The 135,873-nt window shown below is 45.8% G+C and overlaps 20 protein-coding genes, 7 non-coding genes and 2 pseudogenes across 29 annotated transcripts; 9 read left to right on the forward strand and 20 right to left on the reverse strand.

Moving 5' to 3' along the window:
- The first annotated feature begins 6,049 nt into the window (after positions 1-6,049).
- Positions 6,050-11,103, forward strand: LOC136491546 (diacylglycerol kinase 1-like). Its single transcript, XM_066487863.1, is given in 14 exon segments — positions 6,050-6,206; positions 7,228-7,450; positions 7,571-7,693; positions 7,780-7,908; positions 8,328-8,413; positions 8,619-8,742; positions 8,881-8,929; positions 9,146-9,228; positions 9,350-9,402; positions 9,604-9,681; positions 9,799-9,886; positions 9,993-10,109; positions 10,194-10,439; positions 10,441-11,103. Coding segments are annotated over 13 exon segments (1,482 nt in total). The 5' UTR covers positions 6,050-6,206; position 7,228; the 3' UTR covers positions 10,525-11,103.
- A 233-nt stretch (positions 11,104-11,336) lies between these two features.
- Positions 11,337-11,911, forward strand: LOC136491547 (uncharacterized). The gene has a single exon (XM_066487864.1). It carries the CDS (start codon positions 11,472-11,474, stop codon positions 11,736-11,738), a length of 267 nt encoding a protein of 88 aa, XP_066343961.1. The 5' UTR covers positions 11,337-11,471; the 3' UTR covers positions 11,739-11,911.
- A 2,452-nt stretch (positions 11,912-14,363) lies between these two features.
- Positions 14,364-14,972, reverse strand: LOC136494880 (uncharacterized). Its single transcript, XM_066491051.1, has one exon. The coding sequence runs from the start codon at positions 14,951-14,953 to the stop codon at positions 14,666-14,668; it is 288 nt and encodes a 95-aa protein (XP_066347148.1). The 5' UTR covers positions 14,954-14,972; the 3' UTR covers positions 14,364-14,665.
- Positions 14,973-20,388: 5,416 nt separating this feature from the next.
- LOC136494652 (uncharacterized) lies at positions 20,389-21,114 on the reverse strand. The gene has a single exon (XM_066490824.1). It carries the CDS (start codon positions 21,007-21,009, stop codon positions 20,722-20,724), a length of 288 nt encoding a protein of 95 aa, XP_066346921.1. The 5' UTR covers positions 21,010-21,114; the 3' UTR covers positions 20,389-20,721.
- Positions 21,115-32,737: 11,623 nt separating this feature from the next.
- LOC136493790 (uncharacterized) lies at positions 32,738-33,223 on the reverse strand. The gene has a single exon (XM_066489940.1). The coding sequence runs from the start codon at positions 33,109-33,111 to the stop codon at positions 32,863-32,865; it is 249 nt and encodes an 82-aa protein (XP_066346037.1). The 5' UTR covers positions 33,112-33,223; the 3' UTR covers positions 32,738-32,862.
- A 5,967-nt stretch (positions 33,224-39,190) lies between these two features.
- On the reverse strand, positions 39,191-39,671 carry LOC136494378 (uncharacterized). The gene has a single exon (XM_066490544.1). It carries the CDS (start codon positions 39,599-39,601, stop codon positions 39,341-39,343), a length of 261 nt encoding a protein of 86 aa, XP_066346641.1. The 5' UTR covers positions 39,602-39,671; the 3' UTR covers positions 39,191-39,340.
- Positions 39,672-40,428: 757 nt separating this feature from the next.
- LOC136495058 (small nucleolar RNA Z247) lies at positions 40,429-40,567 on the forward strand. The gene has a single exon (XR_010768846.1). It is a non-coding gene; the product is annotated as a small nucleolar RNA Z247 (small nucleolar RNA).
- A 5,945-nt stretch (positions 40,568-46,512) lies between these two features.
- On the reverse strand, positions 46,513-47,044 carry LOC136493993 (uncharacterized). Its single transcript, XM_066490125.1, has one exon. The coding sequence runs from the start codon at positions 46,956-46,958 to the stop codon at positions 46,710-46,712; it is 249 nt and encodes an 82-aa protein (XP_066346222.1). The 5' UTR covers positions 46,959-47,044; the 3' UTR covers positions 46,513-46,709.
- A 1,415-nt stretch (positions 47,045-48,459) lies between these two features.
- On the reverse strand, positions 48,460-48,979 carry LOC136491577 (uncharacterized). The gene has a single exon (XM_066487881.1). It carries the CDS (start codon positions 48,871-48,873, stop codon positions 48,619-48,621), a length of 255 nt encoding a protein of 84 aa, XP_066343978.1. The 5' UTR covers positions 48,874-48,979; the 3' UTR covers positions 48,460-48,618.
- A 340-nt stretch (positions 48,980-49,319) lies between these two features.
- LOC136491576 (uncharacterized) lies at positions 49,320-50,487 on the forward strand. Its single transcript, XM_066487880.1, has 3 exons — positions 49,320-49,590; positions 49,700-49,884; positions 50,003-50,487. The coding sequence occupies exons 1-3, from the start codon at positions 49,470-49,472 to the stop codon at positions 50,162-50,164; spliced, it is 468 nt and encodes a 155-aa protein (XP_066343977.1). The 5' UTR covers positions 49,320-49,469; the 3' UTR covers positions 50,165-50,487.
- Positions 50,488-50,632: 145 nt separating this feature from the next.
- LOC136491575 (pentatricopeptide repeat-containing protein At1g03560, mitochondrial-like) lies at positions 50,633-53,254 on the forward strand. Its single transcript, XM_066487879.1, has one exon. It carries the CDS (start codon positions 50,779-50,781, stop codon positions 52,708-52,710), a length of 1,932 nt encoding a protein of 643 aa, XP_066343976.1. The 5' UTR covers positions 50,633-50,778; the 3' UTR covers positions 52,711-53,254.
- A 4,435-nt stretch (positions 53,255-57,689) lies between these two features.
- Positions 57,690-60,667, reverse strand: LOC136491605 (N-terminal acetyltransferase A complex catalytic subunit NAA10-like). 2 transcript variants are annotated; one of them, XR_010768085.1, is made up of 3 exons: positions 59,849-60,667; positions 59,640-59,782; positions 57,690-58,127 (listed from the first exon to the last, which is right to left on the reverse strand). XR_010768085.1 is itself a non-coding variant. In XM_066487895.1 (2 exons), exon 1 carries the CDS (start codon positions 60,449-60,451, stop codon positions 59,855-59,857), a length of 597 nt encoding a protein of 198 aa, XP_066343992.1. In that variant the 5' UTR covers positions 60,452-60,667; the 3' UTR covers positions 57,690-58,127; positions 59,849-59,854. The 2 variants fall into 2 exon arrangements, 1 of the variants encoding a protein (XP_066343992.1); XM_066487895.1 differs by lacking the exon at positions 59,640-59,782.
- On the reverse strand, positions 58,520-58,635 carry LOC136495054 (small nucleolar RNA Z278). Its single transcript, XR_010768842.1, has one exon. It is a non-coding gene; the product is annotated as a small nucleolar RNA Z278 (small nucleolar RNA).
- LOC136495049 (small nucleolar RNA Z278) lies at positions 58,826-58,938 on the reverse strand. The gene has a single exon (XR_010768838.1). It is a non-coding gene; the product is annotated as a small nucleolar RNA Z278 (small nucleolar RNA).
- LOC136495047 (small nucleolar RNA Z278) lies at positions 59,070-59,184 on the reverse strand. The gene has a single exon (XR_010768837.1). It is a non-coding gene; the product is annotated as a small nucleolar RNA Z278 (small nucleolar RNA).
- On the reverse strand, positions 59,324-59,439 carry LOC136495052 (small nucleolar RNA Z278). The gene has a single exon (XR_010768840.1). It is a non-coding gene; the product is annotated as a small nucleolar RNA Z278 (small nucleolar RNA).
- A 481-nt stretch (positions 60,668-61,148) lies between the features above and the next one.
- Positions 61,149-64,506, reverse strand: LOC136491607 (N-terminal acetyltransferase A complex catalytic subunit NAA10-like). The gene is made up of 2 exons (XM_066487897.1): positions 63,323-64,506; positions 61,149-61,433 (listed from the first exon to the last, which is right to left on the reverse strand). Exon 1 carries the CDS (start codon positions 63,920-63,922, stop codon positions 63,329-63,331), a length of 594 nt encoding a protein of 197 aa, XP_066343994.1. The 5' UTR covers positions 63,923-64,506; the 3' UTR covers positions 61,149-61,433; positions 63,323-63,328.
- LOC136495048 (small nucleolar RNA Z278) lies at positions 62,134-62,245 on the reverse strand (annotated as a pseudogene).
- Positions 62,373-62,494, reverse strand: LOC136495050 (small nucleolar RNA Z278). The gene has a single exon (XR_010768839.1). It is a non-coding gene; the product is annotated as a small nucleolar RNA Z278 (small nucleolar RNA).
- On the reverse strand, positions 62,605-62,718 carry LOC136495053 (small nucleolar RNA Z278). Its single transcript, XR_010768841.1, has one exon. It is a non-coding gene; the product is annotated as a small nucleolar RNA Z278 (small nucleolar RNA).
- A 135-nt stretch (positions 64,507-64,641) lies between the features above and the next one.
- Positions 64,642-66,983, reverse strand: LOC136491608 (sm-like protein LSM7). The gene is made up of 5 exons (XM_066487898.1): positions 66,816-66,983; positions 66,627-66,708; positions 65,651-65,722; positions 65,212-65,264; positions 64,642-64,894 (listed from the first exon to the last, which is right to left on the reverse strand). Exons 1-5 carry the CDS (start codon positions 66,816-66,818, stop codon positions 64,808-64,810), a joined length of 297 nt encoding a protein of 98 aa, XP_066343995.1. The 5' UTR covers positions 66,819-66,983; the 3' UTR covers positions 64,642-64,807.
- Positions 66,984-67,158: 175 nt separating this feature from the next.
- On the forward strand, positions 67,159-73,031 carry LOC136491606 (double-strand break repair protein MRE11-like). The gene is given in 26 exon segments (XM_066487896.1): positions 67,159-67,307; positions 67,520-67,599; positions 67,803-67,923; positions 67,925-67,945; positions 68,034-68,191; positions 68,377-68,467; positions 68,570-68,689; positions 68,761-68,829; positions 68,965-69,056; positions 69,157-69,259; positions 69,384-69,491; positions 69,637-69,699; positions 69,765-69,836; positions 70,014-70,091; positions 70,178-70,240; positions 70,324-70,387; positions 70,743-70,825; positions 71,215-71,328; positions 71,435-71,512; positions 71,601-71,669; positions 71,781-71,924; positions 71,926-71,976; positions 71,978-72,018; positions 72,285-72,360; positions 72,472-72,648; positions 72,777-73,031. Coding segments are annotated over 25 exon segments (2,115 nt in total). The 5' UTR covers positions 67,159-67,307; positions 67,520-67,576; the 3' UTR covers positions 72,813-73,031.
- A 257-nt stretch (positions 73,032-73,288) lies between these two features.
- Positions 73,289-76,772, reverse strand: LOC136493792 (uncharacterized). The gene is given in 10 exon segments (XM_066489941.1): positions 73,289-73,630; positions 73,900-74,551; positions 74,673-74,786; positions 74,880-74,938; positions 75,054-75,162; positions 75,262-75,417; positions 75,419-75,451; positions 75,536-75,649; positions 75,651-76,300; positions 76,398-76,772. Coding segments are annotated over 10 exon segments (2,118 nt in total). The 5' UTR covers positions 76,531-76,772; the 3' UTR covers positions 73,289-73,532.
- Positions 76,773-78,774: 2,002 nt separating this feature from the next.
- On the forward strand, positions 78,775-81,394 carry LOC136493793 (probable galacturonosyltransferase 10). Its single transcript, XM_066489942.1, has 2 exons — positions 78,775-79,239; positions 79,447-81,394. Exons 1-2 carry the CDS (start codon positions 79,021-79,023, stop codon positions 80,893-80,895), a joined length of 1,668 nt encoding a protein of 555 aa, XP_066346039.1. The 5' UTR covers positions 78,775-79,020; the 3' UTR covers positions 80,896-81,394.
- A 634-nt stretch (positions 81,395-82,028) lies between these two features.
- LOC136491645 (uncharacterized) lies at positions 82,029-86,131 on the reverse strand. Its single transcript, XM_066487926.1, has 2 exons — positions 84,733-86,131; positions 82,029-83,371 (listed from the first exon to the last, which is right to left on the reverse strand). Exons 1-2 carry the CDS (start codon positions 84,934-84,936, stop codon positions 82,208-82,210), a joined length of 1,368 nt encoding a protein of 455 aa, XP_066344023.1. The 5' UTR covers positions 84,937-86,131; the 3' UTR covers positions 82,029-82,207.
- A 298-nt stretch (positions 86,132-86,429) lies between these two features.
- Positions 86,430-90,532, reverse strand: LOC136491647 (syntaxin-52-like). Its single transcript, XM_066487927.1, has 8 exons — positions 90,336-90,532; positions 90,144-90,230; positions 88,984-89,200; positions 87,687-87,788; positions 87,418-87,518; positions 87,095-87,195; positions 86,973-87,017; positions 86,430-86,705 (listed from the first exon to the last, which is right to left on the reverse strand). Exons 3-8 carry the CDS (start codon positions 89,196-89,198, stop codon positions 86,574-86,576), a joined length of 696 nt encoding a protein of 231 aa, XP_066344024.1. The 5' UTR covers positions 89,199-89,200; positions 90,144-90,230; positions 90,336-90,532; the 3' UTR covers positions 86,430-86,573.
- Positions 90,533-92,357: 1,825 nt separating this feature from the next.
- On the forward strand, positions 92,358-93,348 carry LOC136491646 (cytochrome P450 734A1-like; annotated as a pseudogene).
- Positions 93,349-93,395: 47 nt separating this feature from the next.
- LOC136491644 (uncharacterized) lies at positions 93,396-97,058 on the reverse strand. Of its 2 annotated transcripts, XM_066487925.1 has the most exons (12): positions 96,720-97,058; positions 96,492-96,602; positions 96,345-96,407; positions 96,146-96,259; positions 95,881-96,030; positions 95,704-95,781; positions 95,196-95,417; positions 95,041-95,127; positions 94,596-94,715; positions 94,297-94,389; positions 94,012-94,101; positions 93,400-93,846 (listed from the first exon to the last, which is right to left on the reverse strand). In XM_066487925.1, the coding sequence occupies exons 1-11, from the start codon at positions 96,984-96,986 to the stop codon at positions 94,042-94,044; spliced, it is 1,365 nt and encodes a 454-aa protein (XP_066344022.1). In that variant the 5' UTR covers positions 96,987-97,058; the 3' UTR covers positions 93,400-93,846; positions 94,012-94,041. The 2 variants fall into 2 exon arrangements, with proteins under 2 accessions (XP_066344021.1, XP_066344022.1); XM_066487924.1 differs by having other exon boundaries at positions 93,396-93,846; positions 96,345-96,602.
- Positions 97,059-97,440: 382 nt separating this feature from the next.
- On the forward strand, positions 97,441-100,106 carry LOC136493794 (endonuclease 1). The gene is made up of 9 exons (XM_066489943.1): positions 97,441-97,804; positions 97,894-98,074; positions 98,189-98,296; positions 98,389-98,444; positions 98,564-98,647; positions 98,774-98,869; positions 98,996-99,060; positions 99,497-99,570; positions 99,663-100,106. Exons 1-9 carry the CDS (start codon positions 97,685-97,687, stop codon positions 99,785-99,787), a joined length of 909 nt encoding a protein of 302 aa, XP_066346040.1. The 5' UTR covers positions 97,441-97,684; the 3' UTR covers positions 99,788-100,106.
- Positions 100,107-135,873: the final 35,767 nt, after the last annotated feature.

Here is a 135,873-nt window from a genome sequence, read left to right on the forward strand (position 1 = left end):
AATGAGTGACTGTAATATATTATTCTCTACAAATTGCTATTGAAATTCTACACAAATTGCTGCTGAAATTATGTATAGATCGCTACTGAAATTTAGTGTAGTTGGTTGTTTTCTGTAAATTTGGGTATATCGGGTAATACCCGAACCCGAACCCGAATTATCGGGTACCCGAATTTGCGGGTAGTGTTTTTTCGGGGGTAATATCGGGTAGCAATTTTCATTACCCGAATTTTGAATTACCCGAATTACCCGACCCGAAAAAATCGGGTAACCCGAACGCCCAGGCTTACGCACGGCGTCTGGGTCTGCCTGTCTGGCCGTCTGGGTGTGGGTACATACTGACGTGCAGGTGGAGGGTCCTAAACGAGTGGGCCCATGTTTAGTTCCAACCCAAAATCCCAAAAAGTGTTACAGTATTCATCACATCGAATGTTTGCGGCCCGTGCATGGAGCATTAAATATAGACGAAAAAAAACTAATTGCACAGTTTGGTGAGAAATTACGAGACGAACGTTTTGAGCCTAATTAGTCCATATTTAAACATTAATTGCCAAATAAAAACGAAAGTACTACAGTAGCCCAAAATTCCAACTTCCTGAAACTAAACACGCTCTGAATTAGGAAGCAGGTGCAGCGCGCCAACTAACCGCGCAGCCACTTGCGCTGTCTAGTCTGCCCCTCACTCTGCCCCCGATTCTGCCTGCCGTCATCTGCGAGCGAGGATCACATGTCAGCCACAGAGGATCGGATCCGATCGGCTCTTCTTCTCTTTTGGACGCTCCGAGCCTCCGACGCCGTGGACCTGTGGTTAGGCTATGCTACGGTTATACTACTGCTGCTGCTGTGCAGCGATTTTGCGCACAGCGGAGGAGAGACCCGCACCCCCGGCCCCGACTCCCACCCTGAGGGTCCCGACCACGCCGCCGCCTGCGGCGCCCCCCGCCCCCTCCTCCCCATCCACCTACTTTCCCTCCTCATTCACCTCCCCTCTCCTCCCAACCCCAAGCACCGACCCGTGAGCTCCACTAAGCCCGCCCCAATAGAACCCTAGTCCAACCCCGGCGCCGGCTAGCGGCGCCGACTACCTCCCAGCCGTCGGCGGCGCCGGCCACCTCCTCCCCCACCACCTCCCCCTCCTCATCCACCTCCCCTCCACTCCCCGGCCCCGACGCCGACCCGTGCCTCACCGGAGCCAGGAGCCCGACCTGGCCACGCCGCCACCGACGTTGGGAGCAGTCACCGCGGGCGTTGCCAAGCCTACCACGGCCAGATTCGACGCCAGAGCGCATCCACGGACTCCCTCTCCGTCTTCGCTGCTGCCAACGACGGGCCCCGCCGCCGCAGCGACCAACAGCACCTGCAGCTCCCCGTGCACGCATGTGACGACGCCGGGCCGCACCGCCAGGGCCACCACCTCGAGCAACAGCAGCGTCTAGCCCATTGCCTCAGGCTTCGGCCCTAGAGCGCCTCCGCAGACTACCTCCCAGTCCCTGCCGCTGCCGCTGCCGACGTCGGGCCCCACCCCCGCAGCCGCTGCCTCCGGCAGCTCACTCTCACCAGCCGTGGCTCCATTCTACCCTTCAGGAGGGCGTATGAAGCACCGTCGGTGGGCAGACGACGATGGCGAGGAGTCCGACGACGACCACCCCGCAACCTACCTAGATGCTATTCGTCGACCGATGAAGCCAGCAAGTGCGTTCCCACCACGCGCCTAGATTCATTCAATCGTGGTCTCGAGCCATAGCGGAGCGGACGCTAGATGGCAGGGACACGGGCAAAGCCGGAGGAAGCGTAAGCGGCCGCGCCCATAGCTGGTGTGCGTCATGCCTAATCGGCCAATGGATGGTTGCATCCCCGCTCGCCAACGCCTTGGCCATCGTGGGCAGGTCTCCGCTCCCACCGTCGTTGGGTGGCGTGAGATTCTTCCTCGGCTGGAAGCGCGATCTGTAGCTGCCTCGATTGAGCCTCGCCCAGAGCAGCTCCTGTAGGTCCGAAGGATCCCTGTAGAGCTTCGCGATAGATGTTTCAATTGCCTCTCCTACTCGCGCCGAGTAGCGATTTGCCGGCTGCCACGGCGTTGCCTGCAATGTCACGAATTTCGCCACCTCGCCAGGGATTGCAAGCGGCCTAGGTCTGCTATGTCAAAGAAGGCAAAGGGTGGCGGCCGGTCACGGCACACTGCTCGTGACCACATCCCACTGAACATGCATTTAGCCCTTTAGTAGGTTTTGGTGGATTGAATGACAGTATAATTAAAGGTCTAATAAGTTTGCTAAGTGTTCAACAGAAAATTGAGTCTATTGCATATACTTATGGATTATGGAATGAGAAGTGATTAAAGGTTCAACAAGAAGGCAAACTTGATGATATTCCACATAATATTCAAATCAATGTCAAAGTTGTGTATTGTTGTGTTAGAAAATCATGAAAACAATCTAGTTCAAGAAAAGGACAACAATGCAAATAGAGTTGATAAAATGGCTTCTATGTTGTGGGATATCATAGTATCATGAGAAAGCAAGCATATTTAGCAAATAACAAAAGTGACATGAGTTGATGATTTTGGATTGGTCTCAATAATGGCTTGCTTCACATGAACAAGAAGAGTTTGATAATAGATTAGCTTTGATCAAGGATTAAAGAATGAGTCAAGAATGCATAAGTGAGAAAATACCAAGCAAAGGTTAAATGACAAAGGACACAATTCACATTGGATATAAGTCGGTCTCTATATTGATTTGCTTGTATGGATAAAGATTTACGAAATCACTTTGCATTGATTTGATCAAGCTAGAAGTATAAAGATATATATATTGAAAAGAGTGTTAGGAATATCAAGCCAAAATGCCCTAGCGGGACGCGTATGACGCGACCGAGTGCTTCCATCCAAGGCGCAAACGACGAGCGCGCCCTCCACAACCGGCCATGTGCGCGCGCGAGACGGGCAGGCTTGGCATGGCCCACGCGGCCACGACGCCATTAAGGCGAGGCGACAACGCGAGCGCAACGGGAGCACCCCATGTGCACGCCGGCAACGCGCGGCAGCGTCGCAGCGAGTAGCGATGAGGTGGCCCGCAGCGCGACATGATGGGCGGCAACGAGGCAGAGCGGCCGCAGCGGCAGCAACACGGCAGCGGGGCAGCACGCAGGGCGGGCGGCAGCGCGGCCGTGCGGTAGGAGCGGCGGCCCCACATGGCAGCGCCCATGACTAATCCCACAGCACACTGCCAACCCAGCGTGGCAACACGCGGGCACGCGCGAGACGCACCGACGCGACGACGACGACCACTGACGCGCGGTGACCGCACCCACGCAAGGGAAACAAACCGTAAATGTGTTGTGCACGGATTTTAAAGCTTCTACCGCGACCAATCCGTTACTTCTAAAAATAAACGGTCTTCACTACACTCAAGATGGTATATGATGCTACTTAATCAAGCTATAACACTATATCGCTCTTTAACCCACCTCAAAATAGTTTGCTAAACATAGCAATGTCTAACTGTCAACAGACTCCGAAATTTTTCTAAGTTTTGAGTTGAACTCTATTTCAAATTGCATTTCTCAGCTATTGGAAATATTAGCTAGTAATATCATTTTTCGACCGTAAGTATTTCATTGTCATCTACAAAGTTTATACTTTCAACTTTTTTTAAGTGCCACATACATGTTTCATAGCATTTTTACTTAATAAAAATTGGTTTTCAATCTTAAGTGACATAACATGACTATTGAATTAACTTTCGTCTCGCATTCTAGTTGATCGTTTCGAGTTGCAGAAATTGATATACACACTTTATTACATGCATTTAACACATAAACATGGTGCTCATGACATGTTTTAGTAAATGATTTACAGTATAACACCGAGGGTGTTACACCGCGGCACCGTGCGAGCTCTACAGAGCAGCGGTGGCACGCGCGCAAACTCAACCAGCCGAGAGGCGACGGTGGCGCACGCGCAAACTCTACCAAGGAGTCGACGACCCACTAGGGAGCTCGGCCGGGGCGGCGGAGTCACGCGTGTGAGCTCTACAGAGGCGGCGGCGGCACACGCGCAAACTTGACCAACCTAGAGGCAATGGTGGCGCACGCGCAAACTCTACCTGGGAGGCGGCGGCGCACGAGGGAGTTCGGTCGGGGCGGCGGAGGCACACGTGAGAGCTCTGACGTGGCGGCGGCGACGCACATGTGAGCTAAGCTGAAGAGGAGGAGGCGCTTGCGTGTGAGCTCTGTCCATGTCCGGCTTGGGTAGGTGGGAGTTGGATTTTTTTTGGTGCCTTTAGAAGTTTAGATGGACAGGAATTGATGGTGCTGACGTTGTTACCTTCAAATACGACGGAATGCTACTTTCAGAAAACGGTTTCATCTTTTAGTGGTATTATACGTAACGGAGTTCTTTCGATGGTATTTTCTGGATCTCGTGATCTTTCGATGCTACGAAACCAATTTTCCCCAAAAAAAAATTACTACTGCTTATGCTCTTGCTCTGTGTTCATACAGGTCCTGATGAGCGACTAGTAGCATTAAGGGCGCGTTTGGCCGGGCTCCCGCCGGCTCTGGCTTCCACACTGTAGCGCAACTGTAGTGCACAGGAGCTGGAGCCGGAGGAGAAAAAAAAACGAGGTTCTCTGGTTCCGGCGCTGTCAGTGAGAGAGGAAAGGAAGAGAGAGAAAAACGACTCCGGTAAACAGTGTCGCTATAGGAGGCCGGCCAAACTGGCTCAAAATCTACCGATCGGGTCTCGCGATAACGACTGATTGGTCGCTGCTTGCATAAGCAGGCTAGTTTTCTTTTCCTTTCTTCGCGTTTTGTTCTAGACACCGGGCCGTGCATGGGCATTGGCCGCTGCTTTGGATTTATATGATGACCTGTGCCAACCGGTGACGGCCGTGTCTGCAACTCTGCTATTTGAGATCGACGCGTAGTAGTTGCGTTGTTGTCGTCTACTACCAACAAACACTTTTAGGTAGCGTTTGTTTGGTTAGGAGGACTTGGCCATTCTAGTTTTCTGTTTGTTTTGGTTAATTGAGGGATGAAATGGTATTACTGATTCTGTTGGTCCGTGTCCACTGTTGTAGCTATACCAATTACCAACTCAAATAATCTGTTGGACTAGCTATATATGACTATTTGCCACAATGTAAAAATGCTTCAGGGCCTAATATTATACAAGGTTGGGTTCCCTGATTTGTACTAAGACTCTTTTACCTCTTGTTTTTATTCAATAAATTCCTATAGGGGCCTCACAGCACCTCCAGTTCCGTCAAAAAAAATTATACAAGGTTTGATGACATAAATCCGCACTGTTCGGTTGATGGTTTCTGCAGCTGATAAGCCGGCTGAATATGATTCGTTGTGAGAAAAAAACATTGTACCATGACTGATAAGGTAGGCTGATAAGTTCAAGCGAACATGGCATTGAATGAGATGCTAGTCTTGGTACAAGCTTGTCTCAAATTGCTAGTACCACTACATAATATGTTTCTTCTTGCTGAGGAATAACACTAGAGAACATGTTAGTTAAAACAACAATTGGAAGACCCCATAACCAACTTGTGAAAAAAAAATGAGATTGTGACTGATACCAATAATGCTACATAAATTGCAACTTCAACTAATAGTTACTCCCTCTGTTACCTCTGCCTTAGGCCAACTTCACTAATTTTGACCAGTGTTTTATGGAAAATATTAACATCTAAAATTCGGAAAATACAATATCAATACATATTTTATGGACAACTTAATTATTACCAATTTGATGTTGTTGTATTTTGTAACTTCTGATAGCTATAATTAATGAACCATATAATTTGGGAAAGGAGGAAACAATGTAAACTTGGCAGGTTAACCAGCACAAAGGAAAAGAGGAAGAAAAAGATGGGAAAATGGGAAAGCGAGGACGAGGTGCCATCACGTGACGTGATGCGGTCCAATGCCAGTGGATGCAGCGCCGGAGGCGGACAATTGCCAGCACCATCGAACGACCGCAATTCGAACGGACTCCGTCCAGAGGTCCCTTTCTTCTTTCACCGCTGCTTCCTTGTCGTCCTCTCCTCGGCTCGCCTCCGTCGGGTCTCGGGTCTCCCTATTAATACCTGCCTCTCCTCTCATCCAGGCCCAAACCCACACCCAGTTAATGTCCTCGGGGAGCCGAATCCACACCATAGGACGCGGGGAGGACGCCCCGATTCTTGAGATTCCAGGTAAACTCCAGGGAACCGACCGCCTCTGCTCTGTCTTCTCACGGGGGATCTTGCCTGCGGATTTCTTCTTTCTTTCTTGGCCTTTATTTGGATGCCGTGTTCCAATTACGGTGCCCTTGCCGGTAATCGAGATCTTGCTAGGATCTCGATCCTTGCCTCGGCTCGGTGGTTGGTTCTTGCACTCTACCTTTCCTCCCCGCGTACTCTGATTGCATGCCCGGAGCCCCGGATGCGCACAGGGTCAAGCCTAGCTTCCCGACCCTCTCGTCCATGGGCTTGGGATCCCCATTTTTGTTTCGTTGGCGCACAATTTCACTCGGTTGCTGCTAGTTTTGCAGACATTGTGGGAGCATTGTGGCATTGTTTTGTTTCACCGAGGAAAACTGTTGACATTACGATCTGCGATCTCTCTACTTCCATTATTCTTTTCGAAAAAAGATCTTTCGAACAAAGTATGATTATAGAAATAGTTGCGAAAAGAATCAGTAGGTTCCGATTTCTTTATTCGCTCTAGGCTGCACGCTTTTTGTATACTTTGTCATATTTTACGCTGTTTTTTGTTTCTTGTTACATGGAGTAGCATATAGTATTAAGAGACAGCAATATATAATAATGCGAATTGAGGATATTCAAAATTGGGCGAGAATAGTTTCAGGAGTAAGGAATTTTTAATAATGTTCTCTTCGTTCTAGCATATTTCTTTTTTGTAGGTGATTTTTAATAATGTTTTATTTAGGGGAATATTTCCTGTTCCTATTGGTGATTGCTCAGATTACTTTTTGTCGCTATAGAGATACTACATCAACAATCCTGTAAAATGTGGATAGCATGTTTTTTTTCTTTAATTGTTTGAGATTTTGTAAACAAGATGGCTGTGGTGAAATAATATAACATTACAATTAATTTTGGCCATCCTGCACCTTCTAATTTTCTTTCCACTTCTCCTGCTCCTGCGCCGCATTGTTGATGATGGAGGAGCGGGGGAATCAATTATGATTTACTCATGAAATTGTTTTTGCAGGATGGAACTACACAGAAATGGCACTAATGGTTCCTGCCACAGCTCATGTGGGCCACTGACAGACTACTACATCCCTGATTACATACTGAAGCCGGACTCTGAACGAGTCACTGTTGATAGTGTGCCATGTTGCCCTGTGGTAGTCTTCATCAATTCTAAAAGTGGTGGCCAGCTGGGAAGCAGTCTGATCAAAACATACCGTGAACTTCTCAATGAAGCGCAGGTAAATAGCTAGCGGTTTATCAATGCTGTAACACCAAAAATATGCATTCCCCTACACTATACTATTGTAATACTTCAAATCATTTTCTCATTGTTGGATCCACTCTATTTTTTTTCAAAGGTTTTTGATCTCTCAGAAGAGGCTCCTGATAAGGTTCTACACAGATTATACTGCAACTTTGAAAAGCTCAAGTCTAACAGTGACCTCATTGCTACTCAAATTCATAAGAGCTTAAGGCTAATTGTGAGAAACCTACTTTTGAATTTTTGAGTCCAATGAATTTCCGGTTAGATATGTCCTTTTATTAACCAAGGATCTTTTAAATATAGGTTGCTGGTGGTGACGGCACGGCAAGTTGGTTGCTTGGAGTAGTTAGTGATCTGAAGCTATCACATCCCCCTCCTGTTGCTACTGTGCCTCTAGGAACCGGAAACAACCTCCCTTTTTCATTTGGATGGGTACGTTAACGTCTTTTGCTTATTTTGAGCATACTGAATTCCTAATTATGATTAATATTCTACATCTCTGTGTTTTATGTGCCTGGAAAATTTATGTTTTTTGTGCAAATGAAGAAATATAGTTAAATTTCTTGTTTGACTATTAAACAAACACAATAAAACCATAAAAGCTAGCCACAAGAAACACACTATTTTTATTAATGTTTGCTGACAGAAATGTTATGCCCGAGCATCAGTCTCTGTTAAGGAACACAAGTTTTCATTTTAATGTAGAAAATTGGGAAATTTGTTATTAAATTAGTATGATGTTGTTTCCATGCAATTCTGCCAGTTCAATTGCCATGTTTTTTAGGAGTTATAGGGCTTGTACCAAGTTTTACAATTCTGAAAATCAATATTGTATTTTAATCTGACTGCAGGGAAAGAAGAATCCAGCTACTGACCAAGCAGCAGTGAAATCATTCCTGGGTCAAGTAAAAGGAGCAAGAGAAATGAATATTGATAGGTATCGTCTTGCTTACAAAGAACTAAAGATAATCTTTTGCTCATGACACTGCATGAGCTCGTTCGTCTATCTCATATGGCGAACTGTTTTATGCTCTTTTCCAATTATTGTTCCACTTATCTTAGCAACATTAGAACATGTCCTTATGTGTAGCGTACGAAAGAAAACACTCGGTTTAACTTGTAGTTGTATTTTTCTGTTTCAGTTGGCATATCATCATGAGGATGCGAATTCCACAGGAAGGCCCATGCGATCCTATTGCTCCCTTAGATCTTCCACATTCATTGCATGCTTTCCACCGTGTATCAGCTTGCGATTCTCTCAATTTGGTAAGAAATATCTTTCACAGATGCAACCTTTTTCTGTTACTTTTACTTATAATGTAAAGGCAGACTTTGATAGTCATGCTCTTGTTTTAAGTGCCATATGTAATATAGAGCAGCATCTTATTGACTTTCCTTTTTCAGGTGGGCTACCACACATTCCGTGGAGGATTCTGGAATTATTTTAGCTTGGGTAAGAGTTCTCTGTAGTCTGTTCATTCTACCACTTAGAATCATAAACATTTTCATCAAGAATGTTTGATGGTGTGTGGTACCTACAGTAGATGCAAACTTTCGCCATTTCTAACAGGGAATTGTGATGTCCCAGTAAATCCTTATGTATTCCTGTTTGCAGTAGATACAGGAGAAGGTTAGTAACCATGATAGTCATAATTTGAACATACTGCAGGAATGGACGCACAAGTATCCTATGAATTCCACTCTGAAAGAAAGAGAAATCCAGAGAAGTTCAGACACCAGCTAAGAAATCAGGTATATTTTCTTTTTATGTTTTTTTTTCGAATATACTACTCTTTTTTCACTTAACTTGATGGGTCATTAGGATTTGCAAACCCCACCAGCATGGTTAGTATAATGCATTTCTTTAATGCAGGGTACATATGCTAAGCTTGGATTTAAACATTCCCTAAACCATCTTTCTTCAAGGTACTGAGTCACTAATGCAGCCTATAATGCTTCTCGTTTTGATCATAATATACTTCATTTTTCTATATCAGCATGTTCAGTTTATAGTATCGAAGTATTGTAGCATTAGTTCTGTCTGTATAAGGAACTCCTTCACCACACTTTAAGAGTCTTTGTATTCCTTGACCTCTGATATATGACCTATACAACTTCCACTTTCAGGAACATTTCTCAACTTGCAAAGGTGAAGATCATGAAAAGACCTGGTAGCCAATGGGAAGAGCTCAAGATTCCTCGCAGGTAATATACCACTGTTGCCCAGCCATATCCATGTACGATTGAGGTGGACTGGTTATTGGTAGAAATAAAATTACGAACCATTATAAAATCTGACAAACATTGCCCCTCTTGTTTCAGCATTCAATCAGTTATTTGCCTCAACTTGCCAAGCTTCTCCGGAGGATTGAATCCTTGGGGAACACCTGGCACTAGGAAAGTACAAGATGTGAGTTTTCCTTCTTCAAACCTGCTACAGACTCCACTGCTGTGTTGATGACATACTATCTGCACTTGGCAGAGATTCATAAGTTTCCATTCATGGCAATATGCAGAGAGACCTGACTGCACCTTACGTTGATGATGGCCTCATCGAGATTGTTGGCTTCCGTGATGCATGGCATGGGCTCATCTTGCTGGCTCCTAATGGCCATGGAACTCGTCTAGCGCAGGTGAACTACTCTGCTCTATCAGCAGTTCGGCACACACTGCACCAACTAGGATACTGAAGGTTGGTGACTGCATTTTGCTTTCAGGCCCACCGAATCCGTTTCGAGTTCCACAAGGGAGCAGCCGAGCACACGTTCATGAGGATCGACGGGGAGCCATGGAAGCAGCCTCTCCCCAAGGAGGACGACACCGTGGTCGTGGAGATCTCCAACCTCCGTCAGGTAGCCATGCTGGCCAACGACCCGTGCAGGTCGAAGAGCGTGAACGACCCGTACTCCCCGTCGTGCCACGGCCACGAGGACGACGAGAGCAACAGCCTGGAGGACGAGGACGAAGTGGGAGGACGGGAGGAAGAAGTTCGGCGCGGCGGCCACCTTCAAGATCCCTGACGAGGTCGACATCGCACATCTTAGTTAGAATTTAGAAACCCGTCCGGCGTTCGCTGCTGAGTTGTGCATGCGGTCCGGAGTTTATTTAGAAGTAACCCCGCACTTCGCGCGGGAAACAGTGAACGCCTAAAGAAAGGGGAAAAAAAAAACGATGGACTGTTCCTTAGCGGGTCAGGTACTGTTCATCGTGATCCGTTACTTGTTCATCTACAGGGAATTGAGCCTGTGACTGCGCTCTGGATGAATAGTAACTGCGATGGGACACCCCTCGAATTTATAGTCTTTTATAGATAGATTCATTTCAGAGCGTTCACTGCTGCTGTTAGTGATACTACTTTTTTTTTCACGGGGTGGAGATTTCAGAAGTTAACCACTGCTGTTAGCGAAACTGCTCATTTTGCTATGTACAGTTATACTATTCTGTAAATTTCAAGTTTAGCAGCCATGTGTAGGCCGGCTATATTTCATCACTGACTAAATTCTTCTGTTTCTATGCCTGATTCTCAGTTGGATAATTTGACACGTTTCCATCGTGGAAACGACTTTTGTAACGGAAGCGAAGGCCTAACATCTGATACCGTGTTTGATCAGGATTCAGAAATAGCGTATCCCATAGAGGAGCAACTTTCAGTCACGTACGTAATCTGTCAGAGGCACGACAGGCAGAACGCGTCACATGTGATGTGAGTGATGAGGATAAAGATAAGATGAGCGACGCGACAAACAACACCTTCTGGAATCTGGAGGGCTCTGCGTCCGCAGCCAACACCCGCCGCTGTTTGAGATAATCCTCCCGGTTCCAAGCCAAACCACGTTCCCCGCGCGGCCACCAGAAAGCAGAGACAGGCAGAGGCGCGTCCTGCTTCCGCTGCAGTATAAAAGGCCCGCGCGTGCCTCTCCGCACTCCACGTCAATCCACAACACAAAGTCGCAAAGCGCGTTTGGCGATTCCGTGCGGGGAGCGATTGCAACGCGATGAGCTTGAGGTACATGAGCCGGGTGGGCGCGCGGGCGGTGCGGGAGAGCACGGGGAGGTCGGTCAAGGACAAGGCGCAGTCGTCGGCGCCGTCGATGGCGAGGAGCAGCGGCGGCAGCAGGGCGCCGGCCGCCGTGTCAGTGGAGTCGGGAAGGGCAAGCGCCGCGGCGGTGGCCAAGAGGAAGGCGGAGGAGGAGAAGCGGCGGCGCGCCGAGCAGGCGCTGCGCACCGTCATGTTCCTCTCCTTCTGGGGCCCCAACACCTAGTAGGAGCATTAGCATCTCGTGTAGTGTGTGGCTGTGTGCTGGAGCACGCTGCTACGTCAAAGATGGCCTAGCTAGTGTTTTGTGTGTTTGAGGTTGGGAAACAAGATGTAAATTTGCTATTGTGATCTAATATTTGAAGACACCCATACGTTGATTCTTGGGAACAAGAACAAGACTTCGTGTTGGTCTGTAGATGTTTCTCCACGTGCATGTACACAGCACACGCAGTTTATCTTTCTACTATATCTGGCTATCTGCACTTCTGCAGCGCCCATTTTCGTGGTAATATTTTCAGAACCAAGTTTTTTCTTGATCGACGTGTTGGGAACTTGGGAACGTCACACGAAACATTTCGATGCACTGCGTCTCTGTTCTTGGGGAAATCGCAGTACGACGTGTATATCCCCTTTCAGAGTTTCAGTCAGCTTCGCTGCCGTCGTCAGAGGTAAGCAGCAGGCAGGGAGGTTTCCACGACGGCGTTGAAGGCCAGCCTGAGCTACAATCAGGAGGAAGGCCTCTTGACTTGCAAGAAGAAGCGCACCGGAACCACGCGATTCGCCGGCTCCGCTATCACTCGTCGCCGACTGACGCTGCGGCGACCCAGAACACTGATGACTTGTGCATCATGCTACCAAAAAGTTCCTCGCTACTGGTGGCAATCTTTACATATATCCCCGTGTATACAGATACAGTGAACACACACACATATCATCCTAGACACGTCTCCCTAACTCCTCCCAGAGACCGGTGACGAAACCGTACGTAGAGCAAGAACCGTAGCGTAGCCTAATTGGGTCCCCAGCAGATGAGTTGCATCACGTTGTCGTCCTTCTCCTCCCTCCTCAGCTTCTCTGCCGCCACCGCCTGCCCCCACCAGCCTTTCCTCCCTGCGCCTGCTGAGCCGCCGCCCCCGGCTTCGCCTTCACAGCGCCAGCCGCCAGGCATCGGCCTGCTAGGCGGCTGCCTGGCCCTCACGGCCACGGCCTGCGCCGCTGGCCACGCCATCCTGCTCGCGTACGTACCTCAGGCTCATCGATGCGATGCTGCAAACAAAACAACCAAACCCACCACTGCTATTCTGAACCAGTGATTGTACTGCTGCTGATGTATATATGCGAGGTAGAGCACGGTGCGATTCAGTTCCAAAACCCTCAAACTGGAGAGCGGCTGTGCACACGGCACGCTGCCCGCTGTTTCGGTCCGTAACACGACATTCGCTTCCGGTGTGCGCAAATATGTGGGAGAGCGCATTTCTGCAGGTTCGTGGACGACACATCCGGCCTCGTCAGCAGCCGGGTTTTGAGTGCTGGGTCCGGCAACTTGTGGGTGGTACGGTGCTGGCAGCCAAGCGCGACGGCTTTGATTTGATGCGGCCCTCGGGGAAGGAATCTGGTGAAGGGGAGATGGATCATGGATGGGGCCGGCCTGTCAATTTCAGTGTGATGTGTGCTAGACCTAGCTTTGCTTCTTTCTGCCGCGACAGGTTTCAAGCACACAGGGTAGCATGTTCGGAGGCCGTATCGTATCGTGGATTATTTACTGCTGGTTGATTTGGTATGAAAGAAAAATACTGTTTCCGACTGAAAATTTACGATTGTTTACGAGCAAACGAACAGGCTCTAGGAATGTGGTCGGTGGGGTGGACAGGGACTTTTCAGTTATCCTGTGAAATCCCCGTCCAATGACGAGCGACTGGAGCTGACTAGAGAGAGGTGGATTAGAACAAAGTGGTACACTGTCACTGTATGGGTCCACACTGCCCCTACCCACTACCTTCTTTAAAAAAAATGTGATCATGAAAACTTACAAATAGAACAGAGGACTTGGAACTTTTATAAAACCCTGGATTGGATTCTCGGCTGGAAAGTTTCAGATTTTGTCTAGACAAACTGTAATTAGGATTTCAAATCTCTGAAATCGGCATTAGAACCTTCGGATTCCAGATTGTTGGGTTCAATAAACGGCCAGAGGACTTCATTTTTGAAATCGCAAACCGAGTGCTGTCAAGTGACATTATTGTTTTCAGCATTTGACTAGGGCCTGTAAAATTTTTCAGCGTACCGCCTTGTGGCTTGGGTCGCCATTTCTTACAGAATTCCTCGATCCCATGACTGCTCGGTGGAGGGGCATGAGCACCAGGGGAGAGGGACGTTTCGAGACAAAGGGAAAAGAGCATACTAGGAGGAAAATGGAAGCGAAAGTGAACGAGTGATGCTTGAATGATTGGCGTTTGAGCAAGTCGATTGGTTGGACCGGACAAACTAGAGACGAGCCAACAATGTTTCATCAAAAGGCTATGCCAAGTAGGAGTATGATGCATAGGACAACGACACAAGCTTTAAAGAAAGCATTTTTGGAGAAAAAAAATACGGAGTAGTTCGTAATAAAAGACTATACCTGTGTATGGCACATTATTAGTTAGTTTGAAGGGACTATTATATTAACACCTTGCTATCCTAAATCCACATGTGCATTACTCCATTTTTAATGGAAGTAAATTAAAGAAAATTCTTTGCTTTTTAAGTAACGGAATAAAAAGCATTCCACCAATCTACGTCCAAAAAAACACACACACACACAACCAAAAACAACTGTCACGAAAAAGTACCTTTAAATCATGGACAATTGATGAAACTATGCAAAATTAAGCTCTTGCGCATGGTGAACATCGTGTTCATCAACTTCCTGGCGTACACATGCTCATCCACGCATACACATGCATGTTGGATGATTCATCCGCCCACAAGGGCTGCCCTTGTCGTTCGTACAACAAACTAGAGCAGTAACGAAACGCTAGCGCCTACTTGCCTGACGGGCAGAGCAATCCTAGACGCTCGGGGTCAGATCAGATTGTTGCCCGGGCAGCTTCTCGCCTGGGACGCTTGGGGCTTGCATCCAGACAAGTCCTGACTGCTCGATCGGACCAGCTAGTTGTTGGGACCCCAGTTGCTGAGGTACATGACCGTCCGAAGCTCCTCCTCCTGCTGCTTCGCTTTCCTCTTCGCCGACGCGGCCGCCGCGGCGCAGCCCGAGGCGCTGCTGCCGGGGCCGCCGGAGCCGCTCGCGCCTGCTGGCGTCCTGGCGCGCTGCTGCGCCTGACGGAACGCGTAGTTCCAGCGGCACAGGCCGCCCTGGTCCTTGAGCGCCTCCACGGTGCCCAGGCTCATCGCCGCCGCCCACGACGACGCCTTCGCCTTGCCGCTCCCGCTCGCCATCTCCTGATCCACCCGTATGTTATGAACTTATGATCCGTCGAGGACTTGCTCGATGTGCCCGCTCGGCTGCTGCTTGGTTCGTTGGTTGTGTGCTTGTGTGCGTACGTCTTGCCGTCTTGGCGAGGCAGTGTCGTGCGGCCGGTGGTCTTATATAGCCAGGAGGGGGGCCGGGGCGGGGCGAGGGCGAGTTTGCCGGGGCTGGGAGTGGGATGGGAGTGTGCCGTCGCTGCTGCGTGCGGGGCACGTGGTTTTGGGGGCACGGCCGTCCAGCGCGTGGAAAACAGTGGGGGAGCTCCTGAAAACCGGGTGCAGAGCGCGAGCGGCTGAGGACGCGCGCGGACGCCGAGGTTTAACTGCCTGGGGCGGCTGCTGGAAAGTGGAAAATGCGGCGCGCTGCTAGTGCCGTGCGAGTCAGTTGTCGCATGTCGGTGTGCTAGCCACTTGCTCCGATCGCGGCTTGGCCGCTTCGGCATTTTCAAGCGGCCGTTTCCGCCACACCTCGATCAGGCACCTAGCATAGCTGACACCTCGAGAAAAATGAACGATGAGATCCTGTTTAGTCAGCTCAAATTTAATTTTATTTAGTCACTTTTCAACCTAACATTATCACTGAATCAGGCTAAACGAGCTTTAGCCGAATAGTCACCAAATTATTAGTAGAAGGGATTGAACCTCACCTTTAAATCACTTTAAGTCAAACACACTAACTAAAATAGACTAAAAAGTTTCTTTTAGTCTTTTTTTAGTTACCCAAACCAAACGCACAGTGACTAAAGTTTAGTCCCTGGTTTAGGTAACTAAAGTTTAAAAGAAAAAACCAAACATGACGTAGACATGTTTGGTTTTCCTCCTAAAGTTTAGGCCCTGTCACATCACTAATTTGAAGTATTAAACATAGACTAATTACAAAACCAATTGCATAGATTGAGACTAATTTATGAGATGAATCTATTAAGCCTAATTAGTTCATGATTTGACAATGTGGTGCTTCAGTAAATATGTGCTAATGATAGATTAATTAGGTTTAATAGATTTATCTCGTGAATTAGTCATGGCTTCTGTAATTAGTTTTATGATTAGTATCCGAACACCCGATGTAACACCCAATGTGACACCTGATGTGACATCTCCTAAACTTTACTCCTTGGATCCAAACATCCCTCGAGCCTAGGTACTCTGCAATTCTACTGTCTTACTGAGGGCACTCCCAATACAGATATTATCATAGTTTCTATAAGCATTAATTATATTGCCATCTAAATATTTTACTGATGTGACGAGATAATTATTGAAGAGACAGGAAAGTTTATAGAAATCGGATATAATTAAGAAACCAGGTCTTCACGCATATCAATGACGAAGAAATCACTCAGTTCTTGCGTTTGGGAGAGAAGGGATGGTTTCTCATCTAGTTTGTTTGATCGTATCAGCCATGCTTATCAGTTATGATGTAGTATTTTCTCTCACAACAAAACAACATCAGCCGGCTTATAAGCTACAGAAACGATCAAGCGAACAGAGTGTCTATCTTCTTCCCCAGATCCCGTGCGCTCACCTCCCGGCTACCGACAATGTGCTCCCCGCGCAGCAGCTCCTCATCCGCGGCTGCGGGCTCCTACTGCGCCGACGCCGACGCCGCACCCAGTGCTGAGTTCGAGCTGCCGCTGGAACAGGAATTGGAAGCACGTTGTCGTTGTACAGGAAGGCGACGCGGACCAGGCGGACCAACAACAGACGGGGACGACCCTGCGGCCTCGACCACTAGACGCCATGGAGCTCCGTCTGCGGCCGCTTGACCCCGTGGAGGTCCGGTCGCAGCCTCGACGCCCGCCCTCCCCGCACGGCTGCTCGACGCCATGGAGCTTCGGCTGCGGCCGCTGGACGTCGTGGAGGTCCGGTCGCGGCCTCAACTCCCGCCCTCCCCGCGCAGCTGCTCGACGCCATGGAGCTCCGGCTGCGGCCGCTGGACGCCTGCCTCCCCGTGGAGGTCCGGCCGCGGCTGCTCCACGCCTAGCTCGTGCGTCTCCCCGCGCCGACCCGCCTCGACGCCATGGAGGTTCAACCGTGGCCCTCCTCCCCGTGCCGGCTCGCCCTCCCCACGCTGGCCCGCCGCGACGCCTAGCTCGCTCGTCTCCCTCCTCTGCGCACGACGAGCGACCTCATATAGTCGCATATCTCGTCTCCGTCTCCCTCCCCTGCCACACGGACGCTCGGGGTGCAGGGCAGCTATCTGTACGGGAGGCACATAGGATCCGATATGGGAAGAGATGATGATTGGTTAGATATTTGGTTGGACTCTAGATAAAAAGGTTGTATTGAGAATAATAGTTTTTTTTTACAAAATCCTATGCTCTAGAAACTAGGGATGATTTCATGCATTGAGAATGCCCTAAAGCCGATTAGTTACACCAGGAATGACCACCTGAAAAAAAAATCCTGATTGGAATTGCTAGTTAAAATTGTATAAACTTTATGAGCGGGATTAATTCCTGGGCTGTTTCTACTGTAACTGAACGGGCCCTAATCCTAATCTTAACAAGAAATCGCATCGAGATGTGGCAAAATTTGCAACTCACCCGACGAAGCCAACCGTGGAACTTCTTGTTTTTCTATCTTAGGGCCTGTTTGGAACGCAGGAATAAAAAACACAGGAATAGAAAAAAAAACGCAGGAATAGGATGAGTGTGCAGTGGTAAAACAGAGGAAAGGAAAAACACGGGAAATAATTAGAAGAGGTGTTTGGAACGCAGGAATCCATAACACAGGAAAAACGCAGGAAGTAACACTGCGCAGCTGAAGGAAATCAAAACCAGAGATCTGAGTGGATTCTTTTTTTCCTTTGAAACGAGCGTCTGCGGGAGCCTTTCCTCTGAAAAGGAACTCACAAATCCTTCATTCCAAACGCCGCTACAGTGTTTTAAACTATAGGATTCTGATTTCTTTAGAATTCCTTTGAAAATCCTGTAAACCAAACTGGCCTTAGTGAGACAAACCGGGTGTTTTCCGTGCAGCCCTGATGCGATAGGCTTCTTCTTTCTCCCTGACTGAATTGCGTATCATATTTATTTATTTATCAATTCATCGATTCTCTCACCTGCGCTTTATTGATCCGTCCACTATACTGTATATATTTCGACATGAATCTCATGGAATCGGTTCCGAGGCCACCCGTAGAACTTCTTCCTTTCTCACGCACAGAATCGCACGAGTGAATAGTAAGCTGCAGGTTTTCACCACATGCTCTGCTCTGGGACAGGTCACAGGTGGGTAGAGTCAGCCAAACTATGGGAGGCGGATAGACGGCAGAGGAAACCAGGGTGCTCTAGGACATGGTTTCCACGCTGCGCGGTCCCTTTCGACGTTTGCTGATGCAACAGAGACACCTGCTCTCTCAGCCGCCGCCCCCGGCTTCGCCTTCACAGCGCCAGCCGCCAGGCATCGGCCTGCTAGGCGGCTGCCTGGCCCTCACGGCCACGGCCTGCGCCGCTCGCCACGCCATCCTGCTCGCGTACGTACCTCAGGCTCATCGATGCGATGCTGCAAACAAAACAACCAAACCCACCACTGCTATTCTGAACCAGTGATGTATATATGCGAGGTAGAGCACGGTGCGATTCAGTTCCAAAACCGTCAAACTGGAGAGCGGCTGTGCACACGGCACGCTGCCCGCTGTTTCGGTCCGTAACACGGCATTCGCTTCCGGTGTGCGCAAATATGTGGGAGAGCGCATTTCTGCAGGTTCGTGGACGACACATCCGGCCTCGTCAGCAGCCGGATTTTGAGGATCCCGTGGCCTGCGCAATTGGCCGAGTGAGAACAAAACGAAACGGTGCTGGGTCCGGCAACTTGTGGGTGGTACGGTGCTGGCAGCAAAGCGCGACGGCTTTGATTTGATGCGGCCCTCGGGGAAGGAATCTGGTGCAGGGGAGATGGATCATGACGTACCGAAGCATTTCGTTTCTATTTTATAATAATTGTCTAATCGTTGACTAATTAGATTTAAAACGTTCGTCTTGCAAAATACAACCAAACTATGCAATTAGTTTTTTATTTCGTCAACATTTAGTACTCCATGCATGTACCACAAGTTTGATGTGACGGAGAATCTTCTTTTTGCATAGTGTCAAAGTTTGGATTTTAGGGTGACCTAAGGGCCTGTTTAGATTCCAAAAAATTTTACGCAGTATCCGTCACATCGAATTTTGCGGCACATGTATAGAGTACTAAATGTAGACGAAAAAAAATTAATTGCACAGTTGGGTGAAAAATCGCAAGATGAAACTTTTGAACCTAATTAGTCTATAATTAGACACTAATTACCAAATACAAACGAAAATGATACGGTAGCCAAAATCTAAAAAATTTTGGATCTAAACGGGGCCTAAACATGGCCCTAGCTTTGCTTCTTTCTGCCGCGACAGGTTTCAAGCACACAGGGTCTAGCGAATTAGGAATGTGGTGGGTGGGGTGGACAGGGACTTTTCAGTTATCCTGTGAAATCCCCGTCCAATGACGAGCGACTGGAGCTGACTAGAGAGAGGTGGATTAGAACAAAGTGGTACACTGTCACTGTATGGGTCCACACTGCCCCTACCCACTACCTTCTTTTTTTAAAAAAAAATGTGATCATGAAAACTTACAAATAGAACAGAGGACTTGGAACTTTTATAAAACCCAGGATTGGATTCTCGGCTGGAAAGTTTCAGATTTTGTCTAGACAAACTGTAATTAGGATTTCAAATCTCTGAAATCGGCATTAGAACCTTCGGATTCCAGATTGTTGGGTTCAATAAACGGCCAGAGGACTTCATTTTTTTGAAATCGCAAACCGAGTGCTGTCAAGTGACATTATTGTTTTCAGCATTTGACTAGGGCCTGTAAAAATTTTCAGCGTACCGCCTTGTGGCTTGGGTCGCCATTTCTTACAGAATTCCTCGATCCCATGACTGCTCGGTGGAGGGGCATGAGCACCAGGGGAGAGGGACGTTTCGAGACAAAGGGAAAAGAGCATACTAGGAGGAAAATGGAAGCGAAAGTGAACGAGCGATGCTTGAATGATTGGCGTTTGAGCAAGTCGATTGGTTGGACCGGACAAACTAGAGACGAGCCAACAATGTTTCATCAAAAGGCTATGCCAAGTAGGAGTATGATGCATAGGACAACGACACAAGCTTTAAAGAAAGCATTTTTGGAGAAAAAAAATACGGAGTAGTTCGTAATAAAAGACTATACCTGTGTATGGCACATTATTAGTTAGTTTCAAGGGACTATTATATAAAACCTTGCTATCCTAAATCCACATGTGCATTACTCCATTTTTAATGGAAGTAAATTAAAGAAAATTATTTGCTTTTTAAGTAACGGAATAAAAAGCATTCCACCAACTACGTCCAAAAAACACACACACACAACCAAAAACAACTGTCACGAAAAAGTACCTTTAAATCATGGACAATTGATGAAACTTTGCAAAATTAAGCTCTTGCGCATGGTGAACATCGTGTTCATCAACTTCCTGGCGTACACACGCTCATCCACGCATACACATGCATGTTGGATGATTCATCCGCCCACAAGGGCTGCCCTTGTCGTTCGTACAACAAACTAGAGCAGTAACGAAACGCTAGCGCCTACTTGCCTGACGGGCAGAGCAATCCTAGACGCTCGGGGTCAGATCAGATTGTTGCCCGGGCAGCTTCTCGCCTGGGACGCTTGGGGCTTGCATCCAGACAAGTCCTGACTGCTCGATCGGACCAGCTAGTTCGTAGCTAGTTGTTGGGACCCCAGTTGCTGAGGTACATGACCGTCCGAAGATCCTCCTCCTGCTGCTTCGCTTTCCTCTTCGCCGACGCGGCCGCCGCGGCGCAGCCCGAGGCGCTGCTGCCGGGGCCGCCGGAGCCGCTCGCGCCTGCTGGCCTCCTGGCGCGCTGCTGCGCCTGACGGAACGCGTAGTTCCAGCGGCACAGGCCGCCCTGGTCCTTGAGCGCCTCCACGGTGCCCAGGCTCATCGCCGCCGCCCACGACGACGCCTTCGCCTTGCCGCTCCCGCTCGCCATCTCTGATCCACCCGTATGTTATGAACTTATGATCCGTGGAGGACTTGCTCGATGTGCCCGCTCGGCTGCTGCTTGGTTCGTTGGTTGTGTGCTTGTGTGCGTACGTCTTGCCGTCTTGGCGAGGCAGTGTCGTGCGGCCGGTGGTCTTATATAGCCAGGAGGGGGGCCGGGGCGGGGCGAGGGCGAGTTTGCCGGGGCTGGGAGTGGGATGGGAGTGTGCCGTCGCTGCTGCGTGCGGGGCACGTGGTTTTGGGGGCACGGCCGTCAGCGCGTGGAAAACAGTGGGGGAGCTCCTGAAAACCGGGTGCAGAGCGCGAGCGGCTGAGGACGCGCGCGGACGCCGAGGTTTAACTGCCTGGGGCGGCTGCTGGAAAGTGGAAAATGCGGCGCGCTGCTAGTGCCGTGCGTGTCAGTTGTCGCATGTCGGTGTGCTAGCCACTTGCTCCGAACGCGGCTTGGCCGCTTGGGCATTTTCAAGCGGCCGTTTCCGGCACACCTCGATCAGGCACCTAGCATAGCTGACACCTCGAGAAAAATGAACGATGAGATCCTGTTTAGTCAGGCTCCGATCGCGGGCCCTTAAACCCAGCTTGATCCGCTTCTTTTTTCACCTAGAACAGTATTTTCCTCTCATAAATTCCTCCAGAATTTCTTCAAACCATCCAAATTCCTCCAGAACCATACCATCCGAACGGGGTATGGTTGAAAAAAGAAGCGGATCAAACCGAGTTTAAGGGCACACGAGTAAAGTTCAGCCAGCTAAATTTAATTTTATTTAGTCACTTTTCAACCTAACATTATCACTGAATCAGGCTAAACGAGCTTTAGCCAAATAGTCACCAAATTATTAGTAAAAGGGACTGAACATCACCTTTAAATCACTTTAGAGTCAAACACCTTAACTAAAATAGACTAAAAAGTTTCTTTTAGTCTTTTTTAGTCACCCAAACTAAACGCACAGTGACTAAAGTTTAGTCCCTGGTTTATGTAACTAAAGTTTAGGAGAAAAAACCAAACATGGCGTAGACATGTTTGGTTTCCCTCCTAAAGTTTAGTTACTGTCACATCAGATATTTGACACTAATTTGAAGTATTAAACATAGACTAATTATAAAACCAATTCTATAGATTGAGACTAATTTATGAGATGAATCTATTAAACCTAATTAGTCCATTATTTGACAATGTGGTGCTTCAGTAAATATGTGCTAATGATAGATTGATTAGGTTTAATAGATTTGTCTCGTGAATTAGTCACGGCTTCTGTAATTAGTTTTATGATTAGTATTCGAACACCCGATGTAACACCCAATGTGACACCCGATGTGACATCTCATAAACTTTACTCCCTGGATCAAAACATCCCTCGAGCCTAGTACTCTGCAATTCTATGTCTTACTGAGGGCACTCCCAATACAGATATTATCATAGTTTCTATAAGCATTAATTATATTGCCATCTAAATATTTTACTGATGTGACGAGATAAATATTGAAGAGACAGGAAAGTTTATAGAAATCGGATATAATTAAGAAACCAGGTCTTCACGCATATCAATGATGAAGAAATCGCTCGGTCTTGCGTTTGGGAGAGAAGGGATGGTTTCTCATCCAGTTTGTTTGATCGTATCAGTCATGCTTATTAGTCATGATACAATATTTTTCTCTCATAACAAAACAACATCAGCCGGCTTATAAGCCACAGAAACGATCAAGCGAACAGAGTGTCTATCTTCTTCCCCAGATCCCGTGCGATCACCTCCCGGCTATCGACGACGAGCTCCCCGCGCAGCAGCTCCTCATCCGCGGCTGCGGGCTCCTACTATGCCGACGCCGACGCCGCACGCAGTGCTGAGTTCGAGCTGCCGCTGGAACAGGAATCAGAAGCACGTCGTCGTTGTACAGGAAGGCGACGCGGACCAGGCGGACTAACAACAGACGGGGACGACCCTGTAGCCTCGACCACTGGACGCCATGGAGCTCCGGCTGTGGCTGCTCGACGCCGTGGAGGTCTGGTCGTGGCTCGACGCCCGCCCTCCCCGCACGGCTGCTCGACGCCATGGAGCTCCGGCTGCGGCCGCTGGATGCCATGGAGGTCCGGTCACGGCCTCGACGCCCGCCCTCCCCGCGCAGCTGCTCGACGCTGAAAGCATCTAGGCCCCTAGATGGGTTTCGGTGATTAATAACAATACAAGATTACTATGACTAACGTGTGTTTTGTAGATGCAATTAAGTTAGGTCATGGTAATGGAGATTAATCGGGCAATCAAAGTTGTCATGCCCCTACGATGAAAATCATTTCGGTTTTCAAAGAATGGACAACAAGGTTAAGGATGACTAGTTCTAAGTGTCGATTGGAGTTGGAGAGACACTTAGAGTAGTTTAGGACTTTATTTTTCCTTTGGCCATACTATTAAGGGGGTATGGACGGGTAGCTTGACCTAGTTGAGTCTAGTGAGTTAGGTGTGGTGCACACTTATTAAAAATAGCTCTAGGTAGCTCCTATGAACGCCTAAGATCCTTTGGAGCAAATTTCATTCACATATGATCGAGAGTTGGAAGTGAATGGAGGGTCAAATGCTGACCGGACGCTAGCCCCGGTGCGACCGGATGCTGGCCTCAGGGTCCGGTCAGTTCATTTGATCAGCTGTCTGCGTTCGGTGTGACCGGACTTTGAAGGGGTCATGTGACTGGACGCTGAAAGGCAGTGTCCGGTCGACTCCAGTAAGGTTCCAGAGAAGGGAATCTACGACCGGACGCGTCCGGTCAGTGCTGACCGGACCCTGAGGGTTCAGCGTCCGGTCGAGTCAAGTAAGGTTCCAGTAAGGGTTTTATGCGACCGGACACGTCCTGTCAGTGCTGACCGGACCCTGCCAGCGTCCGGTTAATATATTTTTACTGGTTCACGGGTTGAACTGACTGGAGCGTCCGATCAACATGACCGGAGCGTCCGGTCAACCCGCAGAAGCTCATAACGGTTCGTTTTTTAAGCTGCCTTATAAATAGAAGCTCCACTCGTGTGTGGAGTTACTTTTACTCATTTCAACAGCTGAGAAACACGTTTGTGAGTGTCAAGAAGAGCAAGGTCCTAGTGAGGTGTTTGTGATTTGAGAATCCAAGAGTGAAACCTCATTAGTGAATCAAGAGTAGACAAGTGTGCATCCATCTTCTCATTAGGCTTCGCATGGTCAAGTAAGAGTTCGTGCTTGTTACTCTTGGTGATCGCCATCACCTAGACGGCTTGGTGGTGATTGGGAGCTTGGTGTTCACCCGGTGGAGCTTGTGGGTGACCCAACTCAAGTTGTGAGCGGCTTTGGGTGATTCGCCGCGATGGAGTGTCGAAGAATCAACCCGTAGAGAGCACTTGATCCTTGCGTGGATCAAGAGGGAGCTACACCTTTGCGCGGGTGCTCCAACGAGGATTAGTGGGGAGTGGCGACTCTCCGATACCTCGGCAAAACATCACCGTGTTCCTCTCTCCATTTACTTTGAGCATTTACTTTGAGTATTTACTTTGAGCAATTCAATACTTGTCTTTATATTCATAGAATTGCCATGCTAGAGTAAGTTTGGAACAATAGGTTGTAAGTCTTTTATGCGTTAATTCGATAGAAACACTTTTCTAGGACAAGGGGTTAATTGGGCTATCCGTAGGATTTGATTATTGCAAAAAAAATTTAGAATTAGCCCAATTCACTCCCCCTTTTGGGCATCTTGATCCTTTCAATTGGTATCAGAGCCTCGTGCTCACGTTTTTAAGCTTAACCGCTTAGAGTAAGATGTCTCACGGGGATAAACCTCCTTCTATCTTCGAGGGGGGTGATTTTTTATATTGGAAAATTCGCATGGAGGCATACCTAGAAGCTCTAGACGTTGGAATACTTAGAGCCGCCTCTCAAGGGTTCCCAACACCTAAGAATCCCACACAACTCTAAGGCGATGAAGTAAACTATGAAAAATGGAATGCAAAGGCTCGCAACACCATCTTTAGAGGTCTTTGCAAAGATATGTTCAACCGCGTAAGGAACCACAAAGACGCCCATGCACTATGGTCGGACGTTTGTGTGCTCTATGAGGGAACTAAGAGTGAGCGTGAGAAACGCTATCATCTTGTGATCAAAAAGCTAAATTCATTTAAGATGCTTCCCAAAGAATGTGCTAATGAGATGTATTCACGTTTGAATGTTTTTGTAGAGGAAGTCAATGGGCTTGGACTTACTTAAATGTCACCATCCGACGTTGTGAGAAAAATCTTAAGTGTCCTCCCCATTGACAAATATGGCCATATTATGATCGTGCTACACCAAGGTAATCTTTCTACCGCTACACCAACATAAATGTTGGGAAAGATCAATGCTCATGAGATATACATACACATCACCCCACAAGATGGCTCATCCTCTACAAAGAAGAAAGAGAAGGACTTAGCATTCAAAGCGAGTCAAGATAAGGGCAAAGCAAAACTTGAGTATGAGAGCTCAAGTGATGAAGAAGATGATGAAGAAAGTCTTGCTCTTATGGTGAAGAAGACCACCAAGATGCTAAAGAAGCTAAATAAGAGTGGCATCAAGTTTGATGGCAAGAAGAAGTCATGATGGCAGGACATCGTCTAGTCATTGAGGAGCCTCAGCGTCAAGGGGAGTCCCAGCAGGAGGCACAGCAGTATCCCCCACCAGCAGAGCCTCAGCCAGCCTAGGAGACTCAGGAGAGTCAGCAGACCAAGGTGACCGAGCCGGCACCCCAGCTACACCGCTTAGGTCATACCAGTGCTATAGTTCCACTGAGGCCAGCTACACAGCGTAGGGGGTCATGCCCTCTGCCCAGACCACAAGGTCCGCCTCTAGTGGTACACCTCGACTTGAGGGCCGTTACAGCCAGGCAGGTTCGCCAGCTGCGCTTTGTTGAGTTTGACGTGTGGTTCCCTCTGAGGAGGGATGAGAGAGCAGCTGAGGGGTTCTATACACCGCTCCAGGAGAACTTCTACAATGCCTATATCAACAGTGGGGCAGTGTTCAGATCACAGAGGGTTTGCAGTTTGGAGTCTATTGTGGTAGCAGCTGGAGAGCACATCCGCCCCTACTTGTCATATTTATTGAGGCTTACAGATCTGATTGGCTAGACAGGAGTATATGTACCATCTTGGGTCCAGCAGTTCTATGCTTCACTCTACGTTGATCCGCATCACAACTACATTCATTTTGCATTCAACAGCAAAAATTACCGGGTGAGGAGCTCTAGGGCCCGGGAGATACTACGGCTACAGGATCAGCCTATCAAGCTGCATGAGGTATGCTATGGACAGCAGGAGCCTCCCAGACATCCTCATGGAGGGTTGGTGCCCCCTACAGATTTAGTGCGACATTGCTTCAAGGAGTCTTTTGGTGAGGGGTCGAGCAGGAACCCCAGTGACTTGACTCCTACAGCGAGAGTGCTAGAGGCCATTATCAGGAGAACACTGCTTCCCAGGTTGGGATACAGGGAGGGCCTGACTCGCTTACAGCTCTAGCTTCTTAATGCCCTGATGCAGCAGACCGTATTCGACATTTGGGACCTCCTTCTGTCAGAGATGGAGGATACTATTGTTGAGGGTTTCAAGGGTCGCCGACAGCTTCCTTATGCACATTGGGTCATATTCTTGATGCTCAAGTGTGTGCAGGTCAGGACTCCTGAGTTAGTTGTTGAGTACAGGGCTGCCACCACAGAGTTTCCAGCATACAACATGGCACAGAGGATTAGGCACAGCACTCCACAGGCACCAGCTCGGCCCAGCCGTCATCCAGATGTTCCCGAGTCAGCAGCTCAGCAGGACGAGATCATTAGAGGCATTGCCGCTATAGAGGAGGAGCAGCTTGAGGCACAGCAGGAGATGACCGAGTCCAGTGATAGCTTAGATGATGACTATCTACCGATTCCTCAGATGCCTCCACGCAGACATGATGCAGAGGCCGGTAGTTTCAGCTCAGCTCCACTAGCACCGTAGATGGATCCTGCATTGATAGCTATTCTTGAGCGGATGTAGCAGGACCAGGCACGACAGGCATAGGAGACCGCTGCCAACTTCGCACAGTTCTAGGCTCGTCAGGACGAGTTCCAGAGGCAGCAGCAGCAGATGCATCACCAGCAGATACTTATGTAGCAGCAGCTTATGGGCTTCATGCAACATGTCGTGACAGCACTTGGGGCCCCACTGCCATAGTCTTTGCCTCAGCTTGCTTAGCCTGCCTCCACCATGACGACTCCAGCTATACAGCCCAGCGGGCTTCAGAGTCAGGGATAGCCTCCAGCTCAGTTTGCTTCACCTACAGTTTAGGTGTCCCAGTGGTTGTCCTCACCGGTGGTTGCCCCGCAGTTCACTCCATATCACACAGGCTTCTCACCAGAGTAGTCACCCTCACTATTTGTGCCTGACACGTCAGTCTCTAGGAGTCTTGGAGCATCTTTCAGCGAGCTGTCTAGCATGCCTACACCACCTCATATGCATGCCGCCGGTCCTTCTACAGTAGCTCCAGTCGCAGTGACTACTCAGAGGCTTCCTAGCTCAGTCGCATCATCAGATCCTATAGATGTACCAGCAGCTTCACAGGCAGCACCTGTCCTAGCTCAGACCCAAACCGCTTCAGCGACACTTCCTGCCACAGAGGGTCAGTTAGTTCAGAGCTCAGGGTCAGATGATGATGGTGCCCAGTTCCAGCTTGCCCCACGTACTTCAGCACCCGACTCATCCGCTGCAGCCCCGCTGACCGACCCTTAGTTTTTGGTGTTTGACGCCAAAGGGGGAGAGGGTTCGAGTATGTAAACTCAGGGGGAGCATGATCTAGGGGGAGCTAGTTATATAGTATTAGCGTATTATATACATTTGGAGTTTTATTTGTGAGATACACTTACTTATGCATTCGTGTGATTACTTTCATGCATATTATTATATCTATGTGACAATGCTATCTACGTGATTGTGATATATGACATGTGTGCTCTCTACTTTACATTATTTATGTGTCATATCACTTGTGTTATGCTCATTTGCTTTTGCTTCCGCAGTTTTACTCCAATGCAAATGAGCTTTGTTACTCGTACTCATGCTTAATTCATATTCTTTGAGTACCCTGTGGTGGCTTGGGTCATATAAGCTTGACTAACACTTTTGTTCTTATCGACAAAAGCTTATATGAACTAAGCCCGTCAAAAACCTCACTCTTTCACATACTCGAGGTGGTATTGTCATCAATCACCAAAAAGGGAGAGATTGAAAGCATCTAGGCCCCTAGTTGGGTTTTAGTGATTAATGATAATACAAGATTACTATGACTAACGTGTGTTTTGCAGATGCAGTTAAGTTAGGTCATGGTAATGGAGATCAATCAGGCAATCAAAGTTGTCATGCCCCTACGATGAAAATCATTTCGGTTTTCAAAGGATAGACGACAAGGTTAAGGATAACTAGTTCTAAGTGTCGATTGGAGTTGGAGAGACACTTAGAGTAGTTTAGGACTTTGTTTTTCCTTTGGCCGTACTATTAAGGGGAGTATGGACGGGTAGCTTGACCTAGTTGAGTCTAGTGAGTTAGGTGTGGTGCACACTTGTTAAAACTAGCTCTAGGTAGCTCCTATGAATGCCTAAGATCCTTTGGAGCAAATTTCATTCACATATGATCGAGAGTTGGAAGTGAATGGAGGGTCAAATGCTGACCGGACGCTGGCCCCGGTGCGACCGGACGCTGGCCTCAGGGTCCGGTCAGTTCATTTGATCAGCTGTCTGCGTTCGGTGCGACCAGACGCTGAAGGGGTCATGTGACCGGATGCTAAAAGGTAGCGTCCGGTCGACTCCAGTAAGGTTCCAGAGAAGGGAATCTGCGACCGGATGCGTCCGGTCAGTGCTGACCGGACCATGAGGGTTCAGCGTTCGGTCGAGTCCAGTAAGGTTCCAGTAAAGGTTTTATGCAACCGGACGCGTCCGGTCAATACATTTTTACTGGTTCACGGGTTGAACTAACCGGAGCGTCCGGTCAACACGACCGGAGCGTCCGGTCACCCCGCAGAAGCTCATAACGGTTCGTTTTTCAGGCTGCCTTATAAATAGAAGCTTAACTCGTGTGTGGAGTTACTTTTGCTCATTTCAACAGCTAAGAAACATGTTTGTGAGTGCCAAGAAGAGCAAGGTCCTAGTGAGGTGTTTGTGATTTGAGAATCCAAGGGTGAAGCCTCATTAGTGAATCAAGAGTAGACAAGTGTGCATCCATCTTCTCATTAGGCTTCGCATGGTCAAGTGAGAGTTCGTGCTTGTTACTCTTGGTGATCGCCATCACCTAGACGGCTTGGTGGTGATTGGGAGCTTGGTGTTCACCCGGTGGAGCTTGTGGGTGACCCAACTCAAGTTGTGAGCGGCTTTGGGTGATTCGCCGTGACGGAGTGTCGAAAAATCAACCCGTAGAGAGCACTTGATCCTTGCACGGATCAAGGGGGAGCTACACCCTTGTGTGGGTGCTCCAACGAGGACTAGTGAGGAGTGGCGACTCTCCGATACCTCGGCAAAACATCGCCGCGTTCCTCTCTTCATTTACTTTGAGCATTTACTTTGAGTATTTACTTTGAGCAATTCAATACTTGTCTTTATATTCATAGAATTATCATGCTAGAGTAAGTTTGGAACAATAGGTTGCAAGTCTTTTGTGCGCTAATTTGATAGAAACACTTTTCTAGGCACAAGGGGTTAATTGGGCTATCCGTAGGATTTGATTATTGCAAGAAAATTTAGAATTAGCCCAATTCACCTCCCTCTTGGGCATCTTGATTCTTTCAGACGCCATGGAGCTTCGGCTGCGGGGCGCTGGACGCCTGCCTCCTCGTGTGCGGCCGCTCGACGCCGTGGAGGTCTAGCCGTGGCCGCTCCACGCCCGGCTCACGCGTCTCCCCGCGCCGACCCGCCTCAACGCCATGGAGGTTCAACCGTGGCCCTCCTCCCCGTGCCGGCTCGCCCTCCCCACGCTGGCCCGCCGCGACGCCTATCTCGCTCGTCTCCCTCCTTTGCGCACGGTGAGCGACCTCGTATAGTCGCATATCTCGTCTCCGTCTCCCTCCCCTCCCTCACGGACGCTCGGGGTGCAGGGCAGCTATCTGTACGGGAGGCATGAGCGACCTCGTATAGTCGCATATCTCGTCTCCGTCTCCCTCCCCTCCCTCACGGACGCTCGGGGTGCAGGGCAGCTATCTGTACGGGAGGCACATAGGATCCAATATGGGAAGGGAGGATGATTGGTTAGATATTTGGTTGGACTCTAGATAAAAAAAGTTGTATTGAGAAGAATAGTTATTTTTTGTACAAAATCCTATGCTCTAGAAACTAGGGATGATTTCATGCATTCAGAATGCCCTAAAGCCGATTAGTTACACCAGGAATGACCACCTGAAAAAAAAATCCTGATTGGAATTGCTAGTTAAAATTGTATAAACTTTATGAGCGGGATTAATTCCTGGGCTGTTTCTACTGTAACTGAACGGGCCCTAATCCTAATCTTAACAAGAAATCGCATCGAGATGTGGCAAAATTTGCAACTCACCCGACGAAGCCAGCCGTGGAACTTCTTGTTTTTCTGTCCTAGGCCTCGTTCGGTTAGAGCAAAATGAGGCTAGGATTCTTTCCAGAAAGTTAAGGCTTACATAAATTAGCTAATAGTTCCGGCCAGGAATCCTTCCATGCAGTCATTCCTGGCGAAGCAAACGGCGCCTTAGTGAGACAAACCGGGTGTTTTCCGTGCAGCCCTGATGCGATAGGCTTCTTCTTTCTCCCTGACTGAATTGCGTATCATATTTATTTATTTATCAATTCAACGATTCTCTCACCTGCGCTCCACTATACTGTATATATTTCGACATGAATCTCATGGAATCGGTTCCGAGGCCACCCGTAGAACTTCTTCCTTTCTCACGCACAGAATCGCACGAGTGAATAGTAAGCTGCAGGTTTTCACCACATGCTCTGCTCTGGGACAGGTGGGTAGAGTCGGCCAAACTATGGGAGGCGGATAGACGGCAGAGGAAACCAGCGTGCTCTAGGACATGGTTTCCACGCTGCGCGGTCCCTTTCGACGTTTGCTGATGCAACAGAGACACCTGCTCTCGCCGTCGACGGCCGTTACATGAGTCATGCTGTCATGAGTCATACAGAAAATATCAAATTCGCTAGTGGTGGTGTTACTGTTTTTTTTTTATAACGGAAAAAGTATTGGACTTCGTACCCGTTAAAGAGAAAGTAATACGATCGGACACTTAACACAAATAAATGAACTTATGACAACACAAACTTAAGACCTAATTATAAACATCAAACGACGTCCGAAGGACATAAAGAGGCTCGACGCTGCAATCTTCAAACTATGACAAGTCTCCAACATAAATGCTTGCCAATCTTCGCATTATTGCAAACTAGTCTATCAACTCGTGCTCCCGCACGGGACAACTTTGAGACACTTGACATTATTGCAAATAGGCTTAAAACTGAAGCCAGTGTGTTCTCTTTAAACAAAACCTGTAAAAGAGATTTGGTTTAGCACATGTCAAGCATTGAAATAAAAGATATTGAAAGAGTGGTGTCGTTAATGTAGTTTGGATTAAGTTATTTTTTTTAGTTTTGACTAAGTCTATAGAAAAATATTACTAATATTTATAAGTCTAAATAAATATACTATAAACATACATTTCATAACTAATCTAATGATATTTATTTGATATCATAAATTTCTATTATTTATATGGATTTGATTAAATATAAAGTTGTTTGACTCCTTATAGAAAATAAGACTTGTATTTTCTTCTGCGTAGGGTATGTTGCTGGATGGATCCCAAATTATACAGCACGCCTGCGCCTCAACGATTGATATCAGATTGGGGGTTCTTTTTATCACAGGTTTGGGTTTATTTGTCTTGCTAGTTGGCCTCTACTAATATAAGCCAAATCACATCACCATGGGTAAATTTTAACTCAGAAACGCTCAACTCCCTGCATCGAGTTCAAAGCATTTTATTTCCATGCCAGTACAGTGGCGTAGGAATCCAGACGCTGAAATCGAGAGGCAGAAGTTATTTCCTCATCATCATACTATCAGTTGGCAAGGCAACCAGCAAGGTGCCAAGGTCTCAACTCTCAAGGCGAGCTCGGTTACAAAAACCCGAAACAGAGCCGGCGACCGGATCCTAGTTAATTGGGGGCCAGCAACTGAGGTAGTGAGGTACATGACCGTTCAGTATCAACTGAGGTTTTTTCTATGGCTATATAATCTATCGATGGTTCTGCTGTGTTGTTCATTAGCATGTGTTTTATAAGGTTCAGTACAAAGTTGAAACTGCCAAACTGAACTGAAGACTAAAGACGTCTTATACCATCGATACAAGATATTTGGAGGTTAGGTTCAGTTGTGGCCTGGGCGCCTGGCTACAATACACATGCAGATAGCCAGATAGGCATACCTGTTGGTTTATTTGTCTTGCTATACTTAGCCCCTGCTAATAATCGGACATGGTCTAACAGTAAATTCTGGCGTCATCAAAGAACACATTTCAAAAAGCTTCAGGTTTTTACTGGCTCATATTTGCCACACGCCAAACAACACTGAACTCAGGTTTTTACTGACTCGTATTTGCCACAAGCCGATCCGCAGTAAAACCTTGTTATGAACTGAAAAGCATTCTTTATTTCCATGCCAGCACAGTAGCGTAGGGATTCATAGTTTCAGGCACTGAAATCAAGTGGCAGAACTTTTCATCATCATCATACTATGTTACAATGGGTCGGCAAGGTAACCAGCCTCCAGCCAGGTCTGAAGCAGAGCTCGGTTGCAGAAAGCGGAAACCAAACCGAGGCCTTAGTTGGGGCCCCAGCAGCTGAGGTACATGACGGTCCTCATCCCCTCCTCGGCCTTGTCCGCCCGCCTCGTCTCCGCCGGCGCCAGCTTCTTGGCCTGCACGAGGCTGCTGCGCACGTTCGCCTTGGCGGCCCGGTGGACGGACCGCAGCGCGTAGTTCCAGCGGCAGAGGCCCGCCTGGTCCTTGAGCGCCTCCACCGCCCCGACGCTCATCACCACCATCCACGACGCCTTCGCTGCAGCGGCCATCTGTCTCTTGGTCTTCTTCTCGGGCTCTCGGCGCCTGGCTTGTCGAGCTTGCTTGGTGATTGATTCTCGCTGTGATGAGAGTTGGAGTGTTGTGTTGAGGTGCAGAGAAGAGGGGGTGGGTGTGGGTTAATATACTCGCGGTGGCCGGGAGGGACGGGCGAAACAGGTGGCCGCGGACGTTGGTTTTCCATGATACCGGGGGCTCTCCGCTCCGGTTGGCAGTGGACTACTAGTGGTAGCCCGGGTCGATCTCGTCCCAGCCCAGTGCTGGCGCCCGTCCCCATCCCCTCGCCTGTGGCCTGTGACATTATTGCTACTGGACCACTGTGGCAAGGACGCGTGCCGCCGCGGCTGCAGATAGGAGTGCCACGAAGCACTGTTGCAGAGCTGATTCACCTTGCGGATCCCGAGTTACGCAGCACGTGATCGGCGCGTGTGGGCAGACCACCTCGCTGATTCACCTTGCGGATCCCGAGTTACGCAGAGCTGATTCACCTCGCTGGGCAAGGAGCTAGTAGTCCGTACTAGAGTATAGTAGTAATAGCTTTTACGGTTTTAGGGGGTGTTTGGTTTAGTGGCTCCTAAAATTCATGTCACATCAAATATTTAGATATTAATAAAGAGCATTAAATATAGATTAATTACAAAACTAATTACGTACATGGAGGCTAATTTGCGAGACGATTTTTTAAGCCTAATTAATCTGTCGTTATCATATGTTACTGTAGCACCACATTATCAAATCATTGACTAATTAGGCTTAAAAGATTCGTCTCGTAAATTAATCACAAGTTGTGTAATTAGTTTCGTAATTAGTCTATATTTAATACTTCATGCATGTGTCTAAACATTTTATGTGACAGGGATTTTAGGAGCGCATATAGAAACCAAACAGGGCCTTACCTATCAAGTTAGGGCCCATTGGCTTTGTTCGGCTTTTTTTTTTCAGCCGGAACAATATTTTTCTCTCACAACAATTCAGCCGGAACAATGTTTTTCAGCCAGTTTCAACCAAGTTTCAGACCAGCGAACGGGGCCATTTTGTCTAATTTAGCGCCTGTTAGGTTCCCAGCTAAAGTTTAGGGGGTGTTTGGTTCATCTAGTAGCTCCTAAATTTAGTAGCTTTAGTCCCTTTTAGTAACTTTTTTACCAAATACTTTGACTAAATATGACTAAATAACATTTAGCTAACTAGTAACCCAAAGCTTACTAAAAGGGACTAAAAGCCCACCTGGACAGGTGGTGCCCCTCATAATTGCCATGTTCCGAGCCCGTCCCCGTCCCCAGCCTCCGGCGCCGCCCTCCGCCCGGAGGCCTCCTCCTTCTCCCGCAGCGCCTTGAACTCGTCCGTGGAGGCGTCGAAATGCTCGAGCAGGTCGTCGTTGAGGGCGACGAGCCAATCGTGTGCGTCGTCGAGGTCGCCGCCCCGGGGAACGGCTGCTGCTGCCGCGTCGGGAGAAGCAGGGCCGCGCCGAGCACGCCGAGGGAGGCGTCGGCCTTGGCGGCCGCGGCGCCGAAGGGGGATTTGAAGGCCGGCGCCGAGGCCTTGTCTCGCTCGCCGCACCACCCGCCCAGCCGCTTGGAGGCAGGCACTTCTTCCTTCCCTTCTCCGTCGGCCAGTTCTCCTTCCTCCCCTTCTCCGCCGGTCGATGGTCCTTCCTCCCCTTCCCCGTCGGCCAAATGCCAGGGGCAGGAGCTTAGGGGCGTTTTGGTCATCCTAAACATGCACATGTCAAGTTTAATCACAATTAGTCCACCAAACCAAACGCTGTCTGATTAAAATTTAGGAGGTAGTTTAGCTGACTAAATTTAGGAGCTGGGAACCAAACATGCCCTTAGCTACTAAAATCAGTGACTAAACTTTAGTTACTTCTGTTTGGTTTTAGTGACTAAAAGTGACTAAAGACCATTAAAGCAGGTCAATTAAGACCAAACTAGCTCTAATGAATGCCCAAATCAGGGTGGGGGACCAGCAATAATGAGGTGCAGCCCTTGTCCACTGGACACTTTAGCCCACTTTTAGCTACTCTTGGATGACTAATTTGACTAAACTACTTTAATCATTTTTAAGTCAGTTTGTTTGGTAGTTTAGTAGCTAAAGTGACTAAAGTTTAGTCTAGAAACTAAACTTTAGCAGGGGGAACCAAATAAGATCTTAAGTCTCTGAACTAAACTTTAGTCTAGGAACTAAACTTTAGTTTTAGGGTATTTGGTTTAGATGACTAAAAGAGACTAGAACTGTAAAAAAAAGACAAAAACGTCTCTATTATTTGTCTAGGATCTTTGCTGCTGCCACAGTAATAAGAGGGCATGGGTGTTTTTTTTGGCCCTTTAGTCACCTCTTTGGTGACTAGATGACTAAACTTATTTAGTCACTTTTTAGTCAACTTATTTGATAAAAAAGTGACTAAAAAGGACTAAAGTGGGGTCACTAAACTTTAGTCACCCCAAACCAAATAGGCCCTTAGTAATAGGCTACACTAATCTTTTCAATTAGGGAGCAAACCAGCTAGGCAAGCTTTTTTTACAACAAACGAATTTATTTCAGCAGCAAGAAGCTGCAAGCAGCCGAACAGACTGTATGTTTACATGACTCAGTGGATCCAAGAGAGGGCACCATCTGGAATGGGAACTGTAAAAGCACGCAAGCTCAAAAGATAAATCATGAGGAACAAAGGCAGAGAATGCCTGTCTAGCCAGAGCATCAGCCGTAGCGTTGAGGTTCCTATTAATTTTACAGATCTTTGACTACCTGTTTGGCTGGTATTAAAGCCAACTGATAAGCCGGCTGAAGCTATTTTGTTGTGAGAGAAAAATACTGTAGATTCTAGCTGATAAGTCGGCTGATAAGTTCAAGTGAAGGATTTGATCCTCCAGTCTGAAGGATAACTCTGATCCACTGCATTGAGAAAATGGACTAACTGCTGACAATCTGATAAAAAGGTGGTGGTGTTAAAGTTGAGGAGGTCGCTGATTGTTGCTGCGAGTGCTAGAGCAGCTGCCTCCGCCATGAGCACCGAGTGAACACCTGAGACGCGTGCCCTGATATAGACTGTCTGTGTTGGTTGTACCTGCGGATTGACAAAGAATACTCCAAGCCCTGCCGATCTACGAGGCATAGCCGGTTGATCAGGTAGCAAGGAGGCATCAACATAGCATCTTATACCTGCAATTAGAGCCGGCACCTGAATGGTGTACCTGTCCATCTGGGCAGCAGCACATTGCTGTGTCTGGCGCTCGGGCTTGAGGTGTTGCTGCAGAAATCTGCGTACCTTGGATTGAAGTGGCGCCTTCCCGTGGTAGCTGATCATGCCCCGCCTGCTGTGAAGTAGCAGTTTGGTCACCAGCTGTGTTGGGATCTGTGTTAAATCCACTGTTGGCACCTGCAATGCAAGTTTGAGTTGGCCTATGTGCAGCCATATTCAGCCTGCTCGGCTGGGGCTGAAACGATCGTATATGATCGTGAATTATTATTGCTGACTGATTTGATGTGAGAGAAAAATATTGTTTTGACTGAAAATTTACAATCGTTTACGACCAAGCGAACAGGCTGATTAGTTTTTTTTTCCGATCCAGTCTTGTTAGCTTTACAATCAACACACATGATAAACGGGACAGTAGTGGACACATGGTGATCCGACAAGACATCTTCGCTCATAACCCGTTGCATCCACGAAACTTCTTGCTTTCTTAGCTAGGGAAAAAGTAAGTTAATTCTTTTTTAACGCGCTAGATCACATGGGGGGCTTAAGTGCAGATTGTTCCCACGTGCTAAGGAGTTCGAATCACTTGAACTTATAACTAGTAGAAGCTAAAAGAATTATTCTAGTTCATCAAAACATGTAGATTAGATAGATGAATTGGTTTTTTAATACATACCTCGACTAACTATAGTCTGTTAAGTTGGCAAACCTAGCTACTTGGGATTAATATATGGAATTTTAGCAACAGAATTGCTCTTTAGTTTTCCCTTCTGAAAACTTTGTTGTCTTTATGGCTCAAAGCTTTGCTTTTGAGATTCCCTGGACCGTTTTACGCCTGCTTGTAATAATGAACAGCCATATGCATTAGTCAATACAGAAGCTGGGATATTAATATATTCCCTTTTTTTCTAAAATGGGTCCATAATTTTTTTTATTTCGGGAATGCAAACACCACCCTATTAAACCTAGCTAATGAGACTAAACCTAACTAATTGGGATCAATAAAACTTTTAATTTGAGATGCAAACATCACTTAAAAAAGTTTAGTTGGCCAAACTTTATCCGTCTAATTTTTAGTTTGAATTAATAGATGCTAGTACTAGAAGATCCAAATACCCTGATTGTAAGGGCTTGTTCGGTAGAATTCTCCCCTAGCTTCGTAAAGTTGTTTTTCAGCTTCTCTTACTAAATAGGTTTTGATGAAATAATTTCTTTCTAAAAGTTGTTTTTCAGCTTCTCTCATATGCATAGTTCTCAGTTTTTTTTGGCTATCTTCCCTATGAGATTGTTTTAACAAATGTTTTTATAAATAACTTTAGCTTTACTAGTAAAGTTGCTTTATGAAATCAAAACTCAAAAACTACTTAACTAGAGCTGTATGTGTTAAATCGCTCGGATTCTGTTGAGGGGCCGTTTGGATCCTTTTATTTTAGAGGAATTGAAATCTACATAATGGATTAGGATATTTGGCTTGAAATTTGATATTCCATAACATTCTCAAGCTCACAAATAAGCCTATCTCAAGTTTATAGTGTAGGAGATGAAAATAGATTCTATAGATCACTATAAACAAATATATTATATATATAACTATATTAGCTTAATTAATCTATGTCTAAATTATAATTATTAGAATAAATTTCATTCATGGATTCAAACGGGTCCTGAGTGAAACTGACCCAAGTAAGGGGAGACGGGCAGGGGAACTGTGTAGCCTGTAGCCCGTGTAGGGCGTGGCTTTCAGCCTTTCAGAGTTTCAGGTTTCCACGTCCCACGGCTGCGTATCCGTTCGAGTTCGCTGATGCCTTGTTTACGACAAAATCCAATCCCTATTCGAAGGTACCTTACCTATGCCTATGACTTGCAGCGTGTTCGCAGTGACAAGAAATGGTTCACACAAACGGAATACATCGGGTTTGCAAATTGTTACGGTGGTGCAGTGTGTGAATCCTGCACCCCGTTCGTTTGCTTATAAGCCGTATTTTTCTGTGTCAAAGAACGATACTTTTCTCTCACAATAAATTGGCCAACCGTACTTTTAGTCATGGCTTATCAGTCAAGCGAACAGAACACTGAATCGTACTTGATCGTTTCCTAATTGAGTATATGGACTATGGATCTGCCAAACTGTCCATGGTGGTGCCTCAAGTTGTGCGGTTTGGTGTCGTTAGACAGGTTGTTGTGTTTGAGTTATTTTAGTTGGGTCGTTTCGATCAAGTTGGAGTAAATAGTGGCGTGAATTGTGATAGTTGTCTTCGTGTTAGGATGAGTGGAACACTCTTCTCAGTTATATGATTTTTGACCTAATTTTCATTTAAAAAACTAGGAGGACACTTGTCTTTTTTTTTTGTCTTACTTCGTCTAGTAAAAATCACGGCAAAACTTTTGCCGCCCTTTCTTAAAAAAAAAAAATCTGTCAAACTGATGCGGAGACTCTGCTGTCGTCTCCGTCTTTCCAACACAAACACACTTTTATCCCAGAACTTGAGAGGCCATGATTAGTTTTCTAAACAAGAGAAGGGTGGGACGAATCGAACAAGGCCTGATCCGCGAAGTCCGGAAACTGAATTCGGTACTACACCACCAGGTTCCATGCTTGTCACTTTGTCAGGTAATAAGGGCCTCTGCTGAACATGAAACCGTGATCCCATCAGGCATCAGCATATGAGATGGTGTAGTGTAAATAGCTTGGTGCTGTCAGCTGTCATGAAAGAGGACAGTCCAGGATTTCAGATTATCATGCTTGCCATGACTGATTGCTCTGTCTAGATCTCACGGATAACTTGTCATGAACTCAAAGCTCTTCCAGATTTCACGCCAGTACGTACAGTGTACAGAACAGAATCAGAATGGTCACTCGATCGTACGCTGTGGAATACTCGAATCAAGTGGCAGAACTTTTCATCACCATCGTCGTCATGTATACTCTACATATCTACAATCAGGGGGAGCAACCGGCAAGGTCCCAAGCCCAGCTCGGTCGCTGAAGAACAAGACGAACATCACCGTCGTCCAACTATGGCTAGCTAGTTAGGTTCCCAGCAGCTGAGGTACATGACGGTCCTCATCCCCTCCTCCGCGGCCTTATCCACCCGCCTCTTCTTCTCCGCCGCCGGGGCCAGCTTCTTGGCCTGCGCGGCGAAGCTGCTGCGCACGTTGGCCTTGGCGGTCCGGTGGATGCATCGCAGCGCGTAGTTCCAGCGGCAGAGGCCCGCCTGGTCCTTGAGCGCCTCCACGGCGCCCACGCTCATCGCCACCATCCACGACGCCTTGGCTGCACCTGCCATCTCCTGATGGTCTGGTCTTCCTCCTTCTCCCTCGAGAGCGCGGTCACTGATCGTTTGTAGCAAGTGAGGTTGCTTGTGTTAGATGATAAGCATATCTGTTGGTCTGGGTTCATTGTATCTTAGACTCATGGATGCGTGTATTGTAGATGGGAGGTGATCCTTGATTGTAGGACTCTCCTTGTTTTCTTGTTGTAACCATATATGTGTACATGCCACCGCCTATATAACACGCAACCGTGGACCTGAGAAGGTACCACGTTCCACCAATTCTCACATGGTAATCAGAGCATCTATCCTAGCGGAAAAACATGGCGCTTGCATCCTCTTCCACCGCCGCCGCCCTTGCCGGTTTTTCCCCTCTCGGCATGTTCCCGGTCACGGAGAAGTTGACCAGGAATAATCATCCTATGTGGAAGCTCCAAGTCCTCTCCGGCCTCCGAGGTGCGGAGATGGAAAAGTTCATCGACCCGACGGAGAAGCCGCCGGAGAAGTTCATTCCCCCCAAGGCCGAGGCGGACGATGGGAAGCCGGCCGCAGATGCGGCACCCATTCTGAATCCTGAGTTCAAGAAGTGGGTAGCCCAAGATCAGCAAGTCCTTTCCTACCTGCTTGGATCCCTCTCTCGCGAGATCGGATCTCAGATCACTGCGGTGACCACCGCAGCGGAGGCGTGGACTGCGATTCAGGCGCTTCATGCGTCACAATCAAGAGCCCGAATCATCAGCACAAGAATGGCTCTTGCTACCGCGTCCAAGGGTGCATCCTCGATCAACGAGTTCTTCACGAAGATGAAGGCTCTGGGAGACGAGATGGCATCTGCCGGACGTAAGCTCGAAGATGAGGAACTCATCTCCTACATCTTGACCGGGCTAGATCAGGAATATGATCCAGTGGTGACAGCGGTGGCGGCGCGAGTTGAACCGATCACCGTAAACGAGCTCTATGCGCAGCTTATCTCCTTTGAGCAGCGCATGGAGGCCAGGAGTGGGGGACAGCAGTCCTCTGTGAACATGGCCACCAAGGGTGGCCGTGGTGGCAGCAACTACAACAACAACGCGCGCGGTGGCGGGCGTGGAGGCCGTGGTGGCGGCCGCGGACAGAAAGGAGGACGCAGTGGCGGGCGTTTTGAACCAGACGTCTATTGCCAAGTCTGTGGCAAGGAAGGACACCCGGCCTACCGATGCTTCAAACGGTATGATTCATCTTATCAGGGTCCTCCACAAAAGACTGCTGCTGCTGCCACCAGTTCATACGGTGTCGACACAAATTGGTACATGGACACTGGAGCCACGGATCATGTCACTGGCGAGCTGGAGAAGTTGACCGTCCATGACAAGTATCACGGCGGTGATCAGGTGCATGCTGCAAACGGGGCAGGTATGGAGATTGCTAATGTTGGTCACAGTTATTTGCATTCACCTAATCTTCATCTCCGAAATATTCTTCATGTCCCACAAGCACATAAAAATCTCTGTTCTGTAAATCGACTCGCTCGTGATAATAATGTTTTTCTTGAATTCCACCCCCACCATTTTTCCATTAAAGAACAGGTGTCGAAGAAAATCCTACACACAGGCAGATGTGAGGGGGGCCTCTATCCTTTGAAGCTACCATCCAAGTCGTCTCCAAATAAACAAGCCTTTGGTGCAGTCAAGCCTTCCACTTCACTATGGCATCGTAGGCTGGGCCATGCATCATCTCGGGTCATCCAGCAGGTCCTAAGCCGCCATAAGCTTCCTGTTTCCCATAGTCAAAATAATACTAGGGTGTGTGATGCATGTCAGTTAGGCAAGAGTCATCAATTGCCTTACCCTAGATCTACCAGTGTGTCGAGTCATCCTATGAATCTCGTTTTTTCCGATGTATGGGGCCCTGCCCCCAACTCTATTGGTCGCCATAATTATTATGTGAGTTTCATTGATGATCACAGTAAGTTTGTCTGGATATATTTGTTGAAACACAAATCTGAAGTCTATCAGTGTTTTCAAGATTTTCAAAAACTTGTTGAGCGACAATTTGATCGGAAAATTCGTGCCATACAAACAGATTGGGGAGGGGAATATCAAGCACTAAACTCCTTTTTCAGGCGCATAGGTGTAGAACATCATGTTTCATGCCCTCATGCGCATCAACAAAATGGGTCGGCCGAACGCAAGCACCGACACATTGTCGAGATGGGTCTCACCCTCCTTGCACACGCCTCTATGCCTCTAAAATTCTGGGATGAAGCCTTTCTCACTGCAGTCTTTCTTATAAATCGCTTGCCGTCTAAAATCATTGATGACAAAACCCCCTTTGAGAAACTCTTTGGCCGTCCACCAGAATACACCTTCCTACGCACCTTTGGCTGCGCTGTATGGCCAAATTTGCGCCCATACAATTCCAAGAAACTTGAATTCAGATCCCAGCAATGTGTGTTTCTAGGATATAGCAATATGCACAAAGGTTTCAAATGCTTAGACCCAAAAGAAGGGAGAGTTTACATATCCCGGGATGTTGTCTTCGATGAAGAAGTTTTTCCTTTCTCCTCTCTCCATCCCAACGCAGGAGCACAGCTTCGAGCCGAGCTTGCTCTCCTTCCTGATATCCTTAAGAACCCTTCCTCGGATTTTGAGAATGCAAAAATTGGTGACCAGCATTTGTTTTCTCCTGTCTTTACTAACCGGCCATCGAGCCATGCACCGTATGTTGATGGTACAGGAACAAACCATGGCGAAAACGCTGCAGGGACAAGAAAAACTGCTACTGTTGGCAGGCATTATTGGCTGTGTCACCCATCCAGCAACAGCGCAGCGGCCGAGGCAGATCCGTCTGGTACGACTGTGGCAGCATCAGGCAGTCAGGCGCGATCACCTTCGGGATTGGAATCTGGGGCCTCGCCGATCCTATCCCAGGGCGGATCATCTGTGGCTGAGTCTGTGGCCACACCGCCTGGATCGGTCTCTTCGACACCGCGAACTGATCCCAGCGAGGGGGCGCTGGATCACGCACGGGATTCGATGGTGATCCTCCCAGGTGGATCTTCTGCAAATGAGCTCTCTGCAACCCTGTCATCCACGGGAGCCGGTGCTTCTGCACCTACTTCTGATGCTCCAGCTGCTGCCGCCGATCCTCAAAGACCGGTTACTCGGCTTCAACATGGGATAGTAAAGCCCAAGGAGTACACGGATGGTACAGTACGCTGGTGCATGAACGCACTGATCAAAACTGAGGAGCCGAGCTCGTTGGAAGAAGCACTCCGAGATCAAAAATGGACATCTGCCATGGAAAACGAACACCAAGCCTTGCTGAGAAACAAGACGTGGCATCTTGTTCCTCGGCCCAAGGGGAGAAACGTCATTGGATGCAAATGGGTTTATAAAGTGAAGCGCAAAGCTGATGGCACTGTGGACAGATACAAAGCTCGGTTGGTTGCTAAGGGTTTTAAGCAACGTTATGGCATTGACTATGAAGACACTTTCAGTCCTGTTGTGAAAGCTGCCACTATACGGCTGATTTTATCTATTGCAGTATCAAGAGACTGGTCACTTCGTCAACTTGATGTCCAAAATGCTTTTCTCCATGGGTATCTAGAAGAAGAAGTATATATGCACCAACCACCTGGCTATGAAGACAAGACGCATCCAAATTATGTTTGCAAGTTGGACAAAGCTCTCTACGGGCTAAAGCAAGCACCAAGGGCTTGGTATGCAAGATTGTGCAAGAGGCTGCAAGAGTTGGGATTTGTTCCATCCAAAGCTGACACGTCATTGTTCTACTATAGCCGGGGTGAGTATACTATTTATATACTAGTATATGTTGATGATATTATTGTTGCTAGCTCTTCTCCCAAAGCTACAGCAGCATTGCTTAAGGATCTGCAGAAGGATTTTGCATTGAAGGACTTGGGTGATTTACACTACTTCCTTGGGATAGAGGTGAGGAGGAGCAACGATGGGCTTGTGCTTTCACAGGGCAGGTATGCTGCGGATATTTTGTCCAGGACCGGCATGGACAAGGCCAAAAGTGTTGATACACCTCTTGCTGTTTCTGAAAAATTGAGATTGACAGATGGTGCTACACTTGGGGCAGAGGATGCTACACACTATAGAAGTGTGGTTGGGGCGCTGCAGTACTTAACACTAACAAGACCGGATATATCCTTTTCGGTGAACAAGGTGTGCCAGTACTTACATGCTCCAACTACAACTCACTGGAGCGCCGTCAAGAGGATCCTGAGGTATGTTAGTGGGACAAGGAATTTTGGACTCAAGATCAAGAGATCACAGTCAATGATTATAAGTGCCTTTTCAGATGCTGATTGGGCTGGTTGCCTAGATGATAGGCGGTCTACAGGAGGCTTTGCTGTTTTTCTTGGCAGTAACCTTGTATCTTGGATAGCCAGGAAACAGGCCACCGTATCAAGGTCTAGCACGGAAGCAGAATACAAAGCTTTGGCCAATGCTACAGCAGAAATGATGTGGGTTCAGAAACTTTTGACCGAACTCAAGGTAGCACATCCATCGGCTGCTCGATTGTGGTGTGATAATCTAGGGGCAAAGTACTTGTCAGCTAATCCCGTGTTTCATGCTAGAACCAAACACATAGAGATAGACTTCCACTTTGTCAGAGAACGAGTGGCACAGAAACTCTTGGACATACGGTTCATCAACTCCGGAGATCAGTTGGCAGATGGGTTCACTAAGGCCATCACTGCTGCGAAGCTTAGACAGTTTAGGATCAATCCCAACCTTGTAAGTGGCTGAGATTGAGGGGGAGTGTTAGATGATAAGCATATCTGTTGGTCTGGGTTCATTGTATCTTAGACTCATGGATGCGTGTATTGTAGATGGGAGGTGATCCTTGATTGTAGGACTCTCCTTGTTTTCTTGTTGTAACCATATATATGTACATGCCACCGCCTATATAATACGCAACCGTGGACCTGAGAAGGTACCACGTTCCACCAATTCTCACAGCTTGATGCCGTGTTGAGGTGGAGAGGCTGGTCGGGGCAGGTGGGTTTATATGTACCGGCGGGCGGCGGGAGGCCGGGACGGGGCGGTGGCGGAAACGGATGGGCGCGGACCCTGGTTTTCCTGGATACCGGGGGCTCTCGCTCACTGCCGCCTGCGGCTCGCTTTCTTGCGCGCCGGCCCAGTGGGTCTCCCACTTGACTTGTCGTCTTGTTTATTCGCGGTGGTTCGTCCTGTCCTCCGGCCTCCGCGTCGTGCGCAGAGACAGGGACGCGTGCCGCGCAAACGCAGATCACCGTCATCATCTTTGCATTGTACCTGGACTGTTTGGGATTAGAGAATAGAGATGGGCACACTTCGCGGCGGTAGTAGTTTTATCAGATCTGTGGTGGCCGGCTGTGCATCGTCTTGCTTTCAGCAAACAGGAACGAGGGATCCTAGGTTGTAGCGATCTAATAATGAAATCCATCGCGTGGAACGATGAGCAAGATTCTATGGATCAATCGATGCAGCCGTCCAGGAATCTTCTCACGTCCAGGAATCTTCTCACGTTCTTGGTGATCGTCGTTGCTTATTAAGAGCAAGGCTAATAATACAGCCGGCTTGCTGGCTGTAAGGTTTTTTTAGCCTTCTCTTAGCCTACTCATACAGTAGTTAGCTCTTTACAGTTAATACATGGCCCACTTGTCTCTCTCACAGACTTTCTTGGTTCTTGTGCCCAAGCCGGCTGTAAGCTTACAGCCTGCTTCTCCTCTCTCTCCTCCCCTCTCTCCTCCGCCTCAGCATTTAGTCGGCTTACAGCCTGCTATTATACTTGCTCTAAGACAATCCATCCGTTTTTAACACGCCTGGCGCTGAATCACACGGGTATAGCTGCAGATTGTTATTGTTACCGCACAAGTGCACAACACGGTGTTGGACCGAGCAGGGCCTGCAGAGTGTGAGACAGTGAGAGTGACGTTTTTGGCATAACCAGACGCCACAGCACATGGTTTTTCCTTGATACCACTGCCTTATCCTTTGGAGCGTTTGCTAACGCAACTTTTACATACATGAATGTTCTCCGTGGTGTGATTTGTGTGACACTGTACCGTGATACTGGCTCATATCATATCGTCTCGTTCTTACGCCAAAATAAAAATATCATGTCGTCCATCAATATGTTTCAACAACTAAACAAGATTTTACGCTTCGATTCCCGTGCAACTTTGGTCCGCCAAACATTTTTTTTTTTACAAACAGCTCTGGTCCAAAGATCAAAACAACTAGACAGAGACCGACCATGCAATCACCCAACACCGCGAGTGGCTGAGGCGTCGTCCCCACCCCTGCACCGGAGGGGGACGGAACGGATGGGCGCCGGGCGGGCCGGCGGCGCGGCTGAAACAGGTGGCCGCGAGCGATGGTTTTCCTGCATACCGGCAACGAGGGCTTGCTCGGCTGATTGGCCGAACTCGTCTCGTCCCGCGTCGCTTGCAGTTGCAGAGAGAGTGGGCACGGCCGCGCGGAACAGTGACCACCCTTCGATTCTCAATTTGGTGCCAGTAGCAGCAGCAAGTTTCAGTAAACAGGATTTGGTGCTAGTAGAGATTTCAGATTTACTACTTCCAAACTACTAGTACAGCTGACGCGTGGTTAGCTGTTTGTAGGAAGGAGCACAAAGTAGGAACTATAACCAAACTGAAATGGAGCCATGGAGACCCACTTTGCATAAGCACAGTTTGTCCTTGAACCTCGGAGACCATGATTAGTTTTCTCTTCGACGATGATCACGGTTGAGTAACGTGGACTGCGTGTCTCGTTGTATCAATTTTGTCCTCTAAGAGGTACTCCTAAACTGCTGTCACGGAATAGTAGAGATCTCAGAACCTGAAATTGCCATTACCGATCGTTCTGCTTGAGCACATGGTGGTACGAACAACACCGAATTCTTGTTTTGAACCCAAAGAATCAAAATTCCGATGCAAATCAGAACCATTCATATTACTCGTGTGAAGTAAAAGAACTTTTCGTCATCATCATGATCCTACTGGACCTATTTCCTACTTTATATTACAATCGCAGGAGCCAACGAGCCAGGTCTCAACCCAGGCCCCGGTTGCTGCCCTGCAAGCCGAGACAGAGACGGCTGAACTCAACACTGAAGCCTACTTCTAGTTTGGGCCCCAGCAGCTGAGGTACATGATGGTCCTCATCCCCTCCTCGGCCTTGTCCGCCCGCCTCTTCTCCGCCGGCGCCAGCTTCTTCTTGGCCTGCGCGAAGCTGGGAGCGTTGGCCTTGGCGGCCCGGTGGACGGACCGCAGCGCGTAGTTCCAGCGGCAGAGGCCCGCCTGGTCCTTGAGCGCCTCCACCGCGCCCACGCTCATCGCCACCATCCACGACGCCTTCGCTGCAGCGGCCATGTCTTGCTAGAGAGTGACTTCTGGTCGGTGATCGGTGCAGTTGCTGTGACTGAGTGAGATTGTTGTGTGTGTTGGGGTGGAGAGGCGAGGTGTGGCGGATGGGGTTATATATACCGGAGGGAGGACTGCAAACAAGCGGCCGCGGGTGCTGGTTTTCCTGGATACCGGGGGCCCTCGTTCCGCACCACTGATTGCCTTGTTTACGCCGCCGCAGGTCGCTTTCCCCGCACCGGCCCAGGTGCTCAGCTCACCTATCTCGTTCTCGTCGTCTTGTTTATTCGCGGCAGAAACGGCCGGTCTTCCGCGTCGCCGGCACAAACGAGGAAGAGCGTCCGCGCAACCGTTTCCGCCACAGCATACGATGCATCTTCTCTGTATCAGGACTGTTTGGGCTAGAGATTGACTGTACAGTTTGGTCTACCAATTACAGTACGAAGGAATCAAGCAAAGTAGATAATTTTTTTAATGTTTTATTATCCTACCAAGTGGTGGCCGCCCGTGAGTTGTCTGCGAACATGAAGAGGGAGGGAACTGCCAGATCTAGGACACTCACTCGAGGCGTCCAGCCGTCCAGGAATCTTCTCGCTTTCTTGATGAACCGGCAATAAGCTAATCCGTTTCTACGCACCGAGTCGCATGGGTTAGCTGCAGTGGTTACCGCGTGCTTTTGTAGCAGCAGTGAGAAGAGCCCGAGGCCGAGAGCGACGTAACCAGACCGCAGACGCTCTAGGACCTGGTTTTCATCGGCCCGTTCCCTTCGCTGAAAAAACAAAACATTATTTCAACTAATTTGTTGTGAGAAAAAAATACTGTTCCAGCTAAAAAAACAAGTTGAAAAATACGAATTATAAGAGAAGCGAACAGGGCTGAGCGATTGCTGATGCATGCAGTTTATGTGGGGGGAGATGGTATTTGAACATACGCTGTGCTGTGGTCGTCTGTGAGACTCTGACTCAGCTTCTCTGCAGCTACATCAACCATACGTTCAGTAATGGGCTATTGGCTCTTCTTCATCCATCTCATTTGTCTTCCATTAACCCTTTTCGAGAGCCAAACGCTATTACAAATGAAAGAACTTGCTTTTGCAGTTGCAGGTTTCATCAACCCGTCAAGATGCCCTCTAAACTTCTTCAGCAGGTTGTTTGGGAGTAGAAAGTACTAGAAACTGTCAAACTGGAATGGAGACCGTGCTGTTACTGTTACTATGCTTCGTCACAAGATAAACGCCGCAATTCCCTAAATAAAACGTTGGAGCTCAGACCCGAGATTAAGCTAACCTCTGATCATGAGTTAGGCTGTCAAAGATTTGTTGCTATCATTTTGCTTCAAAGGGTAATTAAGGAGCGGGGTTCAGAACCGGAGATTATTACCATCTCAAATCTGCCATGATCCATTGTTCTGCCGTAGCACATGGAAGCAACGAACCACACAAAGCTCTTGTTGAGTTGTTGTGAGCGCAAAGAGATCGAGGAGAGCACAGAAGGCAGTTTGTTTCAAAAAATAACAGAAAGCAGAAGCATTCATTCATATACTCAAATGAAGTAACAGAACTTTTCATCATCATCATCGTGGTCATATATTTACAACCAGGGGATCGGTCTGGGTTTCTGAAAGCTGGAACAGAGCTAGAGGACCTATGCAATGAAACTATACCTAATAATTAATTAGGGCCCCAGCAGCTGAGGTACATGACAGTCCTCATCCCCTCCTCCGCGGCCTTGTCCGCCCGCCTCCTCTCCGCCGGCGCCGGCGCCAGCTTCTTGGCCTGCGCGAAGCTGGGAGCGTTGGCCTTGGCGGTCCGGTGGAGGGACCGCAGCGCGTAGTTCCAGCGGCAGAGGCCCGCCTGGTCCTTGAGCGCCTCCACCGCGCCCACGCTCATGGCCACCATCCACGATGCCTTGGCTGCGCCCGCCATGTCCTCCTGTTTGGCTATTGGCTTGAGAGGATCGCTCGCTGATCGTTGTAGACTTGTAGTCTTGTACTGAGTTGCGTGAAAGAATCGTGATGCTGTGTTGTTGATGCTAGGCGAGTGGGTTAATATACCGGGTCAGGGCCGGCTGCGGCGGGGCGAAACAGGCGGCCGCGCACGCTGGTTTTCCAGCAAACCGGGGGGCTTCAGTTCAGGCGCCGCTGTCCGCATCCACACACCTCACTCTGCCGTCTTGCCGCCCTCGACCTGCCGTTGTTTTTCTTCTGCACCGGCCCAGCAGCTCGCCCATACCCCGTAACGGGCTAGCTACTGGTACATGGGCTGCTGCATGCGATCGAGCCGCTTCCGTCGCAATCGAAGGCTTCTTCCTGGAGACCCTCTAGTCTGATGCTGGGCCCTCGTCGCCAGAGCATATGGTCGCATTGCAGCGTTATCCGCTCGCCCGATCCCGCGGCCGCGTCCTTCTCTTCCTCACCCTCTCCAGTCTCCATCCGATCCGAGCACCAGAGTCAGACCAGAGCATAGCAACGGAGGTGCTCTGCTCACGTGAGAAGGATCGATCCAGCTGCAGGTCCAGAGCTATGCAGCACATAACCAGCGCGTGCAAGACGAGTCACGCCTCGTGCGCAGCAGCAGCCGCGCCTCTGCCGCCCAGGCCATTGCTCAGACGAGCAGCCGCCGTCCCCTGCCGTCGTGTTGCAGGTCGAGACCCAGTGACCAACGGCGTCTGGCTGGCCGGAGCTGAAGCCAGATAATTTGATCCGTTGATGCTGTAATCAAGCAGTGACCTGATCACCTGATCTGATTGCAGCTAGAGATGCAGCCTCGAGACTGGCGGTCCGGAGGAGATGCCAGGAGGAGGACAAGCAGCAGCAGCAGCAAGAAGAAGCGGCGACCGACGAACAGGAGAAAACGACCTTCCTGAGCCTGGAGGAGGCCGGGCTGGTGGAGATGTCCGGCCTCAGCACGCACGAGCGCTTCCTCTGCCGCCTCACCGTAAGTCCGCATGCTCCCACTCCCGTTCATGTCAGCTGCCGAGTAACGATTGGACGAGCATCGACGAGCAAGGATCGTTTACAGGGCTGTGTTTTGCTGCTGCTGTGTTTGTTTTCAGATATCGTCACTGAACCTGCTGAGAGTGATATCGGAGCAGGAGGGCGTCCCGATCGAGGAGCTCAACGCCGGCCGCGTCTGCGACTGGTTCCTCAAGGACAAGCTCAAGAGGGAGCAGAACGTCGGCACCGCCGTCCTGCAGTGGGACGACCCTGGCTTCTAGTTCCACTTCCACTTTCATGTTCATCCTACGCAAAACCATTTCCAGACCCCTGAACGAAGACTACATGACAATGCCATTCTATGGACGACTTTGGTGGAGCAGAGTTTTCCGTGTCAGTGCCTTACTGCCTTTGCCGGATGCTCATGGTTGACGAAGGAGACGAGCTTGAAGGCATGTTCACCTGTTCAGTCTTCATCGTACCTGTATTCTCTAGTTGCATCAATTCATCACCATGTCTGAAGGGGCATTAGATTTGTGATACGATAATCATACGATACATCCATGGTTCAGGGCTTCAGGCCCTTTTTGGGTGAGCAACCAAAGCTGAAAATTTCACTTCAGTATTTAACGAGCTGTACCAATCTCTGAGTATCTCAGTTTCAAGAATTCTGACTATAGAATGATAATTTCACGCGAATTCATCGGAACTTGGATTTGGATTCATCTTCGCAAAGTTTCTGTAGCGTTGGATAATTTCCCATGGGAAAAGAAGAGTACAGGCAAACTGACACTCGGTCAGTGGCCGAACCGCCGAAGCCAAACACCCCAAACCAAAGACGCCCTGCCCGCTCATTTCGTCGAACACCTCTCCTTGCCGCCGCCGCCCTCGTACGATGCACCGCTTCTGCCACGTCCCTCGCGGCCGGCGGCCGGCCGCCGCGCCCCACGACCACCAGCCGCTCCCGCCGCCGGAGTGGATCGATCCGTACCCGGACCTCGCGGACCCGAGCCCGTACGCCTCCGCGTCGGCGGCCCCGCCCACGCCGTCGCCGTGGCTGCCCCGCGTGATCTCCCTCGTCCTCCGCTCCCCGCCCGCCACCCTCGCCGCCGACCTCCGCGCCTTCTGCAGGACCTTCCTCCTCCGCCTCTCCCCGGCCTTCGTCGCCGCCGCGCTCCGCTCCCCGCAGCTCACCCCGCACCCGCTCCCGTCGCTCCACTTCTTCCGCTCCCTGCCCAACGGCGCCGACCTCCTCGCGCACCCGCAGCACCTCCTCAGCTGCTACGTCTCCCTCCTCCACTCCTTCGCGCGCTCCAGGGAGACCGCCGGCCCCAACGCTGCCGGCCAGGCGCGGCAGCTCGTCGCAGAGCTGCGCGCGCACGGGGACGCTGTCCTGAGGCACCTCGCGCCGGCGTCGTCGGCCTCGTTGATCCGCAGCCTCGCGGCGTTCGGACTCTCCGAGGAGCTGCTGTGGGCGTGGCAGGCCATGCGCCTCGCCGGCGTTGAGCCGTCCAGGCTCACCTACAACTGCCTGCTGGACGGCCTTGTCAACGCTGGCCTCCTTGACACTGCCATCAACGTGTTCGACGCAATGTCCACGGAAGATCGAGTGCGTCCCGACGTGGTTTCCTACAACATTCTCATCAAGGGGTACTGTCGCGCGGGGAGGACGCAGGATGCGATGGCACGGCTTGCGGATATGAGGGAACAGGCAGAGCTCGCGCCGGACAAGGTGACATACCTCACTCTCATGCAGCGCCATTACAGCGAGGGCACGTTTCCACAATGCGTAGCACTGTTCCAAGAGATGGAAGAGAGGGGAATGGGGAAGGAGATACCTCAACATGCCTATGTGCTGGTGATCGGCGCCCTCAGCAAGGACGGGAAACCATTTGAGGCGCTGGCTGTGTTTGAGAGGATGTTGAAGCGAGGTTGCCCAGCCAATGCAGCCATGTACACTGCGCTCATTGACTCGATGGGTAAGTTCGGGAGGGAGAAAGAGGCAATGGCACTCTTTGAGAGGATGAAGGCCAGTGGAGTTGAGCTTGACGCGGTCACATATGGTGTGGTTGTTAACTACTTATGCAGATTTGGCAATATGGATGAGGCACTTGCGTGCTTCAGGAGTTGTGTAGAGAAGGGTGTTGCAGTGAATGCCATTTTCTATACAAGCCTAATTGATGGCTTTGGAAAAGCTGGGATGGTTGACCAAGCAAAGGAGCTCTTCGAGGAGATGATTGCTAAAGGATTTGTGCCTGACTCGTATTGCTACAATGTTCTGATCGATGCATTAGTCAAAGCAGGACGAACAGACGACGCGTGTGCTTTCTACAAGAGAATGGAAGATGATGGCTGTGATCAAACAGTCTACACATATACCATTCTAATTGATGGTTTGTTCAAGGAACACAAGAATGAGGAGGCACTGAAGTTCTGGGACAGCATGATTGATAAGGGAATCACCCCAACAGCTGCAGCTTTCAGGGTCCTCGCCAATGGACTCTGCCTTTCTGGTAAATTCAGCCGTGCATGGAGGATATTGGATGAACTGGCTCCAATGGGTGTGATTCCTGAGACAGCTCATGAGGATATGATCAACGTGTTGTGTAAGACTGGCAGATTCAAGCAGGCCTGCAAATTGGCAGATGGCATTGTGCAGAAGGGCCGTGAGATACCTGGGAGGGTTCGAACGATGATGATCAACGCGCTTAGGAAAGCAGGAAATACCGATCTGGCATTTAAGCTGGTGCATAGTAAGATAGGCATTGGGTATGAAAGATCTGGCAGCATCAAAAGAAGAGTGAAATTTCAAACACTGTTTGAATGATGATCAATGCACTAAGGAGGAAAGCAGGAAATACCGTTCTGGCATTTAAACTGGTGCATAGTAAGATTGGCTTTGGGTATGAAAGATCTGGCAGCATCGAAAGAAGAGTGAAATTTGAAACACTAGTTGAATGAGTTGCCGATATTCTTTCTCAAAGGATGAAGGCATGTGTCCAGTTTCACTCATGGCTTCATGGGTTGGCCACATTTAGATTTGTGCGTCTCCAGCAGTAGAAGAAAATCTCAACCTAAAACTAGTTGTTAGGGGAGCTACAAACCTTTTTTTGAGGGTTTTGAAAGGCCTCATCTCCAATCAATAGAATGAGAAAATTCCATCCCCAATATCTCTTCTAACATGTGGGCTCCATTTGTCATTCAATATTTTATTTTTTCCCCGCGCGTTTGTTTCTCTTTCTCTTCCCGCTCCGAGCGACGTATCTGCTCCGCCGCCGCCCGCCGGAGAAAATTGGACCGCATCTGCTCCGCTCGCCTTCGCGAGCACTCCGCCGCCGCTCCTCCGAACAGTGCCAGTGGGGGCGCCAGGAGCATCGGCAAGGCAGCACGAGAAGCTGCAGCAAGGCGGTTCTTCCCCGCCCACGGTGATGCCCCCCGCGGCCACCATCTTGCCGTCGGCGTCCCCTTCCCCGTCCCTGGCGCCGGCAGTTGGAGCTCGCGCCAAACTACAGGTTTTTCTCAGGGGTGGGAATTGAAGGACTGGTGGAGTTGATCTTAATTACTTCGGTTATCGGCTTCGGTGTCGGTTTTCCTAGCACACCGAACCGATATACCATCTACCGAAGGAACCGAACTATGCAAAAGGGAGGAGGCAGTGAGGCACATCGCAGACAGCGACTAGCCCAGCTCACAAGGGCACCAGCGCCGCACTCCCCGTCAGGAGTCACTCCCCCGACTCCCGCACCAGCGCCGCACGGCACCCTAACCCTAGCCACCACATCGGTCGCAGCGATGACGGCGGCGGCGGGTGAAACGACGGCGACGGCGCGGCGCATCGGGCTCTGACGGCGGCGGGCCGACGGTGCGGGGCACCACGCAGGCTCCAACAGCGACGGCGCGCGGCCGCGCAGGCTCAGCCCCACCCACGTGAAGATCTCCTTCCAGTACAATGTCGGCAGCTACCGAGGAGTCCACCAACGTATGTCTTCTACTCTTCTTCTCTTAAGTTCAGACTTCAGTTATCCTTTCTTGGTTTCTTAGATCTTGCACAAATTGACCAACCTAACCTATGCTTGATCTTAAGTGGCGTGTTTCATGTTTTATTGGGGACACTGATGAAACCGTTGCAAATCAGGTGAATGAAATGATAGAGGTTGACGAAGAGGACGATCAGCAGAGCGAGGAGGATGAAGGCGAACAGCAAGAGAAACAGAAAAACAAGAAAAGGAAAGCGATCGCTCCAAGTTCAGATATTTGGGATCATTTCACCAAGGTAAAAATTGCAAATGGGGAGGAAAGAGCCAAGTGCAAGTACTGTGGGAACTTGTGTCGCTGTGATACAGAGACAAATGGAAATAGCCAACTGCAACCTAGTCATGGAAATAGTAGTGTTGGTACTCTATCTACTTCGGAGATTGATCTTGATGACCTTAGAAACAGTTTTGCTGAAATGATAGTTGAAGATGAGCAACCATTTGCCTTATCTGAACGCCCTGGCCTTAGAAAATTTTTGGCCATAGCATGCCCACAATTTACTTTACCCTCTAGAAGAACAGCCACTAGAGCTTGTGTCGAAGTGTATGATGTCCAGAAGGAAAAGCTGAAGAAGTTTTTAAAAGAACACTGTGGAAGGGTTAGCCTCGCAACTAACACATGGACATCTAATACCAACCAAAACTACATGTGTGTGACAGCACATTTTATTGACAATGATTGGAAGCTCCACAAAAAAATCATTGGTTTTTTCTTGGTAGAGAGTCATAGAGGGGAAGATATTGGAAAATCCCTAGAGAATTGCTTGGCAGCATGGGGAATTGATAAGGTTTTTACAATAACAGTGGACGATGATAGTGCAAACAACGATGCAATAAAGTACATGCGGAGGGTCTTGAATGAATCAAATGGTAGCATTGCTAAAGGAGAGTATCTACACATGAGATGTGTTGCACACATTGTCAACTTAATAGTTAGTGAAGGCCTAAAGGAAATTGATAGGTCAGTGGTTCGTGTTCGTGCTGCTGTTAAGTTTGTCAAGGGTGAAACATCTAGATTGGCAAGGTTTAAGAAATGTGCTGAATTAGCAAAGGTACAGACCAAAGCCTTTCTGACCGTAGATGTTTGCACTAGGTGGAACTCTACTTACCTGATGCTAAACACTGCACAGCAGTATGAAAAGGCTTTTGGAATGTATAGTGATGAAGACCCATACTATAAACTAGACTTAAATGACGAGAAAGATGGTCCAGGAGTTCCTGAAAAATCAGATTGGGATAATGCTAGGAAGATGGCTGGATTTCTTGAACATTTTTATGAACTTACTCTCCGTGTTTCAGTCACAAGTTGTCCAACATCAAACACTTATTTTCATGAGATTGCTGATCTGTTGCTTTTGCTGCGAGAGTGGTGTGACAGTGAGGATAGGTTATGTAGTGAAATGGGTAAGAGAATGCTAGTAAAGTACTACAAGTACTTTGGGGAGAAATATGGAGAGAGGCTGGGAGACGGAGAGAAGCGAGGAGAGAAAGATAAGGGGGATCAATTGCTGAACCTGAACTTCGTTGTTTATTTCTGTGTTGCAATTGATCCAAGGTACAAGCTTTCAACTTACATAAAGATGGTTATGATGATCTTGTTTGGTGATGAGATAGGAGAGAAATTGTGGGAAACAGTGAACACTTCTTTCCATGCTTTGTTTGAGGAGTATAGAAATATGTATGCTCCAAGTGATAATGCACCACAACAGCCCACTGAGACTCAAGAACCACCTCCAGAGAGCAGAAGGTCGTTCAAGTCTATAATTGCTGAGAAATTGAGGAAACGTGGGGGTGCAAATGCCACTACCAAATCTGAACTTGACAAGTACTTTTCAGAAGACAATGAAGAGGATAATGAAGGGTTTGACATTCTTAAGTATTGGAAGGGCAATGCTAAAAGGTTTCCAATACTGTCTCGCATGGCCCGTGATCTCTTAGCAATTCCTATCTCAACTGTCGCTTCTGAATCAGCCTTCAGTACAGGTGGACGTGTTCTTGATGATTTCAGGAGCTCACTCACACCACCAATGGTTGAGCGTCTGATTTGTGCAAGTGATTGGATTCGTGGATCCAATATTGTTAGTGTTGAAGAGAATGAAGAAGAATTGTACAAGCTTGAGGAAGGTACTTGTTAATTTAAAAGCTATCGTTCTTTTATGTTCTTCATGATTCATTTCTATCTACTCATGACTAATGTTGCATTTCATATTTCACTTGTCGTAGAACTGGGTGCCCTCACTATTCCTAAGGAGACAACAGAGTCTTGAACAAACCAAAAGTTTGATGTTGTTGCTGTCTGGAAGGAGTGTTGGTGCACTCATCTTTGATTTAATCAATTTGTGGTCACTGTGAACATGTTTGCTTGTAATAATTGAAGTTTGAACCACTGCTAGTCCGCCATCTGCTACTGGACTTTGAACTTCCATGTATTGTTGCCTTGTTGGCTTGGTTATTGTAGTATTGAAACATGAACTGCCGAAATGGTTATTGTAGTATTATTTACTGTGCTAATCAACTGTCTGTGTTTCTGTCAGTGTGCTGCAATACTCATTCGGTTGTGTTCGGTGCAGACCAAACACTGAACCGAAACACCACGGAACATGTCGGTTTTTGGTATTTGCCAGCACCGATTGCCTTCCAGCACCGAAGGTTTTTCACAACGAAAAAAAGGATTGCCCAGCCCTACTCATGGATCACTTTTTCAGCACAGGCTATCGCTATGAAGAAAAGCCTCCCCTCTCAGAGTTTGTGTTGAATCATGCGGTAGCTTTAAGTAGTTAAGAAAGCTGCCGTCACACTAGTTTTAAACTGATAATGTAGTTACATCTCTTAAGGCTTCCTCTGATTTCTGGTAGGACTGATCCAAGACAAGATTTATAGATAATAACACACTTGTACACTACTAGTGGCAAATTCTAGCACAGTTTATTAGGTTGATGAGTCTGAAACAATTTTTGCAGGGCCAAAAGGTGGACACTGAAGCAGCATGAGAACTGTGAAGGCGATGAAGAGCTGTAGCCGTCGGCAGGGCACTATTTTTACCCGGTAGCACCAACGCACGATTCACACAAGACAGGACAATATCGATTCAGACTCTTATGAGATACTTACTCGATGGGGTGTTCTGTTTAATCAGAACGACTCCTGTATTCGTTGGACGGATAAGCCTTGGAGGCAACTCCTGTCGCTAATTAGAACAAATAGTTAATTATAAAATTAATTACATAGATGGAGATTAATTTGCGATGTGAATTTATTAAGACTAATTAATCCATTATTAGCATATTTTTATCGTACCACATTATTAAATCACAGACTAATTAAGTTTAATAGATTGTCTCGCAAATTAGTCTTCATCTATATAATTAGTTTTGTAATTAGTCTAATACTTTTTTTGTAATTAATCTATTTTTAATACCCCTAATTAGTGTCAAACATCTCATGCCCGACGGGAACAAATTTAGTCATGGGAATGAAGCACCACCTGACCCAGGAAGATGGCCTAGACTCGTCTTTGGAGAATGTCCTACCTTCGCTATATTTACTGTTCAAAACAATTAGCATAAGTAAATAACTATTCAGGGAAAAGCGTTTATTTTTCAAAATAATTAGCATTACATATCTAGAAAAGTCAGAACATAAGTATTTACTATTTAGGGAATAGCGATTATTTTTCAAAACAATTGCTAATTGACTAATAATTTTAGATGCTAATTTTATATCTGAAAACAGCACTCTTTAAGTGATCCGATAATAAAACAACAGCATTACAGGTACCAAACTTGTATTATATCTTGCTGTATAAAATCATATCTTGCTGTATAAAATCTGACCAAATTGTCAGGCATGACTAATCAAATGAGAAATAGCCCTCTTCGCTTCTCTTATGATACGTCTTTTTCAGCTTATTTTTTTTAGCCGGAACAATATTTCTCTCTTCCAACAAATCCAAACAAATCAGCCAAATCAGCCCCGTATTTCAACTTATTTTTTCAGCGAAGCGAACGGAGCCGTATATTTGCTTGCCATTCTCACTGATTACAAAGATTCGGTGGGAAGATTCGAGACATCAAAAGTACACAAATAATCACAGTACAGGTCTTTCCCATTCTATTAGGAAAAGAACGCTACAATCTCTTATCTTCCGGGGAGAGGAAAGATGTGTATAAAAGTCCAATGTGCTTGGTGGCTCCTCTGTGTAGATATGAGTCTGCAATATTCAGAAGCCACATAAAATTGAATTTCAGCTTCAATATTTAAATTGCACGGTAAAGATCAAAGAATGTCAAAACACAAAATCACTTTGCTTCCATGAAACTTAGAGAAAAATGGAACTAAAAGAGAGAAATAAAACATAACAATAATGCAGCAATACTATCTCAGTCTCTGAATTCATGTCATATTAGATGCTGTTTCTCCAAGTAGGTTCTCCCTGAAGCAGGGACTGGATACATAAGCACATCCATTTTGCGGACAGAAACATCACTGAAAGCTTGGATTCTGATATGACCTCAACCAAGCTTTATGATTAAGCACAACTTTCAGAATAAAAGGAAAGAGCACGAAGCAAAAACTGAGAAGGAAATAAGGTTCTTCTGTAATGCCTCAGTTTTATCAAACGATGTCATATTTTGTACCATGTTTCCTCAAGTAGGTTCTCCCTGAAACAGGGACTTGAGTCCACAGGACATCCACTTTGCAGACTAATCATCATTGGCAGTCTCACAAGGTAATTTATTTTGCTGATGATAAAACATTAGCCAGAAGAAAAGGCATAAACATCTCACCAATGGATAATCATTACATCAGCAATAACATGCAGCTAAAGAATCAATCTGTCAACAAAGCACATCTCACGTAGACTAATGCATGCAACAAACTAAGACAAGACATTAGGTTTTATTATAAACCTCAGTAAATGCCCATGGATTTCATTTGAATGTAGGACCCCAAGTAGGTTCTCCCTGAATCAGGGCTTGAGAGTTACCTACACCTCACATGTTGGGCAACTCATCATAGGTTACTGTGAAGCCGTGAAGGTGAAAGGCATTTGGTTCATAAGCTTTCAGATATAACAGTGAAAGATAAGAAATAGCTTAACATAACATAGGCAAATATTTAATCCAAAACCACAGTGCACCAACAAAAAAACACCTCAGAAAATGCCCATAAATTTCATTTGAATGTAGGACTCCAAGTAGGTTCTCCCTGGCAAGCAGGGGCTTGGAGCTGTCTACACCTCACACATTAGGCAAATCATCATAAGCAAGATAATTGTAAGCACATTTCTCCATCTATGTTCTGCCAAATAAAATAAATATGGACAATTTCATTCAAGAACAATACCCACCAGGAAAAAAAATGCATATACAATGTTCAAAATGTTGTTAAATGATTTGTTCATAAAGCTCAGTAAAGCCCACATATCTCATTCCAATGTAGGACCCCAAGTAGGTTCTCCCTGAAAATCAGGGACTTGGAGTGATCTACATCTAATTCAAAGGGCGATTTTCATCATTGCTTAGTACAAGATTTTCATATCAATAAAACAGACTTGCAAATACAACAAAAAAATTAAAAGCTGATGCTAATAAACTTATCATAACAATAATCATCGAATATTAATCGAGCTGAGGACAAGCAACCGCAGTTGGTTGATTTAGTGAGAGATTTTAGAAGCAATACCACAGCAAGAAACAGTAAACTTCCACGTTAAACTCACCAATAATTGCTATATGCCTCCATGACTGGGCTGCCTTGAGAGTGAACAATCTCAAGAAACCAAAGGTGAGGAGAGGCACATTGACATACCACGAAACTACAAATTTGATCTCTCAACCATAATCACAGCCTAATCAAAGCGAACTGCGAGGTGACAAGCAATATATTAGTAGAGAATATAACATCAAGAGCTTGCAAGGAAAAGCTTACCCCATGTCAAGTGTTAGCCTTCTTATCCGGCGAACTAGAAGACTGAGAAGAACCAGTCGCCGCCGCAGGTGCGTCGTGGGAGCAGCACCCACCGGGGCCGTGGTGGTGGTGGTGGTGATGGTGATGCTTCTTCGGCTGCGGCTGCCGGAGAGGCTTGCGCATATCGTACGCGTCCTCCCCATCGGCGTAGTACTTAGACTCGATGTCGTGGATCTGGTACCCGAGGGTGGAGGTGTAGAGGTTGAAGGCGGCGCGGTTGGATCGGCGGACGTGGAGGGAGACGTACTCGGCACAGAAGACCTGGTCCATGGCGGCCTGCGCGGCAGACATGAGCTTGGTCGCGACACCGAGCTTGCGGTGAGAGCGGAGGACCGCGAGGGAGGTGATGTGGCCGTGGCAGGGCTCGGAGGGGTCCTCCTCCATCTTGGCGAGCACGTAGCCGACGATGCGGCCGCCGTAATCCTCGGCGACGAAGAGGAGCTGCGGCCACGAGAGCATGTGGTAGAGGTAGTACTTCATCTGGTAGTTCTCCGGCAGGCACATCAGGTTGCACGCCTGCATTGCCAGCAGGTCATCGATGGTCGCCTGCCGGATGCACACCATCTTGACCTCCGCCTAATTCTAACCTCTACTCTCTCCGATGCGGTGGATTCGGTGGTTCTCCAGCGATAGGTAGCGATGGTGATGCGGACGGCGGCGGCCGCCTGGCCTCTATTAATATAGGGAGGCTCGGGGAATTCTTGACCTAACCCTAGAGGGTAAACGGGCCGAAATAGGCCTGGTGGGCCGAATGATTTGTTGCTTACGACTATAGTCGTGTTGGGCGACCTATCTCATTCTATTTACTGTTCATTAACTACTACTGTCTTCGTTGAATTCATTTATTACTACTACTACTGTCTTCCACTAAAAAAAAAAACTACTACTACTGTCTTCGTTGGAAGGATGAGCCTCAGAGTTAGAGGATGATGAGTTGATGACCTAACTATCTTAGTTCTATTTACTGTTCATTGCAGAATGGCTAGCAACTTCTATTTACTCAGGGAAAAGCGTTTATTTTTCGAAACAATTAGCATTGATGACACCGAATTCTCAAAACTGGAGTTCTAATCGACTAATAATTTTGGATGCTAATTCAATCTGAAAACAGCAGAATGGCCTAGCTATCTTCTATTTACTCAGGGAAAAGCATTTATTTTTCAAAACAATTAGCATTGATGATGACGACGCAGAAATCTCAACACTGGAGTTCTAATTGACTAATAATTTTGGATGCTAATTAAATCTGAAAACAGCACTCTGTAAGTGATCCAATAATAAAACAACGGCATTACAGGTTCCAAACTTGTATTAAATTCTGCGGTATAACATCTGGCCAAATTGTCAGGCATAATGACTAATCAAATGAACTGTGAGAACCAGCGTTGGAGCACATGTTTTTACAAACACAATACCAATGTCAAGTATATTGTCAAGTATATTTGCTTGCCATTCTCACTGACTATAATCTTTGACCTTCTGGGGAGAGGAAAGATGCGTATAGAAAGTCCAATGGGCTTGGTGACTCCTCTCTGTACATATGAGTCTGCAATATTCAGAAGCTAGTTAAGTACCAAAATTGAATTTCAGCTTCAATATTTAAATTGCACAATGCAGATCAAAGAATGTCAAAAAAACAAAATCACCTTGCTTTCATGAAACTTACAAAATGTATCTAAAAGAGAGAAATAAAACATAACAATAATGCAGCAAATATTATCTCAGTCTCTCTGAATTCATGTCATATTAGATGCTGCTTCTCCAAGTAGGTTCTCCCTGAAGCAGGGACTTGGATACATAGCACATCCTTTTTGCAGACAGAAACATCACTGGAAGATGATTGCATGGATTCTTATATGACCTCAACTCAACTTTCAGAGTATCAGAATAAAAGGATAGAGCACAAAGCAAAAACTGACAAGGAAATAAGGTTCTTCTGTAATGCCTTAGTTTTATCAAATGATGTCATATTATGTACCATGTTTCCTCAAGTAGGTTCTCCCTGAAACAGGGGCTTGAATCCACAGGACATCGATTTTGCAGACTAATCATCACAGGCAGTCTCACAAAGTAATTTATTTTGCTGATAAAACATTGGCCAGAAGAAAAGGCATAAACATCTCACCAATGGATAATAATTACATGAGCAATAACATACAGCTAAAGAACCAATCTATCATCAAAGCAAGTCTCACGTACACTATACATGCAACAAACTAAGACAAAACATTAGGCCTTATTTATAAACCCCAGTAAATGCCCGTGTATCTCATTTGAATGTAGGGCCCCAAGTAGGTTCTCCCTGAATCAGGGCTTGGAGTTACCTACACCTCACATGTTGGGCAACTCATCATAGGTTACTGTGAAGGTGAAAATTGGATGCATTTGGTTCATAAGCTTTCAGATATAACAGTGAAAGATAAGAAAGAGCTGAACATAACATAGGGCAAATATTTAAACCAAAACTACAGTGCACAAAAAAAACACCTCAGAAAATGCCCATAAATTCATTTGAATGTAGGACTCCAAGTAGGTTCTCCCTGGCAAGCAGGGACTTGGAGTTGTCTACACCTCACGTCCTCACACATTAGGCAAATCACCATAAGCAAGCCAAATAAAATGAATATGGACAATTTCATTCAAGAACAATACCCACCAGGAAACAAAAAAAAACGCATATACAGTGTTCAAAATATTGTTAAATGCTTTGTTCATAAAACTCAGTAAAGCCTGTATATCTCATTCCAATGTAGGACCCCAAGTAGGTTCTCCCTGAAATTCGGGGACTTGGAGTCATCTACATATAATTCAAAGCGCGATTCATCATTGCCTAGGAAAACATTTTCATATCAATATTACAAACTTGGCAATACAACAAAGGGAATTGAAAGCTGATGCTAATCAACTCATCGTAACAATAAAAGGGTGTATCCAGTGCAGAGAGCTCCCGCTCTGTGCGGGGTCTGGGGAAGGGTGTCAGTGGCAAGCCTTACCCTCGCCTGTGCAATGCGAGGAGACCGCGACTCGAACCCGGGACCTTCCGGTCACAGGCGGTAAGACTCTACCGCTTGCACCAGGCCCGCCCTTCCAACTCATCATAACAATAATCATCGAATAATAAATAAGCTAAGCACAAGCAACTGCGGTGCTAGTTGATTTAGTGAGAGATTTTAGAAGCAATACCACGACAAGAAACAGTAAGCTTCCACGTTAAACTCACCAATAATTGCTACGTGCCTCCCTGATTGGGCTGTCTTGAGAGTGAACGTTCTCAGGAAACCAAAGGTGAGGGGAGGCACATTTACATACATACACTAAACTACTAATTTGATCTGTCAACCAAAATCACAGCCTAATCACAACGAACTCGGCGTGACCTGTCAACGATATATTAGGCGAGAACGTAACATCCAGAGCTTGCAAGGAAAAGCTTACCCTCCGTCAAGTGTTAGCCTTCTTATCCGGCGAACTAGAAGGCTGAGGAGAAGAACCAGTCGCCGCCGCTGGTGCGTCGTGGGAGCAGCACCCACCGGGGCCGTGGTGGTGGTGGTGGTGGTGCTTCTTTGGCTGCGGCTGCCGGAGAGGCTTTCGCATGCCGAACGCGTCCTCCCCGTCGGCGTAGTACTTGGCCTCGATGTCGTGGGTCTGGTACCCGAGGGTGGAGGTGTAGAGGTTGAAGGCGGCGCGGTTGGATTGGCGGACGTGGAGGGAGACGTACTCGGCGCCGAAGACCTGGTCCATGGCAGCCTGCGCTGCGGACATGAGCTTGGTGGCGAGCCCGAGCTTGCGGTGGGAGCGGAGGACCGCGAGGGAGGTGATGTGGCCGTGGCAGGGCTCGGAGGGGTCCTCCTCCATCTTGGCGAGCACGTAGCCGACGATGCGGCCGCCGTAGTCCTCGGCGACGAAGAGGAGCTGCGGGCACGACAGCATGTGGTAGAGGTATAACTTCATCTGGTAGTTCTCCGGTAGGCACATCAGGTTGCACGCCTGCATCGCCAGCAGGTCGTCGATAGTCGCCTGCCGGATGCACACCATCTTGACCTCTGCCTAATTCTAACCTCTACGCTCTCCGATGCGGTGGATTCGGTGGTTCTCCGGCGAGATGAAGAGGATGGTGAATTGATCAATAATCCCATGTCTTTTTTTTGCTGAGAAATCTTGGATCCAAGACATACAAGGCAGCAGTGGTCAAACATAAGTCGCGATGGTGATGCGGACGGCGGCGGCCGCCGGATCTCCGTAGGCCTTGTTTAGATCCGTTTACTTCGTATCGTTTAGGCATCGAATATTAAATATACACTAAAAAAATAACTAATTACATAGTTTACAACTAATTTATGAGACGAATCTTTTAAATCTAATTAGTCTATGATTTGACACCGTAATACTACAATAACATATGTAACAAATTAATTAGGCTTAATAAATTCGTCGGATTACTCACAGATCTGTAATCAGTAGGGGGCTTCGCTACATGTTTTTTTTATAAAAAATAAAGGATATAAAGAGTCTTTTTTTTGGAGTTGCTCAGATAGCAAAAATTATAAGAATATAAATGCATAAAAGTGAGACGTGTCAATTTCCTGATGAGCGCTGCTGTTTCACCACCAAAGTTTGCAGCGAACGGCGTGCGTGCATGACCGTTAGATCTCATTTTGTCCTTCTGTTCTAAAGCAGAACTGCACATAATAAAACAGAACTCGTAGCATCAGAAAAAAAAAGGAAAGAAAGCGGAAGTACTCAGCAGCAGCACGTTAGCAACCATAGGGTCGATTTTTTAAGTTGCAACAGTGAAATTATAGTGTTATCACCAACCGGTACAACTAATACACGAGAAACTAATACACGAGAATGGAGTTCTTTTTTTTCCAATGGGACATTGTTCTGAGGGTGCTTTGAGAGCACGGTTCTAGTGCAAGCTTATGCTCCGTCCGCAAGGAAAGGATTGGTGATCTCATCAGTTCCATCGGTCGGTGAGACCAGCATGACAGCCGTGCCTCTGCACACCTGCAAGAACCAGAATGGGATGCATGATGTTCAGATCTGCAGTTGTAAAGCCCATAAAAAAGGACCATCGCATATGCCAAAAGTAATTTATTTATCAGCGTTCAGACAATTATGTAGTTTCTTAACTTTCTTCAGGTAATGCCTGGGCCTAATCGCTAATTATTATTAGAATCATTCATCGCTAACAAACTGAGTACAAGCTTGTTAGAAGAATACAATGGCACACTTCAACATCAGCTCCCCATGCATTACTCAAATATCATAGGAATGACCGAGTACAAAGGTTAAATCAACAATTGTCAGAAAGGAATACTTACAATGAGGCCAAGCTGTCTGGTTTTCCCTGATAGCTTCAATGGATCATCTTGCTCTACAAAAAAAAATGACAAGATTATGGATCATTCCATTAAGCACTATAAACAAAAATTTAACATTGTTCCATCTGCACATGAAGCATATGAGCTTCAGACACGAGGCACATTTTTTTGAAAGACAGATATGGGGCACTATGACCCTGTTATTTGCAGAATATATAGTCCATTCTCCATTCAGTCTTTAACACTTAGTTCAGTGCTAGTAAACAGTTATTTTATCCCCACAGCTAAATTTTAATTAAACAATTAGCTTGCAAATGCTAACTGCCCAAAATAATTGAGGCAAAATGTGCTTTTAAATTGTTTCATAAGTCTTAACCCTAGCCAAGTTCAATGAGCAAACTCCGTGTTACACAATAGAACCAAAGGAATCAGAAAATACCTCTTTCATACTCGACTGCTTCATCTAGCACTAAGTTGAGTAGCTGGTCATATCCCTTTAGAGTTCCTGTCACTGGATGCATGAATACGGTGGCAGGTCAGCATTACAGAACAAAAACCAGAAAAACTACAAGAAGTTCCACGGCTTTAAATCACTGAAGGAGCTTACACAAACTTCAGCAACTAGCACAAGGGGACAATATGCCTAAGATGGATACATGAATGATTCCAACATAAAAAGGAAGTTGCAAGCCAAGAGATTGTGTAAATGACTGCAGTGAACATTCCACATTCAGGCTTCAGCCTGTTCGCTTGTTGGTTTCAGCCAGGGCTTATCAGCCATGGTACAGTATTTTTCTCTCACAACAAACCAGCACCAGCCAGGCTTATCAGCCCAGAAACCAACCAGCGAACAGGCTGACTTGTAGAACACAAAATGGTGACAACATTACTAGTTCGTTTTGATTTTCCAATTTATATATCCCTTTAGTGTTCTATAAAGACAAGCACACAAACACATACCCAGTCAGAGAGCAAGCACACACTATGTTTTAGAGTAAATTTCACAAAAAACCTAGGATTACGATCCCAAGTGTCACAAAACCCAAGGCTTTGGCATGTACTACTAATCCCAAGTTTTGTGGTTCACTAATGTACCGTCAGACAACAATGACTTATATATGACTCTTGGTATAACCAAGCACTGGGATTTGTGGTGGGTTTTGTGAATTTCACTCGATAATTTATCCAAAACAACAATACATCAGCACAAGTTCGCACAAATAAGCGCATGAACAAGGTATTTATCCCTCCGATTCATATCACCAGCTGGATAGAGACTATCGTAGGACTCCACTTAACAGTAACCAATAGCTAAACCCTGCTCAAGGAGAAGGTGCAAATTCGGAGCACCAAACTGTCCTGATAGTTACAGTTAGGAGGAAGGAATGAACGAGGGAGGGAGATGTGAAATCAACCTTGGCGGCCGCCGGTGAGCTTCACCTGGACGCCCTTGTCGACGAACTTCGCCAGGTCGAGTGCAGTCTCCTTGCGCCCAGCCTGACCATGAAACAAGCAGCACCACTCAACCTCGCATCACGCGCCACTAGAGGAATCTAAACAAGTTGAGTGTTCCGCGCACGCGGAAAAGTGGCGTCGACGCTTACCATCTCAACACGACACTAGGATGCAGCCAAATCCTTCCCGCGGATCCTCCTGTCTCCCCCTGAGAGCCGGAAATCGCCGGGAGAGTCGAGCGGATTTTCGCCCTAGCAATCGATGCGGCCGCCGCAGCTCGGGAGGACGGGGAGGGGGAGGTGGAGATGGGGAAAACTAGCAGCGAAGAAAAGCAGCTCCCCTTCCTTTTTTGGGCCGATGATTTGTTCCTGGTCAGTTATTTTTTTGGGCCACCTGTTCTTTTTTCGCGGCAATCAGTCCGCGGGGATGGGCTGGCCCACTCGCCGTTTGTGTCCACGCACCAAAGCAGCGTGGGAAAAAATCCACAGGACCTAGACCAAAATTCCCACAGGACCTTGACCAAAATTCACCTCTGCGTCTTCCTCTCCCGTTCACCTCTGACCTCTCTCGTGGCGACGACTGGGCGACCCCCGGCCTCTTCCGCCCTAAACCCTAAACCTTTCCCTTGCTGCACCTGCCAGGTATGTTCGCCCCTTCTCTTCCCTTGCTGCTTTGCGAAACCGAGCGCCCAAACCCAAACCTAAGCTATTTGGGGCTACTTGTATTCGGAACTGATTTAATCGCAAGTTGTATATACATGTATTATGCCTACTAATAACTTTGTTTTGTTTTGGAAAAAATATCGAGTCGTCCGCCCCTGTTATTTTAACTTGTGCAATGGTTGCTTTTGCAGTGCATTAGATTTTACAGCAACGGATTGATTTGGCCAAGACGTTGAGTTCGGGGTCCAATGTCCGAACCAGCACAACCTAGGTGAGTTATCCTGTTCATTACATCAGTAGACCTTGGTTTCAGGTTATGCAGAGGATTGCAGCTCTCTTGTGGTTGTTCTGTTCCAATTGCTTCCTTTGTGAAATGGACTAAATAGCTGCATGAAGCGATCAGTATGGTTGCCTGTTGTTTGATGCTGGGTTCAGGGTTCTTATACTATGTTAACTTGTCAAATGATATTGCAGGGGAGGGGAAGGCGATAGCAACACACTCCGAATACTTGTAGCAACCGACTGCCATCTAGGCTACATGGAGAAAGATGAGATACGTAGGTTTGATTCCTTTCAAGCATTTGAGGAGATTTGCGCAGTTGGCGGATCAAAACAAGGTTTGTGAGTCATATTCTGTTGACATCACTTGTTTTCCGCAGTTCTGGCGAGCCCATTCGTTGTTTAATATGCGAGAATGCATTGCAGGTAGATTTTATTCTTCTTGGCGGTGATCTATTCCATGAGAACAAGCCGTCGCGCTCAACCCTGGTAAAAACGATTGAGATTCTACGGCGCTACTGCCTAAATGATCAACCAATAAAGTTCCAGGTTGTCAGTGATCAGACAGTCAACTTCCCAAACAGGTTTCATAGATCTACATTAAAGACAACTACACCTTAGAAGCTCTTGCAGTGATGTTGTTAACTTCTGAAATTCATTTGTTTCACATACCTTTTGAGGACTTCTGAAATGTGTAGAAATGTGTGTGTGTGTGTGTGTGTGTGTGTGTTTCTCATTTTCATACGAAAATTTCTTATTGCATTCTCAGATTTGGTAAGGTAAATTATGAAGACCCCAACTTCAATGTTGGTCTGCCTGTGTTCACCATCCATGGAAATCATGATGACCCTGCTGGAGTGGTATGGCATTGTTTCTTACCATCTGAATTTTGTTTATTATACTGAAATTGTGCTTATGATCAATGACAGCTTCCTTTCATGAATTTATGTTTCTGACTGTAGGATAATCTCTCTGCCATCGATATCCTTTCGGCTTGCAATCTTGTAAATTATTTTGGAAAGATGGACCTTGGTGGCTCTGGCGTTGGTCAGATAGCAGTTTATCCTGTACTCGTAAAAAAGGTGCAGCACTTTAGCTACATGCAATATCTTAATGTTTTATGCGCTGATTCATTGCTTTCCTATTATTTCAGGGCATGACTTCGGTTGCACTATATGGTCTTGGCAACATTAGAGATGAACGACTAAATAGAATGTTTCAGGTGCCTTTCCATCTTTTTCCTTCATGACTTTGAAATAATTTTGACACTAGGACAAGAAACTGCTTAGATAATTCAAATATTACATGCCAGCTTCTTCTTACTATTGATGTCATATTTTGTATTGCAATACTTCAGACGCCTCATTCAGTACAGTGGATGCGACCTGGAACTCAAGATGGGGAATCAGTGTCTGACTGGTTCAATATATTGGTACTTCATCAGAACAGGTGGACATAGCAAATTAACAACAAAGGAAAATAGCTTGTTCAATTCTTGTTGGCCCTTCATTTTGTTTAATGAAAGCAATGTACAACTGCACTCTTGCAGGATAAAGTCAAACCCTAAAAGTGCCATCAATGAGCATTTTTTACCACGTTTTCTGGATTTTGTTGTATGGGGCCATGAGCATGAATGCCTCATTGATCCTCAGGTAACAGCTTGAGATTTTTTTTTTTTACGTTATTGAGGACTAAAAACGCTTTGTTGAGTTGTTGTTGTATGTTTTTTAAGGAAAAAAACTGGCCATGCACTCATTGTATATATACTATTTACAGGAGGTCCCTGGAATGGGTTTCCACATCACTCAACCAGGCTCCTCAGTTGCGACGTCCCTGATTGATGGTGAAGCAAAACCAAAGCATGTTCTTTTGTTAGAAATCAAGGTTTTCTTTTGAGACAACTCTCATTCTTTCTTCTTAGTATAATGATACGCAGCTCTCCTACGTGTTCGAGAAAAACTAAACTCTCAGTCATGATTAATGTGCTTGGTGTATATATTTTCTGAATCCTTACATGTTTCATAAACAGGGAAATCAGTACAGGCCAACCAAAATACCTCTGAGATCTGTCAGACCTTTTGAGTATGCTGAGGCAGGTCACTTTCGTATTTCATGCTTCACATATTAGTTAGTGAATCTCACTATTGATATTTGTAGGTTGTGTTGAAAGATGAAGCAGATGTTGACCCAAATGATCAGGCCTCTGTGCTTGAACATTTGGATAAAATTGTGAGTTTGCGTTTTTGCATTCTATTACTGAATTTTGATCCATGTTATTGCGAAACATTCAAGAATAGTTTGTTTGTTAATTTCTCTTGTCTAGCAAGATTTTGTTGATAAATATTAGTTTCAGTAAAAAAGTTGTAACTGGCTTTTCATGGGTGTTGCATTACTGAATTGCTTCAGGTAAGAAATCTGATTGAGAAGAGTAGCCAACCAACTGCCAGCAGATCGGAGCCCAAACTTCCGTTAGTTAGAATCAAGGTAATAAAACTCAACATATGACTGGGTCTGGGTGCAAAGTCATCAAGAAAGAAAGAACAGGTGATATTGCTCATTTTGTTCTGCAGGTAGATTACTCTGGGTTTTCAACAATAAACCCACAACGTTTTGGTCAGAAGTATGTAGGAAAGGTACTGTGGTACTACTGAAGCGTGCTGCCTCAATCTTACTTTAATGCTTACTTGCATGAACTTATATTTGATAATTTTGTAAGGTCGCAAACCCTCAAGATATTCTCATTTTCTCAAAATCAGCAAAGAAACGCCAGACTACAGGAGGTATTTCTTTTTTTTTCTCAAAATCTGATACTAAATCTGTTCCAAATTATGATTCGTTTGACTTTTTTGACCCCAAGTTTGACCACTTGTCTTATTCAAAAATTTGTGCAAAATATCACTTCTTTGGCTGTGGCTTGCTTTTTTAACAAAAATTCTTCAATAATGACTTAAATTTGACTATGTTTGCACAATTTTTTTTTGAATAAGACGAGTGGTCAAACTTGGTGTCAAAAAAGTCAAATGAATTATAATTTGGAACGGAGGGAGTATTTACTTATTGAGAACAAGCTACAAATAACTTGTTCATTTTCTTAATGATGAGATGGCGTGCCTTTTAACCATGCCTATCTTGTAGACCACATTGATGATTCTGAGAAACTTCGTCCTGAGGAACTAAACCAACAAACAATCGAAGCTCTGGTTGCAGAGAGTAACTTGGTACTTTTTGAACTGCATATACTGTGTCCATTTGCTCTCTGTTTGAGGATGGAATAAATGTTGTTATCCATTCTATTCTTACTGGCTGCTTCTAATTGTGCGAACTAAGCAAAAATATAATTCCTCTGTTAGTTACTTAGTTTAGCATACCAATTTGATTCAGTTGGTATATTAATTTAATTCCCATAAAGATGTCTGGGTAGAGTTTCATTTCTAGGCATCGCATAAATTCCCAGTCCATAATCAGGCCCTCTGTGTATCACATGGTCTAGATATGCGCATGATGTGCTGTGAGGATTATTTCATTTTCAATCCCGTTTCTCTGAAGTCGTTATGTGTACTTAAAATGTAATCTTTACAACAGCACACATTCCTTCCTTTGGTTTCAGAAAATGGAGATTCTTCCGGTTGATGATTTGGACATTGCATTGCATGATTTTGTGAACAAGGATGACAAGATGGCATTTTATTCATGTTTGCAGCGAAACCTTGAAGAAACCAAGGTATGATTCCCCACCATTTTCTATTGTTAGCTTTAGCTGCAGTTGGGCATATGATGCCAGAGAACAATCATAACCTCTAAACCCCAAAGCTTGATAATTTTTGCAGAATAAGTTGAGTTCTGAAGCAGATAAATCCAAAATTGAGGAAGAAGACATAATAGTCAAAGTTAATGAGTGCATGCAGGTGTTAAAGCCTTCTACTTTTCTACTCTAATCACACAATAATGTCCTGGCTCATATAGGTTAACGATTCCACATCTTGTACCCTCTAGGAACGTGTTAAGGAAAGGTCCCTACGCTCCAAGGATGGCACACGCTTCCCATCAAGCTCTCAGAACTTGGTGCTTAATTATCTTTGAGCCTTAATATCTTTTTATTTTTATTTTTGCTTTTTGTATTTTTCCACTGGGCTGGATACTGGACAGCTAATAACTCTTGTGACATTTAACTAGGATACTGGAGGTAAATCTTTTACAGCTCAAAGCAGCCTGAACTCATTCAGTGATGACGAAGACACCAGGGATACGCTTCTGGGTGCAAGATCAACTGATGTTGGACGAAAATCATCTGGATTTACTAGACCCTCCAAAGATACTTGCTGATGTTGCTAAACGTGGTGCTTCCAAAAGAGGCAGGGGAAGAGGCACCAGCTTCAATGAAGCAGACCACTCTTAGTTTCAGCCAGTCGAGGTTGTTAATTCAAACCTTTATCATCTTTCCATCTTTGAAGTTTGAACACTTTAAATTTCAATAGAATTCTTTGTTGCCTGTGGAGAAAAGTAGCTATGCAGCCATGTCCAATTGGAATAGCCACGTCAAGCCTAATTTTGCACTCAAATGCACTTTATGGAAGTTGCTGAATTTTTGCTGCCCTGCTTTCAGGCTTCAGTAAAGCTAAAATGCTCTTCTTTTGGGAAAACTAACTTCATTGCTAATTTACTAGTCAACATTTGCAGGTCAACTACTGTTATCCGTAGTGAGGATGTCTCCTCAGAGGACGAAGCAGATGCAAATGAAGTTGTTGAAAATTCAGTATGTCTATTTCCACAATTTTTATTGGTGCAGGTCTATGAAAATAAACTGGACTGCCTTGTATGCCTGCAAATCATCTCATGATCTGTTTTTATTCTTAAATGCTCTCAGGAAGAGGAGAGTGCGCAACAAGTTGGGCGTAAAAGAACAGCTCCTAGAGGTAGAGGCAGAGGCAGAGGTTCCACTGCGAAGAGGGGGCGAAAAACAGATATTGCTTCCATCCAAAGTATGATGAGCAAAGATGATGATGATTCAGAAGATGAGCCACCAAAGAAAGCTCCTCCTCGGGTCAGAGAATATCACCTCAGTGTTCTTAGTTCACATATTGTAGCCAAATTTTGTGCTGTGCTACATCTGAAAGGAAACATATTGTGTAAAATGAGTTTGTTTATTAAGATTTTTTTGGTCTTTCGCAGGTCACAAGGAACTATGGCGCTGTCAGGAAGAGATGACCCTTTAGGAAGTTCTTGCTCATGAGAGTTTAGGCTAAGGTATCTGTCTTAGAAGAGCCGGCGTGTTTTCATCAACCTGGACGTCGACAATAGTTTGTGTTGCCGTGAACTGACTGTATCTTGTGCACGCCCTAGTGTAACGGATTTATACATCCTTTAGCTGCTAAATTCCAGCGGTTGCATTGTACATATTATGCATGTCAAATGAATTTTGAGAAATCATGGTGTTCGTCAAAGCTGAATTGCACAGCCCAGGTTAACGTATCTTATCATGCAAAGTTCTCGATACATGACACCAAATAATCAAATAACCACATTTCTAAAGAAAAAAAAGACGTACCCAGTGTAGAGAGCTCTCGCTCTGTGCGGGGTCTGGGGAAGGGTGTAAGTGGCAAGCCTTACCCTCGCCTGTGCAATGCGAGGAGACCGCGACTCGAACCCGGGACCTTCCGTCACAGGCGCCCTTCAAATAACCACATTTCTGAGCTCCAGAATATTACGAGTGAACTATTCATGAATCTACCTTCCTCTGTAAAATTCAGAATGATATCCACCAAAATGAAAACTTTTGAACAAGATAATCCACAAACGTGCTGCTAAAGGCATTGCTTTGTACTGTACATAATAGAGGCAGGAAGGTTCCCTAGAACCTGAACCCTGTGATTTATATGTATCTCGTGTTATCTATAGAAAACAAACTAGCTGCCAGCAAAGCTAGTTCTACCAAGGGCTCCGCCATTCATTCATGTTGTTAGGTGCAGAACCGTGAGGATGGCTCGGAGGTGGCGCCAATGCAGCATTCGGCGGTCGGTGCACATCTGCCATCAGTTGAAGAAAACGTGCGTTAGCAGAATATTAATTACCATATTCAACAGGATAGTACTAAAAGCACGATAAGATAAGGGTGCATCAATGATTGTTAAATTCAGGCAAAACCAAGTGACATGCAATCCTGAATAGTGAATAGCAAGTAAGCTAAAACAGATTAGCTAAAGGAATGGTAGCTGTTGGTTTTTATGGAAAATGCACATGGTTTTCAAGAATGATTGGTAAAATGCAGAAACTGGACTACAAGGCGATCACTTACCATGAGACTGTTGTCCATAGTAGGGCCTGTAACTGTCAGAACTCCATGAGCAAGAACTGCCTTGATTTGGCACCCACTGAGCAGCTGCTTGTTGACCATGTGCTGGAAGAGTTGATGGTGATGACACGTGATGTGGCCTCCCAATCAGATTTGCAGCTGCATAGCCAGGTGCCCTATAGGCTTCTGCTGACCCAGGTGCCTGGTAGAGGTTCCTGTTACTCATGGGAGCCTGAATACTTTGGTGCATCTCGGTATTGTAAGGATTAGGATTGTAAGGGCTTGGGTTCCTATGGGAACCATATGTACTCTGTCCATATCCAGGAAGTGGTGTACTTTGGTAGCTTGCACGGACTTCATATTGGTTTGGGTTACTCAGGTAGCTTGAGGGCATCTGATATTGGTTTGGAGCACTTGGATAGCCTGAATGGATTTCATGTTGGTTTCCTGCTGGACTCTGGAAACTTCGAACACTGCATGGTGCCTGTCCATGTGTTGTGTTGCCTGCAGTATGCACACCTGTGCTGAAAGTAGCAGCACTGCTAGGTAGGGTGCCAACTCCATATGAATTGGCCATTGGTGGGTAAAAGCCTGGCATTGATGACCTTGCACTAGGATCAAGTGGAGCAGCAGTCCCAGCATATGTTGAACTAGCCTGTAAGCACCCGAACATCAGAACATTGCTGTATAGCTTTGCATATTGACACTAATCTGATCCATGATTACACAAAACATACAAGGTACTATTTCAAAAATAACAATAAAGGCACCATTACATGATTTTGATTGCTGGAATTTCCATAGCTTGGGGTCACAATTCTCGGCAACACACGCTGCATTTCATCTAGGGTTCTCTGAGCCTCATCCCTAGAAAGCTCTGTGAAGATTACCTGAAAAATGTTTTTAAAGCTCAGTGAGCTAAGGAATCATTTGAGGGTAGTCAGAAGATGCTGTACAATTATTATATCAAAATTTGAGTATACCTCGTCAAAAGGCTCCTTCGAATGAGGCATGTCCTTTGAGAGTGGTAGGACAAAATTGGCTGAAAAAGGTAATTTAAGGTAACTGGTAAGTAATGGATGTAGAGATACTGAAAAAAGAAGTTGGACAGCGAACATGTTACTTGAGAGTAAAATAACGTGTGTATGTCCAGGTACCTGTCATTTCGTTAACTGCTTCAGCTGGTACTTCCTTTCCCATCTCATCGAATCGCTTTGCTGCCCTGGATTTCAGTTCACTTGGAGTTGGGAACACGACCACAGCAGTCTGTTGCATAAGGGAGTATGTGACATTAGACACCTTATGATCCAATCCAGTGCTACCATACAGAAAACCTAACATCTCTTTTTCTCTTTTGCAGCTTACCTTGTGGTAGTTAGCAAATGGCCTCAGCTTGCGGATACGTGCATTCTTGTAAACATTTGTTTGATCAATAATGAAGTTGCGAGGGGTGTTTGCAGCCCTAGTCAGTAATTTGTTGAAAATCCATGTAGCACAATCCATCAGTCGATCAAAGCGCTCAGCCATAGTTATTCTTACGCAACAATCCTGGCACCTGCAATGATCAAGGCTGTCATATATTGAAAAGGCAGCATGATTAAAAGAACACCATACTATTGCCACCAGAAGGAAAACCAACCTTCATTTGCTCCAATGCAAGGTTAGTTCCGAGAAGGATAAAACGTTTCTCCTGATGCTCCTTGACCCAATTCTCTGCCCATGTTGACTTGCCTGAGGCCGGAAGACCAACCTGTCATCATGACCTCACATTTATTTTGCTCAAACGAAGGGCCAAATACTGCATTCCCATGAGTAAAAGCCGAGGCCCAGGGTTCATAACCATCAACCGGCAGCAGCCCATCCTCTCTGCCGAACTGCATCTCCACGGCAACATTCTTCAGCAGGACATGGGGAAAGAGTGCGGATCCCCATTGCATCGGCCTCAGAGGAGCGTCAACCAGACCAAGCCCTTTCTCACCCGCGTCAAAATGCCTCGCGATACCAAGCCATTCGCCGTTCCTCGCGAACCCGATCGACGCCATGGGCTTGGAATCGAGGTCCACGGCACAGACGACCGTGTCCCCGACCCCGAACTTGACGCCGTAGTTGACGAACCTGCGCTGGTGGGAGAACTTCCCCGTGCCCCCGAACCCGAAGCTGTGCTGGGACTCCCCGAGCGCCCCTACGGGATCATCCCCTCTCGAGACCCCAATGCGGCAGAGGTGGCGCTCCTCGGGGGTCGTGAGGTCCATCTCCACGGGTTGCTCGGCGACGATTTTGCACCCGAAGCAGTACCGCCCGCCGCCCCTGGCGCCCACCGTCGCGCGCGCGCCGGACCAGCAGTAGGCGAACGCGCCCTCGTGCAGCGCGCTCCCCCGGAGACCGCCCCCGCCGACATCGAAATCTGGACGGACGCCGCGGCGAGAACACGATTAGAGACGCGCGTAACGGGAACCCAAGCGCAGAGAAGACGTGGGGGTGTCGAGTGCGTGAGTGCGTACCGAGATCGCAGTCCGCCGGGTTGAGCACCACGCGCGGCGATGGCTCCGCGGCGTCCGCATCCGCTTCGGCATCTCGCCGGGGCCGCTTCGACGGTGGCTGCGCGGACTCGTCGTCGCGCGACCGCGACGCCATTGGGTTTGCGAGGGGACAGACGGAGGAATTGCTGCACGGTTGGTTCGTCTCCTGCTTTATTGCCTCGTCGACTCGTCGGCACGGAGCGGAACGAGAGCGAGACGTTGGGCCGCGAAACGGGCCCGCGTAGAATTCGCGTTTTACTTGGCCCGGCCTTGTCTGCTTGAGTCGGTGCCCGATATGGGAATTTTCCTTACCGACCTGTTTTTTATTTGGTGATTTCACATGAGTATGAGCATGGTGTAGATTGTACCAAATATAAAATCATGCGAAATCCAGATTCATATATATTTTATGATGGATTTTCTTACTAGATGGAATTAGATTACCAACCTAGATCACAGAGAAAACCAACGTTGTCGGGATCACAGGTCATACATTTTTAGCAATCTAATAATCACCGCTTTGACTTTAGTCACTGATTGCAGCAAAACAGCACTGCACCAACTCAAGCTACATTCGTGTTATATTGATGCGATTGGCTTTTGTTAGTTCCAGTAGGGGACACCACTCAGAGCAAGTATAATAGCAGGCTGTAAGCCGACTAAATGCTGAGGTGGAGGAGAGAGGAGAGGAGAGAGAAGAAGCGGGCTATAAGTTTACAGCCGGCTTGGGCACAAGAACCAAAAAAATTTGTGAGAGAGACAAGTGGGCCATGTATTAACTGTAAAGAGCCAACTACTATATGAGTGGGCTAAGAAAAGGCTACAAGAAACCTTACAACCAACAAACCAGCTGTATTATTAGCCTTACTCTCACATAGAATAATTCATTATTGTGGGCTTGTGGCGTTGTAGCTTCCCGAGGCCAGTGTCAGCGGTGCGTTATAGTGTTGTTATCAAGATTGTTATGTCAGTTTTTTTTTTTGTTAGTAACCATAACAACGGGTTTCATTCAAATAAAACCATGTGAAACTCTCTCTCTTTTTTATAAGTAACCTGCCAAGTCATTAAAACCATTGATGTATCATAGTATTAAATGCAAATAAAACCAAAATAAAATTCCGAGACTAACACGAGGCATACTAACACCATTTAGATGTACGACCATGGCTGGCTCATCGACCGTTCAAGGCGCCACAGCATGCTAAGTTCTCATCTACGAGTTCGTTTTCAGATCTAAAGCACATGACTCTCTATAGCTTTCTAGTTATTAGATTAGGATTACTTTGAATCGTTGAAGGGATTCGGACAAAAAAACCTCGTATATGGCCTGCATATGTATTTTATTTTAGGCTTATTTCATGAGTTTGTTGGGTTGAAATAAGACTACGTAGGGCTAATTCTATAGTTTAGGTGATAGCCTCCCAGAATCTAATAAAAAAAATCTGAAAGATGAAGGTTGAAGTAACGTATGCTAAGATAGTGTTACAAAGCTCCTACTCATAGTTTTTCTTAGGATTCTATGCAGCTCCTACTCATAGTGTTAGTATGTCAAATGCAAAGGTGTATATACGAAGCGTGATTAGGTGGTAAAATTTCCGTGAATAGCATTTTGCAATGAAATGGTTCAAAGGAAACTAGCTAGAAGAAGACATTGTCAATGTGCCCATTCTTACCTGTCTTCAACATGCGACCTTTTAGGTAACCAAAAACTTAAAATGGATCTCCAACAGAATACCTATAGTCTTCAACAGAGTATCTATGTAGAAAACCTATTTTGAACGTCAGGTGAGGTATACCTTGACCAAAAATAGATATTGAACCCCTTATTTGTAGCGCTACCTAAATGTGAAATGGATCTTGTATTTTGGATAACGGTTGTTGGAGACAGTCTTATAAACCTCAATTTGTCAAACACTACACCGTTTTTTTCCTAAAAAAAATAAAAAACAACTTCGTTGCTTCGTTCCCACGGTGAAAGAGAAACTGAGAAAGCATCGACAAAGCGGTAACTTTGTCCATTTGGATCTGAACGGTGTCTGGGTTTGTTTAAATCCAGAGCGCAAAGGGTCATATCGAGTGTCATATTGGAGTATCATATGGGATGTTGGGATATTAATAAAAAATAAATTACAGAATCCATCAGTAATCCACGAGACAGAATTTATTAAGCCTAATTAATCCATCAACACATGTGTTATTATAGCACTATATTGTTAAATTATGAATTAATTAGGTTTAAAAAATTTATCTCATAAATTAGTCGTAAATTATATAATTACTTATTTTTTAGTCCATATTTAGAGATATAGAGTAAACATCAGTGAGGAACTAAATAAGCCCTGAGGCAGGCAGGCAGATCAACAAGTCGCAGCGCAGTCAAGCAAGGCACGTCGGTCGTCGGTCCAAGAGCACGAGCACACGACGCTGCCGGCCCGGCCGCGCTGCTACGAGTCCGAGCGAGATCTGAAGGCGCAGGAGGAAGGAAACGGGCGAGAGGATCCAGCAGCCCGCGAGCGCGCGCGGCGGTTAACGCGTCCCAGATCCCGGCGCGGCGCGGCGCCTCCCGCCCGGCCCTGCTGGCGAGAGCAGCGGGGCGCGAGGTCCGATGAGGCGGCGGCCGTTCCTGGACCAGCGGCGGCCGTCGTTCAAGCGCCGGTGGCAGCAGCGGCCGTGGTGGGTGCGCCTCGCGCTCTCCCTCCTCCTCGCCCTCGCGTGCGTCCTCCTCCTCGCCGTCCTCCTCGGCTCCCCCGACCCCGGCGCGTCGCCGTCCACCTCCGCCGCGTCCTCCGGATCCGAGACCACCTCCTCCCCTCTCCTCCGTCAGGTAACCACGTCGCATTTTTCGCATTTCGGGGACCGTTTCGTCGTCTGGCCGTTTGACTACCAGCATGCCAATTTTAGTCAGTAGCCATGGCACCTGCTGAATCTGCTTAAGCTATGTCTAGTGCTACCTTTTGTTGAAAGATGATAATGAGTGCTAGCGAGTAGCATCTGAAAGTTTATTTTTTCAAACCTCTCCTCTTTCGTGCAGAGAACTTACCTGGAGGGAATCACGGATGCGCTCAACATGACTGACGAAATGCTGAGCGCCCGCTCGTTCTCGAGGCAGCTCATGGACCAGATTTATCTAGCCAAAACTTATGTCGTCGTTGCCAAGGAGGCAAACAACCTGCAGTTCGTGGCGGAGCTTAGTGCCCAGGTACTGCGGGCGCAGAGCATCCTTGCGCACGCTGCAGCCCATGGGGGCACGGTGATGGAGCAGGAAGCAGAGAAGGCGATCAGGGATATGTCGGTGCTGCTCTTCCAGGCGCAGCAGCTTCGGTATGACAGCGGTATCACGATCATGAAGTTGAAAGGCCAGATTCAGTCCCTAGAGGAGAAGTCGAAAGCCGAGGCAGAGAAGAGCACAAAATATGGCCAGATTGCTGCTGAGGAGCTCCCAAAGGGACTTTACTGCCTTGGTGTTCGGTTAACCATGGAATGGTTCAAGAGTCCTGAGCTTCAGAGGAAGTTTTCAGATAGGAGCCCAGCAGTGCAGAGCAATCTAAGGGATAACAGCCTCTATCATTTCTGTGTCTTCTCAGACAACATCCTTGCTGTTTCAGTTGTTGTCAATTCTACGGCTATAAACTCGAGGCACCCTGACAAGGTTGTTTTTCACCTAGTGACTGATGATTTGAACTATGCTCCGATGAAGGCGTGGTTTGCCATGAATGACTACAGAGGGGTCACTGTGGAGATACAAAAGGTGGAGGACTTTACCTGGCTCAATGCATCGTATGTTCCCGTTCTTAAACAGCTACAGAACGCTGCTACCCAGAAGTTCTACTTCTCCGGCAGTGGTAATCGTGGAACACCAATTAAATTCAGGAACCCAAAGTACTTATCAATGCTTAATCACTTGAGGTTCTACATTCCGGAAATATATCCCGAATTGCAGAAGGTGGTGTTTCTTGATGATGATATCGTTGTTCAGAAGGACCTATCAGAACTGTTTACTATCAGCCTCAATGGTAATGTGATGGGTGCTGTAGAGACTTGCATGGAGACATTCCACAGATTTCATAAGTATCTTAACCATTCCCATCCTCTAATCCGTGCTCATTTTGACCCTGATGCTTGTGGCTGGGCATTTGGTATGAACGTGCTTGATCTGGTCGAATGGAGGAACAAGAATGTGACAGGCATATATCATTATTGGCAGGAGCGCAATGCTGATCATACCCTATGGAAGCTTGGGTCTTTACCACCTGGGCTTCTTGCTTTCTATGGCTTGGTTGAAGCATTGGATCCCCAATGGCACGTCTTGGGACTTGGCTACACAACTGTGGATGCTGCTACTATCAAGGAAGGGGCAGTACTGCACTACAATGGAAATATGAAGCCATGGCTCAAAATTGGAATGGAGAAGTACAAGAGCTTTTGGGATAACTATGTGGACTATTCACATCCTTTGATTCAGCAGTGCTTCATGTGTTGATTGCTGTGTATCACATTAGAAATTTTTGTAAGCTCTGTGGTAGATATGTTCCAAGCGCATGCTCCAACTGCCGCACGGAAACATTGTAGTTAAATCAACTGGCTTCGCTCTCAAGTTACAATCTCTGACAAAACATCAGTGGCTGTCTGTAGCACCTGTAGTTGATGAAGCACAGCAATCACATATCTCCAGCCACAGGTAAACATGACATGAGCTAAGACTGCGATGCAGTAGGCTGCTACTTGAACTACATCCACTACATACATTCATAACTTGCGACCATCAATGTAATTTTTCCATTTTTAATTTTTTGGGTGAAACAGAACCACAGAATGGAGATGTAGTAGAATTGATTTTAAATTATTGAGGTGTTACAACAAGTTTTGAGTTACGTATCCATATTTATTGGATGCTAAAGACTTACAACAGCTAAGCCTTTTTCTGTTTATTTCTTTATACATGTTGAGAAGTAAAGTCACATATCTCATTTGCACCTCTACCTGAATTTTGTTTCGTCTTTCTTGCTGTTCAATGTTTTCACATCTGTTGTTGTTGTGAGGACGGTAAAGCTTATTTGCAAATACATATCTTGTGGGAAAAAGTTCATCGATACTATATTTAATATGAGGGAAGTCTGTGCATCCATTCACTGGCGGAGCCTCTTAGAGGCCAACCTGGGCTCCGCCCCCCCCCCCCCCCCCCCCCCCCCCCTTCCTTGTTACACATATATACATATATTATCCTTCTCTAGTTGTTGCACGTATGCATGTATGTATTGCTACTACCTGCTAGTTATTAGTGGGGAAATAGATATAAGTTGCTTATTATATATATACATGCTTCTAAGTTTTAAAGTTTACAATACAAATCTAGCTAAAGTTCAAGGAAGAGCATATATGTACAAGAATAGAATCTCAAAGTCTTGAATTTGAGAGAAAACATAAGAGGCTGCAGAAGCATTTTGTTTGTTGTAATAAAAAGAACATAACCTATGTATGGTTGATACTGAACATTTTGGCCCCCCCTTATTTCATCTCCACGCTCTGCAACTGCATCCATTTATGAGGAGAGACTATGTATGACTTCATTACATGTGGTTGAACTTTAGATGAGCTACAACGCAGGCAAGTGTTTACAGGAAATAAAGTGTAAATACATTACATAATCAAGTCCACAGAAGGAATCCATTTATAATATGAAAATAACTGTTACTTATGCTGCCGTCAGCTACAAAATGACAAATGTAGTTGCATATATGTTATTCTCTTTCTTCTCTACTTCTCTTCGGAGTATGCCGTTTCCAATCCAAAGTTCATGGGTTTGCTGTGGCATCTACCTCAACAGTGGCCTTCCTATTCCTTCTAGATCTGGACCTTCTCCTTCTATGTCTCTTGTTTGTTTCTCTTCTCTCCTCATTATTTGTGGATGTGCTGGGGTTTACATCTGTGGGGTCTACAACAGGTTCCACTGCTTGCGTTTTGTTTTGGTTGGCTTCACCTAAGCTGTCTTCTGAGCTCGTGCCCTCAGGATTTCTTTCTTTCTCATTTTCCTTCTCCAGCAATTTAGTTTCTCTGCTGTTATTGCTGGCCTCACCTTGAGGGTCCTCCACCTGTCTTGTGCCATCTGATTCTTCTTTGCTGGCTTCCTGATTGTCTATCAGTTTTTGGTTCCCCTGCTGAAGCTCAGATTTATCTGAATGGCTTCCCTCTGGAGCATCATCTGAATGCTCATTGGCATCACCTTTGTTCTCTTGAAGCTGGACATCTTCTATGTTGGTTGTTAACTTTAAGAACTGTTCTTGTGAGGAACTGTTATCTTGTTGGTTGCTCTCCCATGTAGTGGTGTTGTAGGAATTTTGTTCTTCTGCTACAGGTACAGAACCATTGGTGTTTTCAGATTTGTCAAGTACCACAAGATCAGAAGTTGCATTAACGTTTTTTGCTTCCACTACAATGCCCTCATCTTGGTGGCTGCTATCTGATGGATTAGTGTTGCTTGAATTTTCTTCTGCTGGAGCAGACATGGAATCACTGGAGTTTTCAGATTTGTCAAGTACCACGGTTTCAGAAGTTGCATTTTCGGTGTTTGCTCCCACTACAATGCTCTCATCATTGTGGTTGCTCTCTGATATAGTAGTACTGTTGGAATTATCTTCTGCTGTAGCAGGAATGGAATCACTAGAATTTTCGGATTTGTCAAGCTCAGGCTCAGTTTCTTTCTGCTGCAGGAGTTCCTTTATAGTTGTCGTCTGATCTGGGTTTGAAGCAGCTGCATTCTCTTTCATTTGGTTGATATGGCTCTCTTTCTCCACAAGAGCTGCTTCCAATTCTTTCTGGGTGTTGGTAAGATATGTGGTGGTAGTTTCTGAATCCATGAGCTTGTTTTTCAATTCTGCCCTCTCAATACTCAGGACAGATGTTTTGGCTTCCAGTTCGTCAACTTTCCTCCTCATCTCTTTATTAATTTCTTTTTCTTTCTGCCAAAAACAAGACAGTAATATTTGGTTGTTGAGGTGTTCTTGAATAACAGGCTGGATAGATAATTCATAGAACACACTAACAGAAAAGGCAGATAGAATGCTCTAAAGTGCTACAGCTATTGCAGTTTACATCAACAATTGGACCATACGGCAGAATATTCTCAGTATTTACTTGCAGAATAAGAGGATGTTCAATTGAATATAGTGACTTAGTTGGCTACTTGCATTTTAAAACTAAACTGTGATGTGATGCCTCCAGATAAATATATATCTGCAAATAGTGTCAATATTGAAGTCCTCTCAGGGGTGATTTATATGGACTAACTTATGAAGGCATGATTCTAGGTTTGACACTATCTTCATGGTTTGGGTATGGAAAGATTTCGCATGTGCAACACTGTAGTTTTGTTGTATCCATCTTTCTTCCAAGGCCCTGTTTACAATGTGGGAATTTTTCTCCTGCTCTTCTGTAAATCGTCATGAAATTTGTGCTTACATACACCCTAAATTGGCAATATGATGGTTTTGTCATGACAATACTGAATGCAAATAGAATCATACTTTGCATGATATTGTACTGTTTCTTATATTTTACTTACTAGTGGTAACAAGAATTCCCTAATTTAAACATTATAGGCAATTCTCAATTGATAGATCTTGACTTTTGAAGTATTATGTACCAATGCATTTTTAATCTATTTGATGATGAAACGTTTCAAAGAGAACTGATGTTGGCTAAGGCCCAATAGGCCCTTGACTCCTCTAACAACTGATGTTGTGGTATTCCATTAACTCATATTTTTGCACTCAGTTTAGTGCACTATGCTTAATGTAATCCAGAGACCTGAAGGTGTTTGAAGTTAATTGAATACTTGTAGTCTGAGACCCTTGTTTCGATTAAGAAATCTCTGTATAAGGGCCAAAATTTATCTACAATGTGCTGAATTGTTACTTTGAGCGCACAATATTCTGTCATGTATTCGGGGGACATAAAGTTCTTGTTTTTTGGTAGTGTTCTACATAGTGGTTTATTAGTGTCCTACAGGTCTTCAGTACAGGTGGAACTATGTTCTTCAGAACTTCAGATGGATACTATGAGCATCAATTTCCTGTTGCAGCTTGTAAATCGTTGAAAAATTTCAACTGATAGCCTATACTTAATTAGTTTATAGTCCAGGACTCCAGGTGACAAAAGCAGGGTATCCATTATCTACTGACATAGTCGATCAAAAAGTGCAGGCACAAAGAAACAGGCATTCAGGCAAGCTACAGCTATCTATTAGAAGCACAATTGGTGATGCATGCACACTTTTTTCTCGAACACGGATGCATGCAAACTAATCATGCATATCCAATACCTCGAGGAGGACTTGGAAGGAGATGAGCTGCTGGTCGCGTTCCTGGAGGAGGACGGTAAGGACGTGGCGCTCCCTCATCTTGTGCAGGATGCCGACACTCACCGCAGCGGCTCCAATGGCCAGCAGCACCAGCAGAAGGTACGGGGGCACTCTCTTGCTGCTGCCCATTCTGTCGTTTCTTGATCTATGCTTGCTTGCTTCCATCTCCTCTGTGCACGCACCCTCTTATGGGCACCCTTTGCAAGATCCTGTGATGCTGTTTACTGCAGAATGGGGCAAATGCTGTGGCAGCAGCTTGAAGAAACTGGGGTTTCCTTTTCGGTTGCTTCGGTTCTGGAAAGAGAAGTAAGCTTGCTTAGGAATGGTGTAACCAGGCACTAGGTGGCGCCAAGTCTTAGGGCTAGTGTACATTGTGTATACTTGATGCACATGCTCATCTCAGTCTAGCAGTAGCTGATTTGTTCGAGCCATAGAGAGGTATAACGCCTGGCTCTCTTTGACTTTTGATGGTTATCGTTAGATTTAGGCAATATTGACTACGATGCTTGTATTTGCATCTGATCTCACAGTAAAGTATCATTGTTCATGTTCGTTGCCCATCAAACTCAGCATTCTATATGAGGCCACTGGATCAGGAAATCCCCAACGAATGAAAGTGACCAGAATGACAAAAAAGCACATCACCATCTTCTACAACCACAAAATCTTCTGTCAACAGGAAATAATGAGCTCATGATGTTCTCCAACAAAATTTTCAAGTGATTATTCATGAACGGTGTTGAGAAAAATGCATTATATAGAAGATGACTACATGTCTACATGAAGTACACAACTTAGGTCCACCATCTTCAAAGAAATTCCCATAATAATAAGAATACTGTTTTTGAGCAATGTGTATGGGAGTATATGATTCTTATCATTCGTTGGCACATTTTTTTTTTGTATTAAAAAGGAAGGAAGAGCACTAGCTGCCAATTCATTGACATTACACATGGAACAACGGAAAAATACACACCCCAAACAATCGTAATGTGTAACAATCTCGTTGTAACCCTTTGTCATCGCGATGTTAAAATTATTTTACAGAAGATAGACACCAGAACCCCCATTGATTCACAGATCAACACTTTTACCTTGCTTCAACCAATAACTTCGAACAAACCTACAAAATAGTCCTGGAAACACAAGGATAAATAGAAGTGAAGGTAACAACCAACATGAAAATAGAATGAAAGATGCAGTCGCAAACAAAAGAAAGTAAACAATGTAATACACGGGACGCAAATGGTGACTATTCGTAAAGCTAGTAACATATTCGCTTTACAGCTTTTAGAGGATCGAACGAGTGTACAAATCTGACAGGACATTTAGATTAAGTGACCCTAATAACATGTCCTGGTAATGGCAGTTGCACCCAGTCTATCTGAACTCGCAAGTTTTGTTTTGATTAAGTTCCATGGGAATCACACACAACAGATAACTTTTAGCTGAATTTACTTGATGCACAAGTCAAGAACGGTAGCTGAGAGAGAGTGCTTATGGCACAGAATAAGTCCACACTTGTCACTGCAAACTGACAAACGCCATACACATGTCTGCCCAATTCGATGTACATAACCATTCCACTCACGAAAGAGAAGATGAAACCACTGTATATATATTACTTTTAAAGGGCCTGCACATTTCACTCACAAAGGGAAGATGAAACCACCGTATATATATTATTTTTAAAGGGCTGCACATTTCAATGGAGTAACACAGATGGGACTTTTCAAGCGAAGGCTGCAGGGGACATTTCGAGAGAGAGGTCTGCAGGGTAGCCGGCTGCCTCTTTATTTTCTTTACAGATACTTGACGAGAAGCCAAACAATGACCGCAAGAATCACGATGGCGACGACAGATAGAAGCAGGCACATGCATGAGCAGCCCCCTTTGGTGCGCTTGTTCAGAATTGCAAGCCTCTTTTGCACACGCTGAATGAAAGAGAATTTTGTATCAGTGTTCCATTGCAAACTTGAGAAGTTTGAATAGCATGTGGCAATGAAAATTTCTACATAGTACTCCCTCTATTCCATATTAGAAGTCGTTATGGGTTTTCTAAGTAGTACCTAGACATAGTCACATAGTGTATCCAGACATTACAATTTCGAATGGAAGGAGTAGCAGTTACGTAATTCTACGTAGTAGTAGTAGTAGTTTAAGCAAAAGCAGTGTCTTAAATACTGATACTAATTGCTAACCTGAAGACGTGAATTTGTAATATCAACATGATCTTCAAGGTCATCCTGCAAACAAAGATAAAGAAGTTATCATCGAGTGCAAAAGACACAAATACTACTGGTTTTTGTTAGGGGGCACTAACTATCAATCTTGTGTGCAGGGTGAGTTCTTCATTGACTGCTAATGCAATATGCTTTGTGCTCAGCACTGTCTCTTCCAGCTTCTCAAGACCCTCATCTTGCTCTGCAAAATGTTGATACACAACTCAAATAAATAAAGCACCATGAAATGGTCCTTGCTCCCACAACTGTCATTTCCAAGAAACCTAGATCTGTACCAACCAAATATGAAATGCAAATGGTGTGAAGAAACAGTGCTACATGATCCCATGCAACAGTTGATTGCACCCTTTTAGTAAGGTCCATCGAGCAAAACACTACTGAACAAACCACAATAAACCAATACCTTTCATAATTTGCCTCTGAAGGCCAACAATTGCTTGGTTATCTAACCCAGCAACTCTGCTCATGTCATCTGCCTTTTTACTCTGACCAAGCAGATCCTCCCTAAATTGGAAAAGAAAAAAAAGGGTACATATTCACATATTAGTTCTAACAAAAAATCATAATAATACTTGCCTGAAAACTTGAACACAGTAAATTAATGTGTTTAAAAAATAGATTAAGATTTAGGAAGGACGAGTTCCTATAGAGATCACTGCTAACACGACAGACCTGTTAGCAAAGTTTGACATGTTGAAACTTGTCGCCATCTGCTTTGCTTTAGACTTCAAACTGGAAAGCATGTCTTGGCGCTTATGCATCTCCTTGTCAGTGCTGCACAAGTCAAAAGAAATCAATTTCAAGCAAAAACGTTTGAAGAAGAAGAAGAAGAAGAAGATCAGAGTAAATGTCTGGACATCAAACTATGAAGTTCTTTGTCAAGGAATAATATCTTTCATTGACACGCAAAACCTTCTCATAATGATTTTTTTTTCTCAACTTATACATACAAAACATGTATCTAGTGAAATGCTGTCCACAGCATCCTAGTAATCAGCAGAGCAAAGGAATCATGTTTTCATTTGTAAGCAGGAAACCATTTACTAGTATAACTAATAAGTTACACTCTTTTCATGTAATAACTTATGGGCTGTTTGGATCAGTGCCCCAGCAGGCATCCAAGTTTTGGCCCTGCCCATGAAATTTGGCTGGGCTCCAATGCTGATGCATCAGCTGGAGAGTGATCCAAGAAGTGCCGCACATTTTGTAACAATCTTTGGACTTCTATTTTCTAAACTATGTGCCCAGTATGTGATCTATTTATACCATTAACGTACTTGTGATTTAATCTACACAAAGACCCATGATGGATATATTTCGAAATTTTAAAAATCACTGGCATGTGGGCCCCACATGACAATCACTGTTTTAGAAAAAAATTGCCATGGTTGCAACCAAGTCCAATTTTGGCTTGGTTACAAACCGAACGCTGTATTTATAACACAAATTTGGTATTATCCTAACTTTGGCCATAACCATTTTTTGCGTCAGGCCTCCTGGGGTCTAGAGTCTACAAGAAAACAAACTATTCTGGAACAATGTAAAATTGTGCACAGCACATAAGTTAAATAACTCAATTTTTAGTACAGTGCCTGACATAGCCAGCTTCATAACATTTCATTTCATCACCTAAGGTGTTTATCTTTATTGATTCACTTATTCATGGCATAGTTCAGTGCTCAATCATTCGAATACCGCTTTGCATCCCTAGATCTAGTATCAGCCATCGTTAACACCTTAATCCTTCATTTACGGCCGCATGCAATATTGTTCAATTTTGATTATAAGGACACGTCAAATATGGAATTGACAGAACAGACCATCGGTTGAAACAAGTTCTCCAAGATTCAATAGCTATATGTTTCATTGCTAAGTATTAGACTTGAGAAAAACACATATGGCGTCATTGCAAGAACTCCACCCATCATCAGTATCACATAATTACAAAAGTAGTTGCAACAGCACATACATTGACTTTGGAGGAATTCTGCCAAGCAATGACTCCAAGCTATCCAGTCTAGTCCCAAGAATAGTTATTTTTCTCCGGATGGCTGAAGTATGCCGCATAATTTCTGGGCCTGATTGTGGAAGAGACCCTCTATCGGCAATCATGGAACTGATGTCATCAGCAAGTCTGGATGCTTCATTGTACTCCTTCATCCATGGGTCCGAAGATGATGCCATTGCTGGTTAATTCAAAATGACAGAACACGTCATGTGAGCAGAATTTGGATAACCATAATAGCATAAACAACAACGTTGTAACCCATTATCATACAATTTCATTGTAATAAACTAGTATCATGCAGAGCCCTTTCATATCCATGTAAAGCACCACCAGAACTGTGGTTGAAAAGGCAGGGAGCTCTTACGAGCAAGTTATCAACATACAGTTTCTAGGCATTTCTGTCTATCAATGCCATTATTGAGTACAACAAGCTTCATAGAAAAAGATTTGCATATGTAGAAGAATTTTGTTTGACTAGAGCAAATGATACATCATGAATCTGCGAGAATAGTATTTTTTTTTTCCAATGACCACTTAAGCACGATAGAACTAGACATGGGCTAAAGTACACCAAAGTAGCACTTAGGACAAACAAGATTACTCAAGTTCACAATGACCACTGCCAAAAAATTTGCTTGTCTCTGCTGCAGTTAACCCCAACATGAGGATGACTATAGCATGCTGTCTCTTGCTCCCAGCTTGTGGTCATGGGTCAGTATTTATTATTTAATCATGATGGTTCTCAGATAAGCTGCAACATCCTAGGTTCAAACCACATTTCTGACCTGTAGAACTGCAACAAGATAACTCCCTTCACAACAATTACTAATCCTACTGCACTAAATTCGTAGAAGCCTCGCGCTGAACGCAGAAAGACCAAATCAAAATGCTAGATTCGCCATGAATCCAAAATTCCCCCATGATATCTCTTCTCCCCACCGTTGAATCATGCTATCCATCTACAAAATCACCAAAATCCCCAGCCGCCGTCACCAAAATCCCAGCCGCCGTTCCTCAGAAAGACCCTACTAAGATCCCAATAGACCCGTAACCTCACCCAGCCGATACCGATGGGGAGGAAATAGGACATAGAGGAAAGATCAGGGCACGAATCGACGAACCTGGTAAATCTGGAAGCGCAAATCGCAAGCTGGCCTCGGTCGAGTCGCCTCCCCCTTTCTCTTCTTTTCAGCGTGTCTTTGACGAAGCTGTGGCGAGCAAGATTGAGGGGCAATAGTTGGACCTTTTCTTCTTTTAATTTATTTGATGACAAAATATAAAAGACGGGACGCCGTTGCCGTGGGTGCCCGTACCTGACGCGGGTAAGGAAAACGGCAAGGCTAGGATGTCGGGGCGCCGGGCGTCCGTCGTCGGTCCGCTGGGCCGTCCGGGCAGCCGCCGGGCGGATCCGGCGAGGCAGCTCCGGGGAGGCGGAGGGAGGGCGGATCCGGCGAGGGATGGGGCGGGAGAGGGCCGGCAGGCGGAGGGAGACCGGAGGCCGAGTGCGGGGGACGCGGGGGTAACTTTCGTGCCTATATCAACCGTCGAAGGAAGATCTGATGGCTGTCAGCATTTTAATTTTTATAACCGGAGACTTCGGTTTTCCTCCGTGAAGATAAGCTGGAGCACCTCCTTATTACGGGAGAATTTCTCGTGTGTCATTAAAAAAAAGATTGTAATATTTTGTGTGTCTCTAAAAAAGTTCAGCGATCTTTAGTGTTACTATTTTAATTTTTTTTTTTTTGCATTTCATGCCACTGTCGTCAGTTTTGGTCTCTAACACCGTCAAACTGCATATATAAAAAGTCAAAAATACCTTTAAATTTAAATATGTCATTAATTTTTTTTGAACATCTTAACCACTTCAAATGAAAAAACTCAAAACTAAAAAGTTGTAGATCTCGTCGAGATCTATAATTTTCATATAAAAATTATCTTCATTTAATTTCGTAAAAAAATGATTTGATATGATTTAATCCCAAATGATTTGATATGATTTAATCCCGTCTTGGCTTCCAAATGGCCTTGGCCTCAGACACAAATCCGCTCCCTCCCGGAGCTCCCTCTCTCTCTGTCCTTTTTTTTAAACACAAATAGATGAGTCTAAGACAGACGAGGGGTTAAACGCAAAATAGCAGACACAATCAGCGTTACAGTGGCGTGCCACGTCAGATAAAATTGCCAACATGGCTGGTGTGGACCTGTACGATCTAGACTATACTTATTTTATCAGGTTTTTTCGCACAGTTAACAAGTTTAGTGATCCAGAAATACATTTTTCAAGTTCGTGGACCTAAATGGCACCCCTTGACAAGTTTAGGGGCCGCTCATGCATTTAACTCATGAATTTAACCCCTCCACAACAATCACAAGCCATTAGTACCTAGCACTAAGTTCAAATATATGGTAAGCACAAATACCTCTCCAGAGTTAACGAATGGGTACATGCGTCATTTGTTTTATCCTATAATCTATCCTAGAATTGGTAGATATCTTATATTTCAATATGAAGTAAGGAGCCTAGAAATTTCATGAATTTATCCCGAGTTCTCGTCCTAGTTCCGGTAGTTACAATTTATACGTTTCGCTCCCTAAACTTGTTCGCTCTCATCCTAGTCTTGGTACTTATGAATTGCACAATTGGCACCCTTGTATTACTATAGCATCTTGGTCATCAACCCCCGTCCCCACACCGCGCTTCACGCGATGGTCACACCCCCGCTGCCGAATTGTTCTGCACCGTCGCGACGCACACTCACCCTCCCATGTCGTCTTGCCCTCTGCCACATGTCCAAGCGGAGCCACTGTTGCCGAGGTCCTCCTCACTCTTGCTTAACTCGCACCACCCCCGCCTCACTGTTGCCGAGGTCCTCCTCACTCTTGCTTAACTCGCACCACCCCCGCCTCACTGTTGCGTTGACATAGGCCCCAGCCTCAGGGCAGACACACTTGACACCGACATTGCCACACTCCTTCCTCTCTCCCATCGAGCAGGCGCTCGTGCTCGCCATCTCCTCTTGCACCGGTTCTTCCCCACCCTCGCAAGCTTCCTCATCTCCCTTGGCAAGGGTATGGCATGGCGGCATATGCGGGCAGGCACGTCACTGTGGTGTGGCATACCGACGCAGGCATGTGTGGTAGGGCCTGATCTGGCAGTGTGGATGCGGCACTGCGATGGGATATAGGGCAGTCAGGCGTGGGGTGGCGGGGTGAGCATGGCGGCGTGGGTGAGGTGGGTGGGTGTGGCGCGGTGCTAGGGGGTTGGACTAGGATGGTAATACTACAAGTTTAGGAGGTGGAATGTACCAATTAGGGAGTGGAACGTGCCAATGGCATGTAACGTGACTGTGATGCGAGAACTGAAAAGTTCAAGAAGCACCAATGAAAATTTACTCTAACATATATATGAGCATGTGGCCTCTTTCTCATAGGTTTGTGCCAACAAATAAGAACCGAAGGAGGCAGAGCCTAAACTTGGAACTCCGAAATTCTTTGCGCAAGTTGATCGAGATCAATGGAAGGAAGTGTGAGGATGCAAAAAATTTGCTCGGGTTGATGCTGTCAGCTAGCAAAGCAGGGAGCGAGTTCAGAATGGACATTGAAGAGATAATTGAAGAGTGTAAGGTATTTTACTTTGCCGGGAAGGAAACAACGGCTCATTTGTTGACATGGGCTACACTTCTTCTTGCATCGAACCGAGAATGGCAAGACAAGGCCCGTGATGAGGTTCTTCGTGTGTGTGGTAAACTCGAGCACCCTAATGCAGAAAACCTGAGCAATCTGAAAATTGTGACTCATATATTTTCCTTGAATGACTAACATATACCTGTACGTATATTGTGGCACCCTTTCTCCTCTTGACTTCTAATAATGCTCCTTACAATGTTGGCATGAGAACAGGTAGATATGGTGTTAAAAGAAACACTCCGATTGTATCCCCCAGGTGTGTCTGTCAACAGGACTGCCACTAGGGACGTCAAGCTAGGCAAACTTGACATCCCTGCCGGCACACAGCTTGAATTCCCCATCGTCGACATTCACCATGACACCGGCAGACGCTGATGAGTTCAATCCATGGAGATTTGCTGATGCCCGCAGGAGGTATCACCTCGGTGCATACTTACCCTTTGGCATGGGCCCTTCGGTCTGTGTTGGTAAGAATCTTTCCATGGTCGAGGCGAAAGTGGCACTGGCAATGATCCTTCAGCGCTTCACGTTTGTTGTCTCACCATCCTATGTTCATGCACCAATACTCATGATCAACCTCCGGCCACAATACGGTGCTCAAATTCTTGCTTGTAAGATTTGAGCTTTCCATCGATAGCACATATATAACTCCACTCCGTGTTGATATGGTGAGCCGCTTGTTTTGTTTCTTGTGTCAAACTAGTGTTGAATAAAAAGTCGTAAAATAAGCAGCTTGTTTTGTTCCATGATCTATATATATACAATACAGCAATTTGCTGGAGGCTATATAAATGAAGCAAAGCATTAACGAATGTACTCCAAAATGAAGTGATTTTAAAGTAACCACTGTATGGCATCCTGCGTCCCTGCGCATTCTAACCACTGTATGGTTACAACGCAACAACTTGACTGAAGCCCTTCTGTTCTTGTCACGCTTCGTGGGAGATGTTCGTCAGGTAGCCTTACTGAACTTTTCTCTTTGACGATTCATTCTACTCCTTATGCCATGCTTTAACTCACAAACCATTTTCATTTAGATTTCGTCATGTAAGATGTAACTGTAACCCACAACTAGGCTAATTCATCTGCCCTTTCAGCTGATGCATGTGGGGAGCAACAAGGGATTGGCTCGTAGACCTGCAAAGTTATGAAATTTTGCAAGGAAATGTTCAAACAATTCATGGCCAATGCTATGTAAAGGGAAAATTGCAAATTTGCCACACAACTGTTACACAATATCAATCATTCCCCAGTAAACAAGTAAAGCTAGGAACTTAGGATAGGAAAAGAGCACGTCCATACCAGAAATGTGACTATTATCACACCGCAATGTTATATGACCGTCAGAACATCACTGAGGACAAGTGCCCACTGTGTCCAATGTGTTCCTCCCTGTGCCAGTACATTTCAATGGTGACAAGCAGTGCAAGTATGAGGAAAGATTTTATTTGCTATCTCAGGGCTAAGATTCTCAGCACCAGATTAAGTATTGGAACCACTTGCATGCAAGAGGGCAAATAAGAGGCTAAACTCGACACAAATGGCCATGAGTGAAAATTACATGAGGATCTCAGGCTCTCAGCTTACCTGGCAGAAGACAGCATATGGATCTCTCAAGGGCCCATCACATGATAGTTCACTTGTGCTTCCATCTATGAATGTCCCGTCAGCAAAAATGACCTGATTTAAATGGGTTAGTCACTTTAGTAGTTTAGTTTGATAGAAAAACAAGCAAAGTATGCAGTTTAACAGTGGAGCATGTGATATTTAGAACATGTGTATATTTCATCAGAATATAAGTTCATGAAATAAACTATTTATACATTGTAACAAAAACAACAGCATGAAGTGTAAGAGTGATGCCATGATGGAAGTTATAAACACACCTCTGAAGCATAGCCAGGGGTTTCCCCAGCAGTTGGTTTGATGAAAGATCCTACTGGACAAGTTTGTTGCACTACTTCACAGAATGCTACGAGTCTTTCCCTGCTGCCAAGCTCCACTGCCTGCAATTTTATTTTTCGAAGTTCTCATCATCTGTTCATTGGCCTTAAAAAAGTTTAACACACGCTATCGCTAAGATGTGCAGTATGAAATATTGTAAAGAGGGTTGGCCTTCTGTCTGAGATTGGATTTCATAAATAGAATATTCCTTCAGTCTGTATTATCATGTTCTCATCCATTTATCTTTATTCTGCAGTCTGTTTTCCCCTATATCAGCATTGTCAATGTGTTACACATTACAACTACCTGGTCCTTTTTTAAAAACAAAAAAGGAAGAAAAAACTTCAGACCTACAATGTCATGCTTGTCTTTAAGGCAAGATTTAACCTGCACAATGTCACGGCGAGGAACCCTCGGAAGTGGTTGAACTCTGTACCCCTTGGCTGACATGACTTCTGCAATTAGCAAACCTCCCTGTGGATCATATTATATCATCAATTGCATGCATTGTATCTCCAACCATTTGCAATTAGCAAACCTACTTTTACTGCTTCTCCAACCGTTTGTGGAGCAAGAAACAAGCCTTGAAACAATGCACGCATAACATGGCCAGGTGTTGACCCAAATTCCACCCCAAGCCCAGGTGCAGATAGACGAGCTGCAGCTGCTTCAACTAAATGTTTCTTCCCAGCAACATAACCACCACAAGGCGCAATAGTTCCACCTGGATTCTTTATCAAACTGCCAGCAATCAAGTCTGCTCCCTGCCATGAAAACACACAATGAAATAGAGACCGTCTTCAAGAGTGTGGTTCTTCACTAGTTTTACAGCTTTTTCATTCTTTGCTCTTTTCATCAATGATGTACAGAACTACAGAGGCAACGCCAAGCACACGAGGACAATCCATAGTTCTTCACTAGTTCTAGAGCTTTTTCATTCTTTGCTCTTTTCATTACCTTGTAAATATTCAGACTTTGCTATCTACTGAATGAAAAGGCAGCGCACCTGCCAGTTCTGTTAAAAAAAAGTGTGGTTAATCATGGACATACCACCATTGCAGGTTCTGATGTCTCAACAAATTCACCATAGCAATTGTCAACCATCACCATGCAGTTTGGATTTTGCATCTGCAATGAGATCAAAACCAGAAAAAAAAAACTTATCAGCACATAGAAAAGCTGCTATAGATAGAGAACGTTGCTAGTTACAAAACACAACAATCTTGCCTTGATCAAATCTATAGCTCTGTGAATATCTGCTACGCTGAAGCTCTTGCGCCACGAATACCCACAAGATCTCTGTATGAAGGCACATCCAGTTTCCGGCCTGATGGAGCAAGCAAGAGCATCCCAATCAAGGCCACCGTCTGCTGCAAGCTATAACTGAAACCTCATCAGTAATCATCCAGACTTCCACAGGCCACAGCTCCACCACAGCACAAGGCGACACACACTAGGCACTACTGGGTTGTGAAGGGAGAAATTGACGCACGGGAACTTCTCGGTACGCCACTCCGAAATCCTTGAGTGACCCTACATTGGACGACCCCCTGATCCCAATCACCTCCTCTAAGGTGTCGTACGGAGGCCCAGCGACTGCCAGGAGCTGCAGGAATCCAACATCCGTCAGTCTGAAATGTCAATCAGAAGCAGTGCCAAGACCTGCTCATTCAGTTCGTCCTGTTCCCTACCTCATGCCCAGGCCTCAGAAGCGCAAACAGCGCACAGGCAATGGCGTGGGTACCGGAGAAAAACTGGGCACCAGTGGAACAGTGGTCAATTAGTTGATTCATCAGAAAGGAGAGGAACCCAGTTAAAGTTGTGTGTGGAGGTGGAACCTGGGGGCGCACAATGGCAGCCTCCGCTCCAACGATGTCGGCGAAGACGGAGTCCAGCGCCTCCCGCCCGCCACCGTCGTCGTGGCCGTACCCCGTGGACCCGCCAAAATGCTGAAACAAACGCACGCAACGCACGTGACTCCGCGTTCACAAGCGGAGTGAGCTCGGACGCCAAGCAGAGAAAGCTGTAGCTGTAGTAGGGGTGAAACCAAGGGGAGAGGGAGTTACGTGCGGGGCGACGCGCGCGCGGCGGAAGGCGGCGGCGACGCGGGAGGAGTTGAGGGCGATGGCGCGGTCCACGGCGCGGAACTCCGCCTGCAGCGACTCCGCCGCGCGGGACACGTCCGGATGGAACGCCGCGTCGGGCGCCGCCACCGCCACCGCGACCGCGGGACACCGGCCCACGCGCAGGGCGGCCGCGCTCGCGCTTGCGGGGGCGGTGCGAGGCCACGCCCACGCGACGGGGCTGGAGCAGCAGCTGGCGGTGGCCGTCATCGCCGCGCGGCGGGCAGCAAGCGAGCGAGCGAGCGAACCAACCGCCGGCTGGCAGCGCCGGATTTGGCTCGGGCGAGTTATCCCCGTCGGTCGCTTCTCGCTTCGCTCGGTTGCCGTTTGAAATGGGCCCAACATAGTGCCCTCTGGAGTCTGGACAGGCCCATTTGATCATCACCTTGCTTAGGCTCGGCCCAGTATCTGTTGCGTGGGCGTGCACATTTGCAAGGCCAGCCACTAATGGCCTTGCAACTTTCAAAACAAATCTTCTAATGGTAACGCTTGCAGCATCAGTCATCACGTCCCGTCCCTGTTGCTTATCCCGGGATGCCAAGGCCAAGCAGTGGAAGCAGCGTTGGACACAGCTGGTGGAGAAAACTGAGAAGAAGACGACGCAACCGAAGCACGCGAGTATTGGCGAAACGCGAGCCACAGCCACCGCCATCCGCCGGCCAGTCAGCAAGTGTAGGGAAGCATTGGAGCTAAGCAAAGCAATGTTGAGCATGGCGAGGAACGGCCCTGAAGAAGAAACACCATGCTTGCACGCAAAAGACTAGAGGCCGCTTCACCGTCCGTCCATTCCATTCCACCGGCTATATCACCGTCCCCAAACGCCGCGGCATTCAGTCGCTCGCTCGTCTCTGCCAAGCTCCGCTCCGGCATCGATCAGGCACTGCGAGCAACGCCACTTGTCGTCGTCGATGGCCACCGTCTCGCTCCTGCGAGCCGCGGCGCTCGGGCTGGTGGTTCTCTCGTCGGCGCTGCCGGCGGCGCGGTCGTGGAGCAAAGAGGGTCACATGCTCACATGCCAAATCGCACAGGTAAAAATCGGATCGTTTCACGCCCATTTCTCATTTTCTCATCTAGGATAGCTGATGAACAGAGGACCTTGCGCGCCTTTGACTTGCAGGATCTGCTGGAGCCTGACGCGGCGCACGCCGTGAGGAACCTGCTCCCGGACGATGTGGGCGGCGACCTGTCGGCGCTGTGCGTGTGGCCGGACCAGGTCAGGCACTGGTACAAGTACAGCTGGACAGGCCCGCTCCACTTCATCGACACCCCTGACAAGGCCTGCAGCTTCGACTACTCGAGTAAGCTCTTCAATTCCAAGCCGACCGTGCAGTTCAATGTCCGTTTATGGATTGCTCGAATCTCTCGATGTGTTGTGATGTGAAACGCAATGGAATGGTGTTGGTGGTGAGCAGGGGACTGCCACGGCCCCGACGGCGCCAAGGACATGTGCGTCGCCGGCGCCATCGCCAATTTCACGTCCCAGCTGCTGCACTACAAGCACGGCAGCGCCGACCGGAGATGTAAGCGAAGCAATGCTGCTGGTGGTGTCAACCAAATGTTCCGTTCGTATCTCTGTGTTTTGTAACCGTACCACTGTCTTGTTGCAACGCAGACAACCTGACTGAAGCCCTTCTGTTCCTGTCACACTTCATGGGAGATGTTCATCAGGTAACCTAACCTGCCTAATTACTTGTTGCCAGTTACCACGAATGCATACCATGCCATGCTTAGCTCATACTATAAGTGACTGACATGGCTTAATTATTTCCTGTGTTGTTTGCTTGCAGCCGATGCATGTTGGATTCACCAGCGACCAAGGCGGCAATTCCATAGAGCTGCGCTGGTTCCGGCACAAATCCAACCTCCATCACGTAACTAACGAGCTCTCCGGCTCTCCCCCACGATCCTCTTGCTTGCATTGCACACGATTCCATCAGTGGGATTAGCCTAATCATCCCGCACTGTTGAATTAATGTTGTCCGATGGACTGTTTCCAGGTGTGGGACAGGGAGATCATACAGACTGCTCTCGCCGATTTCTACGGCAAGGACATGGACGCCTTCGGCAAGCAACTCGAGCACAACCTCACCAAGGCAAGTGAAGGGTACCGGAAGTCCGCTCCGGCCGGGACTATCTATCTAATCCTTCGTCCAATCCAAGCAAAGAAACATGCCAATGCCATTACTCTAAATTCTCGACAACGTACGTGTTCTTCGCAGGGTACCTGGTCTGACGATGTGTCGGCTTGGACAGACTGCGAAGACCTCTCGTCTTGCCCTACCAAGTTAGCAACAACAGCCCATTCTGAAACTATGGATTCCTTAGTTAACTCTTTTGGATTGTGCCTACTAAACAGCGCAAGCAAACACCAGTCCAGTTGATCTGACTGTGGGCTTTGCACCCTGCCGGTCACAATTCGAACCTCCTCGAGGGTGGATTTGTTGGCCGGAGGAGGCGCAGTTTATCTGCGCGTTGAAAAAAAAACTTCTCGTCTGTACCACGCCATAGCATAGGTCTAAAAGCTAGCCCAGTCTCACGAGAGCTGCGGTGCCGCTGTGTATGGGTGGGACAGAAGTTCGGGGGTTTTCTCAACCTGTGTAAGAAGGTCTTCTTTTAAGCACAATACCTGGGGCTGTCTTAACCCGCGGGTTGAGGTGATTTTTTTTTTCCTACTAAACAGCCATTTACCAACTTTCGGATGCAAATACGCAATGCAACAGGTACGCGACCGAGAGCATAGGCCTGGCGTGCAAGTGGGCGTACAGCGGCGTCCGTGAAGGGGAAACACTGTCCGGTAAGTTACCGTGTATCTCTCTGAATCAAACAGCCAAGACCTGCTGACGGATAGATAATCCATTTTGTCACCTGGACTGGAATCGCCTGCAGACGACTACTTCAACTCGAGGCTCCCGATCGTGTCGCGGCGGATCGCGCAGGGCGGGGTGCGGCTGGCCATGTTCCTCAACAGGATCTTCGGCGCGCACAACCGCGACGTGCCGCCGCCGTCTTGATGGACCCGGACCCGGACCCGGACCCAATCGCGCGCGACGCGACGCGGCTACTTTGTAACCTTAAGTTAACCTGATCGACTCCTGCTGCGTCAGTCTAATCCATGTTAACCACGTCGTGTGCTAATTACCTAGCTGTTGTCATATGATTATTGATTTAAGTCTGATCTGAAGAAAATTGCACGTGGACAGCAACTTGTGCAGTGCAGATATTGATTGATGGCCCTGTATCCTGACTCCTGTTGCGTCTAATCTCTGTCTGTCTATAAACTTATATATGTCCCTAAATGTGTGTCGGCACGGTTTATGTGCAGTGCAGATATTGATTGATGGCCCTGTATCCTGACTCCTGTTGCGTCTAATCTCTATCTGTCTATAAACCTATATATGTTCCTAAATGTGTGTTGTCACGGTTTACGTGCCGATAAGTTTGACTCGATTTATAAAAAAATATGTGTAACATTTGTGTTTCTAAATAAATTTGTTAAAAACTAGATTTAAATATCTATCAATGATACTAATTATGTACCATAAATATTAATATTTTTAATATATATTTAGTCAAAGTTGATTTTTAGGAAGTGAAAAGGACAAATATTTAGGGACGGATGGAGTATAAAACACTATAATAATAAAATATAAAAACTAGAAGTGAATCGCACGAGCGGCACGCAGTCCCAGCCCGATGGCGTCTCTTCCTACAACGGGTCCAATGTCCGATCGTCAGCCCTCTGCTGCGTGCCTCGTTGGCATCGCATCGCTATTGGTTAATCGGCTGGGATTTTGTGTTCACCGACGGGGGTGGGGGCGGGGGCGGGGGCGGATTGAAATTGGAGACAAACCAAATTTGGAGATGTTTGCACGTGGGTGGGGTGGGATATAAGAAAGGGGAGGGACACCCATGCCATGGAGCTCTTCGATCCCGTATGTCCTACTTGTCCAAGAAAGGAGCCTCACATCTCGAGACGCATCTCCATATCCAGAGACGAGAGAGAACCGAGCCGCCGGCGGCTTAGGGTAGGGTAGGGGAGGCGTGCGCTTGTTGCTGGTGTCTGTTCTGCATGGCGGTGGTGGAGAAAGAGGATCCGGAGCAGGTTTGCGCTACGTAGATTCTCGTTAACATCCGGTACAGGAAGCTTCGGAGGCGGGCGGAGTGGGTCCCGATGCAGCTGTCGGGTGAGGCCTCCTCTTTGCCACCCGGGACTACGGCGGCGACGAAGGTGATGCCGCCGTCAGGTGAGGCCTCTTCTTCGGCCGGGACTGTAGCGGTGACGGTACCGCTCCAGAGGCGGCCGGAGCGGGTCTCGATGCAGTCGGGTGTGGAGGTGGGGGTGCTGGAGCGGTGGCCAAAGGCTAAGAGATCGGGGTCGCGTGGTGAGACGTCCAAGGAGCTACCGAAGCAGGGCCATGCCGCTGCCGCTGCCAAGGGATCCGACGCGTCGCGGTCCAGCGAGCAGGAAAGGTGCGCCGAGATGCCAGCGGCATCGGCGCAACATCGGGCGGTGGTGGCGGCGCTATGCTACGCCGTAGTGGCTGGGTCCAGGACCGGCCCATCGACTAGAGCCGCGCCTGCAAAGGAGCCCATGAAGACGACGAGCCCAAATACCCCGCTGGACTACGACGCCGGTGGGTTTGGCGCGCCGTCGAGCGCGGACGACATGGCGTCGGTGCGGTCGTAGACGAAGCGGAAGGGCACCGACGCCCAGGGATCTATCGGCGGTGACAACGACGAGGGTGCAGCTCGCCGGCGAAGCGTTGGCCGGTGGCCCAAGAGGAGAAGCCGATGCCGATCTTGGTTGAATCAAATGTGCAAAGCGAAACACGTGCGTCCAGCGGCAAGGGCACACCAGTCCCATTCCTGTTCGACCTCAACCTGCTTTCGTGCCCACTAGACGAGAACACCACTTGATCTCGGGTTCAGTTTTGTTGACAGCAAGTCAGGGTTTTTTTGAGAGGGACAACAAGTCGTTATTAGGATCTGGTTCGTACTCCGTATGTGGTGAGTTCTATCGAGTCGTACAAGTTATATGTTTTATATAACATTTGTAATATGTGTTAGGCTGATCTCTCCACCAAGATTGGCCCAACAACCAATTTGGGCCTAGATCCCGCGACCTGGTCGGGGGCGCCCAACCTACAAGTTGGTGGGCCCCCATCACACTACGCTATATAAAGAGGTGGGGGCTGGTGACTCGTAGTACGAGGTGAACCACAGCCAGTACCCCACCAACACAACCCTAATCGATCAAGGGTGCGCAGCAGCGGGGGGAAGCGCCGCCATCGTTCTTCACCGCCTTGCCATCGCCAGGACGTCTGCGCCGTCTAAAAGGTCCTAATATGGCTTGAGGGGATGAATAGCCTATTGAAAAATCTACAAACCGACTAAAGCAATTTGATTATTATGACAAATAGCGAAAAGCAAACTTGCTCTAGCTCTACAAGGGTTGCAAGCCACCTATTCAACAATTCTAGTTACTATAATCACTAGACACACAATTTACTAAGTCACTACTCACTAAGAGCTCTCACACTTGTTACACTAAAGAGCTCCACTAAATGAACTTAAGCTACAAAGCTAGCTCTCAATTCTAGCTACACTAAAGAGCTTACTACAACTAGTTTGCGGGTATGTAAATGAGTAAGTAAGGTGATTATACCACCATGTAGAGGAGTGAACCAATCATAAGATGGATACTAACTCAATCACCAGGAGAATACCAAAGGGCAAGAGACAACCAATTTTTTCCCGATGTTCACGTGCTTTCCAACACGCTACGTCCCCGTTGTGTTGATCAACACTTGGTGGTTCGGTGGCTAAGAGGTGTTGTATGAACCTCGTCCACACAATTGGACACCACAAAAACCTACCCACAAGTGAGGTAACCAAATGACACGAGCAATCCACTAGAGTTACCTTTCAGCGCTCCGCTGGGGAAGGCACAAGACCCCTCACAATCACCGGGAGATGGTCACGAACAATCACCAACTCATGCCAGTCCTCCACCGCTACACCAAGCCATCTAGGTGGTGGCAGCCACCAAGAGCAACAAGTGAATCCTATGGCGAAACACGAACACCAATTGCCTCTAGATGCAATCACTCAAGCAATGCACTTGGATTCTCTCCCAATCTCACAAAGATGATGAATCAATGATAGAGATGAGTGGAAGGGCTTTGGCTAAGCTCACAATGTTTCTATGTCAATGCAAATGGCCAAGAGAGTAAGCTTGAGCTGGCCATAGGGCTTAAATAGGGCGACCGAACGCGCTAGTCAGATCGACCGGACACAGGACCCCAACGTCCTATCACGCGATGCACGCTACGTGGCCCCTGCTTCAAATGTTGATCGTCTAATCTCAACGGTCAACAGTGCACTTAAGTTGTGACCGGACACGCTACTCGAAGTGATCGAACGCACCAACACTAGCGTCTGGTCGTTTCTAGTAAGGTTCCACTCGCGATCGAACGCGTCTGGTTGATCACGACCGAACATAGGACCCCAGCGTCCGGTCACTTCCAGTAAGCTTCTAGAGGTGGGAATTCGCGACCAGATGCTTCCAGTCATGCCTGACCGGACTCGCCCATCGTTCGATCACTCACGGTCTTGTCTGTGTGCTGCCACATTAGTGGAACCAGACGTAGCCAGCCAGCGTTCGATCACGAAGTGACCTAGTGTCCGGTCGAAGACCGACACCAGTGTCTTCACTGCTTCCACTAACTGTACAGGACACTCCATCGGTGAAGTTTCTTAACCTTGCTCCCAAGCGCTAAACACAATGTGTATCACCTTTGTGCATGTGTGTTAGCATATTTTCACAAACATTTTCAAGTGTGTTAGCACTCCACTAGATCCTAAATGCATATGCAATGAGTTAGAGCATCTAGTGGCACTTTGATAACCGTATTTCGATACGAGCTTCACCCCTCTTAATAGTATGGCTATCGATCCTAAATGTGATCATACTCTCTAAGTGTCTCAATCACTAGAACAAAAAGTTCCTATCAAGTTTCACCTTTGCCTTGAGTTTTTTGTTTTTTTCTCCTTTTTTCAAGTTCAAGCATTTGATCATCACCATGCCATCACCATCATCATGTTATGATCACCATTGCTTCACCACTTGGAGTAGTGCTACCTATCTCATAATCACTTTGATAAACTAGGTTAGCACTTAGGGTTTCATCAATTCACCAAAATCAAACTAGAGCTTTCACCGTCGTCGGACTCCACTGCTACCCCTACACCAACACCCGTTCACCTACACTGACGCTATGGCAAGCTCCTCCGCCAAGCCCACCAATGGTATGTGCCTCTACCTCTCTCCCCTTCTCTCTCTTGTTCTCTTTCTAGTCAATCTAGGTTGTTTTATCTTGAATAGAAGAGGTTCCACCCGCTAGATCTATGACTAGTTGATCCTGCTATTATAACAATGGTATCAATCGCCTCACTAGTGTGTAGATCTAGTCTTTGGGGTAGAAATTCGAAGAGCGGCGCCACCACATCCTCCTGTCACGTGCTCGCTGGTCGTCGGCGTCGACTCCGGCGGGGTGCTGCGGCACTGAGGGAAATGGGGGGAGGAAGAAATGACTTTGGGTTCAGGAAGGAGGCCGACCGTAGTGGGTTTTGTTCCATCGAGCAGCGTGGACGACTGTCAAATTGAATTCAACGGCTAGCGACGGTCGGGCCACTTTAGGCCCAAGCAGGATGGAGAAATCCTGGCCTAGGCCCTTGCGGCCTAGGCAAAGGGAGCGCGCCACGTGCGGCTAGGCCACGAGCTTTTTCGCTGCTAGGCCGCGTCCTGTGTTACTGCTAGCCCGTATGAACAGTACTGCTTAAGAATTAATTTTATTCTTTTTTAGAAGCAATTTTGATGATTTTGTCTAGTTTTCAATCTCTACTCAAATTTGAACCAATGGGATAATTTGTTTAGAGAGTAGATGAGTACGCTGAGATGCTTGTGATCAAGAATTATTATTTTTCAAGCTTGTTCATGTTTCCGCTGCAATGAATATGTTAATCCTCTAATTAAATTGGAACCAAAGGAAAATATTTTAATTAGAGGAGTAGTCCTATTTGTCTAAGTTAAATTATGATATTGTTATTTTTCTGACCAACGTTGATGATAACAATATTATAAGTTTATTCATGAGTTTTTCATGCATTAATACTATTTCTACCCAACGGTGATGTAGAATTAATATAGAAGAATGTTGTATTTATGATATTGCTATTTTCTGACTAAAGTTGATGATAGCAATATTATAATTTTTTTCATGAGATTTTATACATTAATTCTATTTCTCTCCAATGGCGAGTAGAATTAGTGTAGAAGAATGTTGTATGTTTTAATTTTGATCAACGTTAAATTAAGGCATGCAATTATTATGTTAAATATTTCTCACTTTCTCTGACGTTGTTTTCAAGCTATAACCCAATGATGTTTATCTTGTCCATTCCGTCTCTCAATGGAAGCAACTATAACACATGGCGAGAGAAGCTTGAGATAGCACTTGCGCTCTCTGACAATGATCTAGCACTTATCTCTCCATGTCCCACTGAACTAGTGGACCCGGTGAGGGAAGCAAATGAGACTGATGCAGCTTTCGCTACTCAGCAACGTGACCATACAGAAGTGAGAATGAAGTACGATCTTAATCATGTGAAGTGGGATAATTCAAATCGCAAGTGTTTGATGATGGTTAAGGGCTCCATTGAGGATCCAATAAGGGGATCAATCCCAGAATGTACCACGGCCACTAAGTATCTCAAGAAGGTGGAGTCAGTTTACTGACTCTTCAAAGGGTTATGCAAGCACTCTTATTAAGAAGTTAGTTAATAAGAAATACTGTGGTGGAGGGATTAGAGAGCATATATTGAAGATGAGCAACATGACATCTAAGCTCAAGCCAATGAACTTGGGACTCAAGGATGAGTTCCTAATTCATTTGATTTTTGCTTTTTTGCCTAGAGAGTATGAGACTTTTGTTGTGAACTACAACTTATAGCCAGATAAGTGAGACATTGAGAAGCTCATTGCAATGTGTGTGCAAGAAGAGGAGAGGCTTAAGATCTCACATGGTGACTCAGCTAACCATGTGAAGGAATATAAAAGGAAGGACTTTAACAACAAGAAAGACAAACCACAAGGAAAACCTCAGTGGGACAATAGCTCCTTCTCTAAGTCACAAGGAAAGGCACCACAGAAAGATCACCATCAGAAATCCAACTATGTTCAAGTAGACAAGGACACCTACAAATGGTGCAAGAAGACTGGACACTATTAGAAGGATTGTCTAGATTTCCTAAAGCACCTGATGAGAAAAGGTGGGGACATTATTACATTCGTAGATGAGTCCTTGTATTTAAGTTATGAAAAATCTACTTGGTGGATTGATTCAGGTGCAACTATTCATGTTGCAAATTTATTACATGGATTTCATACGAGGAGGACCTTGCAAAGAGGAGAAAGACACATTAAGGTGGCAAATGGAGTCCAAGCTGAAGTTGAAGCTATTGGAGAACTCCCATTAAAATTAAATGATGGCTTTGTACTTAAGCTTACAGATATCCTTTATATATCCTCTTTGCATAGAAACTTAATAAGTGTTTCAAGTTTAGATGATGATGGATTTGATTGCCATTTTGGTAAGGGCAAATGTGAGATAATGTTTAATCATAAGTGTGTTGGTCTTGCCTTCTGACAAAACGAGCTTTATTTGTTATCGCTTTCTGAAAATGTGAATGCTGTGAGCACTAAGAATGAGAATGCATCATCATCTATGAATGCAAGAAATAAGTGGAAGAGAGTTCATGATGTATCATCAAAATTATAGCACTATCGTTTAGGCCATATTTCGAGGGGGGAAATAGAACGATTGATTAAGAAATCAATTCTTCCGCCATTAGAATTTTCAGACTTAGAACAATGTATTGATTTCATTAAAGGAAAGTATGTTAAGAAAATAAAGAAAGACGCTAAACGAAGCACGAGAATTTTAGAAATAATTCACATAGATATATGTGGTCCTATTCCTATGAAAAGTATGGATGATTATGATTCATTTATAACATTCACAAATGATTATTCTCGTTATGACTATATTTATCCAATTAATGAAAGATCATAAGCATTGGATAAATTTAAGATATTTAAGGCTGAAGTAGAAAATCAGCATAATTTAAAGATTAAGATAGTAAGATCTGATCATGGGGGGAGTACTATGGTCGACATACCCCATATGGCCAAGTTCCTACACCTTTTGCAAAGTTCTTATAGGACTATGGCATAGTTGCCCAGTACTCTACACCGGGTGAGCCTCAGCAGAATTGAGTAGCTTAAAGACACAACCGTACCTTAATAGATATGGCGAGAAGAATGATAAGTTGCTCCATTTTACCGATAAGTTTATGGATGGAGGCGTTAAAAACTGCCATTCATATTCTCAATTGAGTACCAAGCAAGTCGGTGCCCAAAATACTATATAAGTTATGGACAGGAAGGGAACCCTCACTTAACCACTTATGTGTGTGGGGCTATCCAGCTGAGGCTAAAGTATTTAACCCAAACATTTGGAAGCTAGACTCCAAGACAGTTAGTTACATTTCGTTGGCTATCCAGATAAGTCAAATGGTTATCGTTTCTACTGTCCTGACAGACATACGAAGTTTGTAGAAATAAGACATGCTATGTTCTTGGAGGATGATATGGTCATGGGGAGCATGGTAACACGGGAAATTAACTTTGAGGAGAAGCGGGTATACGTGCCCACTTCGATGGTCCAGGAGCCATTTTTCTTTCTATCTGTTGCTACTGCACCAACAGTATAAGACACTATAGTGACAACACCTGTTGTTAGTTCTAACATGGCAACAATAAATGAACATGAGGAACCTGTCCTTTAGGATTCTATAAAATCTATTGTCGCACATGAGGAAGAGCAACAACAGCCCCATATGAAGCAAGTGCCAACTAATGAGGCCCATAGGAGGTCTCAAAGATCTAGAAAACCAGTCATTCCTGATGACTACGAAGTCTATGAATATAAAGAATTTCAAATGGAGGGTGATCCCACCTCATTTGAAGAAGCCATGAGAAGCGCTCACTTATCAAAGTGGCTTGAAGCCATGCAAGATGAAATGAGATCAATGAGCACCAATGGTGTTTAAGACTTAGAAAGAATTTCTAAAGGAATCAAGACAGTAGGCTGTAAATGGGTCTACAAAACTAAATATGACTTTAAAAGGAATGTGGAAAGATTTAAAGCATGACTTGTGGTGAAAGGTTTTACACAAAGAGAAGGAATAGATTATAATGAGACATTTTCTCCAGTCTCATGTAAGGATTCTTTTAGAATAATAATAGCGTTAGTGGCGCATTACGATTTAGAATTACATCAGATGGATGTAAAGACAGCTTTCCTTAACGGGAATTTAGATGAAAATGTTTATATGGCACAACCAAAAGGTTTTGTCATGAAAGGAAAAGAAAGTATGAGATGTCGCCTGAAGAAATCCATTTATGGCTTAAAACAAGCCTCTAGACAGTGGCATTTAAAGTTTGATAGAACGATAAGAAAGTTTAGGTTTAAAGAGAATGTAGAAGACAATTGTATTTATACAAAGTTCAAGAATGGTAAATTCATTTTCCTAATCCTGTATGTGGATGACATCTTACTTGCTAGTAGTGATGTTAATCTACTACTAGAGACGAAGAAGTTCTTGTCCTCAAATTTTAACATAAAAGATCTCGGTGAAGCTTCGTTCGTTTTAGGGATAGAGATTCACCGAGATAGAAGAAAGAGGGTTTTAGGATTATCGCAAAAGGCATACTTAGAAAAGGTTCTAAAGAAATACAATATGCATGCGTGTAAGCCTTCACCTGCTCCTATAGTCAAGGGCGATAGTTTTGAGAAATTCTAATGTCCTAGGCACCAATATGAGATCGATCGAATGAAAGTGGTTACATATGCTTTAGCTATAGGAAGCTTACAGTATGCTCAAGTATATACATGCCCTGACTTACCTTTTGTTACCGAGATACTTGGTAGATATCAGACTAATCCAGGAATAGAATATTGGAGAATGGTAAAGAAAGCTTTGCGTTATTTGCAAGGCACAAAAGGTCTCATGCTAATGTACAAAAGATATGATTCCCTCTATATAGAGGGGTATTTAGATTTAGATTTTTTGGAAGATTTATATGATAGAAATCCACATTAGGCTATGTATTTACTCTCGCCGGGAGAGCTATATCATGAAAAAGCTCCAAGCAAACCATCACTGCATCGTCCACGATGTATGCTGAGTTTGTAGCGTGTTATGAGGCCACGGGGTAGGTGAACTGGCTAAAGAAATTTATGCCTGGGTTGAAAGTGGTTGATGACATTTATAAGCCACTCAAGTTGTACTGCGACAATGAGCCAGCAGTATGTTATGCTCACAATAATAAGTTAAGTGGTGCTGCTAAACACATTGACATAAAGTTTTATGTTGTGAAAGACAAAGTCTAGGACCATTCTATTAGTCTCGAGCATATAAGTACAAAGAAAATGCTTACGAATCCACTTACAAAAGGCTTATCACCCAATGTGTTCAGAGAACACTTAGCTGGTATGGGTTTACGGGAAAGCCTATGATTCCTAGACAATGAGGGTCTAGTTGAGAATATGTTTCAAAATAGAGGTGCATTGTAGCTGTTAATCCAATGATACTAACTGTTATGATGAGGCACGCTCTATGCACTAATCTATGATGGAATGGGAAAAAGAGATAAGTATTTTAAGTTTAAGACAAAAGGTGAGATCAAGGGGGAGAATATTAGGTTGATATCTCCACCAAGATTGGCCCTACAACCAACTTGGGCCTAGATCCCGCACCCTGATCGGGGATGCCCAACCCTACATGGTTGGTGGACCCCATCGCACTGTGCTATATAAAGAGGTGAGGGCCAATGGCTCACAGTATGAGGTTGACTACAGCCATTGTTCCCCATCGACACAACCCTAACCGGTCAAGGGTTCACAGCAGCGGTGGGAAGAGCCGCCACCGTTCTTCACCGCCTCATCGTCGCCATGACATCTATGCCACCACCAGACTCCACTACTACCCCTACATTGACACCTATTCACCTACACTGACGCCATGGTGAGCTCCTCCGCCAAGCCCACCGATGGTCTGTGCCTTTACCTCTCTCCTGTTCTCTCTCTAGTTCTCTTTCTAGTCGATCTAGGTTGTTTTATCGCGAATAGAAGAGGTTCCACCTGCTAGATCTATGATGAGTTGATTCTGCTATTCTAACAATATGCTGCAAAGATTTAAGTTTATAGAATTGATTTACGATTAATTTATCCCATTTTTTAATACATTTATAAGTGTAATTCTAGGCATTATTTTCGAAGCCCCTTCATTTTAAATGGTGTTTTATCACAACTGAATCATTTGAAAATCCATGGTTGGCAGAATCTCATTTAATTCGCTAGGTTGACCAGTCCCATAGGACAATCGGGGCGTATGGTCTGAGGAAACACTGAAGATGATTTTCTTGATTATGCACCGATGATGATTGTCCTTCGAGGAGAGTAGATTAGTACTAAAGGAGACTTACAAATCATTTTCATGCTTACTCTCGAGCCTTGATTAGAGTGAGCTGATCGGATTGACTTCAAGTTGAACAGGGCTTCGCTTGGGTTAATGGCTTGCTTCATTAGGGCTTCTTTGTTAGGGTTAGAGTTGAGATATATTGAAAGGTCCTTAAAGACAATCTCCTCGATTGAACTTTGCTCAACACAAGTAGAGAGATTAACACCACGTTGACAAACCTTACTATTGCAGGCAAGAGAGGAGGAGCTGGCTTCTAGGTATGAGAGACACCGAAGAACAGAGAGTGTAACATCCCAAAAATTCAATTCTTAAAAATCACTCGCTCAAAAATATTTTCAAAATCTATTTTGAAAACTAAAGTCATTTGAACTCTATTTAAATCTCCTTCCTACTTATTGCACCTCACGTATGTCCCTTTGTTCCCCATCCAAATATATATTCTTTGTGTCGCACCAATAATATCTCCAGCCATCCCCACCTCTTTCTCACGTGCGCTTAGCTCGCCCTCACCGCCGCAGCGCACCCATGCCTGGACCCCCTTGCCGACCGCAGCTATCCGCATGCCACCATGCCGTATGGGCCCCACCCTGCTATCATGTCGTGCATGTCGTGGGCCCCACCTACCACTCCCCCGCCCTTTATCGGGTTTATAAACCCAGGGTCCCTCATGGACCAGCTTTCCAATAAAGGCTTGGCCCAATGGACAATGTTGCGAGCAAGGCGCAACTCATGGGTGGCCCAAAATACCTAGAGGATAGGCCAGACAGACAATCCAATCTCTGACCAAAAGGCCTGGTCGAGGAGGAACGGCGCCTGTTTCCAACTCCGGCCCACCTCTCCGATCAGAGCACTTGCTCCGATCTCTAGCCCACCTCTAGACAACCTCTCCGACCGAAAGGCCTAGCAAAACATCGCTTTCAACTCTGACCCACATCTTCGACCGGGGATACGCCGAACCCCTGCTTATAAGCTCCTTTCCAAACTAGCGCAGTCAGTGCCGAGTGGGGCCAACTGACTAGGGACGCCCACTCGGTAAGGACCAGGAAACGGATGGAGAAAGTAAGGCAGGGCTCACAAGTCAAACTATAATACTAGGGACTATACCCTGTGCACCTGCCAGGCAGTACCCTATGACCCTCTTGGCATGATAGAACTCAAGTAGTATTGTAGGCGCCGACATTTTCTCCTACAGTGTTGTGGGTGCCATTAACTTCCATACCAGACAAATACGGTAAGGCTCTCCCCATATGCCTCTGGGCATCGACAGTATTGTGGGCGTTGGCATTTACCGTACCAAGCGAACATGGTAAAACCCCTCGCATGCCTTTAGGTATCAATAGTGCGGCAGGCGCCGACGTTTGCGATACCCGAAGAAGACAACACAACCTCCCACGTGCATATGACATTCAATAGTATTATGGGCGCCTACCATCATCCTGTACCCATAGGCATGGGCAACATGACTTAAGTAGCATACGTACTCTCTCCCTCTCACTTGTAAGGCCATCCCCTTCATCTATAAAAGGGGATGCACTCTCTCCCAATAGAAAGGTGGATTCAGATCGATCGGTTCACTAGTACACAACAACAGAACCACCAGGTTCAAACCACGAGCACATGCTCGAACACATTAGCACATATTGGAGCCCCCATCACTCTCTGCCTCTTTGACCAGAGTCCGACCAGACCTCTTGTACCCCCCATCTTTCTTCTTCTCATTTGTAACCCCACTATAAACTTCGAGCACCTGGGCTCAGGAATAAAGTCACCGACCAACTCAAACTGGACGTAGGGCACGTTGCCTGAACCAGTATAAACCCTATGTCATTGAGTGCTAGGCCACCTTCGATAATAACGTACGACAAAACTACATATATTTACATGTTGGTCACTTTCTACACCGATAGTTGGCACCGTCTGTGGGGAAGACGTTGTACGTTCAACACTTTTTGGTCATTGGATGGCCCACTTTTCCGCCACCTTCGCCATGGTAGGCTCGAGCGATAGGACTCACTTCGGCTCACTAGAGTTTCCCACATTCCCACCTATTTGGATGTGGATTCCACCCATCTTCGAGCCATCCCGGGCCTTCCTCTTCGAAAGCCTAGACTTCATCACCGACCGACTTAGCATACTACACCTCCGCGAGGAGGCACTCGTTCTGGTGCCCATCGGAGGGGCACCGTCCATTGGCTTCGGGACGCATGATGACTTCACCGACGAGGCGCTTGCGCTTTATTCTGAGCAAACTCTCTGCTCATACCCTGCTATGAGTAATATACGTGATGTTGTTTACTCGCTATTCACTATCTTCCATTGATTATTTGGAGAGACCCTGTTGTCCCTACCGCGACCGCCATACGACTAGTTCCCCTATGGCCTCGCATCCCCATGGATGCGTATGCCTGGGGGCTTTGAAAGATGCCAGCACCGCCCCCTCTCATGTCCAAATTCATAGGGATGACGAGCTATGCTCCCACCTGTTTCCTCAACCTCATCGATGATGATATTGAGAGTGATGGCTCCAGCATCAGCGGCGTGGCACCAAGCCATTGTCCGTCCTGGGAGTGTGCTATGGTAGACGCTTCAGGATAGCCGCCGGTGGTAGCGGAGTCCTTACAAACTCACACCCCTCTAGACCCTCATGTGAGAACCCTCGCGTTCACACAAGAGCACAGCGAGGAGCTACAACAACTACGGCAGAACCAACCGCCACCTGTGTCGGCGCGCTCGGCGCACCACGGTGCGCCCTGTGCGCATAAACCGGTGAGCAGCACCAGGGGTCATGCCTGCCAGGTTCAGCACAACATCATGGACGGGGGGAACGATCCTCCACAGTTTGTTCGGGTTGACCAAAACATCGCCGCTGCAGCGATACTTCTGTGCAGCCTTCCCGAGCCAAACGACCCTCAGGAATAGGTGATCCACCGGAACCTCCAGGCACTGGTGGAAACCACCGCTGTTCAACAGGCGAAGAGCTCTGCATCGTGACACTGACTCATGGCCTCTCTCCCCACCATGGGAGTGGGGATGCACTAGACGAATTGCTCCACCTGCTCACTGCTATAGCCACCAAGCACGGCATAGGAAGCCGCATTTGTGCCTCGACTTGACTTGTCGCCCGCTCTGCACCGACCGCCTATACATGAGTAGCTTGGGCCGAACCAAGACACTCACTTCAATGGAGGCCGAGGCAAAGGCAAGACCAAGTGCGAGGATTAGGATGAGGGCCCCTCCATGTAGAGAGACAAAAAGAACAGAAAAGATTGCTGCCGACCGGCCAACTCCGTGTTGGTCGCCACGGCTGATCAAATGGACAAGCAGCCCTAGCAGGGCCTTTCGAACCACTTCAATGAGCTCGTGGAGAGCCCATGCTCCAACCACGCCTACCCCGTCAAACACCTCTACAAGGACTATGAGCTCCTCAAGTGCCTTCTGCGATAGGCCGGTGGGCCGAAGGAAGAAAAAGGCAAAGAAGTAGTGGCCAAGAAAGGGGGCGTAGCGGTCAAGGATTCGAACGATTGAAGGTCGAGGTGATCTAACCGGATGCCTACCGACTGAAGGACGACAATGACAATGTTCTCACCAACGCTTGGAACAACTATGTCGTTTCTTCCCCTAAAATTCAGTCTTACCATTATTTACTTAACGTTTGCTCCTATAAAAGTGCCCTGACCCAAACACTTTTGGCCCGGGTCGCTTGGGGGTCCCACGGGGATGCAACATCACCCCTCTTTTTACTTTCACATGATAAACACATTTTTCCTCAAACGAAAGGGCAGTCCATTCCTTCAATTTCCTTATGTAACTTTGCTTAAAATATTTCAACCGATCATGCCCTGCCTCTACCTACGGTTATGAGCGACTTAGCCTTGTGGGCCATGCCCGGGCTCTTAAAGTTGCAGCCTACGATGCGAATGGGCAGGTGCGAAAAAGAAGAGAATAAAAAACAAAGTTATGCTAAAGAAAAAAAATAAGGAATAGACGGAACAAGCTTCCCTGAACGGAGTAGTTCCATCACAAAAACAAAGTTATTGTATTCATAAATACACAAAAAATGCTTTACACAGGGGGCTCCCCACGACATTATCTTCTAACAATTGCTAAAGTATTTCTACTACTTCTACTATGGCTCCACGGCGACATCGACCATCAGGTCGACTGGCGAGGGAAGGGGCTGCTCGTCCACCGACTGGGTGACATTCAACTCGGTTGTAGGCAGGGCGATGTCCACCTCTAACCCAAGCTCCACGCCATCCATAGGCTGGGCGACATCCTCCCAACGCACGCTTTCGGCTATGTCCTCACGGTGAGCATCCATCACCCACTACGTGGAGACTTGCTTAGCCAACAACCTTGCATGTGGCATCAAGCTCTCCCTGAGCGACTGGCTATCCTCCTGCTATAGCCATCGGCATACCCACTGCAGATGGTGGCAAAGTCTAGGTCCAGGTGATATGTCGCCACCGAAGTCAACACCCCCGATGCTCTGTAGAATAGCCCATGGGTGATGAGGGCTCGGACCTCCTCCAGAACCTCCTCTAGCCAGATGTCGGGCGCACTGGTACTTGGTGCCAACCCAAAGACCTTCGAGACAACAAGCTGGGCAACATTGCGGATCTGGTCAAGTTCCCCCTCGAGAGCATGTCGCTCTTCAAGGGACTTGGCTAGTGCCTCTGCATTCTAGCCAAATGTCACCTTGGCCATCTCCAGGTCCTGCTCCAATGACTCCACCTTTGCACCCAGCTCTAGAAGAAGGGTGACAAGCTTAGAAGCAAGCTAAAGGAAGAAACCAACCCGAAGACCTTCTATTTGTGCGCAAGATAGACAAATTCATGAAGAAGAAGGGCTATGGTGCAAGAAAGAGAAGAGATCACACCAAAAACAAAGAATATGTGAGAAGATGCTACAATTGCAAGAGCCCCAATCATGTTATAGCGGATTGTCCCTACAATAGTGACAATGATGAGGATGAGAAGAAGAAGCACAAGAAGGAAAAGAAGGAGAAGGAGAAAAAGATGACCTTCCAAAAGAAGAAGAAAGGTGGAGGCTACGTGGTCACTTGGGATAGTGATGGCTCTTCGCATAGTGATGACTCTAGTGATGATGGCAAGAAGTCTATCAAGAAAGCACTAGCAAGCATCTCCATCAATAGTAAGCCCTCCATCTTCGACACTCCATCAACATACCTCATGGCAAAGCCTACCAAGGTAAAATATGATGTGAGTGATAATGATGAATTTGAAAGTGATGCTTGTAGGAGTGATGATGATGATGATGAGTACACCAAGGAGGAGCTCATGGACATGTGTGAGCAAGTTCACACTTGCTTTGAGATAAAGAGAATAGAGTGCAAAGAATTGCGCAGGAAAGTCAAATTTGTTGAGCAATCCTTTGATGAGCCAAATGCCACTCATGAGAGGCTAATAGAAGCCCATGAGAAGCTTGGTAAAGCTCACTCTAAGCTTGAAAAGGCTCACTCCTCTCTCATCGAGCAAGTCAAGATGGAGGAAGCCAAGAAGGAGCAAGTGATTGTGTCATATGATGTGGGACTAACATGTGATATTATTGATGAATATTTTTATAAGCCCATTGTTGTTGCTCCCACTAACCCTTCTTGTAGCACTACTACTTCCACTTCACCTTTGAGTGATGGTTTCACTTGTGATGCCTCACTAATTATGGAAAATGAGACCCTCAAGAAGGAGGTGAATGAGCTCACTCATGCCTTAGGCAATGCCTATGGTGGAGATGCCCGCTTGCTAAAGTGCTTGGGTAGCCAAAGATTTTTTCTCAATAAAGAGGGACTAGGCTATACCCCCAAGAAAGACAAGATGGCCTTTATCACTCCCAAAGCTAGATTTGTTAAGGGCAATGGTCGGTTTTGCAATAGATGCAAGCAAGTTAGGCATATAGAGCAATATTGCAAGACTAACAAGAACAAGCAACCTAATGTATCCTCAATTAGATTTGATTCTTGTTACATGCTTGTTAAGGGTGCCAATGGTGTGAAGGCTAAGTTCATTGGTACACCAATTGTGGGCCCAAAGAAGAAGACTATTTGGGTGCCAAAGACCTTGGTAACTAACCTTCAAGGACCCAAGCAAGTTTGGGTACCTAAAAAGAATTGATCTTTTTTTTGTAGGTCAATTATAAAGCCAGAGGAAGGCATTGGGTACTTGATAGTGGGTGCACATAATACATGACTAGTGATTCAAGAATGTTCAATTCAATCAATGAAAATAAAAGCAATGTGATTGATAGTATCACATTTAGTGACAATGGCAAAGGCAAAGTTAAAGGTCTTGGTAAGATTGCAATATCCAATGACTTGAGCATTTTCAATGTGCTACTAGTAGAGAGATTGAACTTCAACCTATTATCGGTAGCTCAATTGTGTGATCTTAGTTTTAAGTGCATATTTGATGTGGATGATGTAGAGATGATAAGTGTAGATGGCTCTAATTTGATATTCAAAGGATTTAGATATGAGAATCTATACTTGGTTGATTTCAATGCTAGAGAAGCTCAATTGTCAACATGTTTGCTCACTAAGTCTAGCATGGGTTGGTTATGGCATACAAGGCTTGGTCATGTTAGAATTAAATAATTGAACAAATTGATCAAGCATGACTTAGTTAGAGGCTTGAAAGATGTCACATTTGAGAAGGATAAGCTATGTAGTGCATGTCAAGCTGAAAAGCAAGTTGGTAACACACATTCTAAGAAGAGCATGATGAGCACATCTAAAGCATTTGAGTTGGTGCACATAGATTTGTTTGGACCAACCACATACACTAGCATTGGTGGAAACAAATATGGATTTGTGATTGTGGATGATTTCACTAGATACACATAGGTGTTCTTTCTTATTGACAAGAGTAATGTGTTTGCAACCTTCAAGACATTCATCAAGAGAATTCATAGAGATTGAAACAACCATCATGAAAGTGAGAAGTGATAATAGAAGTGAGTTAAAGAACACAAGAGTGGATGATTTGTGTGATGAGTTTGGAATTAGGCATCAATTTTTGGCCAAGTATACTCCACAATCAAATGGCCTAGTTAAAAGAAAGAATAGAACTTTGATTGATATGACAAGATTAATGTTGAGTGAGTACAATGTGAATCATTCTTTTTGGACCGAAGCAATCAACACGGCTTGATATTATAGCAACTGACTCTATTGTCACCCCATGATGGAGAAGACACCTTATGAGCTATTGAATGGAAGAAAGCCCAACATAGTATACTTTTGGGTTTTTGGTTGTAAATGCTATATATTGAAGAAAGGTACTAAATTGAGCAAGTTTGAAAAGAAATATGATGAATATTTCTTGCTTGGTTACTCCACTACTAGCAAGGCATATAGAGTTTAGAATTTGGCTAGTGGTACTCTTGAGGAGGTTCATGATGTGGAATTTGATAAAACAAATGGTTACCAAGATGAAGATGAGAATCTAGATGATGTGAGAGGCACTCAATTAGTCAATACAATGAAGAACATGGACATTGGTGATATAAGACCTAGAGAGGTGATTGATGTTGAAGATGACAAGAATCAAGTACTCTCTAACTCAAATATACAAGCTAGTGGTTCTCAAGATCAAAGTCAAGCAAGTGCTAGTGTTGACAAAGTGCAAGATCAACAACAAGTGGCTAGTTCATCATCTCAACCAAATGATCGATCAAATGCAAGCAATCAAGTGCAAGTGCTCCAACCAACCAATGGTGAAAGAGATTATCTTTTGGATACTATAATTGATGATATTTCTAGAGGTGTACAAACAAGATCTAAATTAGTATCATTTTGTGAACATTTCTTATTTGTGTCATCCATTGAACCTAAGAAGATAGATGAAGCTTTGAAGGATGTTGATTGGGTCAATGCTTTGCATGAAGAGCTAAACAACTTCAAGAGAAATCAAGTATGGGAGTTAGTTAAGAGGCCTATGGATCATAATGTAATTAAAACCAAGTGGGTCTTTCGGAACAAGCAAGATCAAGATGGGATAGTAATAAGGAACAAAGCAAGATTAGTGGCTTAAGGTTACACTCAAGTTGAAGGTCTTGACTTTGGAGAAACATATGCCCTGGTTGTAAGATTGGAAGCAGTTAGGATCTTGTTAGCCTATGATTGTGCCCACAACATCAAGTTGTACCAAATGGATGTGAAGAGTGCATTTCTCAATGGGTACATCAATGAGATTGTGTATGTTGAGCAACCTCCTAGTTTTGAAGATGAAAAGAAACCCAACCATGTTTACAAGTTGAGAAATGCTTTGTATGGATTGAAACAAGCACCAAGAGCATGGTATGGGAGATTGAGGGATTTCCCACTCTCTAAGAGATTCAAGATGGGAAAGGTTGACACCACTCTCTTCATCAAGAAGCTTGGAAATGACTTGTTTGTATTGCAAATCTATGTTGATGATATTATATTTGGGTCAACCAATCAAGATTTTTGTGAGAAGTTTGGTAAGATGATGACAAGTGAGTTTGAGATGTCCATGATTAGAGAGTTTAATTACTTTCTTGGTCTTCAAATCAAGTAAATAAAGAATGGCACATTCGTGAGTCAAGGCAAGTACATCAAAGACATGCTCAAGAAGTTTGGAATGGATGATGTTAAAGCTATTAGTACACCAATGGAGACAAATGGAAGCTTGGATAGTAATGCTAGTGACAACATGGTGGATCAAAAGATATATCGATCTATGATTGGAAGCCTACTCTATGTGACCGCATCAAGGCTGGATGTGATGGTTAGTGTATGTATATGTGCTAGATTTCAAGCTTTACCAAGAGAAAGTCTTTTAATGCAACAAAGAAAATATTGAGGTACTTGAAGCATACACAAAATGTTAGATTATGGTATCCCAAAGGAGCAAGATTTGAGTTGATTGTATATTCAAACTCCGATTATGCAGGATGCAAAGTTGAGAGAAAGAGCACATCAGGCACATGTCAACTATTGGGAAGATCACTTGTGCCTTGGTCATAAAAAAAGTAAAATAGTGTAGCACTTTCAACTATTGAAGCGGAGTACATTTCGGCCGGTAGTTGTTATGCTCAATTACTTTGGATGAAGGCTACTTTGAGTGACTTTAGAATCAAATTCAAGCAAGTGCTATTGCTATGTGACAATGAGAGTGTCGTAAAGCTCACCAACAACCCGGTTCAACATTCAAGAACAAAGCATATAGATATCCGCCATCATTTCATAAGAGATCACCAACAAAAAAGAGATATTTATATTAAGAGTGTTGGCACCGATGATCAACTTGCCGATACCTTCACCAAGCCACTTGATGAGAAGAGGTTTGCAATCTAAGGAATAATTAAACATACTTGACTTCTCCAATATGTGTTGATGCACCCCCATTATATGACATGCCTCACCTTCGAGCAAAGCAATGTAAAGTTGATTGACATGTCATTCATCCATTGCTAAAGACTTGTTTAGTGCATCTAGTCATTCCTATCATGTCTTAGGCTCATTCATGAAAATCAAATGAATTTGATGCTTGTATGGTACCATTATTGCTTGTATACTTGAAATGATCTAGTGGTAGCATATGACATGTTTGTGGGCTTGTAAATCTAGTGCTTAATCTAGAAAATGAGCTATAAGTGTTTAACTCAACATGGTGCATGATAACCCTCTTTTGGAGGTGTGAAGAAGCTTGCTCTTAGATCAAACTGAGTTAAATATGTTTTTACAAGTGATCTAGATTGAACTAAATTAGGAAAATAATCCTCACTTCACATGGTTTCACCCTAAACCTATCTAAAATTTGAGGTCACCTTTTTGTGTTAATTGTTGACAAAGGGGGAGAGAAATTCACAAAGATAGATAGGGGACAAATGAAATGACATTGTAAGGGCATTGTAAAGGGATCAATCAAAATTGTACACAAGTAGGGGGAGCAAGCTCATAAACTTGTATGTTGCATTGGAATGTGCATTTCATATATTTGCTTACATGGCATAAGTTTTAAATTTCAATATCCATGCTTGTGTGGTATATGCTAGTTGTATGTTTGAATTATGAAATGAAAAACTAGCATGCATAGGTTAAGTAACTAGACTTATGTTCATTTTATAGAAACTAGACCTTACTTCTAATGTTGATCTCATGGGATATTCTAGTTTTTGTGTATGTCCAGTTACTAATGGTGCTAAGGATGGTATATTGGTGCACTCCAATTGGTATCATGCTTCAAAGGTCCATCTCTTATACCTTAGCATCATTTTGTAGACATTGACTCCTACATTTCCTATCTAAACATATGTGCAAGCTACGATCCAAACTCTTAGCACATATATAGGGGGAGCAATTGCTACCATATGGGATTCATGAAACTTGTCCATATCCTTTTACACATAATAGATATGCTTGGGCAAGCAACATGGATTCAAATGAATTTTAATTCATATCTTTGTGAAAGGGTTGTCATCAATTACCAAAAAGGGGGAGATTGAAAGCTCTAGTCTGGTTTTGGTGAATTGATGAAACCCTAAGTGCTAACCTAGTTTATCAAAGCGATTATGAGATAGGTGGCACATTCCAAGTGGTGAAGCAAATGAAGATCATGACATGATGATGGTGATGCCATGGTAATGATCAAGTGCTTGGACTTGGAAAAGAAGAAAGAGAAAAACAAAAAGCTCAAGACAAAGGTGAATTTTATAGGAGCTTTTTGGTTTAGTGATCGAGACACTTAGCGAGTGTGATCACATTTAGGATCGATAGCCATACTATTAAGAGGGGTGAAACTCGTATCGAAATGCGGTTATCAAAGTGCCACTAGATGCTCTAACTCATTGCATATGCATTTAGGATCTAGTGGAGTGCTAACACCCTTGAAAACATTTGTGAAAATATGCTAACACATGTGCACAAGGTGATACACTTGGTTGTTGGCACAATTGATCAAGGGTGGTGCAGTTCGGGGTCAAAAGGAGAAGTTTCGTATTGATCGGACTCTGATCTCGTGTCCGATCAGTGGCACGCAGTGAATGCCTCCCTCGGTCCCTTGACCAGACGCTAAAGAGAAAGAGAGACCAGACGTGCAGGGGGTGCATCCGGTCACCTAGTGACGTACGCTGATGCGAGCAACAAAGAGTGGCTGGGTTGACCAGACGTAGGCTTGGGTCCGGTCATGAGCCACCGGACGCGTCCGGTCATAAAAAACCATCACTAGAACCTTACTGAAAACGATCGGACTCTAGTGATGGAGCGTCCGATCACTTTGAGCAGCATGTCTGGCCGCAACTTAACACATGGTGTGAAGCAGACTAGCCATTGAGATCGCGTGAATGAGGTTAAACTGAAGGGCCATGTGGCGCACATCCTGTGACCAGACGCTGGGAGGCGTGCTTCCAGTCACCCCGACCTGTGTGTCTGGTCGGTGCGCAGTAGGGTGCTCTATGAGCCCAACGACTCTATTTCATTGGGGGCTCTATTTAAGCCCCATAGCCAACTCAAGCTCACTCTCTTGGCTATTTGCATTGACATAACAACCTTGTGAGCTTAGCCAAAGTCCTCCCACTCATCTCCATCATTGATTCATCATATTTGTGAGTTTGGGAGAGAATCCAAGTGCATTGCTTGAGTGATTGTATCTTGAGGCACTTGGTGTTTGTGTTTTGCTACGGGATTCACTTGTTACTTTTGGTGGTTGCCGCCACCTAGATGGCTTGGAGCAACGAGGATCGTCGAGCGAAGGTTGGTGATTGTCTCCGGCTCCGATCACAGTGATTGTGAGGGGTCTTGTGCCTTCCCTAGTAGAGCGCCAAAAGGTAACTCTAGTGGATTGCTCGTGTCATTGAGTTACCTCACTTGTGGGTAAATTCTTGCAGTGTCTAATTGTGTGGACGAGGTTCGTGTAACACCTCTTAACCGCTGAACCACCAAGTGTTGGTCGACACAACAGAGACTAGCATGCCGGCAAGCACGTGAACCTTGGGAGAAAAACATTGGTTGTCTCTTGCCCTTTGGTATTCTTCCAGTGATTGAATTAGTATTCATCTTATAATTGACTCACTCCTCTATGCGGCGGTATAAACACCTTACTTACTCATTTACATTCGCGCAAACTAGTTGTAGCAAGCTCTTTAGTGTAGCTAGAATTAAGAGCTTGCTTTGTAGCTTAAGTTCATCTAGTGGAACTCTTTAGTGTAGCAAGTGTGAGAGCTCTTAGTGAGTAGTGACTTAGTAAATTGTGTTTCTAGTGATCATAGTAATTAGAATTGTTGGATAGGTGGTTTACAACCCTTGTAGAGCTAGAGCAAGTTTGCTTTTCGCTATTTGTCATACTAATCAAATTGCTCTAGTTGGTTTGTAGATTTTTAAATAGGCTATTCACCCTCCTCTAGCCATATTAGTGAAAGCATCTAGGCCTCTAGTTGGATTTCGGTGATTAATGACAATACAAGATTACTATGACTAACGTGTGTTTTGCAGAGGCAATTAAGTTAGGTCATGGTAATGGAGATCGATTGGGCAATCGAGGTGGTCATGCCCCTATGATGGAAATCGTTTTAGTTTTCAAAGGATGGATGACAAGGTTAAGGATGACTAGTTCTAAGTGTTGATTGGAGTAGGAGAGACACTTAGAGTAGTTTAGGACTTTATTTTTCCTTTGGCCGTACTATTAAGGGGGGTATGGATGGGTAGCTTGACCTAGTGAGTCTAGTGAGTTAGGTGTGGTGCACACTTATTAAAACTAGCACTAGGTAGCTCCTCAATATGCCTAAGATCCTTTGGAGCAAACTTCATTCACATATGTTCGAGAGTTGGAAGTGAATGGAGGGTCAAATGCTGACCGGACGCTGGCTTCGGTGCGATCGAACGCTGGCCACAGGGTCCGGTCAGTTCATTTGATCAAGCAGATTGCGTTCGGTGTGACTAGATGATGGAGTGGTCAAGTGACCGGACACTGAGAGGTAGTGTCCGGTCGACTCCAGTAAGGTTCTAGTTTAGGGAATCTGCGACTGGACGCGTCCGGTCAGTGCTGACCGGACCCTAGGGGTTCAGCATCTGGTCGAGTACAGTAAGCATCCAGTGAGGGTTTAATGCGGCTGGATGCATCCGGCCAGTGGTGATCGAACCCTACCAGTAGCCGGTCAACACTTTATCACTGGTTTGTGGGTTGAACTGATTGGAGCGTCTAGTCATCATGACCGGAGCGTCCGGTCACCCCGCAGAAGCTCATAACGGTTCATTTTTTAGGCTGCCTTATAAATAGAAGCTCCACTCGTGGGTGGAGTTACTTTTGCTCATTCCAACAGCTGAGAAACACGTTTGTGAGTGCCAAGAAGAGCAAGGTCCTAGTGAGGTGATTGAGATTTGAGAATCCAAGAGAGTAGCCTCATTAGTGAATCAAGAGTAGCAAAGTGTACATCCATCTTCTCATTAGGCTTCGCGTGGTCAAGTGAGAGTTCATGCTTGTTACTCTTGGTGATCGCCATCACCTAGACGGCTTGGTGGTGATTGGGAGCTTGGTGATCACACGGTGGAGCTTGTGGGTGACCCAACTCAAGTTGTGAGCGACTTTGGGTGATTCACCGCGACGGAGTGTCGAAGAATCAACCCGTAGAGAGCACTTGATCCTTGTGCGGATCAAGGGGGAGCTACACCCTTGCGTGGGTGCTCCAACGAGGACTAGTGGGGAGTGGCGACTCTCTGATACCTCGGCAAAACATCGCTGCGTTCCTCTCTCTCTCTATTTACTTTGAGCATTTACTTTGAGCAATTCAATACTTGTTCTTACATTTATAGAATTGCCATGCTAGAGTAAGTTTGGAACATAGGTTGCAAGTTTGTTGTGCGTTAGATTAATAGAAAGACTTTTCTAGGCACAAAGGGTTAATTAGGCTAACCGTATGATTTGATTATTGCAAGAAAATTTAGAATTAGCCCAATTCACCCCCCCTCTTGAGCATCTTGATCCTTTCAATTGGTATCAGAGTCTCGTGCTCACGTTTTAAGCTTAATCGCTTTGAGCAAGATGTCTTACGGGGATGGACCTCCTCCTATCTTTGAGGGAGATGACTTTCCATATTAGAAAATCCGCATGGAGGCGTACTTAAAAGCTCTAGACATTGGTATTCTTAGAGCCGCCTCACAAGGCTTCCCAAAACCTCGGGATGCTACTAACTTACAAGGCGATGAGGTTAATTATGAAAAATAGAATGCAAAGGCTCGAAACACCATCTTTAGAGGCCTTTGCAAAGATGTGTTCAACCATATAAGGAACCACAAAGACACACATGCACTATGGTCGGACATTTGTGCGCTCTATGAGAGAACCAAGAGTGAGCATGAGGAACGCTATCATCTTGTAATTAAAAAGCTAAATTCATTTGAGATGCTTCCTAAAGTGCTAATGAGATGTATTCACATTTAAATGTTCTTGTAGAGGAAGTTAATGGGCTTGGACTTACTCAAATGTCACCATCCAACGTTGTGAGAAAGATCTTGAGTGTCCTCCCCATTGACAAATATGGGCATATTGTGACCGTGCTACATTAAGGTGATCTTTCTGCCGCTACATCGACACAAATCTTGGGAAAGATCAATGCTCATGAGATGTACATGCACATCACGCCACAAGATGGCTCATCCTCTACAAAGAAAAAAGAGAAGGACTTAGCATTCAAAGCTAGCCAAGATAAGGGCAAAGCAAGACTTGAGTATGAGAGCTCAAGTGATGAAGAAGATGATGATGAAAGTCTTGCTCTCATGGTGAAGAAGACCGCCAAGATGCTAAAGAAGCTCAATAAGAGTGGCATCAAGTTTGATGGCAAGAAGAAGAAGTTCTTCACAAGCTCAAGAAGAAAGCCGATCTCTAAGATGGATTGCTATAATTGTGGAGAACTTGGCCATCTAGCTCATCAATGCACAAAGCCCAAGAAAGACAAGTTCAAGAACAATAACAAGGGCAAGAAAGATGACTCAAGCAATGAAGATGAAGATAAGAAGAAAAAGAACAAGCCATACAAGAAGAGGGATGGCAAAAAGAGGGACTTCTACAAGAAGAAGAAGAGTGAAAAGGCCTACATCGTTGGTGATTGGCGCATGGACATTGATTCATCTAGTGGATCATCCAATGATGATAGTGACAATGAGAAGGTGGCCGCCATTGCTATTGATCTTCCATCTTCACCGCCACCATCGCCATCATCCTCTACACACCTATGCCTTATGGCCAAGGGTGAATGCAAGGTATCAAATGATGATGATAGTAGTGATGATGAACATGCTAGTGATGATGATAGTGATAGTGATAGCGATGATGATGATTCACCTTTATATGATGATCTTGTCAAAATACTAAGAAAATACACTAAGATCATTAGAAAGAGTAGAGCTAAAAATGAAAAGCTTGATGCTAAAAATGATTCACTCTTTGCTAAATGCGATCCATTGGAAAAGACTAATGATAAGCTTAGAGAAACAAATGATGTTATATCATCCAAACTCAAGGAGCTCAAATCTTCTAAGAAAGAGCTTAAAGATAAACATGATAAACTTGAGTGGGTGCACAATGAGCTCATCACTAGTCACAACAAGCTAAAAGATGAATATACAACTCTAAAGATCAATTATGATACTCTTGTTATTGCTCAAGAATTTTTACCAAATGAGCCACATGATGCTACTAACCATGTTGTTAAGATTGATATAGCTACTTCATGTGATGATTTAATTAATGAGAGCATTGAGCAAGGATCTAATAGCAAAGGCAAGCAAGTGGTTGAGTGCAATGACTATGATGAGTATGTCAAGCTCAAGAGTGATAATGAGAAGCTCATGAAAGATCTTGAAGAGATGAAAAGCCACAACACCATTGTGCTAGAAACTCTTGATCATGATAAAAAGTTGATCCTTGAGAATGAGAAGCTCAAAGAAGAAAACAAGAAGCTCAAGGAAGAGAAGAAAGATGATGCTCTAAAGGAAGAAAATAAGAAGCTCAAGTTGGAGAAAGAGCATCTCAAGATTGGGTTGAGCAAGTTTGCTAGAGGCAAGCACCTCCAAAGTGAGCTACTTATGAACACCATCATGAAGATGGATAGAAGTGGCATTGGATATGTGGCAAGTGTAGAGAAGAAGAAGGCTCAAGCTCAACAACAATAATCAAAGCCAAAGCCAAAGCCAAAGAGATGTTTTGAGTGTGGACAAGAAGGTCACTTTACTCATGAGTGTCAAACTCCACCGCCACAACCCTTGCCCAAGCATGCTAGACCCTTTGCCTTCAATGCTCATTACATGCTTAGAAAGGATTCTAGTGGAAAGATAAAAGTCATGTTCTTAGGACCCCCTAACAAGAATAGGCCTAAGAAGATTTGGGTGGCTAAGTCACTTGTTGAGAAGGTGAAGGGCCCTCAACAAGTTTGGATTCCTAAAGCTTGAATCTCTTGTGTGTAGGTGAACTACAAGACCGGTGGAAGTCATTGGGTTATTAATAGTGGTTGCACTCAACATATGACCGATGATCCTCGTATGTTCACCTCACTAGATGAAGAGGTAGATGGACAAGAGAAAATAACATTTGGAGATAATTCAAATGGCAAGGTTAAAGGATTGGGCAAAGTGGCAATATCAAATGATCATTCCATCTCTAATGTGCTATATATTGCTTCATTGAGCTTCATCTTGCTATCCGTTGGACAATTATGTGATCTTGGCTTCCAATGCTTGTTCACCGAGAAGGAGGTTGTTGTATCCAAGGTAGATGACAATCAAGTGATATTCAATGGATTTAGATACAACAACTTATATCTAGTGGACTTTACCTCTGAAGATGCAAATTTGAAGACTTACCTATTCACCAAAACAACACTTGGGTGGCTATGGCATAGAAGACTTGCTCATGTTGGGATGAGCTCACTTAAGAAGCTTATGAAGAATGATTTGGTGAGAGGGTTGAATGATATGAAGTTTGAGAAGGACAAGCTTTGTAGTGCATGTTAAGCCGACAAGCAAGTTGCAAATACTCATCCAACCAAAGCTTTCATGTCAACCACAAGAGTGCTAGAACTCCTATACATGGATCTATTTGGACCAACAACATATAAGAGTTTGGGAGGGAACCTTTATTGTCTTGTGATCGTTGATGACTATTCAAGGTATACATGGGTATTCTTTCTTCATGACAAATCCAAAGTTGCATCTTGCTTCAAGAAGTTTGCCAAGAGAGCTCAAAAAGATTAGAAGTGACAATGAGAAAGAATTTGACAACACGAACATTGAAGCCTATTGTGATGAAGTTGAAATCAAACATGAAGTCTCCACAACTTATACTCCTCAACAAAATGGTGTAGTTGAGAGAAAGAACTGGACTTTGATCACTCTTGCAAGGACAATGCTAGATGAGTACAACACCCCCAAAGCTCTATGGGTGGAAGCAATCAACACCGTATGTTATGTATCCAACCGTCTATTCCTTCAAAAGTTCCTTAGCAAGACACCTTATGAGTTGCTCAATGGGAAGAAGCCAGACATCTCCTTCTTTAGGATGTTTGGTTGCAAATGCTACATCTACAAGAAGCGGCAACACCTAGGGAAGTTCCAAAGACGTTGTGATATTGGTTTTCTTGTTGGTTACTCATCAAAGTCCAAAGCATATAGAGTATTTAATTATACCACCGGCTTGGTTGAAGAAATATATGGTGTGGAATTTGATGAATCTAACGGCTCCCAAGGAGCATATGAGAATCTTGATGATGTAGGTGATGAACCATTGAGGGAGGCTATGAAGAATATTCCGGTGGGAGACATCAAGCCAAAAGATGATGAAGATGATGTACAAGTCATTGATCAACCTTCTTCATCAAGTGTGCCACAAGATGGTGAAAAAGATGGGAGAGTAGAAAATGAAGATACTCATATCTCCCATGAGCAAATGGTGGTACAAGCACAAGATGTTAATGCTCCACAACCTCCTCCTTAAGTACTCAATAGAAGAAATACACCTCTCCTACAAGATCATCCACAAGATCTCATCATAGGAAGTCCATCAAAGGGTGTAATGACTCGATCTAAAAAACTTACTTTATTTATTGCTCATCACTCTTTTGTCTCTTGCTATGAGCCTACCAAGGTAGAAGAAGCTCTTAAAGATCCAGATTGGATCAATGCCATGCATAAAGAGTTGAACAACTTCACTCGCAATAAAGTTTGGACTCTTGAAGAGTGGCCAAAAGGTGCAAGAGTCATTAGAACAAAGTGGGTGTTCCACAACAAGCAAGATGATCAAGAAGTTATTGTGAGGAACAAGGCAAGACTAGTTGCAAAGGGGTTCTCTCAAGTTGAAGGTTTAGATTTTGGAGAGACCTTTGCACTGGTTGCAAGATTAGAAGCCATCCATATCCTTCTTGCATATGCATCACATCATGAAATGAAACTATATCAAATAGATGTGAAAAGTGCATTTTTAAATGGCTTTATTAATGAACTAGTCTATGTTGATCAACCTCCCAGGTTTGAAGACCCTAGATATCATAATCATGTTTATAGGTTGTCTAAGGCATTATATGGGCTTAAGCAAGCCCCAAGAGCTTGGTATGAGCGCCTTCAGGACTTCCTCATTGAGAAGGGCTTCACCATTGGGAAGGTCGACACCACACTATTTACTAAGAAGCTTGATGGGCATATCTTCATTTGTCAAGTATATGTTCATGATATCATCTTTGGATCATCAAATGAAGACTCATACAAAGAATTTGGTGAATTGATGTCGAAGGAGTTCGAGATGTCAATGATTGGTAAGCTTACATTCTTTATTGGTTTTCAAGTCAAGCAAATGAAAGAAGGCATCTTCATCTTTCAAGAGAAATACACAAAAGATCTTCTCAAGAGATTCAAGATGGATGAATATAAGCCAATCAAGATACCAATGCCTACCAATGGACATCTCGACCTAGATGAGGGAGGTAACTTGGTTGATCAAACTCTCTACCGTTCCATGATTGGTAGCTTGTTATATTTAACCACATCTAGGCCCGACATCATGTTTAGTGTGTATATGTGTGCTAGATTTCAAGCTAATCCTAAGGAAACACATTTAATTGCCGTAAAAAGAATCCTTAGGTATCTTAAGCACACACCAAGCATTGGTCTTTGGTATCCCAAATGAGCTATATTTGAATTAATTGGCTATTCCGATTCGGATTACGCCGGATGCAAAGTTGATAGAAAAAGCATATCCGGAGGGTGCCATTTGCTTGGTAGATCACTTGTGTCTTGGTCCTCCAAGAAACAAAATAGTGTGGCTTTGTCCACCGCCGAAGCGGAATACATTGCCGTGGGTGCTTGTTGTTCACAAATATTATATATGAAACAAACTTTGCTAGACTATGGTGTAGTTCTCGAAAAGGTACCTTTTTTGTGCGATAATGAAAGTGCGGTAAAACTTGCAAATAATCCGGTTCAACACTCTCGTACCAAGCACATAGATATCCGCCATCACTTTCTAAGAGATTATGTTGCTAAAAATGATATATCACTAGAAGGTGTAAGAACCGAAGATCAATTAGCGGATATCTTCACTAAACCGCTAGATGAGGCTACATTTTGTAGATTGCGGAATGAGCTCAATGTACTTGATTTTAGCAACTTCACTAAAAATTGAGCTTGTGTTGTCCCTTGCATTCATTGTAATATACAACATGTTTGATTTTTGGTAATGCATATAGGGCTTGTCTAACATGGTTAAGATAACCGCCGAAAACCATGTGAAAAAGCTTAACCTTGGATCAAACTTGACAAGCAACTAGATTTACTTACAAGTATTGCATATGCATGGATGTTGTTTTTGTCGTTTTGTTCCATTTGCCCTCTTATTGTCTATTTTCTTAAAAAGAATTATAGCCTAAGGCAAAATATTTTGAAAAATATGAGGGTTTGAGAGAGGTCACTCACATCAGTCCTAATTGGTGTTTATTTGGATCTTATTCAAGTTGAGACTTGATTGAGAACAGGCAGCGCGAAGGAACTTTGAAGATTTGCTGGAAAAGAGTGACCGGATGCTGCACCAGACTCTGTAGTCCAGTGTCCGGTCAGTTCACAGGAGGTGAACAGAAGCTGAAGGAGTGACCGGACACTGCGTTTGTGTGTCCGGTCAGGAAGGGATCCAGCGTTCGGTTGATCTACATGGAGTTCAAGGCAACTGACCAGACCTTGCCTGTGTCCGGTCATGGACCACCGGACGTGTCCGGTCGTGATTCTAGAGGATTTGGACCTCTCTGGAATCAACTGGACGCTGGGTGATAGCGTCTGGTCGCTACCACCGGAGCGTTCGGTCAGTAGAAAACGTGTGGAATCAGATCTCTTTCCCTGTTTCCTTCTCTATTACGCATGGGGTCCCCATTTAACTGCAGCCGTCACGAGCGTTCTTGACCTAACCCCATATGCTACCTTCACCGAGCCTCCCATACGCCGTGCCCTAGCCGCCGCAGCTCTCCTATGCCTGAGCACCGCACCACCACAGCCGTTGTCTCCACGCCGCCGCTGTTCCCATGCCTCCATCGTGTTGATCCACCGCACTAGCAGTGCTCAAGCCAGCCTCCAAGCGCCACCGCAGCCGTAGTTCCCATGCCCTAGCCCTGCCTCCTCGTTGGTAAGGCCAAACCCTTGCTCTCAATTTGATTTGCTTGTGACCTAGATCAAATTGCAAAGCACTGATTTCAAATCACATTAAGGGCTTTCGATCAACCCTAGCCGGTTCCGAGGTTTCCCCCACGTGACACGTCTCTTCTTCTCTCGGATCACCGGTTCGTCAGGTAGAAAGCCTATCGCCTCTATTTCGTACCTACATTGCTTGCTTCCTAGGGTTTTCGCATCTATTAGATATATTGTATTTATTTGTATATCCATCTACTCCATCATGCAGCGAGTTAGTGCCGTTGAGGTTCTTGTGGTAGTTATCAGTCAACTCGGAGCCAAGCTTGTGAGTACGGATCGAGGCCAAGCCTCGGGAGTGTCAGTTTGATAGTTGATCTTTGTCGGCGGTAGTTCATCTTCTTAACAGATCAGATGGCTCGCACGAAGAATGTTAGGGGTGGTCTAGGAGATGACGATCGGAGGCCCCCATCTCACCAGCCTGTAGGACCAAAAGGCAAGGCGACGAAGTAGATTACATCTAAGAAGCGCAAGTACCCCGACACAGAGATAGCGAGAGCAGCAGTAGTCGTTGAGGCCACAGAGCGTGCCAAGAGAGGCGACACTCGCAGTGGTGTTGTCATTGTAGATCCGCAGCTCACACCAGCACAGAGGGCAGTAGTTGAGGAGGCTGAGCGTCATCATGGTGGTCCACCTGGGACTATCATGATGGCAGGACGTCGACTAGCTATTGTGGAGCCTCGACCTTAGGGGGAGTCCCAGCAGGAGCCACAACAGCAGCCCCCACTAGCAGAGCCTCAGCCAGCTCAGGAGACTCAGGAGGGCCAGCAGGCCAAGGAGACTAAGCAGGCACCCTAGCTATGCCGCTCTGGTCGTACCAGTGCTACAGTTCCACCGAGGCCAGCTACATAGCACAGGGGTTCATGCCCACCGCCTAGACCATAGGGTCCACCTCTAGTGGTACACCTTGACTTGAGGGCCGCCACGGCCAGATAGGTTCGACAGCTGAGATTTGTAGAGTTTGAGGTGTGGTTTCCTTCGAGGAGGGATGAGAGAGTAGCAGAGGGTTTCTATACACCGCTCCAGGAGGATTTCTACAATGCTTATCTCAATAGTGGGGCAGTGTTCAAATCTCAGCGGGTATGCAGTATAGGGTCTATTGTGGCAGCAGCCGGAGAGCATATCCGCCCCTACTTGTCATATTTGTCGGGGCTAACAGATCTAATTGGCTGGACTGGACTGTATGTACCATCTTGGGTTCGACAGTTTTATGCTTCACTCTATGTTGACCCACAGCATAACTTCATACACTTTGCATTCAATGGCAGAGACTACAAGGTGATGAGTTTTAGGGCCAGGGAGATACTAAGGCTATAGGAGCAGCCTGTCAGATTACATGAGGTATGTTATAGACAGTAGGAGCCTCCCAGGCATCCTCATGGAGGTTTAGTGCCCCCTACTGATCTTGTGCGACATTGCTTCAAGGAGCCCTTTGGTGAGGGGTCGAGGAGGAACCCTAGTGACCTTACTCCTACAGCTCGAGTGCTAGAGGCTATCATCAGGAGGACACTACTTCCTAGGTTGGGATACAGAGAGGGTCTGACTCGCCTACAACTTTGGCTCCTTAATGCCCTGATGCAGCAGATCGTGTTCGACATTTGGGACCTCCTTTTATCAGAGATGGAGGATACTATAGCTGAGGGCTTCAAGGGTCGCAGACAGCTTCCATATGCACATTAGATCACATTCCTGATGCTCAAGTCTATGCAGGTTAGGACCCCAGAGATGGTTACCGAGTACAAAGGTGCCATCACAGAGTTTCTGGCTTATAACATGGCACAGAGGATCAGGCACAGCACACCACAGGCACCCACTCAGCCTAGCCGTTGTCCAGATGTTCTAGAGTCAGCAGCTCAGTAGGACAAGATTATCAGAGGCATAGCCGCTACTGAGGAGGAGCAGCTTGAGGCATGGCTGGAGGTGACAGAGTCTAGCGACAGCTCGGATGATGACTATCTACCGATTCCTCATATGCCTCCATGCAGACATGATGCAGAGGCTGGCAGTTCTAGCTCAGCTCCACCTACACCACAAACGGACCCTACTTTGGTTGCTATTCTTGAACGAATGCAGCAGGATCAGGCATGATAGGCTCAAGAGACCGCTGCCAACTTTGCACAGTTTTAGGCTCATCAGGATGAGTTCTAGCAGCAGTAGCAGCTCCTTCAGCAGCAGCAGCAGCAGATGCATCAGCAACAATTACTCATGCAGCAGTAGTTTATGGGATTTATGCAGCATGTAGTCACAGCACTTGGGGCCCCACAGCCATAGCTTTTGTTGTAGCTTGCTCAGCCTACCACCACTATGATGACTCTAGCAGTACAACCTAGTGGGCTTTAGAGTTAGGGATAGCCTCCAGCTCCATTTGCTTCTCCCACAGTTCAGGTGTCCTAGTGGTTATCCTCGCCAATGTTAGCCCCGCGTTTCACACCACTTTAGACGGGCTTCACACCGGAGCAGTCGTCCTCGCTTTTTGTGCCTGATATGTCAGTCTCCAGGAGTTTTGGAGTATCTTTTAGCGAGTTGATAGGCATGCCTACACCGCCACATATGCATGCCGCCGGTCCTTCTACAGCAGCTCCAGTTGTCATGACTACTCAAAGGCTCTCTTCTTCTGTCATATCTTTAGATCCTACGATAGATATCCTAGCAGCATCACAGGCAGCACCTGCCCCAGCTCAGACCTAGACCACTTCAGAGACGCTTCTAGCCATAGAGGGCCAGTCAGTATAGAGCTCAGGGTCAGATGATGATGGCGCCTAGTTTTAGCTTGCCCCTCGTACCTCAACGCCTGGCTCGTCCGCTGTAGCCCCGCCGACTAACCCTTAGGTTTTGGTGTTTGATGCCAAAGGGTGAGAGGGTTCGAGTATGTAGACTCAGGGGGAGCAACATTTAGGGGAAGCTAGTTATCTATTATTAGTCTATCATATATATTTGGAGTCTTATTTGTGTGATACACTATTACGTTTATGCATTCATGTGTTTACCTTCATGCATACTATTATATCTATGTGATAGTGCTATCTACGTGATTGTGATATATGACATGTGTGATCTCTACCTTGAATTCCTTTATGTCATATCACTTGTGTTATGCTCATTTGCCTTTGCTTCCACATTTATACTCTAATGCAAATGAGCTTTGTTACTTGTACTCATGCTTAATTCATATTCTTTGAGTACATCATGTTGGCTTGGGTCATATAAGCTTGCCTAACTCTTTTGTTCTTATTGACAAAAGCTTATATGAACCAAGCTCGTCAAAAACCTCACTCTTTCACATACTCGAGGTGGTATTGTCATCAATCACTAAAAAGGAGGAGATTGAAAGCATCTAGACCCCTAGTTGGATTTTGGTGATTAATGACAATACAAGATTACTATGACTAACATGTGTTTTGTAGAGGCAATTAAGTTAGGTCATGGTAATGGAGATCGATTGGGCAATCGAGGTGGTCATGCCCCTACGATGGAAATTGTTTCGGTTTTCAAAGGATGGACGACAAGGTTAAGGATGACTAGTTCTAAGTGTCGATTGGAGTAGGAGAGACACTTAGAGTAGTTTAGGACTTTGTTTTTCCTTTGGCGTACTATTAAGGGGGGTATGAACGGGTAGCTTGACCTAGTGAGTCTAGCGAGTTAGGTGTGGTGCACACTTGTTAAAACTAGCACTAGGTAGCTCCTCAATATGCCTAAGATCCTTTGGAGCAAACTTCATTCACATATGTTCGAGAGTTGGAAGTGAATGGAGGGTCAAATGCTGACCGGACGCTGGCTCCGGTGCGACCGAACGCTGGCCACAGGGTTCGGTCAGTTCATTTGATCAAGCAGATTACGTTCGGTGCGACCGGACGCTGGAGTGATCAAGTGACCGGACGTTGAGAGGCAGCGTCCGATCGACTCCAGTAAGGTTCCAGTGAAGGAAATCTATGACCGGACGCGTCCGGTCAATGCTGACCGGACCCTAGGGGTTTAGCATCCGGTCGAGTATAGTAAGCATCCAGTGAGGGTTTAATGCGACCGAACATGTCCGGTCAGTGGTGATCGGACCCTGCCAGCGTCTGGTCAACACTTTATCACTGGTTCGTGGGTTGAACTGACCAGAGCGTCCGGTCATCATGACTGGAGCGTCCGGTCACCCCACAGAAGCTCATAACGGTTCGTTTTTCAGGCTGCCTTATAAATAGAAGCTCCACTCGTGTGTGGAGTTACTTTTGCTCATTCCAACAGCTGAGAAACACGTTTGTGAGTGCCAAGAAGAGCAAGGTCCTAGTGAGGTGATTGAGATTTAAGAATCCAAGAGAGTAGCCTCATTAGTGAATCAAGAGTAGCAAAGTGTGCATCCATCTTCTCATTAGTCTTCGCATAGTCAAGTGAGAGTTTGTGCTTGTTACTCTTGGTGATCGCCATCACCTAGATGGCTTTGTGGTGATTAGGAGCTTGGTGATCACCCAGCGGAGCTTGTGGGTGACCCAACTCAAGTTGTGAGCGGCTTTAGGTGATTCGCCGCGATAGAGTGTCGAAGAATCAACCCGTAGAGAGCACTTGATCCTTGCGCGGATCAAGGGGGAGCTACACCCTTGCGCAGGTGCTCCAACGAGGACTAGTGGGGAGTGGCGACTCTCCGATACCTCGGCAAAACATCGTCGCGTTCCTCTCTCTCTATTTACTTTGAGCATTTACTTTGAGCAATTCAATACTTGTTCTTACATTCATAGAATTGCCATGCTAGAGTAAGTTTGGAACATAGGTTGCAAGTCCATTGTGCGTTAGATTAATAGAAATACTTTTCTAGGCACAAGG

This window comes from Miscanthus floridulus, chromosome 11, assembly GCF_019320115.1.
Source record: "Miscanthus floridulus cultivar M001 chromosome 11, ASM1932011v1, whole genome shotgun sequence".
Lineage (NCBI taxonomy): Eukaryota > Viridiplantae > Streptophyta > Magnoliopsida > Poales > Poaceae > Miscanthus > Miscanthus floridulus.

What these genes read in the sequence shown, in the direction of transcription:
- LOC136494378 (XM_066490544.1), bottom strand. Translation starts at nt 39,601, where the DNA reads ATGGCAGGTGCAGCCAAGGCGTCGTGGATGGTGGCGATGAGCGTGGGC.
- LOC136491608 (XM_066487898.1), bottom strand. An exon ending in AGCAGTCGAGTATGAAAGAG is followed by an intron (nt 65,265 to 65,650) that starts GTATTTTCTGAT and finishes TTTTTTTTGTAG; the next exon opens with AGCAAGATGATCCATTGAAG. An exon ending in CCAGACAGCTTGGCCTCATT is followed by an intron (nt 64,895 to 65,211) that starts GTAAGTATTCCT and finishes TGGTTCTTGCAG; the next exon opens with GTGTGCAGAGGCACGGCTGT.
- LOC136493790 (XM_066489940.1), bottom strand. Translation starts at nt 33,111, where the DNA reads ATGGCCGCTGCAGCGAAGGCGTCGTGGATGGTGGTGATGAGCGTCGGG.
- LOC136491577 (XM_066487881.1), bottom strand. Translation starts at nt 48,873, where the DNA reads ATGGCGGGCGCAGCCAAGGCATCGTGGATGGTGGCCATGAGCGTGGGC.
- LOC136491605 (XM_066487895.1), bottom strand. Translation starts at nt 60,451, where the DNA reads ATGGTGTGCATCCGGCAGGCGACCATCGATGACCTGCTGGCAATGCAG.
- LOC136491644 (XM_066487924.1), bottom strand. Translation starts at nt 96,986, where the DNA reads ATGACGGCCACCGCCAGCTGCTGCTCCAGCCCCGTCGCGTGGGCGTGG. An exon ending in GCGCGCGCGTCGCCCCGCAC is followed by an intron (nt 96,603 to 96,719) that starts GTAACTCCCTCT and finishes CGTTTGTTTCAG; the next exon opens with CATTTTGGCGGGTCCACGGG. An exon ending in CGGTTGGAGAAGCAGTAAAA is followed by an intron (nt 95,128 to 95,195) that starts GTAGGTTTGCTA and finishes TATGATCCACAG; the next exon opens with GGAGGTTTGCTAATTGCAGA.
- LOC136493794 (XM_066489943.1), top strand. Translation starts at nt 97,685, where the DNA reads ATGGCCACCGTCTCGCTCCTGCGAGCCGCGGCGCTCGGGCTGGTGGTT. An exon ending in TCGAGCACAACCTCACCAAG is followed by an intron (nt 98,870 to 98,995) that starts GCAAGTGAAGGG and finishes TGTTCTTCGCAG; the next exon opens with GGTACCTGGTCTGACGATGT. An exon ending in TGAAGGGGAAACACTGTCCG is followed by an intron (nt 99,571 to 99,662) that starts GTAAGTTACCGT and finishes AATCGCCTGCAG; the next exon opens with ACGACTACTTCAACTCGAGG.
- LOC136493993 (XM_066490125.1), bottom strand. Translation starts at nt 46,958, where the DNA reads ATGGCCGCTGCAGCGAAGGCGTCGTGGATGGTGGCGATGAGCGTGGGC.
- LOC136494880 (XM_066491051.1), bottom strand. Translation starts at nt 14,953, where the DNA reads ATGGCGAGCGGGAGCGGCAAGGCGAAGGCGTCGTCGTGGGCGGCGGCG.
- LOC136491576 (XM_066487880.1), top strand. Translation starts at nt 49,470, where the DNA reads ATGCAGCACATAACCAGCGCGTGCAAGACGAGTCACGCCTCGTGCGCA. An exon ending in CCCCTGCCGTCGTGTTGCAG is followed by an intron (nt 49,591 to 49,699) that starts GTCGAGACCCAG and finishes ATCTGATTGCAG; the next exon opens with CTAGAGATGCAGCCTCGAGA. An exon ending in GCTTCCTCTGCCGCCTCACC is followed by an intron (nt 49,885 to 50,002) that starts GTAAGTCCGCAT and finishes GTTTGTTTTCAG; the next exon opens with ATATCGTCACTGAACCTGCT.
- LOC136494652 (XM_066490824.1), bottom strand. Translation starts at nt 21,009, where the DNA reads ATGGCGAGCGGGAGCGGCAAGGCGAAGGCGTCGTCGTGGGCGGCGGCG.
- LOC136491647 (XM_066487927.1), bottom strand. Translation starts at nt 89,198, where the DNA reads ATGGCATCATCTTCGGACCCATGGATGAAGGAGTACAATGAAGCATCC. An exon ending in CCCTGCACACAAGATTGATA is followed by an intron (nt 87,018 to 87,094) that starts GTTAGTGCCCCC and finishes CTTTGTTTGCAG; the next exon opens with GATGACCTTGAAGATCATGT. An exon ending in TTACAAATTCACGTCTTCAG is followed by an intron (nt 86,706 to 86,972) that starts GTTAGCAATTAG and finishes TCTTTCATTCAG; the next exon opens with CGTGTGCAAAAGAGGCTTGC.
- LOC136493793 (XM_066489942.1), top strand. Translation starts at nt 79,021, where the DNA reads ATGAGGCGGCGGCCGTTCCTGGACCAGCGGCGGCCGTCGTTCAAGCGC. An exon ending in CCTCCCCTCTCCTCCGTCAG is followed by an intron (nt 79,240 to 79,446) that starts GTAACCACGTCG and finishes TCTTTCGTGCAG; the next exon opens with AGAACTTACCTGGAGGGAAT.
- LOC136491575 (XM_066487879.1), top strand. Translation starts at nt 50,779, where the DNA reads ATGCACCGCTTCTGCCACGTCCCTCGCGGCCGGCGGCCGGCCGCCGCG.
- LOC136491547 (XM_066487864.1), top strand. Translation starts at nt 11,472, where the DNA reads ATGAGCTTGAGGTACATGAGCCGGGTGGGCGCGCGGGCGGTGCGGGAG.
- LOC136491607 (XM_066487897.1), bottom strand. Translation starts at nt 63,922, where the DNA reads ATGGTGTGCATCCGGCAGGCGACTATCGACGACCTGCTGGCGATGCAG.
- LOC136491645 (XM_066487926.1), bottom strand. Translation starts at nt 84,936, where the DNA reads ATGGAAGCAAGCAAGCATAGATCAAGAAACGACAGAATGGGCAGCAGC. An exon ending in CCTTCCAAGTCCTCCTCGAG is followed by an intron (nt 83,372 to 84,732) that starts GTATTGGATATG and finishes TGTTTTTGGCAG; the next exon opens with AAAGAAAAAGAAATTAATAA.